Source organism: Vidua chalybeata, chromosome Z, assembly GCF_026979565.1.
Source record: "Vidua chalybeata isolate OUT-0048 chromosome Z, bVidCha1 merged haplotype, whole genome shotgun sequence".
Lineage (NCBI taxonomy): Eukaryota > Metazoa > Chordata > Aves > Passeriformes > Viduidae > Vidua > Vidua chalybeata.
Window position 1 is genome coordinate 43,936,624 of NC_071570.1, and position 130,701 is coordinate 44,067,324.

Sequence of the window (130,701 nt, forward strand, 5' to 3'; positions counted from 1 at the left end):
AAGGGATGTGTTGTTTCAACCTCTCTTCACGCTCGGAATCCATCCAGGCAAACATCCAGAAATTGAAGGAACTTGTGAAGGACTTAAAAGTAGAAAACAACCCAGACTGGGTTAATGACATTTTCGGTCAATGGGGATTAACGGGATGGGTTGCATCTTTGGTTAAGGGAATTTTGTGGATTTTCGTTGTAATTGTCATTGTGTTAACTATGTTCTTATGTCTTGTCCACTGTTTCAAAATAACTATAGGACATGCATTTTTACTAAATACAGAAAGTGGAGTTGTAGCAGTCAGAGGCCCTGCAAGGCCTCCATGGTGGTCACTAGCCTAAGATAAGAAATGCAGAGTCATGATGAGTGGAACAGAGCTGCCCCTCTTCCGCACATCAGACCCCTGTATCTCTCTGTAAGGTTATAGGTCATATGCTCCTTGACCCCAGCCATAGGACAAATCCTGATCCCTCAATAGCCTATATAAACCCATACCATTGCCCAGTTCAGATGGAAGAGCTGTCACTGGAACCCTTTGCAGAAGCTGCCAATAAAGACATCTCCGCAGAACTCCACACAGCCTTCACCTCTCTCCTTCCCTGCGTCTGCTGAGGCACTTTGCGAGCACAGAGCTGAAATAACTGAGAGCTGAAATCACTAAGAGCTGAAATCACTTCACAAGTGCTCGCAAGGTAGCGGCTCGGAGCTAGCCGGAAGGCCCAGGCAGGCTGCGCCTCATCAGCACAGCGCTATCCGGGACACCTACGGCGGTTGCTGCCCCAGGGGCCAGACGGACCCCCGGGGAACACCAAGCCGTAATAGGATGTCATTTTTATGTGGCAGAAGGAAGCTTTTAATACATATATGTGAGGCACAGGTTCTCTAATGCAGACCCATATAGTAGTATTGCAGCTGATGAAACTGTTACTTCCAATTAGAAGAAAATACTGTCATTTTGATGCATGAATATATGAAAGGCTGATATGAAGTTTACCAGTGGTTTAGCAACTGAACTTGAACTTCATTTTGTAGGAAAGATAAAGGCTGATTTTTGTCCTGTCATTTATTTGAGTTTATACAGAGCTGATCATAACTTGACTTTGTCTGTAGCTAGTCTCCATCGATATCACAGAATCACTTCTCTTATCCAGAGCAGTAGGGAGGAACTTGACTCAGAAGTGAGGGACAGTGATTTGTGAAGTGTCAGAAGTTGGGTCACTTTTGTGTTGCTCTCCAGCCCCCCTGTCCTATTCTGGTTGCATTCAGTCTCTGTTTCATAGCTATCCACAGAGCCAAGCCGGTCAGTGCATCTTAAAGAAAGGAGAAAAGCCTGCCATCTGCTCGGTACCACTGCTGCCAAAACTCCACAGAATACAAACAGCAAGTCAGAGCTTAGCTGCCGGCAGCTTCCATCCACTTAGGAGGTGCCAGGGACTGTAAGTGGAAAGATGCAAACACAAAAACTGGATGTCTGCAAATCAGTCCTAGGAACAAAAAGCTGGAAGAACCAGTGTTTTCAGAGTCTCAGTAAAGTATAGGTAAAATACGTGTATGCAGGATTTTCATGTAGTTGTGAAAACTCAGAATGTGTAAGGGAATATGTAGTTTAGTGGAATGTGTGTTACTATTGATATTTGAAGACACAGGTTAAAAACAAGAGTTTGCTTCACAGAAGATTCTGAGCTGGAATGGAAGGGATCCACAGGGATCATCAAGTCCAACTCTTCTAAGTAAACGGCCCATATGGGGATTGGACCCACAATTTTTTTTGTTATTACCACTGCACCATACTCTAACTAAGTGAACTAATCTTAGGGTCAGTTGCTGTTTTCCATAAAAACAGCCTTACTTTTTCTTCACCAGCTGTCCTCTGAACAATTTAGGTGTCCAAGACTACATGTTCTCAAATCTTAGACACATGCTAGAAAATTGGTCAGTGAGGATATTCTCTAGAATTTTAAGTGGCCAAGAACTGTGGAACTTAATTGATGAAGAGGCATGTTTAACTTCTATTAATTGCTAATACCAAAAAGATGAATTCCATACATCAAATTGTTTTTTTGTGCATGGCAGGTCAAATATCAAAACAGGGACAGCATCTATGTACAGCACTGGATCATTCAAGTCTCCAGAATAAGTTCTAGTTGGTGGGGGAGCCAGTAAATCCTGTACTGCTGGAAAATTTTAACCTGAAACACAGTGGCTTGCATAAAGCTTTGATAGCAGTGACAGTAAGTGCCGTCGTGTCCACTCGGCAGCTGCTCGAGTGACCCAGCCAGGTGACACGGCAACGGTGGAAGGCACTCCCTTTGGTTCCCCACGGGGTTTTCCAGGAGTGCCTCCAGAAGGGTGACCGGATGGCTATTCCACTGAAAGATGAGGCTGACTCTCTTTGGGGGCAAATGTCAGGATTTTATTAGAAGCTCCAGGAGCGCCAACAAAACTCAACAGAAGCCAACCAACGAGAGCCCCGAGAGGCACCCTGCAACAGTTTATAAAGGGGGGAGTGGAAGGGGAGAACAACCAGTGGGGTAGAACTGGGGAGTGGCTCTCAAGGGGATGGATAGGGGTAACAACATATCAGGGGAAAGTAGGGGAGGGGTCCCTGGTCCTGATCCAATCACTTGATGCCCCTGATGGAAGTTTCTAGGTGGTGGGAATAGGCTGCCGAGTGATGGGCAGGGCACCAGGGAGGGGACACAGGAATGACTCAGCAGTTCTGCTGAGTCAAGGGGCAGGCTTAGGGAGGAGTGACAGGGGTTGAACCAAAGGGATATGGGGGGTAACAGGGACGAACCATTCTCAGAACATAGGCAACAACAACAGTATAAACAAACTTAATAAAACACAATACAACAAGTAAGCAGTAGATTTACTCTGACATTCCCAAGGTTATAGATACTGTGCAAAAGGAGAAGCTGACACAGAAATCCTGATTGCTGGTCGCCCTCCAAGCAGTTACACCATAGTTGGATTTTTTTACTGTATATTTTCCTGTGAGAACAGGGCATGCAACCATGATGCCATATTCAGTTTGACACCTCCTCCAGCTCCCTTGTCCCAGTACGTGCAGCTGAGTGTGATTGTGATACAGCAGTGTGCAGGTGTACTTCATAGTTATGCTCTGTTCCTTTGCAGGGATTGTAACATGGAAAGACAGGGTGGGAAGAACCCTTAAGAAGTAATTTTTTTCCACCTTGTTTTTCCAAAGTAGGATCAACTAAACATAAACTTTTTCTAGTAGAGTAGTTAGCCAAATTTTCTCAGAGCACAATGGTGAAAAATTGCCATGGGTTGACTGAGGGAATTAAAGGTACACCAAAATAATGATAATAGTGTAAGTAAAGATGGATTCCTGTGTCTTACTGTCATTCTGCGGTAGGTTGCAGTCCATTTGTCACAGTGGCAGTCTTTAAGAAGGGCTATAATCCAGCTGTAGCCTTCAGGGGCACACCTTCACTGGGGCCAAAGTAGGTAAGCTGATGAATGCATAGAGGATGCTCAGTTCTCCTTGAAAAATGACCCAAAGAAACTCTTGGGGGAAAAAAAATTATATATATATATATTTTTTTTTCCCCTCTGGAAGGAGTTTTTTCTTGTGTAGGCAGGGTCACACTGCATTCACCAATCACTACTGTTTCTATGTGTCCACATGCAACAAGCTAATGAAGAACAAGCTAATTAGACAGAACTGATAAAAAACATCGGCAATTATTCTCTGAAAGCTCTGATCTGTGGCTGATACAAAAATGAAGAGTTTGTGCTTCTTAATGTGTTTCTATTTGCTGTCTCATGTTCTTTCTGGCTCTTCCTAGATGTCGTGGTTTGACATGGAAGTGAATTTTTTCCAGGAAGTTGGGTCAAACCAATCAGTGGTCAGGTTTGGATATTGGCACCTGGAGTGACCACTGAAAGTATGGACACGCCTCTGAGAACACAGGGGTTAAAAGCAAGAACTCCCAGGAGAACTGTCTCTTTGGTTCCAGTCTTCAGAGAGTGCAGACTCTCTCCTGCCCAGCCATGGGCTGGGTGGGGGAGGGGAAGCCATGCGGCTTTGTCCAGGTAGGCCGAGGGGCTGAGAGTCTGGAACCGAGCCAGCTCCTGCGGACGGAAGGGTGGAGAGAAGCGGAGATGCCTTTGTTCCCCCCACCACCCACAGAGGGAAAGTGACAGAGAGCCTGGCGGCACCTGGAAATTTGCTGGCAGAGGAGAAGGAGAAGGGGGGGGATAGTGCCCAGCGTGGGAGGCGGAATGCTGGACCGAGATATAAGCCGTCCAGGGAGTCTGAACTTTTAACCCTTTCCAGGAAATGAGGGCTTTGTAAAATATTACTCCTCCTTGATTTGTAGTGGAAGAGAGACAGTCCGGGACCTGAGATGTTAGAAGAAGAAATATTTAGGTGGGAGGAGATGATGAAGTAGCTTTTGGCTGGACTTTTCTTGTTAGCCATGGACTGAACCAAAATCTCCTGCAATAGAGACTGCATTTTAGGGGGATGCAGTGGTGACCCAAGGAGACCTGCTTCAGCTTCTAACAGCACAGGAATGGCAAGAACAGAAGAAAGCTGAGGAGGGAATGGTGATGCCCTCTGTTTTCGGGAAGAAGATGATTTTCTGTTCTTGGACCCTTGGCCCCAGGGGAAAATGGGGGGGACTGTAGTCCCAAGATGAGAAGCTGAACTGTTGTATCTTTGGGTCCATGGCAAAGCATCCTTAAAGGAGCCCTATGAGCAGTCTGTCCATGCACGGTGGTGAGAGCACTGTGACATGGAAAGGAGAGTGTCACACTGGCAGATTTTCTCCGGGCGGTTGCCATGTGTGACAGGGAAACACAGGGGGGCAGCTGTGTTTCCTGGGGGGGGTCTATGGTGCAAGAGAGACTTCTCTCTCCCTTGATAGCTTGAGTATTGATTATCTGAAGGGTGGTAATTTGATAGGAATCCCGGGTGATGTTTCATGATGGGTGTTTTAGGAACTGGGAGGAGGAGGGGTGTTTTAAAAGGTCTTCATCCTGGATTTAGTTTATGTGTTTTCTGTATTAGTAGTAGTTTAATAAAGTTTTTTTTTCCCTTTGTTATTAAGCTTGGGCCTGCTCTGCTCTGTTCCTGATAACATCTCACAGCATTTATTTGGGGAAGATGCATTTTCATGGGGGCGCTGGCATTGCGCCAGTGTCAAACCATGACACTAGATTTTCTTGTTTGTTTTAAATTCCATTGAAACTGTGGCAGCAAGGGCAGTGGAAGGAAGGAACAAAGAAGGTGGAAAAGATCCTTTTATATCTGAGTTTAGGGTAAGAACTTTTTTGATTATTATTCTGTAGACAGCAGATTTTCATTGTTCATTTTTTTCATTCTTACTTTGCTGGAAAACCCATCTTCCATCTTTAGAGGCTAGTTTGGGGGACAGCAAAAACTGTCCCAGTTATTTCTACCACCTTTGTTCTATCCATGCAGCCTGACATTTCCCAGCTGTAATACCCTACAAATCACATTGTATATAAAATCATCATATATGATCTTATGTACAAGAATCTATTCAGAGCACAGTATTATTATGCAGTGTTACATGCTTTTATGTCTAAACTGTAATTGCACAGGGAAGAATATTGCATAAGCTTTCCACTACCAGAGAGTTATTCATAATATATATGGAACATGTATAAATGGATCATTAATATTACCTTTGAACAGCACCCTAATCATTGAGTACAGTGTGTAGAAGACAAAAGAATGTGAGACATTGTGGCTCCAGAGTTGTAACTCTAGAGTGTCCCAAAGAAATTCTAGTGATTTTTGGTAGCTTCAAAGGTACTCATCTGTGAGAGGCTCATAAAATCTTTAACTGGAACTGAAAACAACATAGAGAAATAAAACCCCAGTGTCCAGACTCAAACATTTCCAAAGCAGTCTTGGAGATCAAGAGTGAAATTCTGAACCTGTAACTCTGAATGGATTTTTTGAAGTGGCAAAAATTCAGACAAGCGCTTAATTGAGGACTAAAATCACTTGGCAGCATTTAAAATCCAGCCTTAGTTTACTTTTCAGAGTCAGTGAACTGCTTTGCCTTTATGTGATAAAGGGACTGCAAAACATGCAGGTGAACTGTATAGGATCTTTTTATCCTGAGAGAAACACATTTAGCCCAATGAGTAGCAGGTTGAATCTGAAGAAGAGTTTGAACTTCTGTAGAAGAAAATTGTGGATGATAAACATTTATTACAAATGAGAACCATTCTGTATTTTAACAGGAATCCATGTAGCTTCTTGTCTTTTTATGACCAAAAAAGTGGTAATGGAAGGGGGAAAAGAAAATGACTAATAACCAGTTGGGCCTGAGTCAGCATGAAAGATACTCTATTAAAAACATCTGTATCTGAAGTTAAACTATTGAATTAACACCGTGACATAATGTTTTAAGGGTGCTAATGGAAAAAGATGCTTTTACAGAAATTAGATTATATACGTTTCATATATAGTTTCCTTGATCATGTAACAGTATTAGTGACACTTGGATTCCAAAATTTGTCCTGGTAATATTTCCAGGACAATCAATCAATCCATTTCATTGATTTTAATAAAGAAAGTAAAATATGCCAAAACCAATAATATAGCTAATCTTGGGAGAGCTTTTTATGATACCATACAAATAAAACTTGTATTGCATGTTTCTGTATGGTCTGCATCCCCTCCTTTTAACATTATATACCTAATTTTCTCATTCCTTCAATTCCTTTATATATCTCTTTTGAAAACTAATAGTTTTGGGCTGATTGCTAGGAATGATTTTCACTGCATATTTCTTCCTGGCAGGTTATACTGATTCAGTAGATTACCCACCACTAAAGAGAAGTCATGGAAATCTTAGTCGAAAAGGTTGTCCCTGATCATAAACACTTTTAGAAATATATAAATGCCAATACTAATGAGCAGCTCAGGAAGCAGCCTGGACAGACATCACAGAATACAGCAATTGTAATAAAATTCTTCCCTGAATGCGCAATAAGAAAGTGAACAAGTTTTTACAGCTATCAAGAAAAACAGACAGGTATCTCATTGCTCTGTAATTCTGATGAGGATAATGCTGAAGACATTGCTTTTCTCAAGGAAAAGAAAATATTTTAATGGCTGCATGGGAGAGCCCTGATCTAGTAGATCCTGACTTGAGGGAAAAAAAGACCAAATTATTTTTTTCCTTTTAAGGTAGTAGAGTCAGTAAAGATAGCTAAATCCTGTACAATTATGAGTGATACTCTGATGCTTAAGAAATGGAGGAAACAGCTGATATGAGAAATAAGAAACCCCAGAATTATTACTCTTTGTCTGTCTAGAATGCCCAGGAGCATGTGCAGCAGGAGAGAATGACTGTGTAAAGACATGAGGACAGGGAAATGGAGGCTGATTGTTTTGTCCTTCTCCGAACAGGGGCAGGTGAGAATATGCTGAAGCAGAAGCACCAGACTGACAAGGAGGTCTTCTAAAATGGAGAGAAACAGAAAGAACATCTTCCAAAGGAGGGACGGGATCTGGATACTTAAGTCAGTGAGTTTGGATGCTGAACAATCACAAGGCAGTATTTAACTTGGGCACATCATTGTATAAAGAGGGAAACTGACCAAAAATATAAAGGACATAGCTTAGGCACTGGAGCCTCTGTGGAAAGGCATGATAGATTATGAGTCCATCGAATCCCCTGGAAGTTTGTTGACATATTGACTAGTGTCTGCATAGACTCTGGCAACAACACTGGGGGCAGGTTAAAGACAGCAAGAGCATTAGTCTCTCCAACTACCTCATGAGATGCCATAGTAATGGATGGGAGGGGTGAGGGTGCACTAGGGAAGATTAAATTTGACTTTGTGCTTTTTCTGAAGATGCTAGAGTGAGAGTTAACAGACACAGAGAGAGATACCTGTTCTTCATCTAATGACAAAATGAGCAGAAGCAGGAACTGGCTCATTATGAAGCCAAAAACAGGACTGTGTTGGCTGTCCTGGAGACAAGACTGTGTTTCCAGAGCAAGCTATCTACACCCAAGATCCAGTCCCAGATGCCTGCAAGCAGCTAAAAAATGTAGAGGTTAAACTGACTGCCTTAATAAAAGTGCAGGAAATATTCAGAAAGTGCAGATATTTCAATGGGCCAAAATATAACAGCTGGCAGAACTCAAAAGCTGCCTGACTTGTGCAACAAATATATGTACAACAACAGTGCCGAGCAAACCCCAATCTAGACAATCAAGTTGGAAAGGCAATCAAGAGAAAAAGAAATTAGGCTCTACAGAGCAGACTGAAGGTCTCTAAATGTGGAATTTGACTGGCAGTTCTAAGCAGCTCTGGAAAAATCTGGATTTGAATCATTCTGCATTAGGGGTTATTCTTGATGTTTGAGGAAACTCAAGATTTGAAGTAACACCCCTAAGGCTCACTTTCTGACCATGTTTCTCCAGGTGTATAAAGAGAACAGAGGCAAAACCTTAGCCCTTCCTATGTAAAAAGCGAGTATAAAGGAGGTGTTTCTTGCCTCCTGGAAAGCAAATCTTTGCTTGTAAGAACTGACTCAGAAAAGCTCAGTAATGCAGAGCACTCATGAGCTCAGTAGAGGCAAGGAGATGGGAGAATAGGAGCATATGGTTTTGCCAACAGCAAGAAAGGATGACTCCTCCTTTGAGGACACTGTAGTTTACACTAGACAAGAGGCCTTTATCCTCCCTTCTTTTAAACACTGGCACAGGTTATACAGGTTGTACAGAGAAGATGCAGAGTCCTTCAGCTGAGGTATTCAGATGTCATCTGCAGACATTTCTGAATGACAGGCTCGAGGGGACCCTGCCGGGGCAAGGGAGGTCAGACTAGATGACATCCAGTGGGGCCTTCCAACCTGACTCATTTTGCAATTGTGTGAGATTATTCTGCTGTCAGAAGGTCTGAGGCACTTTTCCAGCCCCAAGAGGGATACAGTGTGAGCTGGGGAAGCTGCTGGACTGCTGGAGACCCTAAAAGCACAACTTTGCTTTTATGGAGGCCATGAGGCTCATTGGCCTGTGTATTGCAGCAAGACTAGGTAAAAACCTTCCAAGGCCTGAGGATGGCTTGCTCTGAGTGTAACTTTTAAGACCAGAGGTGAGGGACAGCTCACTTTCCCTCATGGCCTCTGGTCATGCTGGTGCTGAAGCAAGCAGTACGCTTACAGACTAGTTCCATCCTGTCTTTCCTTCTGGTTCACAGGCTGGTTTTGAACACATGATGTTGTATTTTCTTCCCTTCTGGAATGTCATTATCTAGTGAAGGAAAACATCACTTCCTAAAACGTATCCCCTTGCTACTAAGATTTGCACTGAATGTTGTTGTCTGCAGCTCAAAAGCTGTGAGTGAAAGAAGTTTTGTTAATCAGGGACTAATTTTATCTCCATTTAAGTCTACAGTCAGCACATGCAGTCAAAATCCCAGGTGTGTATCTCCACTGACTTAATTGGGCTACTCAAATCTATGCTGTTTATATAATAGGCTGAAACTTTTGTAGTAACAAACTCAGTGTGGGAGTCATTATCAGGAAAAAGTTGCATCGAATTCCATAACAATTTATGAAGGATATTAAACAGACAATTTTTAAGTTTTTTTTTTATAGGTTTAGGTTTAAGAAACTAAAGTAATGCAGCTGATGCGGCATTACATTTGGCTGACCTCATGGAAGTTTTGCTAGTTGACCATTTTAACTTATATCTTAGGGGCTTAAGTTTGTATCCTGGATGATCCATAAAGATTCACCCATCAGTACCTAAACTGAGGTTGGATGAAAACATACTGCATACTTTTATTTGGCTTTCTTTGCATTTGATTAGGTTCTATATCTACTAGGCTTCAATGTTTTGTGATGAATTTTTTCTTCCTCGTTCCATGCACTGGTGATGTTATTAGCATATAAATTTATAATGGGAGATAAAGTGCAGAATTTTTGAAGCATTTCACATTGAACTTTAACATTCTGCATAGCTATCCATTCAGTCCCATGGCTGGCAAAGAAACCCTGGCTCACACAGGCCAGCATATTCCCATATCCCTGTCTGGCAATTCATATGTAATGCACATTGAAATATTTCCACAGTTGTTCTGTCTTGGGCTAATTTTTAGAAGATACACAATTGCACAGAGAAGGGTGAAACATTAAAAATACTTTTATGCTGCATGCCATTATGAAGTATACACCTGGAGAACTGAGAAGACCAAAAACTTCATATCGAATTAAAATTGCTACCTAATATAAACTTCCAGTATTTTAATTGGCAACTCTACATATTTTTCTTGCTCCTCAAATTACAGGTTAGGTCCACAGTTGGAAAAATCAGTTTATTTCTGTGAAAGTCAAGGAATTTTTACCACCTAAGTACTTAGCTGTATGTTTATTTTACATCTAAAAAGCAGTAATTTTGTTAACAGTGAGCTTCACAGCACCCTACTTTATATAGCTAACTGCAGATGGAATTTTACTCCTATTAATGTTAAGTGTTTGTGACAAATTACAAAGCAAGGCTTGTGATGATGGTCTCTCCTTAAAACAACATCAGTCATCTGGAAACAACCACATGAGAAATTGCTTTTAAATCACCCTTCTTAAACACAAGATAACATTAAGAAATGTTTCTAGTAATTGCTTAAACTGTGGCTTGCTCATATCTGAGCTACAATATATTTATATTTTATTTAAAGGACTTAGAACCATCTTATTAATGAGTGCTGCCAGTTTGAAGCCTATGTTTATCTTGAAAGACGGAGAGGATGAGCACAAGATCTTTTGTCCCTGTCAGGCACTGGGACAGGCCTGCAATATTCTTTGATTGGGAGGTAGCAACTTCCCAGATTCACTTCTTTGCATGGCACAGATAAGCACTTCAAAGCTTCCCCACTGCAGGGCAGAGCAAAGGATGTACTTAAACCTTCTGTTTCTTTGTAGGTGCAATAACTAAACAGCAACTCTCTTTCCTACTTTCTTCTGTAAATAGGAAGGGAAGAAAAATGTGCATGGAAAGTTTTAGTAAACAGCATGTTGTAGCTGCTTGTACTCACTGGGCCGTAAACCAGGCTGGAGTAACTAACACTCCCATGCTAGGTAATATAAATCAAATCTAGGATGTTCAGGGAGAGTCTAGGTTGCTATACAGTAATAACAATGCAATTACTTTTTTCTACAAGTTAGGAAGCTGTTTCCAAGAAGACCTTATAAAATCTGTCACCATCCTATGACTCAGATATTTCAAACCAAGGGAAAGTAAACCAAGACAAAACAGAGGTTTAAAATACAGAATAATCTTCAGTGTGTGTCCCAAGATAAGAGTGAGGAATCTTGAAGCGATGTTTCTGCAACAAGAATGCAAAGTAAAAAAAAGAGGTGAGCAAAGTTCTTTGAAAAGTAATTTTTTTTTAATGGAAGTATTGCTGATCTGCTGTCTTTTCTGCTTCTTTAATTTAGTCCAAACTAGATCATCTAGGGCTAAAAAGAACTTGGATTTCCAGATGAAATATCTTAAGAGCTGACAGCTATTAAACTGTGGTTTTCTTTATTGCTGAAACCTATCATAGAAACCTTTGGTTTATACCAAGACATTTCTTGGTGAGCTTGTCTAAGCCCACAGTCTTCTGTAGTATCCAGACATTAGGAAACATCAATCTTTCAGAGTTGACAATGTTGTGTTTTGCCTTGTAGAAGTTACAAGTACAAAGAAACAACTTCCTCCTCACTTCCTCCTGTGAGAACACAGCATGTTTTCCTATTTTCAGTTCCACCCCTTCATTCCACTACATAATGTCTTTTCCACGAACAGCAATTTACACGTCCTCTGACCTCTCAGTAATTGGTGCAGCAAACAGCCCCTTTGCCAGTCTGCAGCCCTCCCTTCCACCTAGCCTTGGACCGTACTGTGGGCTGCTTGTTCAAAGCCAATGTAATGAGAGAATGGGTTGAAAGAGTAGACTAGCTTTTGGAAAAAGGATCAGGTCTTATCTGAAAGTGCATGTAATGCGAACTGAATATTGGGCATAACTGGCAGGCCTTTAGTATTGGAAGCTACAAGGGAAGAGATCATGAACTCCTCTGTGCCAGTTACAGCTGCTGTCAGGTGTTTTGAAAGGAATGAAAACAACCCACTGCATGCCAAAACCTCAGCTAGGTGAAAGCAGCACATGGCACTTCTGCTCAAGCATATTTTAAAAAGAGCAGCCCATAGGACAGGAGACACTGGAGGAAATGTGATATCTGAGAAATGGACAAAGTGGAGGAGACACATGGAAGGAAGAGACACCATCTTGGAAAGAGCCATGCCAAAGAAGGGACACTCTGTAGGGATCTGTGGCACAGAGGACTCGCTGTGAAAGAGTGGAATAGTAAGGCAAGAAGCAGTGGAGGAAAATGAGTAAGAAGCAAGCAACAGCAGAAAGAACCATTACAAACTGACCCAAACTGTCCACTTTGCCCAGTGCTTCACAGAAAGAACTGGGGAAAGGGGACTGATCATAACACCTATTTGAAAGCAAGGGATGTCGAGACCAGAAAGGGGTAGGAGAGGTGCTTAACTTGAGCTTGGGAAGGAAGGAGAAAGGTCTTTCCCTAAGTGTTTGTTTATGTCTGCCTTTTTCCTCTCTGTATCTGAATCAGTAGTTGAAATTTTGTCTTAGCCATCAATACATTAAATTAAGCAGGAAGTCCCATGTGAGACTGCTTTGTCTGCAAAGACCTATCATACCTTCCGCAGGAGACAGAAGCCAGAATATTTGCTGTGCATGAAAGAGCTGGGAGGTACAAATGTCTTTAAGAAATCTATAGCGGTCATATGTGCTTGTCTGCCCTGAGATCTCAAACTATTCAAACGTAAGAATAGTTATTCTTAGAAACTATTTGCAGTGTGGCCATTGACTTTGTACAGCTTACTCATTAGATCTAACTGTGCCCCTTCCTCTGTCATTCTTCTTGTACCATTTGCCACTGCTTGTCCCCACTGACCTCACATCACTGCCATGCCACAAGGAAAAGCAAAACTGGGGAAATAATATCCAGTGGTGCACAAGGATTTCCACCATCCTACAGGTATTTTAACAGAACAAAATAAATCAAATGCTCCATTCACTTCTCATAAACAGCTGTATATTAGCTGTCTTATTGGAAAATGTTGTTCAAATGTTTTAACTATTGGCACCAAGTCCCAGAATTTTGGGAATTCACACTTTCCTTAGAGGAACCTAGGTTTAAATACACATCAGTAGCAGAGCAATTGTCAGATCTTCAGTATTGACATAGCTGTTTCCACTGAAGTCAAATGACTATTTCTTTAAAAAATTCCATCCAATATAACCTCTCTTTCAAATTCCTTTTTATGTAGGATGAGGCATAACGCTTTGTTGGTTGTAAACTAAATGTGCTCTTTCTCCCTGTGTTCTGACTAACCATGCAGAAATTCTTTGTTTTAGAATTTAAAACTACAATCCAGCAATGTTTGGAAATGTGTAAAATGCAAAGCTCTAGCATATGGTGGAAAACACATAGATGCATTTATACACTAAATAAAGTCCTTGTTTTTATTTCAGTTTTACCACCAGATGAAGGTACAAACAGAATGAATCTGTTGAAGCCAGTGACATTATGTAGCAGTTACACTGGGGAAACTATGGTCAGAATCAGGAAGTTTTTTATTTTGTCCTGCCCTTAGCCCATTTGTGAGGTCTTGACACACAGGCACTTGAGGGAAGGAGCTAGTTCATTTCACAGTGAAAATAAACGTGTCATCTTTTATTCAGTGTAGAAGAGTCTGCATTATTAATTTGAATATTCACTGCTATCTATGATACTCCAGTGCATTGTCAGATTACAGTCTGCCTGAGCTCTCTGGAATTTGCTTTCAGGTATTTGTATTTCTGCGCCACTTGAAAAAATACCATGGTGGTAGTTTGAGCATGGAAATAAAAGCCAGGAAACCTGAAGATACAGTTCCCTCAGTAACCATGTGTCATCCAGATTGCTTACAGTAAGGCAAAGCATTAACAGCATGAACAAAAACATCAACCACTTCACTGCAGAAGAGAAATGGCAGTGCATTATGTCTCTAGAGGGAACCATAATTTAGAGTTGCCTGCCTTTTGTGCTTTACTTGTTTTCATTCACAGAACATGTTATGCCTTGAAACTGCACTGCTATACTTTCACAAATTGCACTGCATGATTTTAAAGGGTGCTTGACATGCAACAAGCGAAAAATTGGAAGGGTTTGCATGATGAGTGATTTCTAGGGGAGGACTTCATGTTGGAGAACACCTTCAGCAACCAAACAATATTGCTAAGACCAAGCCATTTCTCTGGTAAACAAAACACACTATCATTCCCGGATTTTGTGTTTGGAACAAGTCAGCTGCCTCACTGTGAACTGTTAAAAATAAACCGAGATTTGTTTTTATAAAATTTGTGAATAGCTGTAAATTTCTCCATAAACTGACACAACTGAATTCATCCTCATTTGTGCCTATCTAAGTGTTACCTTTCACCGTTCCGTGCTTTTTTATTGCCATAAGTCACATGGAGTACAGGGCATCTGGTCCTGCTGAAGCTGTTTATTATTGATTGATTCCTTTTACACCAACACTCTTGGGACACTCAGTACCTCTGCAGCTGTACAGCTGAGGACGGATCTGTGCCCAATTTGTACCGGCTCAGCTTAGGAGATGGGGGGAGCGGTGCAGGCCTGGAGACACTCACAGCCGGTGGATGGCTGGAGCACACTCACTTCGCAGGTAACTGCGTGCCCGGGTTACGGCTCTTTCTTCCCACGGTCCCCGAGAAGAGACGCCCTGGGGGCCGGCGCGGGAGGCAACCCGAGGGGCTGCGATGCTTCTCGACGCACCTGGGAGCGCGGAGTTTCACAAAAAGCAGGGAGTGCGGGTAACGCACCGAGCGCTGTCCCGCTGTGTGGCGCCGGGGCGGACATAGAGTTTGTTTTTGGCTGCACTGTGCACGCCCACATGCAAATCGCCACGCACTCCCCCACCCACCCAATAGCAGCCGCTGTCGAGGGAAAAGAAAAAAAAAGCGGGGGGGGGGGCGTGCACGGAGGACAGGAGAGGAGAAAAAGAAGAAAGGAAAGAGAAAAGGCGACAGCGAGAAGACCCCGGAGGGAGGAGAAAAGCAAGTGTGCTGGGCGGCCCCGGCCGTGGAAGGGGCGGGCTGGCCCGCCGGGGGCAGATCCGCGCCGCTCCTATAAAAGGCCCTGCGGGGCGGGGGCGCTTGGTAGTGGTAGCGGGGCCGGCGTCGGGGCCGGCGGCGGAGCTGGAGGGGATCGCGGTGCGGAGCAGGCAGCGGCTCCCCTCGGGACCGACGGCGGCTGCCGGCCGGGGAGGTAGGCGGCGTGGTGGGGAACGCATCCCGGGAAGCTGTCGGGGAGGCTTCCCACTTGTCCCCGCTCCTCCTGAAACGGGCGGCACAAAGCTAGAGGGAAAACGCAAATAGGTGGGGTGTGTGTGTTTTGTTATTGTTTTGGTTTTTGTTTGTTTATTTTCTTACTGCTTTGGGGTTTTGTCTTCCGACGTGGTGCCACTCTCCGTGCCGAGCTTGTCGGCAGCGCTGCTTGGAGGATGGTTTACGGCGTGGCAGTGGATCGGAGAGGGGCTGATACTGTTTGTGTGTGTGTGTGAGAGGCGTGGTTGAGTGTGCTTATTTTTTTGAGAAATAGTTACTTTATTTTAGCTTATCCTGAACGAGGCGACTCTTGACTTGGCAGCGCTCACGGAGGGTGGCTCACCTTACCGCTGCCTCTCCCGGCCCCGATGGGTGCTAGAAGATAACGGGAGGGTTTTCATCCCCTTCACTCCTACATGAATCCTGTAAAGTTGCGGGGGTGGGATAAGGGGAGGGCCTTGGGATGGGGGGAGTAAAAAAATAAAAAATCGATGTGGATGCCTTTGTGACGAGAAGGAGGCTCAGTTGCATGCAACAAATCGTGCTGCTGCGTGCCAGACTGTTGTGAAGTCTGGAGTGCTACGTTGCAACCTGTCATCAGACTGTTGTTACAAAAGACGAGCTGCACAGCAGCCCAAATGCTTAAAACATGTCTGGGAAGATACTCGGATTTTAAATTAAAAGTTCTTATTAAATCCTATTTTTCCCTAGTTTTAACCAGAAGTGCCCCCTTTCCCCCAAAGTGTTGGCTTGGGAGATTTCAAAGTCTGTACAAAAACATATTTAAAGAATCAAAGTTGATTTCAAATGTGTTGGAATAGACCTCGGTGAAACCAGAGGGGTGTAAACATCTAGATTAAAACCTAAAGTGAGTTGGACATTTTTAAAAATTACTGCTATGGATTAATGTATTAAAATTTATTTTATTTTTTTAGTTGCTCCTTGTACTGCAGAGAAGAGCCACGTCTTGGGGATGTTCCATTAACAACAGATGGTCAAGCCTGCTGTCGAAAGGCTGTTGTAATGGAGCAGTCCTGCTCAGTTTTGAAAGGGGGTCATGGTAGTAAACATTCAGTGCACATGCTTTTTGTGCTTGATGCTTGTGGCACAGCTTGACTCCCTTACAAGTCAGAATGGCAACATATGCTGACACTTTCCTGTCACTCAAATCACTGTGTGATTCTGTGATGACATAGTAGGATATTAAGCTAAACGGGTAGTACCTGAGACTCTGCAGTGTTTTACTGATGTAATAGATAAAAATTATGTTGGTGGGTCCTCATTCTGCACATTTGAATTTTAATTTATGTAAGAGTGAGTTGTGTGACACAGTCTATATCTGGTATGGGCAGGAGCTTGATGCCTTTACTCATGATATTGTTTCTTGTAATCGTAATTTAGTGGGGCTGATTATGGTTAAAATTAGAAGTCAACCCTTAACAAAAAAGATGGGCCTATAAGTTTGGCAGTATGGAACACAGCTGTTACATAGTAGAATTTAAGTTGAACCTGTTGAGAATATTTAGCATTAAATAATAAAAGACAAATTTTTTTTTGTTCATTGTAGGTGGTCTGAAGGGCTTACTAGATGGTTTCGGGGCTACAAGAAATCACAATTTGCTGTAATTTGGCATTAGAGCTGCATCCAGCAGCTAGCCCAAAACTATATACAGTAACTTTCCCCCAAAAAGTTGTTGCTGAAGGATATGTTGCCATATGATAATTACATGAAATAAACACATTGGGTGCAGCTATATATAAGATTTTAGTGTTTTCCAGGAGTCATGGGGATCTTTTTGCTATTAGTTCCAAATTTCCTCTGAAGAGAGATGCAGAGCAGTGCAAGCAAATATGTTGAAAGTTCACACAGAGAGGCTGAGGCACATTTATAAATCAGTGTGCTATAGGCAGCTGTTAGTAAACCTTTTTTGTAATGCTATTTTTTTTTTTCAAACTCAAACATCACTCAGTGCTGTATTGGTGTGATCAGAGACTTACTTGATCTGGTACCAGATTTGGTATATATCATTCAGGAATAAGCCTTAATGACTTAAACGAAGTAACAGCGGATTTTTCTATGCAGATTCTGTGTTGAAGCATTCTCACCTGTTAATCAAGTGCAATACACACATTTAGGAAGGAAGTCTTCCCTTGCCTACATCTCTGCAAGGCTATTCTCTCATCATTGAGTTCACCTGGCAGAGCTAGACTCAAAGACAGAGCAGAAGGAGGATTGGTACTGAACTCATCTATCTGTGGCCAAATGCGATCAGCTCTGCTAAGTATTTATTATGTGCATTGCACCATGCAGGCACACTATTTCTTAGGGTGTGGTTTCTCCACAACTTTAATCCAGAGTAATTGAAGGTTGCTAGTGAACTAGTAATGGACTGGCTTCATTTCCCATTTTCTCTCTATGTCTGTTTCATCCTTTGTGCAGGCACTGGAGTTCACCGACCCAGGATGAGTAATTGAAAACAAACTCTCCTCTTTTTGCCTGGTGGTTTGGTTTTTTTCATCCCAGCATCCTGGGTTCAGAGTCTTCTCATGGCTTTGTGAGCACTGGTGGCAGCACGAAGATGATGACAGAAGGGAGCAGAGAGGGACCCAAACTACCACTTTGTTTGAGTAACCTTGAAGTAGGCACCCTCAGTGTTTATGTAGGTCTTCTAGGCTGGGCAGCATACCAAATACTGAAATAATCCAGAGGCCATGGCTGACCAAACATCATCATGTTTCTCTTTTGCTGGTTATTCTTGATGACTCCTGTGAGAAGAGTTAGAGTCAGGGTTTACTATGTTTACTAAAACACATTTTATGTATAAGATCGATTTTCCTTGGTTATCTGATGTTGCTAGGGACTCTACCTGCTTTCTTCAGATCTGGGATGGAAGAAATTCACCCTCCCTAATATTTCATATTTATGCCAGCTAAGGATTTGAATTCTGAATGCTAGAAACTTTTTTAGTGTAGTTGATGAGCATGCACATCTGCAGTTGCTAATACTAAGAGTATAGATAAAAAATACCATAGTAAGACTCTGCTTCTAGTGTTTAAAAGATGATCACCACAGAAAACCCCAAAAGTTAAAATGTCTCATTCTGTAGCTGCATGTCTTGCTTGTGTTGATTACACAAAAGTAAAGAGATAATTCAGAAGAAATACCATGACTAAAACTACTGAATGGAGTACCTAAAGTACCCTGTTCCCTTTCTTTAAAATACTTGGCAGCAAAGCTAGTTCTGTCTTTTGTAGCATTTTTGATGGGGAGAAAAAGTATTTTTGCTTGCTTTGAGGACCAAGAGAGAGGCAGAGTAGGATGGAAAACTGTTGATGCAGCTTTCCTGACACAACAGGCTAACACTGTAGGAAAAATGGGAGAATTTAGATCTTTATTCATGGATTATTAGCAAAAAAGCTTGATCATAGGTAATAAAAATGCATGTCAGTTTGAATGCCATAAGTATCCACATACAAGCTGACCTTTTTCCTCTTCTGTTATTTTTCTGGAGGAGTGTTGCTTAGCAGAGTTCTGCCTAATGCAATGGTATTGGTTCGTGTTATGCTGACTTTATTAGAGAACAATTGGAGTTGGACAGAAAAAGGAGAGCAAAAACCCTTTCTAAGACTGTTCTGACTTGGGCTAGATAGCAAGGTTGTTCTCTGTGAAAGAACAAAGTTTGAGCCTTTTACCACACAGTTCAGAGATCAGTCTGGGGATCTGGTTTCCTTTTTAGCAAATAGCAGGCAGGGTTGTGGGGAAGACAGGTGGCCAAAACGTGTTAGCACTCTACTTGCCTTGACTCTCAGAAACAACTTGCAGTTTACTGGTCTGTTTTGTTCCTGGGAGCAAGCAAGCTAATATTCGTTAGCATGGTACTAGTTAGATTCATAAAGGTCAAAATTAAGCCACATGGAAGGTCTTGGAGCAGCAGCTTTGTTGATGTAGATGACAAGAGCAAGGTTAGGGACCAGGATCCCAGCACCTCTGCCCTTCTTGTCATGACTGTTTCCTCTTATCTACTTCCAGTATTATTCTAGTAGTGGCATACTCTAGAGTACCATAAAGTTCATACTCTTTATGGTAGAAGTCAAAATGTGTTTTTTCTCACATTCAGCAGGTATCTTTTTTTAAAGACTTCAGTCTCTGTTGCTAGTGCCAGCAAGCTGGGTTTAAGTCCAATGTTTTTAGAGATATGCCTGTTTTTACATTGAATTTTTGTTCCTTAAAAAGAAACAAGCAAGTTATCATAAATGTTCTTTGAGAGCTGTATTAATGAGGAGTATATAGGTATTTTGGGGATCTATTGGTGGCTTTTTTTCTCTTCCTGTTATTTTAATTATGTTCCTGCAACAGGAGTTTGGCTATGACTACCAATAGAAACAGTTAGGACCAAACTTGAATGGTTTAAAAAACCCCAGAACTCTCCTCAGCCAAACAATAAAGCATCACTGAACTTTTATGAATGCAGATCCATGGATATTTATTTGTGGTACTAGTATAGGAGCAAAAATTCAAAATCTACTCTTCCTCTGCATGTGATGTTTCAACTTAATTGAATGGATCCTGCATTTGTATTTTTATTCTGCCAATGGGAAAAATGCTTTTTATTTGTCTTAAGGTAGTTTAGATATTTTAATTATTCTTTACCCTGTTAAATCAGAGTAGCAGTTCTTACTGCTTTACTTCCCATCACTCTCAAATTTATATTTATATATTCATGCTAAAGTAAGCAATAAGAGTTTTTCTTCTGTGTTTAGAGAGATCTGGACTTGGTTCGTTCTTTTAGCAAACTAATACAATCACCTGTCTGCCACCAGTTTTCATATTTCTACAGATTTAATTTTTCCCAGATAATTTTTCTCATTCTTCTGATTGCCAGCCATGTCTCCCAGAGCTGCATTCCATGTTCTTGTGAATAATATTCTTAATATTCGTCCCTACATCTATTCTCCCAATTATGATCATATATATAAAACCAGATATAATTGCAAAATGGGATTCTCTGTTGCAGTGTGCTTTGGCTCTGGTGGAACTTTCTTAAAACCGTTAAGGATATTCTAAACTTAATGTAAAAAATGTATGTTGTGAATACTATGTCCATAAAAAACTTGCGAAATTTCTTTTTGCTCATCTTACTCTCCTGTATGCATATTGCTTTTCCCACTTCATTCTGCTTCTGCACTTGCCTGCTGTTTGGAGTCATTTGGTTGAAATTTAGTTGATCACAGCTCTTTAGCTCTGTGCTTAGTCCCTTGAAGCTTTAGGAGAAACCTAATGGAGCTCCATCCTGAAAATACTTCTGAATTGTGAGGTGGAGCTTAGGACTTGCACAAATTCTGTCATCCTTCCTTCCTGGATATGTCTGAGCATGATGTTGAATTGGGCATATATTAGCCTGCTTTGCATAGCTTTAACTTCCATACTCACCTAAGGATTGAAGCTTCAGTGGCAGGGGTGCAGCTGGACCTGAAGAATAGAAAATGTGAGTAACAACTGTTTGCTCTGTGGATCAGGCAAAACGGGAAGATTGTCACACGCTTTCTGGCAGTGCTCTGAGCTAACAGCCCTGTGCCACATACCTGACTCAGCAGGTATGTGGGCTGCCTTATCTCATGTGCCAACTATTTTCATGTTCTTCTATGAATAACTTTAGAGATGAGTGTTTATTGAAGTCTGTATAGGTTGCCAAGGTTGATCATAAATCATTCCTTTTCATAGATTCATCTGACACAAACTGATTTCAAAAGTCCTTGGGCATCTCTTTATCACTTTAGTGGATTACCATCTCCCATATCAGCACAGCTGGATGGTAGCTATGTGGGAGCCGAGGTCTTCTTGTAGGCTTTGCAGACTCCAACTCTGCTGAAGCTGACAATGGATGCTAAATACTGACTTTGCCTGCTTATTGCTTTCTTTCGTCAATTTCATTTCCTTTCATTGTGCTAGAGGCTTTTTCTTGGCTGATGTTTTTCTGCATATTTCAGGGATATTTTTGTTTTGTTTGCTGTTACTTATAGCTGTGCCACAGATACCAGTGCAGTTGTGTAGATATCAAGTTTAACAGACAGTTTATTCTTTTTGCCTCTGAATCTCAAAGGCACTGTGATGTTCTCTACACTATAAGCCATGTTGTGTTCTGCTCTGTTACTGAAAACATGTGCTGGTTTATGGCATGATGTTCCCAAATGGCAAAGATGGAGAGGAAAATAACACTACAGTTTCTTTTGATATTACGGGCAGGCATACAATCAAACTGCAGTTTAATCTTGTACTGAACACCATTGGTGTCCTTTTCTTGTCCCAAGATAAACAGCGCGTTCCAAAAGCAAGCTGTAGGAGAAGTGACTTCTTTCCAAAAAAGTCCTTATGAATGTGATGACAAAGGTACAAGGCTTCATAACTTTGCTCAGTAGAACACAGAAATATGCCAGATGCTTTTAGTGACTCTGCAGTAGCATCATGGAGCACCTGTCAGTGTTGTACTTTTTAAAACCAGATATCTGATCAGTGTAAATAATTCAGTGACCAGAATGTTCTGTGGAAGGGGTAGTGGTTGAAAGTGTTTCTGTCCTAACATTGTCGGAGCATGTGGATTTCTTCTGGGAAAAGCTGCTTTCTTGGGGGGGCTGTGTCTTCCTTCTCCCCTTTATGACTGCTGCCAAGCAGAAAGGTACCTTTTGCAAAGGAAAGGTACCTGGAAAGGTACCTTTTACCCCTTTTTCCTAGTTGCAGTTATATTGTCCTTCAACAGGATGTGTCAAAAGCTGGAAAAAGTGACTGGGGCTGTATAGCAGGCTTTTTGCAAACTGTGTGCTGACAATACTATACTCACTCAAGAGATCAAAGCCTAATGGCATGAATTGAGCTCAAATGTTGCAATTATTATTTAATCAGGATGTTTTATTATTTCTACATTCCACTAGAAAAGAGCAATTCTATGAGAGCCAAAAAAAAAATCTGCTAATATGGACTATGGATTTTTGGACATTGGCCGTGATAAAGCAAATCACATTTTGTGTTTGTTTTTGCCAAAGAATGGACTAGATTCTTGCCTTTTTTTCTTCTATGGGCAAAGTAGTGGACACTCAGTGTAATGTTGGAAGTTGAAATACTTAACGTATTTCACAACCTTCTAGTGGAAGCTGTTGGTTTTTTTCGTAAAATAGATGACTGCATTTCACCTTGTGTATTATACTTGACACTTAAGCAATCCTCTTGCCTAAGTGCATGCCACAGTCCCTTGCATGTTCATTCTTTAGGGTAAGTCCAGCTATGGTGCATGCAAACTTGACATCTTCCATTGCATTGGAGTTGTGCTTGTTTTCATCAATGAGCCCTCTATAAGCATGCTAGAAGTAATGAGAGTCACTTGTTGTGGTTCTGGTAGGCAGATATTGCTGACCTTTGACAAGTTTTTCAAAATTTCAAAAATTAAAATTTTCAAAATTACTTTGCATGTTGTGTCACAAGGGAAGGTTGTAAAGCAACAGCCATTTTTGAAAATGTGCACATGTGTAAATGAGACACTGAGGACTCTGAAAAATGTAGTCCACTCTTTATAATAGAGCAGTTTGTTAGCTAGTGTTTTCCTCTGTGACAAAGTGTCATGTGATATATATATTTTTTTTTTTTCCGCTAATAGGTAAGGATAGGCTCACCAGTGTCTCAGAAATATATCTCCTAGGAGTTTGGCTTTGACAGGAGAGGCAAGTTAGATACTCTGAAGAGTTTAGGACCAGGAATGTCATCTGCTCATCTGTTCATAGTGGAGCATTCAGAAGACCTCAGCACATAATATACTGACTTACAAAATAACTATTTGCTCAATTCTCATGCCAAGGCTAAATAACTTTAGAAGCCCCTTGCCATTTTGCCTAGAGTTGGGAAGCCAGATTGCTGTTCCTGACATGACATTGTGTTGACCTTGAGTCATGTCAGAGCAAGATCCAGGCTTGCTTCTCAATGTAGTACCTAGTGCAGCCAGTAGAACCTAATACTGGGCTTGAGTTCTGTCACTAGTTGTTTTCATAGCAGCAGTTCAAGCAGGTTGTGAACAAGTATTTTATTGTTGGCCTGTGCTGAAAGGAGTCCTTTTCCTTTGGTTGTCTCCAGTATTCTGTGAGATTGGAACCACCTTAAATAACAATGTGAAATTATTTATTTAGTGTTTTGTAACTGTGTGCATGCTGCCATAAGGGTTCTGTAGATGAGTGGGGGGGCTCTGTGTCTTGGACCAGAGGTAGCAGGTTGCTAGAGGTAATCCATGAGCCTGTGTCATCAGCTTCCTGATATTTTGGCATTATCCTTTAAATGTTGTTTTTACGAAATTTTACACGCTTCTCAAGGAAGGAAAACGAATTCAATTGGATGGCCGTGTTGAAAGTCATTTACTAGTTGCCTTCAGTATTAGTTAGCATTGGAGAACAAGACAGGAATCTGTTTACTACCTAACCCAAGGCCAGGTAGTCAGTGTGGGAAGTAAACCAGTAGAGGATCTTGCCAAGAGCTGCCACTAAATTATTGTTGTTTATCACCCTAATCAAATTCTTGTCTGCTGACCCAGAAGCTCTCCAATCACATTGCTAGGAACAAGGAATTGGTGTAAACTCTGTAATGTGACCTGGGTGATTTTGAAGAGGAAAGCACTTCTCACTGAAGAGCTCTTTAGATGGAATAGAGAACTTTGTGTCCCTTATGCATTTGGCAAAAGGGAGAGAAATGTCCTCCGTGGAGAGGTTATGAAAGAGCAGCTTTTAGTGTTTGTGTGCCTCCAGTGATAACGATCCTGTGTCCCAGGCAAGAGCCCGTAGGTCCAAAGCTCACACGTCCAGTGCTGATCCTGCACTGGTTGTGTCTGCTACAGAATCCAGCAGTGCTTAAGCCAGGAGGCAGACATGTGGGATCTGATGGTTTCATTCTAATCTCTGCTTTTGTTTGCTTGTGGCCTTAGGTGAGTTGATTGAACTCTTGTGCTGCTAATGCTTTTTATGGCACCTTTTTGCAACCTATTCTGGGCTCTTTGGGTTAAAAGATTACTTTAAAAGATTGGTACGGTTATTTGTATGAAATTGTTATTGTTCAGGTGGCAGTTTCCCCTCTTTCCTAGAGCTCCAGTAGATGTCATAAGTTTTTTGACTGCTTGGAAGTTTTAGTGACAGGAATGCCAGCTTTGTTCCTTTGTGTTTTGCAAGCTCATAAGTTTTTTGACTGCTTGGAAGTTTTAGTGACAGGAATGCCAGCTTTGTTCCTTTGTGTTTTGCAAGCTTAGTGTGACTTTAGGTCACAGAATGGACATGAATTTTGGTTCTTTATTCATTGCCTGCTGGGGATTTTATGTCCAATTAGATCTCTAGCAGCAGGACAAAAATTGCTTGCACTTGTCCACAGCTGCTCTTTATCTAGCCTAATCTTAACATAATTGGGATCAAGATTGTTTTTTTCCTTCTAGTTACAGCTACTGTGCTGGAAGAAGGGAAATCCTGGTGTTCAGCAGAGAAGTGGCCAAGGCGCTAGACCTTGATTTGGGGATTTAATTCTGGACTCTAGACTTAATTGTACCTCTGCTACACTGATGCCCATCCAGGCGACTAGTCCTCTGGTAGTTTGTCTTGTGTAGATCAGTGTAGTGGTTTTGGTTGACCAATTTAGGATTTCCTGGCCAATGCACCAATTAATGTGGTGGCTCCAGTGCTGGCCGACTCTTAGTGCATCCACTAGAATATACTTGCTCATTTCTTGCTGTGAGATAGGATTAGGAGGAAGGCAAAACAGGCTCAGAACTTTAAAAGGGTATAAAGAAAACTTTATTAACAGTAACTAAAAGAAAGAATAATAAGAATCAGAATAAAACTTTTAGAACACTTCTCCCCATCCACCTCTACACACCCTCTTTTCTTTCTCAGAGACAATGTAAAGAGATGAAACTTGGGATTTTTAGGTCAGAACTACTTAGAACTACTTCTAGAATAGTCTTTCTTCAGTTTGCTTAGGGAGGGAAGTTTCCCTTGCCATGCCATGGAGGCTTCTCCACAAGAAACAGTTCTCTTGTAGCTTTTAATTTCCACAAATAGCAGCCACCTGGGAATCTGCAATTGTGAAATCACTCCCATCTTTCACAGCTTTCCCACAGCTGCATTTAGGGGCCACGCCAACTTATGGGGTACTATTTTAAAGATGAGCTGTTCAAGAGCAAAGATTCTTTTTATCTGTCTCTGAGCTCTCTGGGAGATTTCTAATCTCTGGGAACAGAGGTGTTCTTCCCTGGGGCACGAGGGTCTTCATCACTCTTCTCTCTCGGTATTCAAACTTCTCATGGGATCACAGCTACTTCAACATCTGCTTGCTTTAGCACAGATGCCTTGGCTCATATCTTTGAATGCTTAATCTCCTCATACTTTCCAATGAGTTGTAGGGGAAAGAGTCTGATGTATCATTTACATTCTTCTCCATAGCCTTACAAGAGGATTTCAACCCAAACTTAAGGCATCTTCTCATTCTCCTTCCATCTGGGACTTGACTATTTCTTCATTGACCTTGATGTCTTCATGTTGTTCCTCTATGTGTCTTGACTCTGTCCTTTTCTCTCACTCGAGAGAGGATTGAAGGTCTGCAAGTCTTATTTATGCATTGAAAGAGTTGGTAACTCGCCCGGGGCCTGATGATGGTCATGTGATCCCTGCCGGGCGTCGGCCGAGGCAGTCGTGGTGATGGATGTTCAGCGGTGGGGCTGTGTCAGGATCGGCCGCGTAGCTGGTCCTTCAGTTCCAGCCGCAAGGGCCACCCGCTGCGCAGGCTGCAGGGCCGCCTCTGGCCTCAGCCGCATGATCGTGTGCGGCGGCCACACTCTGCGGGGGCAAGATGTTAACAGAGCGGCCCGGCCCTGCCTTGGCCGAGGCCCCACAGCCTCCCGTCCCCCACTCGGCCGCCGGGCTGGGAGCGGGGAAGCACTTCTCTCTCGCACGCCGGGAGATTTTTCCCGGGCTTTGTTCGTCTTTAACATGTGTGTTCATAGAGGCGTATTCAGCTTTCTAGTGGTTTAACAAAGTGTCAATATTCAAAACTAGTTACTGATTGCTTTTGTCTGGCACAGAGGAAACTCTTAGCAGCTTCTCTTAGAAAATCACTTCTGTGATTCTGGCTTCTTACCTCCTCACCAAATATTAATTAATGCAAAACCAGCAAAATCAGAATGTCAGTTCATGAGTGAGGCCCTTCTGTCCTGCCTTCATATCCACAGTCCTGAGAGGGATCTGCTCTCCACTGATGGCAAAGAAATCACTGGGGGACTCTAGATTTAGGATTTGCAGAATTCACATGGCTCATGATATTGTTTCCTTCACAAAATGCAGCTTGACACTACCTAAAAGAAATTGAATGTCAAGACATCTATCAGTGTTTATAAATAGAAGACTATATTTCTGCAGAAATCCAATGTTTATGTTTATGATTTAGTTGCTTCTTTTCTTCCAAGTTGCTTCTTTTCCCATTCGACTTGTATAGACAAAATCTGTTGGAGTTAAGCAGATGTACAAATTTTTTGTCTGGGGCAGGAAGCAGAAGTGCTAGATCATGTCTGCTTGTGAGAAAGGAAAGTACTGGCTCCTGTAGCTCATGAGGGCATCATGGGTAGCTGTTAGATTTGTGCTCTCCGTGGCCACTTGATCTGTGGAGAATTGCCAGTGGTGGTAGCTTCTCTGGTAAGGAAAATGTAACTTAAAGGATGAGGGCTGCTAGCTTTTTTTCATGGAGTCCACTGAGCCTTCCATCAACTGGTGAAAGCTTTTTAGCTCTGCTGACAAGGACTTAGTTTAAATAGTCTATTGTGTCTGGTCAGAGCCCTGAAATGTTCTAGTCTCATAAGGTTTGGTAAATTCACTTTGTTCCCTCTTGAAATAGTGATTTAATTTCTTTTTCTCTAGGGGAAAGGTTTTTTTGCCTACCCAAAGAAAGCAAACAGCTGCATTGTTTGCAGAAAGCTGTTTTTGAAGGCTATTTTATATTTACTTAGTACAGACACCAGGCAAGGGGGTGGAGAACTGATTTTCTGCCACTTAAGCTTTTTACTCTCTAAATCTACAGCTCTAAAAAGGGAGGGATTGTTTATTAGCAATTAATGCCTTTATTAGTATTTATTGTTATTTATTTAAAAGGGATTCGGTTTGGAGACTGTTGGTATACCAGCTAGTGGACTTATCAACAGCCATTCTACTTTGAAATAGTGGCTTGCACCCTTTCTAGAGAGAAAGGGCTGGCCAAAGGATGTGTTTCATTGTCATTATTTTCAGAGTTTGCCCTGTACCCTAACTTTCTCTTGAGTAATTTTCTGAATTGCAGAAAATGAGATGAAATTGCAGCTGTGTGGGTCGGGAGGCTGTTCAGAACTTCTGCAGCAGGGCGAAATGTCATGTGGAGGGAGTCTTCTGCAAAGGCAGACCACGGGACAAGTTCATGTAATCTGTGCTTTAATTGTGCGGGTGTTGTACTGTGGTACTTCATATCACAGGAAAACTAATGCTATGAGGATGGATTCCTGCAGCTTCTCTTACTCTAGACAGAAAGCAGTATTTCTGCTTCAGGGAGTTCTGGGTGAGTGTTAGGAGTGATCACTGATAGCTGCTGTTGGCTCATAATTTTACACAGATGAGACATAAAAGCCATCATTGGAAACAAACGGAGTTTTGGTGCTGCAGTACTAAATGGCAAGTTATATTTCCCAGCTGTGTTGAACTTACCAGACTGGTCTGAAGTGGAGATAAAGTGGGGCTTCAGCTCTAGCCATGTTGGAAGTGTTGGGTTGATCAGTTCTGTGCATCTCTGGCTTACAGTTCTTGCCTATTGTGAGCTGGAAGAACATCTGAAAGTATGCTCAGCCACTTTCCTCTGGTACTAGTTTGCCGAGTTCTTTCTGATGGATAAATTGCTCAAGTGAACCTTGTGTCAGCAGTGAACCAAGTATGTCAGCTTCTGTGGATGAAAATCACAGGTGACTACTAACAAACCTGTTCATCAGTCTGTAACACATACTGACTGGGGCGTACAGTGTCATTGCAGCTGTCACCCAGCATGGCTGGAAGAACTGGATACACTTCAGGCTCAGGTGCACCTCCATTGGTGATTTGTCCACTGTTAGGCTCCATGCTGTACATTAATGCAAGGATTTAGCTGGTATGCCTATATCTGGACAGTCCTTAAAAGTCAGTATTTTTATGACGTTTAAAACTTTTGTCCAGGAAGAACAGGCCAGGTAATTTGCTTTCTTCACAGTAAAGTTTAACTTAACTCCAGAGAGCTGAAGTTCAAGCAGGTGGCACAGCTGAGTCTTCCTGGCTGTGCTGCTTTTGGCTGGTCAGCTGAGATGAGCTAAATGGTGAAATATGTGCCCTTAGTTTAGGGGGCAAAACTACAGTTTGCTAATGTGCGATAATCTATAAAGCAGTGTATTTCCATGCTCTGGATCCTGTGGACTGACTGCAGTTGCAAGGGATCAGTATCTGAATTTTCACTGATGTGCATTAAACCAGCTACCCTTTGATTTGCTCATTCCACACTCTGAACTTCTGTTTTGCCTCTGTGCAGGGTATTAAGGTGCAGGAATAGGGTCTAATTCCATTGATGAGAACGCCAGAAGTCCCTTTGGCTCTCCATGGGATACTTATTCTACTCTTCCTGTGGCACTTTATTCTCATGGGTTTTGGTGTTTAGCTTTAATTTCTGGAAAACATTGGAAATTAGTTTTTTTGCAGAGATTTAACAGTATTGGGGGCATGGGAATGAAGTATGGAGTGGATACTCTGAACACCCTTCTGAAGATAAAAAACAGCTGTTGCATAACTACCTGTGACTGTTAGAAGGCTGTACAGTCCCTTCCAGTCCTCTACTTCTGTATGCCAAACTTGTGCAATGGCTGCAGGATTAGACTCAGGCAGCAAAGATTTTGTGGCATGGTGGAGAGCACAAAAAAATCAAATGGAAGTCTGTGACCCACAGACCAGTACCAGTATCCTTGTGGAAAAATGCATGAAAAGAGTAATTACCTTAGTGTTCTTAAAAAGATTTTTGTACCACATTAGTGGTCAGCAAGTGCCTGTGTACTATGTGAGAAGTAATCCAGGTTTCTCTTTAGGGTGAGTAAAAGTATTGCTAAATCCCCCAAATACTATTCAGAAACTTTAGAGTAGAGGTAGTACAAAGCAGAGGTAACAATATTCCCTACTTAGTTGTGTTGGTAGGTTGATTGCAGCTTTAGATATGTAATATTGACATCAAGAGGAGGTGCTTCAAAGACCCCCCACTCCCCCATATCCAAGGCTGTAAGCAGAAGGGGTGTTTTGGGTCCATGAGCATGGATGCAGTCATCAGCTAGGATTTGTCTTCTGAGATTCCCCACAAAGGGTAGGCTTTTTCCCTGCTGTGGATGTGCCAGTAGCCTGCCAAGTGCCTTTTGCTAAGTATGCCTGGGAATTCATGATCTACCAGCCAGATGTGCATGCATCTGCAATGTGTTAGTGTCAGAGTGTTCCAGCCAGCAGGATGCTGGGTAGGGAAGGATGGTTGTCCTGCCTGATGAGTTCGGCATCCTTCTGTGAAGGAGCATCTGTGGAGGTCCTGTCAGTGAGTTAGAGCAGCACCTGGCAGAAGTTACCGAGACTGTGCCGACTGTATGCTCTGCTGCTGGTATGAGTTTGTAAGGTTTTGTAGGCATCTATTACTGCTCTTTGGTTCTCTGTACTGGTATTAAGAACACTGTTGTCCTATTGTGATACTACAGTGTAATCATCTACAGAACTCAGTGTCACTGGTTTATATTTGTTAGTCATGTTAGAGAATTTTTTTTTGTAACACAGACCTACATTATTAAGAAACAAGTTTTTAGTCTGCAAGTCATTGTAGTAATGGAATTTAGTTTTGGATGAGACTGAAAGATAATTGTTCATCGTCTCAAAGCTCACATCCTTAATTTTTCCATCTGATGTTACTCCAATGTAGGTCTGGCCAGAGAATTTACCAAAGAAGCCTTATATTCCTAGCACACTTACGGATTTTTGGTAATCTTTTCAATGCAGTTTACAAACAGACATCCAACTCTGAATCTTAGGGCTAGGATACTGTTACATGGGACACCAGACTCAAAATCGTGTGGGTTCCAAATTTAACAGGTATTGGAAAGAGTGATTCTCTTGGTATGTGTTCGAATCAACTGCTAGTTGTCCTCTTAATGCTGATTCTGTCAGCAAAGTGTATTCAGGTACATAAATCAGAATTAATTTAATGTGGATTAACTAAGTTCCTGTGCAGGCACTTGCTGAGGCAACTGCTCTTAATTTGAAGTGACCTTAAAACTCAGAAGTAAATTAAGATATGCTGAATTAATTCTGGGAAAAGGGTTTAATGACATTTAACTAATATAGTGAAAGATCATCGTAGAGCTTTAAGATTGAGCCTTGTTGGAATGGTACTATACTATGCTCTTATTAATTGCCACTAAAGAGATTAATTTTTTAAAATTAATATTTTTTAATCCTCTGTGCTCTTGTACTGTAGCACAACACACACTTAATGCACAACAGTGTTGGAGGCCAGGTGGTTGCAAGACTTGAACACTGACTCAACAACAATTTTCCATTCATTCATCTAAATGTTAACAACCCTAGCATCCTTCTTAGTTACTTACCTTCAAGGGAATGGGTATTTTTCCCTTGCCTGTTAAATGCACAGCACTTTCTCCTACAAATGGTGTTGACTGGACTTAAAAACAAAGGTTTTCCTAATTTGGCAGACAGTTTTTCACCATTACAAAAGTGAATATGGAAAGAGGCTTTAAGGAAAAGGGTTGAATTGTATGGTTCAGACTTATTCAGAGGGATCTTTAAATCATTTTTCAAACCCTGTTACTTATTCTCATTCTGGGCTGTCCTTGTGCTTGGAATTCCTGAGGCAGAAAATAAGAAAATTGTATAGCAAACTTCTTTTTGTGCTTTGGAGCTCTGAGATGAGAAAAAGTGAGTCTAAATCTGAGCTTACTGAGACCCATGAGACTTGGCTGGAGAGCATAGGGTAAGAAAGAAGGCAGTGAGGTGTTCCACAGAGGGGCTGTGGAGTCACAGAGTACAGCCTCTTGTCTTTCCCTTGTCTTGTTGCCTTTTCTGTTTTGAATGACAGAACTTTCCCCTTCTAACTTTTTTTCTGTTTTTCTTTTCTTTCACTAGTTAATGCCTGGCCACAACATTTGTATTGTGTACTGCTGCTGCTACACAAAGAGTTTCTAGGCTTTGCTGAAGGACAATGGCTTTCTGGACGCAGCTGGGATTGCTGCTGTGGAAGAACTTTACCTACAGAAGAAGACAAACTGTAAGTATTAGCCCAAGGGTGCTTTGAGATCTTAAGTTACCATTTTGTAGCTTTCAAGGCTATACAGCTTTTCAAGAAACACAGGCAAATACCCTGTATCTTACTTAATTGTTCCTCCTCTAGTGATCCCTGCCTGAGCAATTGGTCTGGCTTTGGGAAGACCCTATTCAAACTGGAGAGAGTGGTGGGTGGACAGAAACCAGAGGGCTTGAAGGTGCTCAAGACTTCTGTCCTGATTTCCAGTGTGAGAGAGCATTGGAGTACTGAAACACTGGTGTCAGATCAGGCAAGGAGGGTGCATGACTGCTGTGTGCAGCAACAAAGATGTGAAATGAAAACCTGTGCTGAGACCTGCTCTGCTCTGTGGGTGAGGCATTGCCAAGCTGCAGGGATGTGCCCATGAGTCCAAAACCTTTTGAATGCTGCAAGCTGCATAAATGGCAACAAAATCCTGCCACTTCCTAATGGCAGAAGTGTCAGAGGCAATAGCAGACATCTCCAGTCACTTTAATCATTGAGAGTATCCCAAACCTGCAATGTAACTTTACAACAGAAGATACACATTAAGTGGATGGCATGAAGCATGTTCTTGTACTGGCACGAGGATAGACCCAGGCAACTGATGTTCTGCCAAGGTGTGTTCTGAGTGTCTGGAATGCTGTCCTCACCATCTGTTAACAGTGTGGAAATTTACCTGTTAAGAATAGACAATACATAAGAAGAATTTCTCCTTGTAATAAAAAGGACACAGGAGTGTGGATCCAGTATGGTGTTCTTAAAATTCTTTTGCCTTTAGATTGAGACCTCATAGGATGCTATACCTCTTGCAAGCAGCTAAAAGTCTGAGAAAGCATGGGGGTTTAGGGAATACCTGTGTTGGACAAGGGCGTGATTTGTGCAACAGACTTGTTCAGAGGATCTGGCCTGTTAGATCTGACCTTGAGGAGGTATCTGTAGGGAATGTGAAAGAAACACGAGTTACTGAAGTGGTGAGTGGAAAGTGGTCTCTGATAAGCTTTCTGAACCTTTCAAATGTCAGGATGCTTGCCAACTGGTTCGGTTGTTTTAGAAACTCAGTGTCACAAGAAAGGAAAGGCTATCATATTTACCACTGGTAATGGTCACAGTCCCTGAAGTTTTCACTCAGGTGTCTGAGGCTTGTTTTTACAGGACTTGGGTCCAATGAATTCAGAGTTGGAATTAGTCCATTGTTAAATAAAACAGACAAGGGGCTCACCACCTCTTTGTTTTTTCTTGTATATAAACAGAGCTGCCAGTGATGAAAAAGTTTTTTGTTTTGCGTGTTTTTGCCTTTTGTGGAGCTTGATCTTCCAGGATAGGACTGCCCAACAGAGAGGTCATGGATTGTGTCAACTGCAGGGAGTGAGCTTGTTTGCTCTCTGAATGTGGGTCACATCCTGGCCTTGTGAACAGTCTCATAGTTTAGAAAAATGTTAAAATGAAGCTGGGGAAGTAGTCTCAAAACTGGCTGTGGCTCCTTAAGGTTGTCTCTTCTCAGCAATTGCCCATGTAACCTAGGCCCTAAGAGCTAAAAATACTCTTCCTATCTTGCTACTAGAGGTCTAAATTTTGCCTGTTACCAGAATGCCTTTAGAAAGTAGGGGAATTCTAGAACATTGTGGGATTTTCTGGAATGATGTTTAAACTAGGTAAACCAGGAGGCTATTTCAGAGGAGCTGAATTTTACAGTGGGAATGATGGCTTGGTATATTTTTGCCAGGATCTTCTGAAAATAATAGAATCATAGAGACATTAAGTTTGGAAAAGGCCTCCAAAATCATCAAATCCAGCCTTTGTCCAAACACCACCGTGCCAACTAAACTCTACCACTAAATGTCATGCCCAGTCATTTTTTGAACACTTCCAGGAACAGCAACTCTGTCACCTCCCTGGGTAGCCTGTCTCAATGCCTGCACTTTTCATGCTTGCAGTGAAGAAACTGTTCCTGATGTCTGACCTGACCCCTGAAAGAGCTAGAGGTTATGTCCTCTGGTCCTGTTATTAGTCACCTGGGAGAAGAGAACAACCTCTATCTTGCTATAACCTCATTTCAGGTAGTTTTAAAGAGTGTTTCTCCAGGCTGAGCAGCCCCAGTATTGTATCAGGTGTGAAAAGGTCGGTGTTTAGCATGTGTGTCATGTCAAGGTAGCTGTAGGCTTACTGGGCAGCAGAGGTGCATTCATATTCTTCAGTGGTGCCAGAGAAACACAGTAGGGTAACCATTCTGGATCTGCTCAGCTGTTTCTTGATAACTTCTGACAGGTAGGTATCTACAGATCTGCTTGATGGTTTCCCATCAAGTACCCCAGAGGGCATGAAACTGCTCATAATCTCTATTCCACACTGATCATTAGTTAATTCATAATGAAGGCCTGAGACATGGCTTGTTTTTGTGGGGCTCCTCAGTTATGCAGCAGTTTTCTCATTAATGGTTCTCATTTGGGGTGAGAAGACGTCAGGAGGAAAAGCCCACTTAACAGGAAATGGCAGAGAAGGAGCAGAACATCTCTTACCATACTGTTACCACAGCTGCACAGTTCTTTCTCTCTTTGCTTTCCTGTTAGGAGACTGTTGTATTTGAGTTGTGCTGATGAAGGCTCTCTCCCATTTGTACTTACTAAAGGTGTAGCCTGGAAATAGTTTGATCCTTACCCTTCTTACAAAAAATGTGGGCTAGCCTTGGCTTCCCACTGAACCCCCTCGTTGGCTGCTGTGAGTTTGGGCTGCATTGCGAAACCTGGGTTCAAAGCTCACCCTAATGTGTGCATTTCAAGTGTTACTTTGTACTGGGTAGCTTCCAACATCACTGAAGTGGGGGAAGGAGCTCAGAGACAGAGAGGAAAGAAAAATCATGTTCAGGGGTCACTGTGTAAAAACCTTTGTCTCCCTGCTTTTTTGCAAATGAGGAGACAGCTCAAACTTGCATGGAGAGACTGGTTAGCTTCTGGTAGCTAACACTGAAACTGGACCATAAAGGTGGGAAGGGGAGTTGACAGTGGGATGGGGTGATAGTCTACTTCTTGCTCAACAGATTTCCTGTTGACACAATGTAGAACTCAGTGATTAATGGCATCCTGAATCAGGCAACTTTTTTAAATTTGGCATGCTTTAGGGATTAACCTTGGTAAAATTAGGACAAATTTGTTCCTAGTTGAATTCACCTGCTGTGTGCAAATGGGATGTTCCTTCTTCAACTCCAGATGGAGCAGGGATAGGTGAGGAGTTGGGTGCTGGAAGGTTCATTTCATTATTTACCAAGCTGGTCATTGCAGCACAAAAGTGGCAGAGGAGACTTGATTTTTCAATATCTACTTAGAATGAATCTCAGTGAGACATGTTCCCTTTTAGTGTCTTCGTGTACTTGTCTGGAAAGGCCAGAGTGGATGAAAAGTGCTGTAACAGCAGGGTCAGGAAGCAGTAGGGGAGGGAACCTACTTTTAGGAACAAAGGAAGATAACTCAGTTTTTATTGAGCAGCACAAGAGACTTACTGAGGAGTCTCTACCGATGTGCTCCTGACACTCTGATCTTGTCCCTGTGCAAGCCTCTGGTGCAGTAATTGCCAGCTGTCTCTCACAATGTAGCATTTTGGTGCCTGCTATGATGCCTTCCTTCAGCTGTAAAGGTGCAACTTGTTCAGTTTGAGCTGCTCCTTTCTCTATCCTCCCCAGCCTGCTGATGTGAAGTGAGGTGTGTTGTGCATGCAGCCCACATGTGGTTACCTTTGTGACTTTGTAACTAAGCGTGCAGAAGAAGAGCTGTGTGTGCAGGTGGCCTGTTCCCCCTTCAGCAACAGGGCGGCCTGGGCACTGCTGTCCCCCCCAGTGTGGTGTGGCTGGGGCTGATGTTCTCTGAGCAAGCCAGGGCTTGAGCTCAAGGGCAGCATTTCTCATTGTCTCTGTAGCAGTTGCAGGGCTGTGAGAGGCTGTCTGTCCGCACTGGTCACCCCAGGAAGCCTACACAAGCCCAGCTGACGCTGTACAGTAGTGTAGCAGTAGATATTTGGGGTGCATGCTGCTTGCCTACAGCCAGGGTGGCAGAGGGTTGTGACATGTGCTAAAGCATGACCATTGATGCTGGAATATGGAATGGACTTGTCCTGGTTTCATAGGCACTTTTCTATCAAGTGGAGGAAAAGTCCTACTATGCCATCCTGGCAGCCGCTATAGGAGTATCCTGAAAACAGGAGTAGACAAGTTGTCAGTGACCTCGTCTAAACATTGATCTCTGGAAGCCAGAGCACTGTTTAATGCAGATGGAAGCAGGCTGTCAATGTTAATGGCTGAGTGTGTGCTGCCACTACATTGTTTATTGTATTAAGAGACCAGAGATACTGAGGCATCTTCCTGGCACCTGTTACTGTGGTCTCAGTGGAGTTTCTTACCCAGTAGTTGTACCATGTGTGCATGACAATAACAGACGACAGAATATTCTGAGTTGAAAGGCAGCGACAAGCATCATCAAGCCCACCTCCTAAGTGAATGGCCCCTGTGGGGATTATGTCAGCAACCTTGGAATTACTAGCACCATGCTCTAACCAGCTGAGCTAATCTCAGGATCCAATGGGTAACAATATCCCAGAATTATCTTGCAGAGACTGGCACTGTTTACCAGGAGTGCCTGGAAGACTGATGCTCAATTTTTATACCTCTTAGATAGGGGTGCTATTTGCTGTTTGATGTCAGGTGTGAAGGGTATCTGTGAAAAGCCATCCTGCATAATTTCCTCTGCTAGATTAAGTGGCCTTTGTTTTAATACCCTGTTTTTATAGTGTGTGCTTATGTTGAGTTACAGTAGTTACCTAGAAGTCTCTCACCTCAAAGTTTGCATGGAGTGCCTTGTGCTGAGTGTTAAGAGTCCAGTTTCAGCTGTTAATGATGGAAGATGGAAAAACATGTCTGTGGGTGGGGATACTGCCTCCCACTAGGTTGCAGGTCTTACACTCTGGCTTTTAAGGTGAATGATGTGGACCTCTTATTAGAAAAGATAAAGTTTTTCAGGAAAGAAGTGGAAAATATTTTTCTTCGTTTGACCAAGAAAGCACTCTGTTCTGCTACTAGTAATAGATAAGAAACATATGGAATAGCAGCATAAAAAGCTGTCAGGTTTTCCTTGTCTCATAGCTTACTGAAAATACACGTTTATGCAGTCTTTCTGAAGTGGGAAAGTAGGGATGTGAATACTGCAGCTCCAGTCTGGGAAACTTCAGCTTGTGTGTCAGAAGCTCTAGGCTGGAGACTTACTTTTGTCCACATCTTCAGTGGGATGTGACACATCTCAGTGAATTTTTCTCCAATTCTTTGTCTAAGAAATGTTGTATATTTAATATCAGGCTTTTTCTTCTTGTCTTGTCCCTCTAAATAACTGAGTTCTTTATTTATTTACCTGATATTCACTGCCTTTCAGTAGATGACCTCCGCCAGTGGGTGCTGCCTACCTTCAGGAAAAAACATAAATTAGAACACAACAGACTAGATATGAGCCTAATCTTAGTAGGTCTGCTTTCTAGATACCAATATACTTCTGCAGTACTGAAAGAGTTGGCATAGCATGCATCAGCACAGTTTCCATGCCTGATGTGTTGGGGTAGAAGCTTAATGGTCTGCTGTGAGAGTGAGATATAAGTACTCAACTGCCTCAAAATACGGGATGAAAAATTCAGCTCATTTCTAGAAAGATTAATTGGGAGGTTTCTTTCAGTCAGGGGACAGAAAGATATAAAAAGCCAAAAATAGGCATTTAGCGCATCCATTTTAGTTGAATAACTGGCACATATCAATGAGAAAAGAAATTGTAATTCTTTGCAGATTATCCTCTGAAGCTAGAGGAACAACCTTCTTGATCCTGGCATGCGTAGGCAGAGCAAAGTGAGACAGTGCTTACAAAACTGTATTGGCTTACAATTGGATTGTCCGAGAACTTCTGGTCTGACCTTTATTTTGAGTATGATGTCTTAATACTTTGCCTTTATTGTTTCCAGTTCCAGCTGCTGATCGAAATTGCCTGGCCCCTGTTTATCTTCTTCATCCTGATCTCTGTAAGACTTTCATATCCGCCCTATGAGCAGCATGAATGTAAGTACCAAACACAACAGCTGCAGCCAAAATGCTTTTTGTTTCATGGTTAGAATGCAGTAATGCAGCTGGCAAGATGCAAAGATCAGTGGTTCCCTACTTCAGTCAGAAATATGTAGGAGGGCTTAATAACTCCTTTGCTTCCACCTTGGGAACTGCAGTTAACTGATGTTGCTCCAGGACTGTACGTTGCTGCTCTTTTTCTTGCTTTTTCTCACTTTGTATTTATATTACCTGAGAATTTGCTGTACAACTCTGCAATAACTATAAAACCTGCACAGAACCCCAATTTTACTTTTCTTTTTTGATCTGTGTGTGACTTAGCATAAAAGAATGCAGTATTCTAAGATCTCTAAGAAAGCAATCTTGTTTCCATGTAGTAAAATGCATTAATGCATCACATTAAAGAGCGCAAGAGTGATTCCATTCCTTCAAACTATTACAGTGTCAGCTCTGCATTTAGTAGATTCAGCAGTCATACATTGCTGACAAAAAAAAATTCTACTTTTCTCTTTGCACCCTAAATATGCACATTTCTGCTTTTCTTTCCAAGGAAGCTTGTTCTTTATAAATTACTATCTATAGGTCTCTTTGGTTGCCATTTGATTTAGGAAGCGTGTCTTGTTTATTAGCAAGATAATGTTGTTTTACTGTGTTTGGTGACAGCTTCATACTGCAATTAACTGATTGTGGAAGAGCTCTTTGTTTTTCTTAGCCTGATTACTGCAAGGTAAAGTTTAAGGGTCAGCAAAACATGTTTCTGAAGGGCCCTCTGAAGTGTTTCTTTCTTGAAGTAAGGAAAAAACTCCCTTTTACAGCACTTATCCTGTCTTTGCAGTATCTGGGGCATTTTGTGCTGTTTGCTGGGTGTTCAAGCTGGTCTCTTTTAAAGCTGAGGTGTTTGTGTTTGCAGTTTCCCATTACACTTTGGACTTTGCTGATCCCATGTACTGCTTAACTCGCTTTTTCAGCACTCAACAGCATAGTTAAAACTTCCCTAAGTTAAATCTCATACTTTACTTGGAATTTGAACTGCTTCTTCTGACTGAATGTTACGGTGACATCAGGAGAGATACCTGTAATACAGATATGAAGCTGAAGAGAAGCAATTAGCACTCTACTCAGCTTTTCTAAATAACCAGCAACCACAGTGGTAATTAATTTCGGGTATGGCAGGGCTGTATATAAACTGAAACCTAGCAAGAGCTGTGATTTCGTAGAACTACTCGGCTTGGTCTTGCTAGTCAGTAACCTTCATGTAAAACATTTGCTCTGGCACCATGGTGTCATAAGCATAGTTTTGAGTCTTTCACCTGCACTCCTTTTCCCATTTATGTTGACTATTATTGCTTTGTCCACCTTCTTACGTTGTCCTCAGCAGTTATAGAGCACAGGGCATCTGGTAACTTTTAATTCACTTCTATGGCTAATTCCTCTTTGTTTTCTGAAGAGAATCTTTGAATAGGTTTCTAAATTGTGTTGTCTGGATTGGTTTCACTGAATGTTCACTTATGCTGACAGATGTGGATGTGTTGTGAAGTGAAGCAGTTTTTGCTGAACTGTAAACAGACATAGAAAGAAAGAAGGCTTTTGGGTTGATGGCAAACTTTTTGGCAACCCTGTGGATGCCTTAAGGGAAGTAGGATTGTTATCTGTAGTGGCAGTGTTGTATGCTGTTATGAAATCACTTGTAGGTGATAGCAATAATGCCTGCTGATAGCTGATAGTAACAGAGCTGTGTGCAAGTGCTTTGTAGCTTCCACATAGCCTCAGTATTTTAATGGTAGTCTTTTTCAATAAACAAGTAAAATTTTCAGTTTTCTTTCCCTGGTTGAGAAGAACCAAGGATTGGACTGTTGTCAGGGTTTCTTGTTTCTAACGGCCTAGCTTAGTATGAGGAAGTTTTCTCTTAAAATGTGAAGGAACAATTAACTTTGAAGTGATAGTTATGTGGCTTTCACCAGACCAGTGAGAGAAGACATATTAGACTGCTGTTGGGGCTAGAATGCTAGTGCTGTCTTGTGTCGTGTAGAACTTTTCTTTTTGGTTCCTGTGACCCTTCAAAGTATTCAAAAAGCACTTTTTTGGTGGGAGGGAGAGAATCTGACAAGACATGACTAATCTTTTTTGAAAAGCTAGACATTTGCAGCTATGTAATTGAAAATTATGTGCTGTTGCACTGTTTTCTGTGTAGCTTAACTGATTTAAAACCAACAGATTCCTGCTTTACTCTTGGAGGAACTGGTATTACATGCATCACTGTGTCTAAAAGGTTACCATAAACTCTTGTGTGCCATTCCTCTTTCGACATTGCTCTGAACATTTTCTTTGAGTTACTAACAATGTAAAATGAAAGGCATGGAGGACAGAGAAGATGATTCTCTGGGAAATTTTACAAGATGAATCTGAAAGTCTTAGCATTTTTCCTCTTTCTCCCTCCCCCTCCTTCACCACAAGCCCTTCAGCCAAGAAGAACAAAAAGGCAAAATGAAACAAAAGTCAGTCAGGTAAATAGCTCTTCTTTTAAGCAGAGAACTAGGAGCACAGAGAACTGGCTACTGGAAACAAACTTTGTTTCCTTAACCCTTCTCCTGCACAGAGTCCTTGGCTTTCTTCAGGGAGGGTTGGTAAGATTCCCATCTTCCTTCAGCCATCCACATGAATCCGCCTTGCTGTAATTTAACAGCTTTGATACTACTTCTTTCTTGGGCTTTGATACTTCCTTTGGGGTTGTGGAGGTAGGGAGCCAGCCCCCTGAGTGATTGCATGCTGGGAGGTTGAGGTGGGCATCAGAGGGGAGGGGCTGGGCATCTGATCCTCAACATCTTGAGCTTTAAGATACTGAGGAAGGGGCATAACCTTCCCTAGTGTGGAGTGGAGGAAGCAAGCTCATTGCAAAAAGCAGCCTGGCAGCTTATGTAAGGTCCAGGATTATACAAGGGAGGCCTTTCTTTCCCAGTCATTGGGGGTTATGGGATTCACAAGTATACAAGTGGCATACTGGTGGAGATCTGTCATGAATACTGCTTTCTTCTTAAACAGGATGTAAACTCTGGCCTATGACTTCACTAGTTCTTTAGTGGAAAGGTTTAGACTTCAGCAAGAAGATTTGGAAGAGCAGTGTGGAGAGTCTAATACAAGCTCAGTACTTCTTAGTATGGCTGTTCTGCTCTTTCATAGGCACTTTGGTCAATAACCAGTGCAGGGTTAGCACTGCTCTTCAAATACAATCCTGTATATTAGAGGATTGTATCATGTGTTTGTCTCCTAACTCCTGTGTTTCTCTTCTAGGTCACTTTCCAAATAAAGCTATGCCTTCAGCAGGAACCTTGCCATGGATACAGGGGATCATCTGCAATGCCAACAACCCATGTTTCCGGTATCCAACTCCCGGGGAATCCCCTGGTATTGTTGGAAACTTCAATGCCTCCATGTGAGTCTGTCTGCTTTTGCCTCATCTCTGTTCTTGGGGAAACATGGGGGAAAGGGATTGTAAGTCACCTACCAGTTGTGTAATCTTACACTATGTGAGGGTTTTACAGTTTCTACCACCTCTGAAGTACCAGATTCTTCAATTGCCAAGTTCATAGGGGCTAGCAGACAGCTGGTACGTGTGCAGAATTCCCAAGTCCAAGTACCTGAAGCTCTTGGTGAATGAAAACCTTTGTGTGGATAAGGACAGAGTCCATTCTCTGACATGGGTTCAGAGTTTGACGCCAAAAAAGTAAGACTTTTTGAGATGCTCCTTTTTTCAGAGCATCTTTTTTTCTGGTTAATAAACCTCTGAACAGCATAGAGTGAGAGGCTGTGAACAGGTTTAGGGAATACTCCCTAATGTTTTTTACTTATTACTGGCTAACATGATGCAGGAAGCACAATTTCTATACCTTGCCCTACTTGCTACATTCAAGGTGTCGGGAAAGATAGGCTTGCTGCAGAGCATAATGCATCTGCAACATGGAGAAGCATTTGAAAGGAGCAAGGATATTCTTGAATTATTGTGCTTCTAAGAAGCAGCAGTTTATAGGCACCATGAAGCCTTCTACATCTCCATCCTAAAAATGCTTTCAAATGCATGATGTTCAGTGTAACTTACATTGACCTTGCATTAGCAGACATCTTTTATTAGGCTTCTTGGATTGTCACAAGGTAGTCATTGAGGAAAGGGTTTTTTGTGCTGGAGTGACAGGGGGATTAAAGTTTGGAATTGGTATGTAAAACTATACCTGTGGATGATGGCTCACAGAGCTGATGACTGTTGGTTGTTTTTCTGTTTTCCCGCAGTGTTTCCCGCCTGTTCTCGGATGCCAGGAGGTTACTGTTGTACAGCCAACAGGACACGAGTATAAAGGATGTCCAAAAGGTCCTGGGAAAACTACGCAAGTTGGGAAATTCCTCTGGCTTAGGTAAAGGCCTGATAGAAAGAGTCAGTATTTGGTATTTCTGGACTGGTTAATTTCATGTGCGTGTAAATTTCAGGAACATGCCATAATATGAATGTGCATGATTATAATTTACGGCTTATCAAACCTTTTCCAATCCTGCAGAAGTACCTTAAGCCTCTCCTGTGTCAGAGCTTTGTGTGCTCTTTATTTTGTTTGGTGGAAGAAAAAAGGCATGGTGTGTAATGCCAAGAACAGCAGCTGTTTTGGATGGGAAACTATAATCCTGGGCGCACTGAAGTTAGTAAAAGTGCTTGTTTTCTCAAAGGAGCTGAAGTAGTGTGTCTTTTTGGAAAGCACTAGTTATTTTGGTATTTTGTGAAGCAGTGAACGCAATGTAGCTACAATTTAGTGTTCTACCCTCCGAGCTCCAGAGGGAGGTGTGCTGGAAGAACACAGATGGGGAAAAACTGATGTTGGCCTCCAGTTTACAAACTCAAAGCTGATTATTATCTGACAATGAAATATCCATTTCCCTTCTTGTGTTTGGTTTTGGAGGAGGATTTTTTTATCCCTGTATGACTTTGGTGTAGTATACTCTGATATTGTCTGGCAGGATTTTGAATGGCAGGGTACAAAATAAAACTGTCTGGTTTCACTGCCCTATTTCCTATGATAATTAGAATACTTCAATTTTTAGCTTGTATGAGAAGATGATGTGCCTTCCTGTCCTGTGCAGATGAATGAGTGACTAGTGTGAGATCACGTGGGAAGCTTGCAGCAGAGCTGGGACATGGAAGAGCTCTGTCCAGTCTCAGGAAATATGGTGGATCTTTTGCTGTTGCTGGGTCTCTCTGATGTGGTACCTTGTAAAAGTTTTTTGGCATATTCTTCTCTGAAAGATGGTCTATCTTAGCTGCTGTGTTAGTGTGACATGTGGCTAGTGGAAGTGATGGAAACTAACAATTTAGAAAGACATACAGCAGGGAAATAGAAAAGGGAGCACAGCCATTGAGTGTCTTCACCCACAACCTTTATGCAGCATGTAGAGCTCTTTGGACATAGGTGGTATTTTGGTGTTTTGTGAAAATTGTCCTTGGTTTCACAGCAATAGTTCTTCTTAGCTCTCATCATTTGAGAATGGCTCAGGCAGGCTGCAGGGAAAAAAATATCTGAGCTGGTATGATGTGAATAGTGTCACAGAGTCTGATGTGTACTGAGCACACTTAAAGCAGAGATGGTGTTTTTACATTCTTTTCTGTGTTGCTCAGTACATTGCAGGTCACCTTGGAATAACCTGCACTGTTAGTGACAGGTTGGCAGGTATGTGGTGAATGTATGTACAGACATGGACTGTGCAAGGTATTTGTCTTGGGTATTTAATCCCCCTCTTTCCTCTTCAGGGTTGTGCAGAATTCTGATGTGATCACATCTGCATATAATACTGTGGGGTCTACTGACTCTGACCATTAGTTCATACTTGTGTATAAAGGACACACCTCCTTGCTGAGGAGCTCAGTATCCATACCACCAGGCCTTCTCGCTTTTTACTCGGAGAACTGGTGAGTGGCATCCTCATGCTTTTACCTAAATCTGGAGCAGCTTCAGAAGGGAGAGGATACAGAGTGAACCCTTTCTGCAGAGATGGACACATAATGAACACAGCCAAAATGAGTTTACTATTTCCCAAGGAGAAGTTTGATGTTGTTTTCATGGATATCTTCAACTGTTTGGTTTGATTTGCTGGGAACAAGCTCTCTCCATCAGAATGACAGATATTTTTGTTACTGGTTTTATACTTCCAGTAGTAGTATTTTACTCTTTAGCAGTACTACTTTTACACTTGCATTGACGAGTTAACACTTCCAAAGAGAGTAGATCCTGGTCTGGTGTTTTGTATTGATATATGCAGTGAATGTCAGACATGGACATTTACAAGAACACTGTCAAAGCCATAAACTGAAGCTCTTGCTGCTGGGAAGGTTTGAGGGGGAGGAGTGATTCCAGGAAGAGTTTTGCATATGGAATGCTAAACAAATTGAAAGTCGGAAGGCTCATATTTCTCTCTACTGTAAAGACTAGTGGACTGACTGTAAAAACAAGCCTCAGACCCAGTCATCACAGACTATATTTCTATAATAAAATACTTCAAATGTGTAATCAAAAAATCAAGCCTCTGTGTCATTGGAATGACAGATTGTCCATTGTTGGTAAGACTTTTGGAGAACAAAGCCTGTTTGTCTTTCTCATGCTAATTTACAAAGCCATCCAGCTTGGTGGATCCTACTACCTGCTCCTTGGCTGTGTGAGTCATTCTTTGACAGTATGAAACAGCATCCTCTAATCTTAGAAGCACTCGTATATTTATACTTGGCAGTGGTTAGATTCCTGTGCAAGGAAGGTCAACTCTCAGTTGCTGTTGACAATGAGGTGTGAAAGATACAAATCCTCTTCACTCTGGGGCATTTCTTCCAGTGACTCTGGGAATCTAAGGAAACAGGAGTGGGTGTCAGATGTAAGTGCACCACCCAGCCTGAAAGCACTGTCTCTATACATGTGTTTCCCCAGTAGCAGGAGGGCTAATTATCGATAAGCTAATAAATGAAAATGTAATGTCCTGTATGTTTTAACTCTGGCCTGGACCTGAAGCCATGTGAATTGGTGGTGCAGACAGGTGAAATTTTGCAACTTCCCCAGTGGAATGAACTGTGTGCTCCTTGGTGTGTGACATGGACTCTGGAGTTTCTGCAGCTCCTTTCTCCCCTCTCCCCTCACACACTCTTCCCACTCCTGCCTGATGATTTTGATACAGGCTTCCAGGAGTTGGTCTCTCATTGCAAATTGAAGCTAATGCTAGTCATGCAGAGCATTGATGTCTATATCTGGCTTCTGATGTCTCAATCTGTTCAGAGGGCATTTGCCAAAGTCCTTTCGCTTGAACCTTCTTTAAAACAACCCTCACAAACTAATGTTCAAGGTGTGACTCTTAGTCATCTGGTCTGAAGTTAGGCATGAGCTGAACCTTGGGGATGAGAGACCTACTTAAGATGGCTCACGTTGCTTGCACAGGTATGAGTGTGTCAGTGTATTTGTTAAACATAAGGTAGGACATGAAGGTTTTGTTCAGGACACGCTATCTATGCATTCCGACAGGCTTTGTATCTTAGGTGCTTCTTGATAAGGTGGGAGATAATTCCTCATAACAGGGCTGTTTGTGGAGGGGTTTGAGGAGGAACAGCAGAGAAGAACTCTCTGTTGGGGAGGCAGGTGTTATCAGTAGGGAACAGTCCAGTGTTGCTTCATGTAGCAACTTTTTTGGCCAGGATGCCAGGATAAAGTGCTAAGTGGTGGTGTGAGGGAGTTCAGCACATGCAGCTGTCATGCTCTATGGGCACTGCTGTTGTGTGGCTGCTTCCAGCAAGCCCCAAGCAGTGAAATCTACGTGCAGGCACACACATTCCATAACAAAATCAATTTTGCAGGCAGGTGCCAGGTGCCCTCTCTGTTCCATTTGTTACATGTCTGTCCAGTAATGTCACCAAGGTCTTTAATGCTCATGATAAGGCAGAGCGCAAATCAGTACAGAGAGCCAAAGACCTTGGTGATGGCACTTTCAAGAGCATGACAAGGCTGCTGGGATTGCCAGCTGCAGTAGGTTTGGATTGCTGCTTGCAGGCACTGAATTTGCAGCTGGCCTCAGTGCCATTTTATCAGGTTAAGTGTTTGCAAGAAATAAGCTTTTCTTCTGTTTTGAAAGATGGAGATACAGCTTGCTATTGACTCTGAGGCACACTTTCTTTATTTCTTCCTTCTGTCTACAAGACTCCAAAATGCTTTGTTCTGCAGTGCCACAGGGTAATAAATAAACAGGTATAATTAAAGCCATCTTCTTTGGTTGCTGTTAAAGTTGCAGATATATGCCAGCCTGGCTAGTATTTACTGTATTGCTCTTTGTTTTCAGTAACCCCAAAGGGCATGTTTCTATTTTTCTTGAAGCCAACCCAACTAAACAAAAATGGAGCAATGAAATAGAGGGAAACAAACATCGCCTAAGAAATTGCATCAGATCTTAGGCTATTATTCCACATGTGCCCTGCCTGTCCCAGTTGTTTGCTGGATTAGTATTGCTTGTGGCAGAAGAGACAAACATCAGCTGGGTGGCATTCTTTGCTGATGTTGCAGTCTGCTGCACACAGAGATGTCAACACTGAAGGAGTTTGCACACTGTCTGGTCAATGCTATTAGTGCCTTTTTTGTTTAACAGGTAAAGGATGGTTGAGGGCTTGGGCTAAAGAAGAGCGTTTGGAGAGGCTTTCTGGTGGCTTGTGTATTACTGTATGATTACAGGGTGCTCAGGGAAATAGGATGTCATACATTATCTGCTAGGTGACATTAAGGTGATGGCTAATTCCTTCCTCAGTGTCTTGTCCCTAACAAAATCGAACCCATGCCCTCAAGCTAAATATTCAGATTGTTTCTTGTACCTGCCTACGCCTGCCTAATTAGACTGGTTTCCTCCCTGACTTCCTTTGGGAAGAATCCTAGCAAAAACCAGCTAGGCTAGAATGAAGACCAGCAAACCATATGTCGAGGTGGCCTTCATACCCAGAAACACCTGCAAACACCAACTGTGGCAGGGTGGCATTCCTGTTGCTGCACATAAATACGCACCTGGGTTCTCTGGTAGTGTGCTCCACAGTGACATTCAGATCCTTGCCTTTCCTTTAGGCCAGGGGAAACAAGTGCCAAAAATGCTGCCCTGTGGTATCAGTAGAGAGGTCTTGATTTATTAGGGTTGGTAGGAAGGATACTTTACCTTTGCATATTCAGTAGCAGTTACCTTGCACTAGCCCTCAGCAGAACTCCCTAGGGCATTCCTGGCTCCTACTGCCTCCCAGCCCAAAGCATCCCTCCAGGAAGGAGAGTCTGGGACTGTGGGAACCACTGTGATTTCTGCTGTGGTCAGATGTAGTGTGTCACAATGAACAAGTGGAAGAAGCAGCCAGTGCAGGGTACTTGGATTGCACAAAGATTGTAGTTGCTGATTGGGTAGAAGATTCAGGTACATATGGCAGTTTTCCCACATTTACCTAATTAATTTTTTCTTCAAATCTCTGTGCTGCTGAACAGGCATAGACATGAAAATTCTTAGAGTTTATTTTTTTTAAGTAAATGGAAATTGTTTAGGCAACTGCAGATCTTCTGGAAAAACACTTCCAAAACATTCTTGGAAGGGCACTTTAAATCCCTTACTACAGGTTGTGAGCAAAGTCTCTCTGTGAATCCAACTGGTGTGTTATTTCTTCTGTCCTCAACTGAAACTGGGAGGCTGACAGTCAAGAGATAGGCAAAAGTAGAGAAGACTTCTTATCGGTGCTGGAATCCTCGACTCGGGAAGAATGATGTCTGAACTCCAATGATTTAAGAAGGCTAATTAATTACTTTATTATACTATATTGTAACATTATTACACTATAGTACACTAACAAGAACTATCACTAAATAACTAACCAGAAAACCTGTGACTCTCTCCTGGTCAATCAATTCAGAATACTAATCACTAGAATTTAATCAAGTAATCACCTTGGGTAAACAATCTCCAGACTACATTCCACATGGGCACAAACAGCGAATGAGATAAGAATTGTTTTGATTATCTTTTCTCTGTTTCTCTCACAGCTTCTCTCAGGAGAAATCCTGAGATAGTTAAGTGTCTTTCTGTTCAGAGGGTATGTGAATACCACAACTTTTTATGTCAGCATTGGTTCTAGGTTTCTTATTGGGCAGTTAGGTGTATAGCTTCAATTAGATAGATGACATGATATTTGAATAATTCAGTGAATAGCATCCTGTAACTGCAATATAACTAGATACAGAATTATCAATTTCAATAGAGCCTGCTTCTGCTTTCCTTATTATTTGGAAGCCAAGGATGTGATAAAACTAATAAAATTATCTTGGTAGAGGTCAAGGTACAAAGGTCTGCTGTGCTTTAAAATCTGTTTCAAGGAGAATCATACTTGTTTTCCATGGGACTGTTAACGAACAGTTGTTGCTATGTGACTTTGCTTAGAGGTTGACATGGGTAAACACATATAGCATAATGTGTATTGCTGTATTCTGATTCTGTAGAACTGGGCTTTAATGCCTTCTTTTGGTCTGAACTTCATTTGTACAGAGATGCTTTTGAAGACAGATGTTTAGAATTATGCCAACTTGGATTCTAGGTAGATATGTATGGATGTGATAGAGCAAGACTGAAATATCTTTGAATGGGGAATTGAGAAAACATATGCAGTGGTACGTTAAATCTGGTCTTGCTGTAGTGTCTGAACTATACAAGGTGACAGGAGTTTGAGAAAAACATTTCTGAGAATCCTGTCACAGAAGATTGTGTGAAACCTGTTAAAAAAACACAAGGAAAACTGCAAGCTTGTTGGCATAAGGCTGCACTGGCAGTATCATTACTTCAGAACCCGCTAACCTGATGGTGCCAATTAATGGTCTCAATGTGTGCAGGGGAGTCAACACCACCCATAACTACAATTACCAACAGAGCTATTCTGGTAGATACTGAATTGCAATTTCTAATTTCTTTCACCTTTATCTTTCTTAAATTGTCTAGATAAAGACACAATGATAAAGAAAACAAGAATTGCTTACTGTGTTTATCAGTAATTAGTATGTGCTGCAGAGAACTTTAAAAGTTTTCTGTAGTCTTTAGCCTTGTCAGCGTCATCTGTCAACGCTGACTTTTATTTTAAACCAGCAAATAAAGTGGGAAGCATTAAGTGAACAGTTAAACCTCTCACACTTTGCTATTATCTCCCTCTTTGTATGTAGCCTTGTCAGTACAGCTTGTTAATGTCAGGACTGTTGCCAAAACTTGTGCTGTTTTAGCTTCAATTTGCCTTTATTTTCTGTTTTCCACTCTGTCAAATTTGTGTTTCTTTTCACTGACTTCGAATCTCAGAATCTTAAGCAATGCCTAATTTGTGGAAGATTGCATTGGGTTTATTTAAGCTACATTCTGAGGTTGGTTGAGACAGCAGGATAGAGACTTTCCACATTGAGCTTAGTGTTAGTAGTGCTCTAGGAAATATGTAACACTGTTATCTGATGAAAAGTTCAGCTTTCTCAGGGGATTTCCATGGGCCTGAGCTCTCATGAGAGTGGAGATTATGAAATTGCCCCATTTGGAAAAAGCCCTGTACACTTCTGTGTTTGATTGGTACTGAGGCCAGAGTGCCTAATTTGGGTCTGACCTCTCATATCTCTCAAGTTAATATTCAGCCTTGGAGCTGTCTCTAGTAATAATACATTTTATCTTCAGCATGTATTACAAACACTTATTACCTAATTTTACAGCATTCCTGTAAGTTAAATAAGTAAACAGCTGCCCTCATTTCAAACACAGTAGGATGTGACAGTTTTTAATGCAGTCAGGATGCAATAAAAGCTGATGGCTTTAAAGAAACGTTGATGGTAAATCAAGTCCTTTTTTACACAGGCAAGAGGACAGAGCACTGCTTGCCCGATTTTTTTGAAAATCTATGACAGTTCAATTTTTGGGCAGTCTTTCATGTTCTATTTAAATATTTTTGGTCATAAAATAAGTGATTGTTAATAGCAGGATCCTGATGAAAATATTGTGCTACCTGTTGCTGAATTTATTTGCAGCTTTATTAAAATGTGACATTCTCCACTTTCAACCCTAGAGATTTTTGATGTTGTTGTGTTTTATAGAGTAGTAGTTGTGAATTTTTTTAATACATTTTTAATTCACCTTATGGGTTTTATGTTTATACTTTTTATGTTTTGTTTTCAAAATTCTGGGAAAATCCATTGAATTAAATGCAACAGCTGCAGAATTTAAAAAATAGGCATAGGTTTATGTATTTCCTAAGTGTCAATAATTAACAAGAGTTTGTTAAAACTGTGTATTGCTTAGGCCTGTGTATCAGGAATTCTCAGCTGATAAAAAATTGGTGTAGCTTTGAAAATTTAGTGGACTGTAGCTCATCTATTAGCTGAAGATCTTGCCCTAGCTTTTATGGTGACCTGGCAGCACTCTATGTGCTATCTGTGGGAGAGATTCATGCTGTTCTGTGACACACATCCTCTGTAAACAGCCAGAGTTTCCTTCCCTTTCTCTGTTTAGCTTTAGATTTAAGAATGGTGCAATAAAAGACCCTTTAAAAGGATTTAAAATAAGACCCTTCCTGTGACTTTTGGTGTTTTGGGGTTTTTTCCCCCCTTCTTGAACCTTCCTGTTCTTCTAAATGTATATTTAGAGGAACATACTACCTGAGGTAGTATTTAGATGTGTTTTTCTTGACATTGTCAGAAGGTTTACATAACTGCAGACAGTCAGAACTTAATAAGCATAAGCTATTATATATTTGGAGGTCTTTTCCTTATAGTTCCTCTCTATTCTAACAAGTGCAGCTGAAACATAATTGGACCATATCTGAAGCTGACTGAGCATAGATATGTGCCAGAAGGAGATTTGCTGATGGAGCTCAAAGACAGCTTACTGCAAAGATAGCAGTATCTGAAGTCTGAGTGCCTGTTCTGGATTGTGCCAACCACCTCCTTAGGAAAGCAGCACTGCTACCTGCCCAACAAAAAGCTACTTCAGAACAGCAGGGAGAAAAGAAAAAGCTGATTTGATACTTGAGACCTGATGTGGACATGGAAGTCCATTGTCCTAACAATATTCATTGTAGCAAAAGCACAACTATGTGACAGCACGGTCAGCAGCTATCACTTATGGTTTTACCCTCTTCTGTTCAGATGCTTGCGGCGTGGTTTTTTGCTCTCCCCAGCTGCACGCAGCTCTTGGGAGCCCGGCTGTGGCGTAGCTTCCACGTGCTGCCGGGGTTTGCTGCCGCGGGTTCCCGGACACGGCTCCGTGTCTCGGGCGCGTGGGCTGGCCAGTCTCTGTTACCGTGTGCTAGGAATCCGGTAAAGAGGTAAGGAATTTGTCCATTTACTCAGTCTTTGGCAGGAACGGTTTATTGGTCACGTGGCGCGGTTCGATGGAAAGACGCAACCGCTCCTGGCACTCGCATGGGAGAAAATGGCGCCTGGGTGCCAGCGGGATAGGGTTTTATGGAGGGGTGGGGCGAGAGGATCCACGGCCTGCCGGCCAATAGGGGCGGCTGCCGTGGCGGTGACGCCAGCAACAGCGACCAACCAGAGAACCCCGCAGGGGCGGGCACCGAGCCTCGGGCTGAGCGGGATCATGTGGCTCGGGGCGGCCAGCACGGGGTTTCCTGGGGCCGGACGGGGGGGGTGGTTACAGGAGCGGCAGAGGGAGAAAATCCAATGGCAGGCAGCATGGGGCCAGAAACCGCAGGGGGGAACAACACGGGGGAAGCGCAGGGGTACACAGGGTTCGGCTAGCTAACACAAATAAGAACCCCTAAAACCCAATCCCAGGATGCAGCAGATGCTTCCTGCTTAGCAGGTGGGGAAGTGTGTTGTAAAGCCAGAGAACACAAGACAATGAAGTAGCCCTTTAAGATCACAAGTGTCTTCTTCACCTACCTGGTCTTTTTCTTTCTTTTTCATGTTATCTCTGCTGCTACCTTAAAGTGCAAGGATTTTACTAGTGTATCCATAGAAATAATGTATAAGACCTTTCCAGCAGTACATACTCCATTTTCTTCAGGTAATTGCAGTGCTTTCTGACTGTGGTGCACAGAAACAGGTTCCTAAAGTACCAGGAGGCACTGCTCTTCTCTGTGCCTAGAAGTAATCCAGTCATCTGTGTAAAGCAGAGTGGCGCAAATGCTCTAGGGTGTATTTTCAGCCAGCAAGTTATGTCAGTACCAAAAGGAAGGACTGGTTAGTGTATTGACAGTCCAATAGAAAACCAGCTGGAAGGATGAGCCCCTGAAACTACCAAGGCAGGGTCTGTTGGGACCATCCTGGTGTAGTGTACTATAGTGTCACACTTAGAATGTGAGGGACATGATTTCCAGCTAAAACTTTGTGTGACTTTGGGCAATCATTATTTACTAAGCATCTGTTTTTCCCAAATATTGAGAAAGTTCTTCAATTATTTTGAAGTGCTGTTGCTCAACAGTCTGATTTCCAGTAGTGAAAGGCTTGAATAGTTGCAAAGGTTGCCCCAAACTAGGCATAGAAAACATAATCTTTTATTTACTATTGAAGTTTGAGGGTGTTATTTCCTTCCATTGGACTTGATACTCAAAAGCAAACCCAAACAACTATCCGTAAGGGTAACTTCACAGTGACCAACTAAATTGAAATGTAGGGAGGTTGAAATAATTCAGATGTAGATATATTTTCAGTGGAAGTAGACAGTGTTTCTGGTTAAGCTAAGTGCAGTAATGATTGGCTTGTTGTTAATTTTTGCCATTTTTTGATTGGCTTTACTCTTTGTTCTGAAGGTGGCTTATGCTGCAGTGTGCTGGATAAGGAGCATTAGGACTTGGCACTAAATTCTAAATTCAGAAGTGTCATGTCTTCCTTAACATAGAAAAAGTAAGAGCTACTATGATCTGCTGACTGCAGACTTGGAATTTTGCTAAACTTTAGAAAAAGTCAGATGTCAGTCAGGTTCCCCGAACTGTGACAAGTAAGAGGAACACATATCTGACAGGATGAGCCTTCACACCCAAGGGAGGGTAGCTTTTTCTCTTCTCGTCAGCCTTTCTATGTAAGGAGGAACAAATACAAGTGCAGGACAGTCAGGGTGCTTTTATCGTGGAAAGCTCTGCCTGCTGTTTTCGTTAAGGCTCATCATTAACCATGCCAGTTTAATGGGAGAAGCTCTTCAAACTGGATAGGTGGTGCTGTGATAATTTTCAAGTAGGAAAATAGTGCTGGATACATTCTGCCTGCTTGTTTTGGGGAGAGAATGATTCTCATATAAGTGTTTTCTGGTTGCATTTGAACTAGCAGCCTCATGGATGCATGCTTACATAGCCAGCTTATGAAAACACTTCTGCTATTACTAATGGTCATTTGATTAAAATGTCCAGCCCTGCCTCTTCCTGTGATTTGAATTTCTACTAAATTTACGGTCACTTGCTCAAGTACAAGGAATTCTGGACAGGGTCCTCGTTGGTCACAGCTTACTCTTTTAAATTCTGCTTAGCTCCATGCATTTTTAACAGCATAGTGCCATTGCCATTCCTTGTGTGCTTATGTTTGCCATTAGAATTGTGGTGACGTAGTATGCAACTAGATATGACCAAGGCATTTGATTTTCAGTCTCCCTATTGCTTGAGGTTTTTTAATATATTTTACTTTGAGTTGATGTTTTGAAACATCTAAAACCCGTATATTATCCAGGGCATAATATTCCTAGTGCAGTGAAAATCCAGTCTTAACAGCAAAGAATTACTACCTGCTTCTGTAGAAGAACCCATCTTGCCCTGAGCTGGGTTTGATCTTTGGAGAGCCTTCTCCACAGTTTATACCATCCCTGAATTTGTTTGGTTTACCACTCCTGAAAATAATTTTGTTGTAATAATGCAGTATTTTAAATTGTCACATCTGTGGTCTGTCATCTCTGTGACTGACAAGCCAGTTCAGAGGCTAAGAAATTTGCAGTTTGTCTTTATTTTGTGAACATTAGCAGGAGAATTTTCAACCAGTTATAATACCATACAATTTGAAGCTTTGCTCAGAATTTACTTCTTAAAGCATACAATGACTGTTCTTAGGGTGTTTCCTTTAAGCCTGCTTAATTTTTTTTGCACTGTTAGAAGTCAGTGTAATTTCTTTCTGCTTTTTTTCATTAGCAAACTCTATTTCATGGTTGTCTGTGCAGATAACAGAATTTGCCTTGCAACAGGGAAAGTCTCGACAATATCTGTTCTGAGGCATAGTGTGGGGTGTAGGGTGTGCCCCTCCTTAAGCAGGAGCTCTGCAGGCTGTGTTTGCTGGCAGGGCTGTGGTGACCAGCCTGAGGATTTTGCCTCTGTGCTGTGTCTTGGTTTTCTGATGCAGAGTCTTTCTCTTGTCATGTGTGTCATATAGAAAGAGGGCCTGATGGCTTTTGCACAAAACAACTGCACAAAGGGATGTATCAGCCTTGTGTTTGCTGCTGGCTTCCCACACAGGGCAGAGGTGGGATCGTAGCTTAATAGGCTCTGCATGCCTGAAGCAGTGTACCCCCAGTGAAGGTTAGCTGAGGACTGGTTTATGTATGTGTGTTAGTACATGCTGAGAGCTGTACTTTCTGCCAGAGTAATTGTTCTGGACTATATTTAAAGCTCTTCCAAGCAAAAATCATGACTTAGAGAGGAATGGAGGTGGTCCTGATGTCGCAGTCCCAAGATGAGAGGGAAGACCTGGGCCTGTTGCCCAGCATTTCCCTTTCTCTCAGGAGAGAATGCTAGCTGGTGGAGATGGATGGCAGGCTGCCTCCTCTTTACTCACATCACCATCTGGCATGGCAGATATACAAAGATGATGGACCCTGGTTAATGGGGTGTTCACTTTGGTATTATCTAGTGTCTGCAGAGGCGACACTGTTTGATGTGTGATGGTTTTCAGGGTAGAGAGCTGTAGCCTGCTGTAAAACAGGTCAGACCATGGCTGCATAGAGAACAGCACTTTGTGAGCAAATTAGTCTTGTATTTTCACACTAGTTGATCCTGCACAAGAGGCCTGCTGAGCTGCTTGATTGCTTGTAAGCAAATCAGAGTATGGCTGTCCAACTTTTTCAGAAGATAGTTTAGCTCTTGCGAGCATTAACAGGTATACAGACAGCTCTGAGAGCTATTCTCACCTCACAGGGGGAAAACGGCCCCAGAGGAAAAGAATAATTAAAACATAGTAAGTGCTAAAAAAACCTTAAAAAATATTATTTTGTCGTGCTTTTTGGATGTGTTGTCCAAGGTTAGGAGTATAATGAAGGCAGGTGAAAACTTGTTGCCTTGCCCAACACTGCAAAAAGTTTGCTTTTCACATTGTCAGGGTTATTGGCCCGGTCGGGTACAGTGCAGTAGCATGGCTCACCATTAGGAGATTGCTGTTTGTTCTGGATGATCAATTTACTCTGGATGGTCATATAATTTCAAGTCATTCAGTCTTTGGTTCTGCTGTTGAAATTATTTGAGAGCCCATTTTTATTTTTGTGGAAAGTAACTTCAGATACCTTTTGTCAATAAATCACAGTGATAGGTAATGAGTGTTAAAATCAGTCCAGATGTTCAAGTGCACCTGTCACCTATTCAAGAGGAATACTTCCCAGATAATGAAAAATTAATACAGACTTCCAGTGTACAAGGTAATTCTGTGGCAGCATTTGATTTGCCTGTCCTGATCATCTCACCATATGAGGGTTTCTGGAAAGACAGGTGTCTAGCTAGAATCTTTGTAGTGGTCATGAGTGCTACTAGTAAATGCTCTCAGCTGCTGGAGCTGGAGCTTTGGCTGTTTGTCTCAGCTTCAGCATCTCTATGGGCTTGTGTTGTCCAAATCTCCTGTTGCTGGAAGTATGATCAGTGAAGAAGCAGTGCCCTGGGTGAAGCAGGCCTGTATGACTAGGGTGCCTTGTGACCTTGTTCTCCAGTCACACCTGGGCACAGTTTTGCACAGACATGACAGCCAGCTGTGCAGTCATACTGGGCCTTCCCTTCCTGTAGAAGTGCAGTTTTACCTGCATGGAGAACTATGAATCTGAAGTCTTTGAAAAGGGACAAGAAAGTACCTTGTTTGCTTGCTTGACATTCTTCCTTGCTTTGCTCCTTCTGTTAATTAGTGGAGACAGATGCTGAGCTGGGAACCCAATTATCTTTTTTTGGTCTCCTTTGAGCACTTGTAGAACCTTGCTGATTCTAAAGAATGAAGCTAAAATGTCTCATGCTTCATCTTATCTTACTGTTTCATCTTGCTGTGACACCTTAGTTGCTGTTACAAAAATGATTGCGCTGCCCTATGAACAGTCTCTGTGGTAAGAAATAAGGGTCAGAATTTCATACCAGCTTCTGTGTTGAATTGATTTTTGGCTATGATGAATACAGGCTTAGCCAAAGGCTTGCAAGTCTTCCCAACTGCAGTGGATATAAAGTAATGTCATTGTTTTCAGTCATGCGTGTTTAATTAGTAGAGAGAAGACTCCTGATGACAAAAAGCCATGTCTGTAGATCAGACATATTGCCCTGCTTTCCTCATAGCTGCTGAATTAACTTAAGGCATGAAGCTACTTCTCCCCTTCACTTCATTCATTTTTTTATAGGGAGTTAAGGTAGGTGAAACTGGGAAGTAGATCTGACTGTCACAGTGTTTTCATTGAGCTTGTTTAGCTTTAAAGTGGCTGAAAACCTGGTATATTTTAGATGATGGGCACAAACCCTTTGGGCAGAAACTCCACAAATTAACATGAGACCTGGTGAGCTTTGTACTCTACAGTGGATTGAATTCCATTTGCATGCCTTTTATTTTTAGAATGCAGTGTTCAGGATATGAAAAACATAGCCACAATTTCTCTGGGGTTCTGTTTTCCCACCCTGCTGTTTAATTTTAAAAGACACTGCACCATTAAATTTCTGGAGGAAAGTATGAGACCTCTGTGCTTCTCAGTGAAAGAAAAAAGAATGGGAGAGAAGTGTGATAGAAGTGTCTTATCCTGCAACCTGCCCCTAAAAGCTTTCCTTTTTTTCATTTGTCTGTGGATCTTCTCAATACTGTTGGAAATTGTCACTGCTTACTATGGGACCTGTTATGATCACACTAGTAGTAAGATCAGCAAATTAAAGTATTCACCCATGGCTTTTCTTGCACTTTGACCACCCTTTTGAGCTTGTGAAAGTAACTGGGGATGTGTTTATGGAACGAGGAAAATAAAACCCTGTGGCTTTCAGACCACAGATACTTCCTTCACTGCACAGTCAGTGTTCAGCTCTGGTCTGCATGGAACCAGAGACCCCACATAACACTGATTTGCTATTTTTTTATAATGCATATTTTTATTTTGGTGTTCATTTTAATCAGTAATATAGCGAGCATAGATGTTGTTTTTCTTCACTAATTCATGTGATTGTCTTGAGCTCTTTGAGTACATTTTGGGGTTTGGGTTGTGGGGTTTTTTTTGGGTTTGGTTTTTTTTTGTTTTTGGTTTTATTTTTTTTTCTTTTTTTTTTTCTTTTTTGTCAAAAAGATTTGATTCTTAAGCAGGGACTACTGGCCTACCACTGTGCCCAGGCATGAAGGGTCTGGAAAAGGTTAGGTTGTCAGTAAAATGTAAATCTTAGGATGTAATACAGTGTTAGAGTAGGAGATGTTCTGCGGTATGAAAATCCAGGAGTTTCTGGTTTTGATGCCCAGAAGGCAACCCCAAAAGGTGTGCTTGAACTGTGTGGAAATGAAGGACAGCTGTGCCTTCTGTGAAAACAATACCCGTGAAATGCTGCCATGTATGATTGTGTAATCCTGACTGGTGACTTCAGAGAGGATGGGACATTTTGTGGTTAAGGCACAAGACCTCCAGTTCTGGGAGTTCTCCGTTGTGCTGGGAGCTTCCTTATGTGATCATACAAAGGATCTTTCTCCCTGTCACATATGGGATATAGACATCTCTTCTGCTTGTTTCATGTGCATGGGAATGGTCTCCTGTTGCATTGCCATACTGTGCTCAAACTGGAGCTAATTACAGCTAAGGCATTTCAGCCCTGCCCTGTTGGTGTTGGGGTTATTTGCATGGTTTATAAGCAAAAGTCTGTTACTTGCTGTTGCTCCCTTGATATCAGGACTGAAACTGCAAAAGTAGTGTGCCATGCGGAAAAGCTGTCTCAGTATTATTTCTGCTGACTATCCCACCACTGAATCAGCAAGATGGTTCACATCAGTTTTGACAGTCTTTTGAGCATGTTTGCTCAGTCTGACCTCAAGTTTATCTCCTCATTTGTGCCTGGGGCTTGGCTTGCTTGCTGAGGCCTATGGTTTCAGCCAGGAGGACGAACCCTGTGCCAGGAGTGAGGGAGCCTGCAGGGCTGCAGCTCCCTTGGTTTTCTGTTGAAGATGAAGGGAATGGGCAAGGAAAGGCTGTGTGTCCACGTCAAGTACCTGGAGAGATTGGTCTCCAGTGCATTGTTCTGCACCCACCAGCTTGAAGTGGCTGACTGTAATGATGCTTGGCTACTCTCAAGCAAGAGAGGAGACAGGCAAGTTATATCACGTTTGAGCTGACGTTTTGTCTTGTGTGTTTGAGTAACTTGATAATGTGTCTAAATTTTTATGGCAGGAAAATATTGCAGTAGTAGGCCTGTGGTGGTAAAATGTGTTCTTCCACTCCAAATATTTGCATTATTAAGTACCTTGGTATTAACCTTCAGAAGACTTGCCTTCTTTTGCTTTCTATTTTTGGAGTGGTTTTTCTAAGTAATGCTCTTTTATTTCAGTAGGCCCTAATGGGCAAGCAGTCATCTTGGATGGGAATGACTGTTTTCAAGAGGAAACCTCTGTTAAATCTTCTTAGAGGTATCCAGAGGGAGAATTTAGATGCATTGCAGTGTTAGGTGCTTTCTGTCGTTTCATGTGCAAGCTGTTATGCATGCCTCCATAATTGAGAGGGATTGTGTAAGACACTGACCAACAAGTCTTGGAAGTAGGACCAGATGGGGTGGGGGAGCAAATGCATGGTACAAAAGACTGGCTGTGTGCTTGGGGTACTGCAGCCAGGATCGTGGTATTGAGATTTGGTCCCTTGGCCTTGCAGAGCTTTCACGTGTGATCTTGTGTAGTGATCATGGCTTCATGATCAGCTGTCTGGAAGCCAAACACTGCCCCACAGTTATGGTAACCTTGTTCTGTTTCCTTCATGGTTTACTCCAAATGATGATGAAAACTTGTACAGACATTTGTAGGAGTTCTTTGGAAGGTAGGATCAATTTTCAGCAAATTCTAGTGCTAAGTGAGTCTGAAAATGCTTGGCATGACACAAAAGGCAGGGGATGAATACTCTGCTACTGGTGGGCTGGTTAATTACAGCTGTGAAAGATGGCAACTGTTTGTTACTCCCCCTCATGATTACAGGCAGGTCAGCAGGAATCTTAGTGTAGTTCAGGTTGCGTTCCTGCAATTGCCTATAGAATATGTCCCTGACCAAGAAAATCATGCCTCCATATGGCAGAAAACCTCCAAGCCAAACCCAGATAAAAAGACTAGCCAAACCAAAAAGCAACACATCACTGAGGAAACAGAAAAGTGGAAGAATTATTGCTTGGCTACCTTTTTTTTCGCAAGGCATGTGGCCCTTTAAGAGAAGCTTGAAAAATATCTTAAGTAGGGGCAGATTCAGTTAAAAGCTTGCAAACATCTGATCTCTGCATGCCAGTGTGCCTTCAGTCAGGCCTCACTTTGTCCATCTGACTTTCTGAACAGTTGATGATCTCACCAAAAAATAAACAAGCTGCAGAAGTGTTTAGGGATTTCGGCACATGTAGGAAGTAACCAAGGAATCGGGGTGGGGGAAGTTTTTCCTCGCTTGCAGTGAAGCAGGGTGCTTTAGCCTCTGATGGAAAGAAAAGCACGGTTTTATGTTATTGCAGGAGCCAGATGTTTTCACAGCCTTTTCCCAGGCAGGGAGTGGAGGTGATGGTGGATTTTGCTCGGGGCATTCAAGTGGGGCGTTTGCACGGCGTGCTCAAAAGCAGCATATTCATGAGTGGTCCTGCTGCGTGGGAGAGAGGAAGGCAAGGGAGAAATTTTTGCCCCGTAGTAACCTCCGCTTTGCCTCAGCTGAGGCGGGTGATTTACTTTTTCGTGTGGAACAAAAAGGCAACGGGGAATTTGTAACTGGATATGTAGATGAAGGAGCAATGACCGTCAGTAACCCCGTGTACTTCATGCCGCAGGACCAGAGCGTGTGGTTCCTCCCCTTGCCGGCTCCTCTGGCAGGATCAGCCTGGGAGGCAGAAGTGGCACCCGAACCGCCAGGTCTCCGGTAACTTCCGGTGGCACCCCGAGTGCATACCATATTTTTCCTGATGGGGCCCATTAGTGACAGAATCACCTTCGCAAGCTAAACCAAAGCCAACCAACCACAACAAAATAAATTAAAAAAAAACCAACCAAAAACAAAACACAAACAAAAAAATCAAACCAAAACAGAAAAACCCAAACTCAAAACTAACCCCAAAACCAACCAAACAAAAAAAAACCCCGAACAAAACACAAAAAACCAAGTCAAATAAAAAAAATCTATCCTGCATAGGAGGTGGGGGAAAAGGTTGTTACAGCTGTCCCCTATAGGAGGGGAAAGGTACAAGCCCCTGGTTCTTTCATATAATTACTTTCTCTTTCCAGCTCATTGTTTTCCACTATTTGCTCTGGGTTGCAGCATCCGGTCTTCCTAAAGTAGAAAACACAGCATGACACCTAGCTTGCTGTTGTACCTCAGTCTGGAAATCTTCACTCCGGTAAATCCTGTAGGACTTGGTCACCTCCTCCTGGCCTAGGTGCTTTGCTCATCACTTCTTGTTTAAGCATTGTGGAGATAGAATTGTCCTCTCTGTCTCTTAAAGAAAACAACAACAACAAAAACCAAACCAAACCAAAACTACTAAACACTGCTTGACGCCCCCCCCCGCCCAAAAAAACCCCAACCAAACCACAAAAAAAAGAAACCAAAACCAAACCAAACAAAAAAAAACCAAAAAAAAAAAAAAAAAAAAAACCAAACTCACATACAAAACCCAAGAAAACAATTCAAAACAATCAGCATCAGCTTCTGAAGATCCGGTTTTGTGGACTTTAATAGTGTGCTTGAATTATAATTTCCAGATGGTTCCCCTTTGCTGTAATGTAGGCACAAATTTGTTTTAAAGTCAAGAGCTGAAACACTGATGGCTTGAGAAGGAGTAAATGTATTTTTAATTCCAAGTAGCTGAGATTTTTTCCTAGATCTGTGATTCTATATCATACCTGTGTGTCTGCATATGTCAGACTTTGAAATCAATGGTAGAGTACATCAGCTGTTAGCATAATTAACTAAAGGCTAGTAAATCCCTTAGTGGTCCTTGCACCAGCTCAGTCCCATGTTCAGTAACAACACAGGGATTAAGTGCTAATGCTGTAGTAGCTTTCAGATCAGGGGAGCAACTTGGTGTGCTTTGCTTCTGTGTATGTATGAGCAAATTGGCTTGAAATAATGATGTTAATGGGAGTTGTTTTTGAAAGTTGATTGCTTTTTTTGTTGTTGGTTCACAGTTTTATTTGAGACCAAGACATCATGGATTGACATTGCTGAAGCCTTCCAAGTTTCAGAGCACTTTACCAGCAGCTCCTCTTCCTTTGTGCTATGGTTTATCTAATTCCCTCTCCCCTATTTGTCAGCTTGACTTTTCTTGTTCAGTGCTCTCACGTGAGTTTCCTTTTGGTTCTGCTGTGACCAGAATTTTGCTTGTTTTGTCATTTTCCAGACTTGAAACTTCGGGATTTCCTGATTGACAATGAGACATTCTCTGACTTCCTCCATCATAATGTGTCCATGCCATCATCTGCCGTAGAGGAGCTACTGGATGCAGGGGTCAACCTCCAGCAGGTAAAGAGTACTTTCAGCTCCTAACATAATGCTTGTCTATTGTTTGGTTAGCTGTAGTGCCAAGATCCACAGTGCTGGACCCCTTTGTGCTAGGTGCTGTGGAAGGACAGAGGGAAATGTATTCCCTGCTTCTGTCTTCCCTCTTGCCCTCGATTTACTGTCTTATTTGATTTTAAGCTGTAAAAGGACACTGGGAACCCATAAGTAAATGTTTTGACCTGCATAAGAGAATTGTACCCTCAGGCTAAACTGAATTTCTTCCTTCCTCTTTTTTATTTTAAATGGAAATAAAACATTATTAAGCTGCTAGCTCTGTTCTGTTTTCAGCCACTCAGCTTGGACTGGAGCAGGTCTTGCTCTGTCTTACATTCCTGTGCAGCAAAAGGAGCTCTACTTTTAGGTTTGTGGTCAGCACATCAAGACAGACACATTGTAAATTATATAGTACAAGAGTCCTGCTATCCTGAGTGCTCCATGATTGCAGTCATAAACATAGACAGTGGTGACAGTGGGCTAGAGACCTGTCTTGTGATGGCTGTCTGTCATTGTCAAAGTTGTAACATGCTTTTTGCTAGGCTTGATGAAATAGTCCACCAACATCCTTTCTAATGCAGAAGTCAGAACAGACTTCAAAGGAGGACCCAGGGTTCTCTTGAAAGAATGCAAAAGATGGTATGCAAAAGGAGGAGGAAATCCATTTTGATCCTTAGCTCCATATCAGATCTCTTCATTGAAGTGGAATGGATTCATTGTCTTTTTAGTCTTTGTTTTCCTGTAGTTATAGATGCTGTCCCTCTTTGCACACATTGTCTTGTTCTTCAGTGAATTCTTTCAAGCCATCTGTTTTAGTACAGTTTGATAAGTTATCCTACAAGTTAAGGATACATTCTACTAAAAAAATGTGAAGCAGAGAAAAAAAATGTACCCATTTTAGGCTGCAAGCCTTCAAGTTTTACTTGAAACTAATTAGATTAAAACAGAACCATGCTACAGATGAGTCCGGGAGGGTAACGGGAAAACTGCAGCAACAGCATTCTTACCATTCTCCCTGAGTTAGTGGAGAGACAGAAATATTTTCAAACAGCAGGCAAAAAATCTCATAGTACATTTTGTGACTGCCATTCTGTATTGGCTGTATAGGGAAACGGAAAGAAGAAAAAAGCTTAGCTTTTATCTACATAATGTGTCTGAAGGGTGGTGAAAGACTGGTCAGTTACCTTGTTCTTTCTTGAATGGTTCAAGCTGTGCTCTTGTGTAATTCTTGAGCTGATTCTGCTAAAGCACTGGGAGTGGTGCTGCTAAGTCATAACAGCATTCTGTGCTTAGGGATGGCAAGAAGAGCTAATCTGAACACCAGGATGTTAAGCTGCGGAGCAGAGCAGTGGCCCACCAAATTTTCTGTCAACACTTTTATAATACAGGTGGTAACTAGAGATGCAGACCTCTCCCTTCCTGCAGAATGACTTTATCTGACTTACAAAACAGATGTCTTTGATTTTGCTGGAGATCTGGTTTGAAGATCTGACCTCACTGCTGAGCTGCCTAGTGACTTCAGTATTAATAGACAGTATTTGTTAGGTCTCTGAATGAGTGGGTCACAGCTTCATTCAGAAGTCATATAGTAAAAGGGCCTATCCAGAGTATGCCAACCTTTCACAGCAAATACAGCCTGCTTCTGCAGTCTGTTGGTGTCCTGGGGTCATTCAGTGAGGCCAGAAGTTATGCTACACAATCAAGTAAGAAACTTAAGTCTCCAAGGAGATGGGACTGTTCACTGGTGTTACTGTAATTACAGCACTCCAGCATGTCCGGCAGGGCTGTGTGTATAGCATACTGCAATTAGTGCAAACAGATAAAAGCAACCAAAGACTTGTCTTGATGGAAATTGCTTCCTGGGGCTGAGTGGCTCCACCTTGTATTTTCCAGTCCTGGCAGGTGTGCTCAGAAGGGTGTGGGATTTGGAAGGTGCCTGGGTCAGCAGTGGGTAGGCAGCTGTCCAGATGTGGCCAGCCAGCTCTTGTGTGGCTTGGAGGCAGGACTAGGTCTTGTCCCACTGAGAAGTTGAAGGCACAGTGAGGTCCTGGGTCAGTGCTGCAGCATGTTGAATTGACTTATCAGTCAAGAGTAAATAGAAATGGCAGTGCATATTCTGCAAAGAGAGAATTATATGACATGTAAGGACAGAACAGTTACCTATGACTACTTTCACGCATGAGTCTGGCATTTTGAGAGTCCTTAGGGGACTAAACCTGTCATTTAGGATATATTTTTGCCTGCTGAAGACACCATGGGTTCAGATGACTGCAATTGGTTAGAGAACTTGCAGACTTGGTGAGACTGGGTGCTTCAGGGTGAATAGTAGAGTGTTTCTTCTAAGGTCTCATGCTATGGACCTCAGTGCTTGAAAAGGGCAGCTTCTCACCAAATGAGCATAAAATCTGGGTGGAAAAGGTGGACATTTTCTGAATGGTGGCAGGTTAATCACCTTCACTTTTTGTGAGTGAACACTGAGGCACTGGGAGACACTGGTTTTTCTATATGTCTGTCCACCCAGGGAAGTTTGTTCTGGAAGTGTTACTTCAGGCCCCACAAATACCTCCTTTTCAGCATGGCTGTAACACTGGTAGTAGTATCTCAACTGGCAAGAAAAAAAGCACCCCAAATTTTCAAAAGGCAAATCTCTTTTGTTTGAGAGCTGTGTGGCATTGAAAGATCTGATTTTTGGCATATGGATGCAGACCGAAGTTAAAGGTTTGCATGAGTATTGCATTAAAAATCCCTTTTCTGTCAGTTGCATTTGCTTGTTTACTGAACGTAATGCACTTTTTCCCCCCACATTGTGAATACCCCTTTGGTTCTGACAGACAAAAAATTTCAGACTTACCAGCCTGGTTCAGGAGCTGCTAACTCTTCTGGAATGTAGATCAGTCCTCTTTAGTTGTTGTTGTAAGTTGGGCAATGCACACCAGGTCTTATGAAACGACAGAAAGAAGAAATTAAGTCTATGGCTGTTGTTACCTGTGCATTTACAGTAAAATGGTTCCATCTGTCTAGCCCCAAGGCAAACAAAAGTTTCTTTCCAATAGTAGACTCTGGATTTTCCCTTGTTTGTCACCTTTGAGAAGTACACAGCTTTTTGGACTGGACTTTGTTGTTCAACAAACATGAAGTTGGTAACTGACTTATTAAAAGAATTTGTTTATCAGGTCTGAAACAGTCTGGTGATAACTCAGAGGGATTTTATCAATTTTGTTAATAATGTGATTGCATGTGGGTTAGGAAACATTATTGACAAGGAAACCATTACCTTAAGAAAAAGATGCCTGTGAAGGAAGTCTCTAGGATCTTATCTCATTTGTTGCAGCCAGTAAGATAGTTTTTTTTGCTGATATATTATCTGCTCAAAAACACTGCAAAATGTTTGCCTCAGCAGTTAGTGAGTAGATACTTCAGAGTTAAGGGAGATAATTCTGAATCATTACTGCATAGAAAATGTGGCTGGCAAATATGTCTAAGTAGTTTGGGACATAGGTCTTCTGCCCTTCACATATATTTGCCAGACTTGTATCTGGTCACAAGCCTTGTTTTTTTCTCTGTGGCTCATTTCCCAGAAGACTGAACATTAGGCAATGCATGTACCCTTGGTTGGAGGAAATGGCTGTTGTGGAGGACGGGATCATGGCTGCTTTGTGCATATTTGTGGGAGAGTGAAGAGTGACCTGCCTCCCCCAGGACTTCTCTCCCATGTTCTCAGCAGGGAAGGGTTTTTCTTGGAACTGGGTTGCATATGAATCAGGGCTGCTCAACCTGTAGAGAAAAATGCCCCCTCACCTCTATCTGGAAATGTTATGAATAGCTTGCTTTGTCTGAGCAATAACCAATTTTTTTGTTGAAGTCTTAGAGTAAAGCAGACTTACGTGTTTTTCCCACTTTCATAGGTCATGGTGTCTGGTTATCGAATGCGACTGCGAGATCTCTGCAACAGCTCAACGTCATCTGAATTTCTAACGATCCAAAATCACACAGCAGCCATGGACTCTGAAGCCTTCATTTGCACTTTGTCAAAGGAAAAACTCCATGCAACTGAGCAAGCCTTCCGTGCTAACCTGAATCCTTTGAAGCCTCTTCAGGTGAGTTCACTGGTCGCACCAGTGAGAGTCTGTCATTGACACAGTGAAGTTTTCCATGTGTTTCAGTCTAGGAACTCATCCCTGCATTTCCAGAGCTGCTTAGAGGCAGTTAGAAAGGAGAAAGATGGTTGGTCTTTGTCATGGGAAAATGAACAACATGCTTCTTCCCATCATTCTTACCCTTCCTGTTCAGTCTGCTGCTTTCACAGCATAAGTGTGTGTGGTCTGCAGTTCAGTTTGTCAAGAGGAAAGTCTTTATGCTGCACAGTTACAAACAGGCTCTTGGTTGTCCCTGTGTTTTAGTCAAATGTTGTATCTTGGCTGGAATGAGCGCAAATATAAGCCTGGCTTTTGCTGAGCACTAAAACTACAGCCCTCTGCCCTTAGCATGGGGCCACTGAGTACAGAAGTTTCTAGCCATTGGCAGGCTACAACCTTTAAGCGGATTTAAATCATATGAAGCAGAGTCAAGTTTTAAAGTCCTGTTTCAAAAATTAACCAATGGAATGGGTATTGGGGGAGGAATTAATTGAACTTCAAGAAAATATATTATTTGCAGGGTGACTGGAGACTAGAGCAGTCTTGGATCTTGGAAAATCCAATTATGTTTTGCTACAGATCTGCAATATCTGTTAAAATATGGAAGTTTGAGGAATTCAGTGCTGGAAATGACAGTAGAGTGAAAAAAGGACCACAGAACCAACTTTGTTACCTACTAAAACAAATATTCTATTGTCTGCTGCATGAGTTTTCAGATTTGATGAGCCTTTCAGTACTCACAGTCATGTACTTGTTGCTTGGCTTTGTCGCCAGTCAAAGAGAGTCATTATCAAGTACTGGAATCATATTACTCTTCTGCACACTTGTAGTGGTCAGTGACATATTCTCCCCACAGCTCAATGTCTGTTTTGCACGTGTCCTCCATCTGCACTTTGTTTTTGCTGCTGGAAGAGCAAGACAACCCATAAGCAATAAGAGATGGGGATAACAGCACTAAAATTTTAACAGAGATGGGTTGTTTGGCGAGGACTCGCTATAACTTGTTTCATGTCTTCAGTTGTATGTGTATGTGCGCATATATACCTATTTTACTTTAAACCATTCAAAGATCCTAGAACTTAGGGGTCTGAGGGGGTTGAAAATAGCCATTTTCAACCACTCGGAAACACCATTGTACCACTAGGAATTGGTTTTCTAGGCCCTATGGAGACTCAGTCTTGCTTTTCTTATTTATGGAAACTTCTGCAGCTTAGCTGACAGAAGCAGGTGCTGAGTGTCTGTGCTCTTAGGTCTATATTGTTTGTTGGTGAAAGGAAACACTCATAAGCCACTTTGTGCCTCTTGGCAACAGCAGTATAGATTTAAGACATTATGTGCAGTTTTGGGGGGCTTCTGAGAAGCTGGCTCATGATCTTGTCTTCAAGGGGAGAAAAGCTGGAGTCCAGAATCTAGCAGTTCTAAACCTGCTGTGTATTGTTATCTGGTAAAGGTCTACAGTTTTCCTCAGAAATGTGTCACAGTGTACCTGGTAGTTAAGCTGCTGTAATGCATCAGTGAGTGAAACAAAAACTAACTGGCTTCAATCTGGCCAGACAAAATGTTAAAGTAACTGTAGGATCACAACCAACACATTTGAAACTTAGTGTCTTTAGAGGCTAAAAAGTGCCCTGACCTGCAGTAACATCCTTGCACAAAGAGGGAACTTTGTGCTCTTGAACAAAGGAAGGAGCCTTTTGATGCAGCTTATTGAAGGCATTGTGTGTCAAATCTTGGACATGCACACTGAAGATAGCATGCTCTCTATCTACTACAGTGTCTGTAAACCAATGCCAGCAATTTGTCAAGATACTAATTTTTTTTTTCTGAATCCCTTTGATGTACTTCACAGTAAGGCATTTCAGTAAGCAAAGTAAGGGCCAAGTCAAATGCAGGTGCAACAGCAATTTGGAGACAGATTTTTAGCTTGTGTAATTGGTCATGGGCTTCACTGGTTGCACTATTTTGTGATTTATGGAGAGGCAACATCTTAGTACAAGAAGGTTAATACAAGGGCTTGCAACTGTGTGCAAGAACTCTGTAAATTCAACACCAAGGGCTTGAATTGTAAACTGATATCTGGGAAGTTAAGTGGCTATGGTTTCTTTAATGTCTTAATACATATGACTTAGCCTGACATCCACCCGCTTGTTTTTTCCTGTCTGCATTCCTGTTTGTTATTCCCTCTGCAAGATGATGCAGTAAATTTCATCATGGAATTGATCCAGATTAAAAGTGATTGATCTGATTGTATGTTTACACAAATATTTATGCTAAAACATGAAGGGGAGAGTGCAAGATTGAGGTCCCTATGATCAGGGAGTGAGTGTGTGGGCTGAGACCCTCATGATAACACTCAGTTCTGCTGGCTTAAAATGTGTGTGCATTTGCAGCCTCAGGGAAGTGCTAAATGTTCTAAGTAGCTCTCAAAAATGCAGTAATTACTAGCAAATTATGGACAGATCCAGGTTTTAAGAAATAAATTAAAGTGCATGCAAGATGAAATGCATGAGCTGTAAATGTTGCAGTTGATTTTATACAAAGAAAGGCAAGGCATAAACGTTTTACATACCTGCTCCTCAATTCTATCCAGAACACCCTGAATGTTGCCCAAAGGGCAGTGTTACAGTTAAAACAAGGAATTGTAGTTAAGATTTCACACTAGGATGCTAGCTCTATCGCTGATCTTTTGTATTATTTGAATTTAGCCTGTTCTGTAGAATGCAAAAACGAAGCCAAGCTCATGGAGGTATGGTAGGGAGGTTAGTGTCCTTACTCTTTTTCATGTAAGAACCTACTTGAGGCAGGCTGTTCAGATCAAAACCCAGCTGAAAATCTGCGTGTGATCGCAGGGCACCAAGGTAGAAGATCAACTTTCCTTATTCTCTGAGTGTTCACTCCACTAGATGAAAAAAGTGTTTCGAAAAGTCAAATTCCCTATTCCTTGGCCCATGTCTTAATGGGCATCCATTCTCTGAAGCCTTTTGACCAACAATACTAAAGGGCATAGGACATGTTGTACAAGCTCCTTATGGACACATAATCTCTTCTTGAGGCTTGCTTTGCACGGGCTGAGTGAGACTGAGGCAAGAGAAGCTAGTTTGAGAACAGTAGTGAAGCATATGACTGCATATTACATATGACTGCATGCATGCAAATTTCCTTCCTGGCTTTCTCCTCATGGTAGGCCAGCACTTGTCCCATAGAGGAAGTATGCAATTTCGGAAAGGCTAACAAGAGCAATGGCAGTAAGTTCCCAGCCATTACCACACAGTCCAGTGGGACATTTCTGACTGTCTTATATCACAGAAGTACCCGTTTGTATATCCCTCTGCAAATCTCCTCAGTTTTGAATGTGATTTGGCAGGGGAAGGTTAAATGATAATTCAGATTGCTCCTGTGGGATTTCATCTCTTAGACAGCACTGCATAATAAGGGCTTTGCCCTACTCACTTCCAGTGGTATGGATGTGTCATAAGCCATAAATATGCTGTGGCTTGTCTATTACAGTGGTCCTTGAAAGACTGTGGGTGAGCACATGAAAATCCAATTGTTTCTTTCTCCCTCCATAATATGGGTGGTATTTTGTCAAATGGTTGGCATGAGCTAAGCATTAGATAATAAATGCATTGCAGTTGAAAAATGATTTTTAGAAAAGGTCTCCTAATGTAAATATGTGCTGCAACTGAATTCATAGCTTACTTTGGTCTTGTGAGAGAATTTTCAGTTAAGCACAATGATATCATCCTTTTAAGCAACAGATGTTTGAGACTTCCACTTTCAGGAAACAATAGCAGAATCTTAAAACGTGATTTTTCTGCAGAGGCCATTGGAAAGTTTCTGGTAAGATCAGTATAAAGTTGTAATAACTATTTCAAAGCAAATGTGGCAGAGTCATCTTCATTAAGGAGAAATAGTCAGCTGTATGATGCAGACTGAATTTTGGCTGAATGTTTTGACTTCCCAACACTTCAAACCCATGCATTCTCATGTATGTTAAATCAGATTTGTCTGTCCCCCATAAGTCTCATGTGAATTTATTCACTGCTTGTCCTTCAACTCTAGCCATCTCAAGAATTTGTCACTAGAGTAAGTCTTGTAGCGTGCCCATACATGCACACAGAGTTCCCCCCGGTGCACTCAGTACTTCAAGAGTACTATGATGTTGGCTGCCCCAAAAGACAAATTTCATTACTTGCTAGCCACTACCATAGTAATTGTAGAGGGCAGTTGTGTTCAAAACCTGCTAGATGTTTGTCTTTCCACAGTGTGCCTAGAACAGACAGGTGATGTTTTTGCAGCACATTGCCAGTAAATGAGTCATTGCCCTCCCCAGCCCTAGATGTAGTGTGGATATCTGCTAAAGACAGTCCCACAGTAGGAACAGTCTTCCTGGATCTACCCTGAATCTAGAGGTTTCTTATTAATGTAATTAACTACTTAGTGAGTCACTACAAAGATGTATATATTACAGGGAAATTAATGACATGTTCATCTGTTCAAAGAAGACTGGCCCTTGTGACTGATCTGTTGTTATTATCTCTGGTCATGACTTAGGAGAGGCTTCCTGAGTGGGCTTTGAGGTGGTAGAGAAAGAAAAAAATTCCAAGAAGTGGTAGAGAGAGTAAAATTTCCTCCATATCAATGATGCTATTGCAAGCTCTGGTGAGAAATGATCTTGAAGTGATATGAATTTGTTAGGAAAGAAAAGTCAGGGTGCTGTGGTATCAAAGGATAGATGGGTACTCCTCACAGAGTAACGTTTGCAAGCTCCTTAAATCACCTAAGATGTATGAGGTCAGGAAAAAGTCCTGTTAAGCTCAGTGTCCTTGACTGATAATCCAGCAGTGGCCCTTAATGGAGGCATGTGAAAGAATGCAGCCACTGGGCAAGCACATAACATTTCTTCAGTGTAATGTCCTGTTCTTCAGTAGCTTGCAACCCAGACTTTCTCATCTGCTGCTGAGATCGTGTTGTTTAATAGCATTTATTAAGATTTTTATGTTCAATTAATTCTTTTAAGTCTTTCTCAAACTCAATACTTTCAGCATTGTGTAGAGTCTACCGATTTTTTTTTTTTCGGCTTTGACTAAGTTGCATATGCAGAAGGTCCTTTGGTTTTGTTTTAAACTGATCATTTCACTGGATGTTTTCGAGCTCTGTATGATGAGGCACAGAAGGCAATCATCCCACTTCCATTCCCTATCCCACTTGTAAGTCTACAGACCTTTGCTATAATCTGTTTGTCCTTACATGTCCCATTGGAAGAACTGGGGTCTATTGTTCTTTCTTCAAAAACTATTCTTGCCTTGAATCATGGCCTTTGTCTGTACCTGAGCTCCTTCAGAGATGGAGAACCCAAAATTGCACATAGTACTTGAGAACTATGGATTGTGGATTTATGTTGATGTTGGTCTGTTTTATCACTGTATTTCTAAGATCTCTCTTTTTGAGTGGCATTAGCTAATTCAGGATCATACAAGGGGTATCTTAAGGTAGAACTGTCTTTTCCCTATGTACTTTATTTTGCAGTCCTGAATTTTGCCTGGCACTTTGTAACAGTGTGTCAGTAGGAGGATGTGCACTAATCCTTTGCAACTGGATTTTGACTTTTCACTGTTCTGAACCAATTAGTATCTTCAGAAAACTTTTCCTCTTCCACCCTGTCCCTGAATCACCTCTGAATGCAGTAAACACAAATCTGTGTGGAGATTGATGAAGTTTATGGAGCTGAACAAACACATCTCTTGTTATGCATGAACCTGGAACTTTCTACCTCATCTTACTGCTAAAGTTGTGGTAGAGCAGATAAGTAGCTTTGATATTTGCTGGCTAAATTTCTTTAGATATGTCTTGAAGGTCTAAGCCTGTGGGATATTTAATTGCTTTTCTCCTAGATGATATGTTTTTATTTATCCAAACCTTAAGGACTGCATTTAGTAGAGATCCATAGAGGTTAGAGAATCCCCCCTGAATTTACAACTGGCTTTGGAGCAAAAACTAACTGTGCGCTCAAAAAATGAGTTTTAAACATCCCAGCAGATCAGCAGAACAGTGCTCATTTACAAAAGCTGGCACTGACCAGGTCTTACCCATCTCCAGCAGATCAAGCAGAACAAGTGCTGGTTTCCAGGGATTGCCCCAGGAAAGATGTGAAAAGGAAGAGATTCATCTCAAAAGATATGTGCTAAAATCAAGGGCCTTGGGTGTTCATCTGTGTGTTGCAGTGCTGTAACTTTAGTATGCTTTCAAATTCTGCAACATGGAGCTACTAATACAAAATCCTAGGAGTTTATTTTAATCTTCATTCCCTTGAAACAAGGATTGTGCCCAAATGTCTCCATGCAAGATAATCCAAATATGTAAATAAAAGGGAAAAAGACCCCCACAAATGGAACTCCAGGCCACCAGTTAAATGTAGAGCAATTGGAAACAAGGAGTCGTTTTCAATGTGACTTCCTGCTAGAGCAAATAGTTTCCTGTAAGCTATGCCTTCCAGTTCTGGGAGCCTGTCAGTCTTGCTCTTTGGTGACAGTGCATGCCAGCTATTTCCTGGAAGCTGTTTGTTTTAAAATACACCCTTGGTTTGGATAAAAAACATCAAAGCCTGATGGGAGGACTTAGTGATAATGTACACTGCAGTAGGGGGTCCTTTGTATCTGAGTATCTTTGTATCTGTGTAGTCTTTCTGAAAACTTGTACCTGCCAAATTGTCTTTTCCTCCGCTGTACTGACTTTGCATCCCCTTCTTGGCACTGGCTTGCAGGATTTCACATGCTGTCCTGTATACTGTGCTTGTTTTGTGACCTGAAATGTAAGCCATCCTTTGCATTGTAAGTGCATGTGAATTCATTTAACAGTTTGTTGGTATGGTTCAGATTATGGTATTTGTGTACCTGACCTGTGAGAAGAGAAAGGGGTGATCCTATCACATTGCAGGGTACAGAAGCCCATGGTATTTTAAGTTCAACATTACAAAGAAAGCCAGCTCCATCTTCCCCACCAATGTAAACAGTCCTAACTGCTCTATGCAAGAATGTTTACAAGAGTTTAATTTCTTCATTTGTGCTTTGCAGTAACTTCTAGTTTCCATTTCTCTCTTCCCGCAGAGACAACTTTCTTTCAATTCCTCCTTGTGGGATCTGTCAGAAACTGTGGAAACTTTGAGAGAGAGCATTGGGAAGCTTGTTAAAGAGGTAAGAAGAGCCTTTGTGTCAGGAGAACACATCACTGTGGTTGCTATCTTAACCTGTGATTGAGTACAAGAAGCAACTTATAGTCAAATCCCTGGCTTGTTTTGAAACTTTTCCCCATCCTACAGCTGTTTTCCCTGTGTGCAGGCAGCATGCACTTCACAACCTCTTGGCACTTCGAGTTACAAATACCATAACAGGAACTAAGACATTTTTGGTAGCGTTTGTCTTCTCAGCAGTGGCACAATGGTTGGGCTTGCAGTTCATCTGCTGCCAGGTAGTGCCTTGCAAACTACATTTTGAGGTTTTCCTTTCTATTTTTCCCATCCGGTTGCCTATCCACATCAGGGCTATTAATTGGTTGTATCTACAGGGTTTCGTGTGCAGTGAGGATATGGCATGTGAAAAAGGTGCTGTGGCGGTTACAATTTAAATTAGTAGCAGTTGGCAGTTGGCTCTTTATCTATCTTGCTTTTTTGGGCCAGAGATGCTTTTCCAGTCTTGTGGGGCACTCAGCACAATGACATCACAACACTAAAAGAAATGGCGATTTGCACAGTCAAATTGACATTCTAGAGACTGCAAGTATTTGTTTTTGCAGGTGAAATGATGGATTAAGAAAAAAAGCCCTGCGTACCTAAGATGGAATCAGAAGTCCAAATCTGGGGGGGTAGGGGGTGGGTATTGAGCCAAAAACTTATCCTAGTTTTTCGTCTGGCCCTTTGAAGTACTGCTATTAGTCAAAAACATTCTCTCCCTGGAGCAGAAATCACAACCATCTAAGCTAAACAGTGCCGCCACCTCCATCTAAGCTAAACAATGCATCCGCCTCCTCCTCCCTTCGCTAGTCTTCCGTCTTTGCATCAGAGCTAGAGAGCTGTGTGCCATGAACGGCAGTAACCTCTGGGAGCATGCACAAGAACGGGTCACTCCAGGTTAGCGTGTGCCTCACTCCCACGGAGGGGCAGCTTCTGGGAGCCTGCGTCATGCCAGCCAACAATTCCTGGCATGCACCCCTCCCTGAGTCCTACAACCTGCTGCGCAGTTCCCTTCACATTGAAATTAAAACTATTCCAGATCAGCTTCAGTTAGGACCATGGACCTCAGTTAGGAGGAGCTTTTGCTGCTAGCATGGAGGCTGCCCTTCAGAGTTTGACTACAGCTGTTTCCTGTTACATCATTTAAGCTTGGCTTTTCTTCTTGTCTGGGATAAAAATAATGGAAACCATGTGATACTCAGTTTGCTGATGTGGCTGAAAACGTCCCAGGGTAATGTGCCTTTTGCTTGGCAGCTGTTTTGGGCATAACTGCCTTTTATTCTGCCCTGCTGTGCAAACAAAGGCAGCATTTTGCTCTGTGTACAGCATGAGCTGCTCCAGATGGCTTGACCGAAAGTTACTTCTTATTGTCTGTCAGGCAGATTTCTATGTGAAAAGGAGGGGCTTGCTCTCTTGTTTCAAAGGGCAGCAGCTTGAGGGGGTGGAGAGAACTATTGTTTGTGCCATGTCTAGGAGCCTTTCTAGCAGGGACTTTTAATTAGAAAATGGTCTGAACAAAATATTTGTCTCGGAGTATGGGGTTTGATTGGATCTGTGTCCTTGGACTCTTTAAATCTACTTCTAGGAGGACAGATTAAACACCAAGAACAAGGACAACTATTTAGATACCCTTAGAGAGCCAGGTCTGATGTCTAGAAGAAGAAATAGCTTAGTAACCCTTCACATTTGACATATTTGTTTCCAGAGGTGTAAAAATATTAGCTCTGCATGTAAATTGCTGGTGCCAAAGATGAAACAAAGTTCCTTACTCAAGCTGTTTCAAACTAATTTGTAGAAAGGTGTATGCAAATGCAATCCCTCTTTAAGATGGTTATTACTTCATACGTTCATGGGAATTATATGCACTTCCTATTTAAGTACCTTTGCTTATCATGTTAGGGAGTTTATGGTACTTTAGCTGAAGCAGCTGCCTTTTTGCTGAGCAAAAATGAGCTATTTTAGCTAAGATAACAAAAACTCCCTGAGGCATCTCTTTGAATTGCACACTCAAATGGTCACACTTGAAATGCAGCCTTGGCCTTTTGGGTGAGGAATCATCAAATCCAAACATCTGCATGAACTTACCTAACAAACAAAACTGGCTGTGTGACAGTTTTCATTCATGTTCCATGATGCTGGTAGGTCTTGTAGGTCACCCTGAACCTGAAGCCAAGTTGATTGGCAACAGGCTGCAGGCAAAGGCACCAGTGAGTAGCAAGGAAATGAAAGGACACTGGAATCAGTCAATCTGGACATTTGTACTCAGACTTTTGCTGTTTTCACAGCTGTCTTCCATTATATCAGTGTGTCATGTGCTCTTAGGCATCTGAAAATAGAGGCTCCTTGTGTAGGTGACACGTAGTAGCTGTTGTTTAGCACCAAGAATTTTTCTCCAGATGCTGACACATCTAAAATATGCACAAATGGGTCATACAAAGGGTCAGGTTTACCTCCCACTGTAAGGCCAAAGAGTCTTGAGTGTGCTTTCCTTGGGTGAACTTCAATTTGGGTGAACTTCAATGGTTGTTCCAGCACACTGGTGCTTTCAGCATTGTTGCTGGCTCGCTTTACCAGCTGTCTTAGACTTTGATTATCTGTATTTATTTAAACAAAGGTGGTAGACTAATGCATTGTGAGCAAAAGTGGCAGATGGTCTTTGACTCTCTTATTGTCTCTGAAAATAGGGCAGTTGGAGCACAGCATTTGAAGTTGTTTCTGAGGTGCAGTTGATGCAGAAGCAGTTACAAATAGGTGTCTGAGCAGCATTGCTAACCCTATTAAGTGCACGTGCCTGTTCTGGACATCACAGTAAGAACATCCAAGTTAACGTCACCTGGTATTTCAGCGGAAGTCAAGAAATCAGATAAAATTCTAGAAAACGCTTAAAAAGGGCTAAAGAACCAGCTGTAGCATTTTACCATGATACTATACAAAACCCTTTGATACACAGACCTAGGTTCTTGTTCTCTGAAAAGCGATAGCATAACTGGAATAAAGTTCAGAGAAGGCCAGCTAGGACATTTTGAAGTATAATGGCTTTCACAGAAGGAGCAAGGGAACAGGCTGAGACTGTTCAGCTTGCAAAAGAGATGAGTTGGGAATATGACAAAGACCTATAGAGTTGAGTGGCACATGAATAAGAGATAGGGATTGAATGCTCACTGTCTCTTGCAGTAAAAACAAAAAACAAAACCTCATGACACTAAATGGAGCTAACCACAGCCAGATAAGGAGAGAGAGGTTCTTTCCTGTGATATTGGATGTTAAATACTTGTGGTTATTTTAAATTCTAGGAGTTTACCATGGAAGAAAGTTGTTGAGGGTTAGGAAACAGAAGTTCCCTGAGCTGAAAATAAATGGAAGGTGGAAGGTTACTTAGAGGAAGTATCCTGGATTCTTGCCTTTTTTCTCCTTAACATCCGTTTATTGTCACCATCAAAGAGGAGATGTTCTGACATCTCAAGATAGGGATCTGAAAGCACTGCATTCCATTGTAGCATGAAACCAGTGTTCATGCAGGTGGGTTGCTTTTCCTGTTGTGAGCTTGGCCATGCCCAAATATGGCAGCATTAATGCAGTGAGTATCTCAGGCTGAGGGCAGGACGCTTTTGTTCATGACATATTGCAGGCATATTGTCTGGCTTATGCCACTCAAATGAGTGTGGAGGTACTAATTGTTCTGGCTGGTTGAATGTTGTCACTTCAGGCCTGATGTTAGGTCAGCTGGCCAGCAGAAGGCTTCTTGCTGTGACTGGCTGTGTGCAAAGCTTATGCTGTGATTTGGGCTCCTGGCTAAAGCAGGGCTTGTTTTCAAGGATATTTTGGGAATGCTGTTGACAATGGGGCAAGGAGTTTCTGGGGCAGGAATAAGTGATGCCAATCTGGGAGGTCAAACTGGCTGCCTGCTGTAAATCAGTGGAGGTTTGGTGGAATTGTGCCAGGTGACACTGCTGTGGCCTGTGGCTCATGTAGTTTGTGACCCATGAGCTTCAGTCACTTGGTGTTGTTCCTTTAATTCCTATTCTGACTTGATGTACCCCACCGCACCTGTCCTTGTGAGAGTACTCCACTGGAATGTAAGCCATTGTGCAACCAGGGGGACAAGCAGTTCCCATGTTAGAAGGCAGAGAGGCCAGGAACCACCCACAGCACTGGAGTAGAAAACTCAAGAGTAAAGAACTTGGCAAGGATACATTCCAAATACTTGGACAGAAGAGACTTCCTTCTACAGTCTTCCATTGTGGTAGTGGGGAAATGTTTTCTCTGGTTCTCACCCTTGATGTTGTGTTCAAGGGGATTCTCATCTGTTGAAAAATCTGTTCTGTGGTTTGAAGGCGCATGGAAAGAACTCCTTTTACTAATCCTGTTCAATATTTGCTTCCATTCTTTTCTCTGCCCTTCCCTTCCAGCTGCTGAGCATGAAGAGCTGGAGTGACATGAGGCAAGAGGTGATGTTCCTGACCAATGTGAATGCCTCAAACTCCTCTACACAGATCTATCAGGCTGTGTCACGTATCGTGTGCGGCCATCCTGAAGGCGGAGGGCTCAAAATTAAATCCCTCAACTGGTATGAGGATAACAATTACAAAGCACTGTTTGGAGGCAACAGCACTGAAGATGATGTGATTAACTTCTATGATAACTCCACAAGTAAGTGTAACAATGGCATGGTCTGAGGTCCCATCTACTTCATGCTTGTCATTGCTAGTGTTTTCCAAACTTCCACAGATGAAAGTAGGTGGTCCTGAAGGACATACTGCTGTTTCAGAAAGGCATACACATATTGTCCTGCATATGCCCTTAAGGCCAGTAAGTTATCAACTTGCAGAGTCTCCCAAGGACCTGCTACCTACCTACTGTGTAGAGTACACAGAAACCTGTGCAGTGGACATGCTTTAGTGGGAGAGGGAGCACAGTCACATGCAGCCTCTGGAAATCTGACCTTTTCTGGACAAATTTTTTTTTTGTGCCATGCGTTGGGTTTGTGGGAGTGTTGCAGAACTAGTACTGTGGCTTAGTGTTGGAGGCTACCTGGTTGCTTCTTGTTCACTGGGCAGACTGTACAGGCTTGGGCTAAAAGGAGCTTTTTGTGGAGCTTTGCAGTAAAGGAGGGGATTTGTGTCTGAAAAAATGCTTTGCTTTCAGCTTTGATTGTTCTATGCCTTCTGCAGTTGTCACTGTGCTGTTCAGCCGCTCACCTTTGTGCTTTTGTTCAGCACCCTACTGCAATGAGCTAATGAAGAACCTGGAATCCAGCCCACTTTCCAGGATTATCTGGAGGGCTTTGAAACCCTTGCTGATTGGGAAGATCTTGTTCACTCCAGATACACCAGCTGTAAGGAAGGTCATGTCTGAGGTAACTCTAGCTCTGTCCACTGATAATGTAGCATTAGCTATGTCCTCTGGCTGTGCAGCTGATCCTCTCTAGTTAAATTGGACCCAAACACAAACCTAGGAAGGATTGCCTGCAAAAGCACAGCCTCCTTAATCTCTCACCTCCCATGCACTTACTGTTGAACACTCAATACAGCCTCTCAGCTCATGATGGGCCTCTGCCAGCTTTTGGAAATAACCTTCCTCTCCTCTTTGTGACAGGTGAACAGGACATTCCAGGAGCTGGGTGTGTTTCGTGACCTTGGGGGAATGTGGGAGGAGATAAGCCCAAAGATTTGGACATTTATGGAAAGTAGTCAGGAAATGGATTTCATTCGGGTCAGTATGCTGTCCTTGCCAGAACCACTGCTATTGTTTTTTGCAATAAGTGATGAAGTATTTATTTTAAATGGTGCTTCAGTGCTGAATTGGGCAGATAAATATTATGGATGGGACCCCTTCTTGAAAGAGATCTTGATTGTACTGATCTTGCATTATGCTTGGCATTCCTTCCTTCACATAAGTCTCCTGCAAACAGGAGCAATGCACATTTAACACCCACTTCTAATCTGTCTCTGTTGGAAAATGTAATGTTTTGTCCGCAGTGTTGCCCTCATGTGTCATGAGCACGTCACCATGGTTCCTCAGGTGCAGCTCTGGGGCGTGGATCTTTGCAACCTGTGCTGATGTCTTTGGAAGCACAGTGATGTAAAACTAGCATGAAGAAACAGAGGGACCACTGTAGAGTAGTTTTTCCAGCTGTCTCTGCAACACAGTTGGTTGGGTATCTCAGTGCACTTTCTTGTGTACAGAGACTTCCCCAGGTTGTATAAACCTTGAAATTCATTCCTTTTTTACCACAGTGTAATGCTCTGCTGAATGATCTGTGACACTTGGCCTGTTGTACTTCTTCATCAACATGACATACTATAGCACCAGAGACAGTTGAACAGATCATTACAAAGCTCAGGCAGAAAGTTGAGGTCCAAAACATTGACTTGCAATGATGTCCTCTGAAAACTGAATGTTGCTCCTATTTTTTTTTTTTTTTTAGTTTTATTGAGCCCTGGGCTTTTATGGTTTTATATTTTATGTTGCTTGTTAACGCTGTTGCCTCCGGTAGTTAATTATTGATCTTCCTAGCAATCTGGTCTTTTCTGTAGTAGTGTAGTAACAGCAATCCCTTTGTTGTCACCTGTTGACATTCACACAAGCAGGATTTCTTCACTGTCAGTGCCTTGGCAGCTCCCAGGGAGCATCCCCTTCATTGCCATGTTTCTGGGTTGACTTGCCATTACCTCTCAGCCTTTTGGGTTGTACAATCTGTTTGGCGTATTTCTTCCTGCTGAGGGAAAGTGCTCTGCTTGCCCATCTCTGCCACTTCTAGCTTGATGCTAATGTGCCTGTGAACTTCAGGAAGACCAGCATGTGCCCCTAGGGTTAAGGAGCTTTAATGCTGGACTTAAACAAGGCAAGGTTGAGCCATTTCCCTGCACGCATGGTAGCAGATGTTAACCATGGAGACCAAATGAGAAGAGAGCACAGCACATCCAATTCCTGTGTGCTTGGATTTCCTTTTTATATGTTTTCCTTTGCTAGCTTTGTCTATTCTGTTTTTCCAGTTTGCAAAGTTGTTTTTGTAACTGTATGACCCACTACTTTCTGGTTTGCTGGTAACAGCAGAGTATGGGGAAGCTCTTTACCTCTCTTTGATTTTTGTTGTGGCAAAACATCCACTTCCTGTTCTTAAGCATAAGGATTTTTGCAGTTTTCTCTCTTGTGAAGGTTTTTCATTTTATCTTCCTGACTTCAGTTCAACTATATAGTTTACAATTACAGTTCCCTTCCTGCCTGGCCTTACATCATCTGCCCAGTGGATTGGTTTCTGCTTCAGTGCATTTGTACTAGGCATTGTGCATACAGTAGCCTGTCTTCAGAAAGCTAGCAGTTAAACCAGGTGAAGAAAGCACTGTCCCAGACAGGAGGACAAAGGCAGGACATCATGGCTGTACAGGGCTGCTTCAGCTAGCCCTGGTGGCACAAAAGCAAAATACAGAAATCACCTGGCCTCTGGTGGTGGTACTTCTGTTCAGCACAGTGACTGTTGAGCCTTCAGCCATGCCTCAATTGCTCTCCATCCCAGCCAGGAGGTGAGATTTTTCTGGGAGAAGTGAGCAGAGCTAGGCACCCAGTATTGAGCAAATGCATTTCTGCTGAGCTAGCATCTCCCACTTCCCTGGTTTGCATGTGTGAGGTGCAGAGCTGTACATGGCTCTCTGCTGCCCTCTCCTTGGGAGAGGAGTGGCAGGACATGGAGGCAGACAGCCGACCTGCAAAGCACACCAGTATGGTGTAGCTGTACCGAGGGTGGCACATCCCTCTCAAAGGCAAGGTGAGGGGAAGGATTGTGCTGATCCTTGCAGTATGAGAGAGGCCTCTACCTGCACCTTTTTAACAGCTGTTTTCCTTGTAGTGCTTGTCTTGGTTATGAAAGAGGAATCTAACATTACTTCTCACAACTATTTCTTCTTTGAAAACAAAACACCTGCAGACGTTGCTGAAAGGCAAAGCCCTCTGGGACCTGCAGTTGCCAGCTTCCAACTGGACAGTGGAGGATGTTGCCCGTTTCCTGTCAAACAGTCCAGAGGACTTTGAGACAGAAAATGGCTCTGTGTACACCTGGGTGGATGCCTTCAATGAGACAGACCGGGCTATCCAGACCATCTCCCGCTTCATGGAGGTGAGATCCTGTTAGTATAGGCAAGGCACTGGGGGAGGGCAGCAGCTTGATCTCCACTCATGCAGTTGGGTATTTTGAAAAGGAAAGATAGATGTTCCTCCATCCATTTTCTGGATACAACCAGGATGCAGGAATCTAACTGTAGGCCTTGTTTTTGAAGTTTTTGCTTTTGTTACTGTGTGGTTTCCTGCCCTTCTGTTACTGACTGAAATCTGCTGCTGTCTCCAGCAGTGTAGCAGCTCGTGCTTCAGTCTGGGGTTTAGCTGGGGGCTGTGGTGAAGCTAGCAGCTGATTTAAACTGAGGGAACAAAATTTGTTCTACTTTTTGCCTCATCAGCTTGGGAGATGAGTGCAAACAAAAACAGGCCATGGCTTGTTAAGGGCCTAATCCAAAACCTTCAGGTCGCTCGACTGATGTTTAGAGGCTTTGAATCAGACTTGATTTATTGGTAGCAGACGAAATAAAACTATTTTTGGAAAATGAAACTTGGATGGGATCCTGTAGGTAATACTGCAGTGCTAGCTAACCTCTTTTACAGAAAGTGCCTTTGCTGGGGTATTTCTCAGTGATATATGTTTGACTGGTAGGTGACTGTCAAGCAGGAAGCAATGACAACTCTTGCCAACTTGCTGGGCTACAACAAACCATTGCAAAATAGTCTGATGCTGTTGTCTTTTTCTTGGGCATGACATTACTATTGGAGTGTTGTCTTCTTTCCCTCCACTCCACAACTAAACAATATACATTATGATTTGGGAGTGTATCCCATAAATGCTTCCAATTCTATCTCTGTCTAGTGTGTCAACCTGGACAAACTAGAGCCTGTGCCCACAGAAGTCCAGCTCATTAACAAGTCCTTGGAACTTCTGGATGAAAGGAGGTTCTGGGCTGGCATAGTCTTCACTGAAATAATTCCTGGCAGCACAGACCTTCCTCAACATGTGAAATACAAGATACGCATGGACATTGATAATGTGGAAAGGACCAACAAGATCAAGGATGGGTGAGCCCTGAAATCCTGCCTTATGATCAATTTCTTACAAAGGATGAGGTGAGGAGGATTTCTGATGGAAAGGTCTTCTTCCCTTGGTGCAGGTACTGGGATCCTGGTCCCCGTGCTGACCCTTTTGAGGACATGCGCTATGTCTGGGGAGGCTTTGTCTACCTGCAGGATGTGGTAGAACAGGCCATCATCAGGGTTCAGACAGGCACGGAGAAGAAGACAGGAGTTTATGTGCAGCAGATGCCCTACCCATGTTATGTGGATGACATGTATGTATGCAGCCTGCTTCAAAAACTCCCAGGAGGAGGAGCTTGGGAGGCATGGGCTTTTGTCACGCCTCAGGCACAGTTTTTGTCGCTATTATCAGTGAGGAGGCAATCTCCATAGTGTTCTTAATCCCTAGAATTGGAGCACCCACGTGGAGGATTTATAATATGTAATGACTTGCAGACTCTTGCCTAGCAGAGGGACTGTGAGTACTGGAGTTGAACATACACAGTACCTTCCTGAGGTATGATCATATCCTCACACCTGATGCAAGCAAAAATAGCACTGGGAAAAATCAGATAGATAGGCACAAGAGAGGGGAAAGAGGGCAATTGAGAGCAGTCCCCAGGCAAGGCAGCTCTTTGCACCCACTCTTCCACTAAGTGGCAATTGCAGCTCCAGCTCCCACTCCTAACTGGCGATATGCTCTAAACACATCCACCTCATCTCATGGTGAGACATGGATCCTGTGTCAGGCTTTGCACATCAGCTGCTTTGTGCAGTGAAGCCTTAGCTGTCACCATGCTCTGCTAGCCCTGTGGTATCTGAAGTTGCAGTAATGTTTCTCACCTGATCCTCCTGGCCTCTTTCCTTCATTTTCTTAGATTTCTGCGTGTCATGAGCCGCTCCATGCCTCTCTTCATGACACTAGCTTGGATCTACTCAGTGGCTGTGATAATTAAGGGCATTGTGTATGAGAAGGAAGCCCGGCTGAAAGAAACTATGAGGATTATGGGACTTGACAATGGCATCCTTTGGTTAAGCTGGTTCATTAGCAGCCTTGTCCCTCTCCTGATAAGTGCAGGACTGCTGGTGCTGATCCTGAAGGTGAGTTGCCTGGTTTGGCCTGTGGCAGCAGACTCTAGAACCTTTAGAGCCTGCTAAGCAGTGGTCTGCACTTACACACTGGGGAGGAGTTTGTGGGTGTGTGTTGTTGACCAGTTGCTTTTTGGGGACAAGATTTTGGAACAACAGGACTGTGTGGCTGAAAACAGCAGGGAGGAATGTTGTAGATTCAATTCTCTTTAAAAGATGCCTCTGCTACTGCCTCACTTCTGGGAAGGCTGTTGTGCAAATTGCAGGAAGCCCTGCCTCCCCTGAGCAGCAGTCCTGCAGAGCTGCCTATAACAGAGGTACCTCGGAGAGTCCTTTCAAAACCTTATGTACTTATTGTTCTCTTGCCAGATGGGGAATCTGCTGCCTTACAGTGATCCTAGTGTGGTATTCATTTTCCTCTCAATCTTCGGTGTTGTGACTATCCTCCAGTGCTTCCTCATCAGCACTGTGTTCTCCAGGGCCAACCTGGCAGCCGCCTGTGGGGGCATTGTCTACTTCACGCTCTACCTGCCTTATGTGCTGTGTGTTGCCTGGCAGGACCACATCAGTTTCTCACTCAAGATTTTTGCAGTGAGTTTTGCTGAAATTTTCCTGGGCTCTGGGTCACTACCAGTAGGGCACTCAACACCTGGACAGTTAGAAGAGGGGAAGTGGGAATGGGAGGTTAATTTTCAGTGTAAGAGTCTATCAGGGCTGGGCTTGATAAAGAGGTTTACTGAACCTGGTAGAAGCTGCTTGGGAGGGTTTTGTTGGCTTTGGTAGTGGGTAATGCAGCTGCACTAAGCTGCCTTATCTCTGTATGCTGTAATACTGTACAACAGACATGCACACTGAAGGAGCCACCTGCCTTTCCTCTGCACAGCACTTCTTACCTGTCCAGAGAAGGGTGACTTAGCAACTTGTTCCCTTGCAGGAAAATCCAAAGAATAAACAAAAGAAGATAGGGAAACAAACAATTCTGGGTGGAGGTCCAGTAGAGATTTCAGGCCTCTTGGAACCTAGACCAAATCTGCCGCTCCATATCTGCAAATACAGTGATAGTCTGTGGAACTTGGACTTTTCATATGGACAATGTCCCTTATTCTTGTGCTACAACAGAGATGACCAGTTGGAGAGTAGATGTTAAAAAACTCAGTGTATGTTCATGCCTCCCATTTTCAGAGCCTGCTGTCTCCAGTAGCCTTTGGTTTTGGTTGTGAGTACTTTGCACTGTTTGAGGAGCAGGGAATTGGTGTTCAGTGGGACAACTTCTTTGAGAGCCCATTGGAAGAAGATGGCTTTAGCATCACCACATCAGCCGTCATGATGATGTTTGATACCTTCCTGTATGGAGTCATGACCTGGTACATTGAATCTGTCTTTCCAGGTGAGGTGTACTTCTGAGGGACAATCCTATCTTAAGGTTTTTAAATAATTCCTTTTGCCCCTTTCACTTGGTAGGGTGCAAATTCTGCCCATTTTTAAGCAGAGCTATGTAAAGGTCATGGAACAAAACCAGCTTCAGAGCAAGGTTGTTGCTTGTTGCTAGCAGTGAATGTTGCCCAGCACAGAAGCATGACCCCATTGTGGGCTGATCTAGCTCTAGAAGCTTTGCTGTACTTCACTTTTTCCCTCCTCTAAAGTTCATGGTGCTGCAAGAGAGGAGTTGAGTATCAGTACCACGTGTGCTATTAAGTACCTTTCAGCATAGGGTTTTTAACCCTAAAGTGAAGTTAGATATCTCTTACCCAGAGTCTGTCAGTGTCTTCATAGAGAAGTATTTTTCCTTTGTCCTGCCTCATCTGGAGGCTTACTGTGGGTGGAGTACTTCCCTTCTTGTCCTGAAAGCTAATTAAAGAAAAGGGACAGATGCACTCAGGCTCATGTAATGCTTTTGTTTTTAGGCCAGTATGGGATTCCCAGACCCTGGTACTTTCCTTTCACAAAGTCATATTGGTTTGGGGAGGAACCACAGGACAGGCAGCAGCCCCATCTTGACCAGAAGGGGTCTTCAGAAGGTAAGTGCTGGACACAGAGCCTTTCTGAAGTGAAGTATTAAGATCTGCCTTTTTCTGAAATGAGAGTCCAAAACAGCAGGAGCAGTACTGGCATGGAAGGTGAAATTGGTCACCCTTTTTTTATCACACTTTGGGTATGCTGATCAGGTGGGTGCATCCAGGTAAACCCAGAGTACTTTGCCCACCTGAATGCAGCTGAGTATTCAAGGCTCATGTAGTTGAAGTCCTTGTATTTTTGCTGAGCCTGATAAAACTGGAGATCTCCAGCTCCCATATTAGCCCAGGAGAGAGACAACAGCTAAATGACGACTTCTGTGGAAGATTCCTGTCTCTGAGGAAGAAAGTGGTCAGTTCTTCATATAACTCATTCCTTCACAGGCTTGGGGGAATGTCATGTCTATTAAAACTCCCATGCAATGTCTGTTCAAACCTATCATATTTCTCTGCTTTGTGTTTTCTTCCAGTCTGCAAGGAAGAAGAGCCGGTGCACCTGAGTCTTGGTGTTTCCATCCAGAACCTGGTCAAGGTTTACCGTGATGGCAAGAAAGTTGCTGTAGATGGTCTCACACTTAACTTCTATGAAGGACAAATCACCTCCTTTCTGGGACATAATGGAGCAGGGAAAACCACTACCATGTAAGAACAAAATAATGATATAAGACAGTAGGGAAGTGACTGAATATGCAACTCTTATCCATATAGTAGAGGTACCCATAGAACTGCAGTGTGCAAGCTAGTGCATACTAGAGTGCCTCTGCTGATTTAGTCTAGTTGTGGTGCTGCCTTACAGATACAGGGGACTGGAGCCACAAAGAGTTCAGGTTGAGGCTGGGTCAAATGAATCCGTAGGCAGCATTTTGTAGTAATGCCATGACGTGATTCCTGACTTACCAGTGAAAGAAAGCAAGCTGGTACTGAAAGAACAAGAAGCTTTTAGAGGAAAAAATCTTTCCTTCAAGCAGACATGTTCTTTGATCACTAGTGGAGCTGATTTGTGCTTTGGTTTATTTAAAATCCATTAGTGAGGCTACTTTCTTGATAGGGGATTCCCCAGGGTTTCCACCTACTCTTCATTCAGCCTTCCACTGTTTCCTAGTGCGGAACCTGCTGATCTGTTCTATTTTTCTTTCAGGTCCATTTTGACTGGCTTGTTCCCCCCAACTTCGGGTACAGCCTTCATCCTGGGCAAAGATATCCGCTCTGAGCTTAGCATCATCAGGCAGAACCTGGGTGTATGTCCACAACACAATGTGCTGTTTGACTTGTGAGTACCATCTGGGAGACACAGGACTGGTGCTATCCAACAGATGTTTGGTTCTCTAGGATACAGCAGTGGGCATCGGCTTTACAGTCGTTTTTTCTGTGTGTGCATGGTGCGAGACAGTGGGGTGGTGTGGGATTGGTGTAGGAACATTTCTGTTTATTAGCACATTCCTAAGCGCCTGAGAATGATCAGCAAGAGCTTACACTTTCATCTTTCATGTACTCCACTCAGCTAGGCCAAGTGTTTCCCCAGTGCCTAGTGATTTGGGTTGTTTGTGGTACTGTCAAGCACCCTTAAAAAAGGATTACTTACATGGGTGCTGAATAGAGCCACACCCTGAAGTGAAGCCGAAACTGAGTGCACCCAGTCTGTGGCATCATTCCTGAAACCTCAGCCTTAAAAGATGTTTTCCTGAGGAAATAGAAATGCCTACAGTAATGCTAATAAAAGGGATGAATCCCAGTATGGTGCTTTCAACTCTGCCCTGAGGCTGCATTTGTTCCCTAGGCTGACTGTGGAGGAGCACATCTGGTTCTATGCTCGGCTCAAAGGGCTGCCGGAAAAGAAGGTGAAAGAGGAGATGGAGCAGATGGCAACAGATGTTGGCTTGCCTCACAAACTGAAAGCTAGGACAAGCAAGCTCTCTGGTAGGTTGAGATCTTTTACATTTCTCAGCCTCAGAAACACTCCACTGGTTTTTGCAGAGGCTGTGTTACAGACCTTGATGGACTCCTGCAATTATATATAGACTACTATAAAATTAAGCATTTAAGCAAGTCAGTTATTTATTAAGTACCTAATCAGTGTATCTTAGTAAACATGACAGTCTTGCACAGTCTCAAGCTATCTAATGGCCATAACAAGTCTCTCACTTTCTCAGAGTATTTTGTATTTTTTTCCACCATGACATAGTTCAGCTGCATTTGTTGTGTGTTGTCCAAAGCTTATTAATATAATTTGGGGGTTATGAGTTTAGGTGAGAGTGGTTCGGACCATAGTCTACAAGTCTCTTGCTATTTGTGAACCATACATGCATTCCTTATGCTGACTTCTGTCCCTTCAGTTGGTGACCTGGAGTGCCCTTCTCCTTTGTTCAGTAGGGGCAGAATTCCTGTGTCAGTCTGTACCAGATACTAGAGGAACTGACATGCCTTTGTCTTACTCAAGTATCAGTACAGACTGCACATTTGACTTTGGGGAGGGAGAGCAGATGACCACAGTTGACTTCAGTATTGAGGAATGCAATATAATTCCTTGGTTTTGCCTCTGGAACACTTCCATGGAAGGGGAGTCTCATGGGGACTTATTTCTGCAGCTCAAGCTCTGGAGACCTGTGTTCCAGATCCCCAAATAAGCTTAGGCCTCCAAGCTGGCGATTTGCTACCCCTGGTGCTGAGACAGTATAATTCAGTTAAAGAAGGGCATGCAAGTTGTGGTTCCCTGCAGTAGGAGGAGAGTTGGACTTCACTGAGGAAAGACTATCCACTTTGATGAATTATCCACTGTCCAGAAAGTGGTTGGACCCTGAAGGCCTGAAACAGCAGCAGTACTTGTTCTCCTCAGTCTGCTTTCTTTCCGAGAGCTTATTATTCCATATAAGAAAGCTTTTTACCATACTGCAAGTATTGCTGTTCCACTCATCGCTGCGTCAGCCTGAACACCTCTTTCTTCTTGTGGCTGACAGGTGGCATGCAGAGGAAGCTCTCTGTTGCCTTAGCTTTTGTCGGTGGCTCCAAGGTTGTCATTCTGGACGAGCCTACAGCTGGGGTGGATCCTTATTCTCGCAGAGGAATATGGGAACTGCTTCTGAAGTATCGGCAAGGTAAGTCATCTTCTTCTCTACTTGTAATAAATGTATTGTGGAAGGCAAAAGAAAATCAATCTGATTCTTGACTGTTCTCGAAATAGCACTGTGTCTTTGCAAATTTATCGTTGCCTGCACCAAGGAATGAACAAACACCATGCAGGACAAGGATGCTCAGATCTCTCGTCTGTATATCTTTCTCCTCCTATTCATGTCAGAATTCACAAACAAACTTTTTTACTGGGTTATGACAGAGGGCAGGTAAAGTCAGAAAATCACCATTGCTTTTCAGCAATGTCCTGTTCTGCTTCATGCAACCAGTCTTGCAGACATGAAATTAAACCTGCCTTTGCTGAGCATGACAAGAGCCAGCAGTGGGGAGAATTAAACTCATGACAGCAGTTGTGAATCCTCTCCGTACTCCTTGTTCAAAGGAGCCAAAATTGTGGCATCAACCTCCTGTCCAACTTAATGGCAAGATGCAGATGATTGTGGCTCTGGTGTGGCAGCACAGGTTTGTTTGACTTAGCATCCATGTCTTCCTTGCTCTCTTCCAGGTCGCACTATCATTCTCTCCACGCACCACATGGATGAGGCAGACATTCTGGGGGACCGGATTGCCATCATTTCTCATGGCAAGCTCTGCTGTGTTGGATCTTCTCTCTTCCTGAAGAACCAGCTGGGAACAGGCTATTATTTGACCCTGGTCAAAAAGGATGTAGATTCTTCTCTGAGCTCCTGCCGAAACAGCAGCAGCACAGTTTCCTATCTGAAAAAGGTACAGCTGGCCTTTTCTGCTTATGTTTATTCTTTCTTCATGAAATCTTAGGCTTTTTGGAAGCAGCAGCTAAGATTTTCTATAGTAGAATGCCTCAAAGGAAAATCCCTTGTTCTTTGAAAGAAGTGTTACTTGTCTGATGGGTACTGTGCCAGACTATGTCTAGTTAAACTGTTGTGTAAGACATACATCCTCGTTACAGTTTCTTTCAGTGCTGGTGGTCTCAAGCTGATCAGAGAGATACAAAGTAAGTGAAGTATACTTTTGTAACACTCACTTCTATACCGGTGATCTTATTTCTATTTTAGCCCTTTGCAGTGCTATGTCACCATCTGCAGCATCTGGTTGGACTTACTTAGTATATAGTATCTGGTGGACCCCATTTTGAATAAACAGCAGGAAATAATGTTGGTCTTCTCTTTTGTGACCAGGATGACAGTGTCTCGCAGAGCAGCTCTGATGCTGGCCTTGGCAGTGACCATGAAAGTGACACACTGACGATAGGTGAGGAAAAAAATTTAAGACTGAATCCTAGTTGACATTGCTCTGTAGCTCGCCTTGGACAGCTGCCTTAATCTTGTTGCTCCTAGGTAGCTACAGTCTTGGGGAAATTATTAAATTCACAATGATAGTATTTTAAATATTGGAATGTATTTCTTGAGTGATCCATTTTGAATTCAAGCTGTTCTGAAATAAAATATTATGTAGCTGTGTGGTCTGTTAGCAGTATATAATGTTGGTGAGCTGTACATCAATGATTTATTTGCAGGTCTTCCAGTAGCATGTACAAGCTCTCCCAAGTTCTGCACATAAAAATTATAGTCAGGCTTTTATCCAGGCTTGTGTTAAATTAAAAAGAAATGACACTTCATGGAAATTAACTTCTTTCCAGAGATGTCCTGTTTGTTGTTCTTTTCTTCTGGCAGGATTTTTAAGGCTGAGCTCTTTTTTCCACATAATGAGTGGTAACCAGAAGAGAACTATCTTTTGCATTTGTTTTTTTTTTTCTAGATGTGTCTGCAATTTCAAATCTCATTACAAAACATGTTCCTGAGGCAAGACTGGTGGAGGACATAGGTCATGAATTAACCTATGTCTTGCCATACAAAGCTGCTAAAGAGGGAGCTTTTGTGGAGCTGTTCCATGAAATTGATGACCGTCTTTCTGATCTTGGCATTTCCAGCTATGGCATCTCAGAAACCACCCTGGAGGAGGTTAGTGAGCTGCTGATTACTGTTTGTCTTAAACTGGGCAGAAGGATTTATGGCAGAATTAAGAATGAGATGAAGCCTTATTGCTTTCTTGTAAAAATTGACAGAACAGGCAGCTTTGCATTCCTCTCCAAAATGGATTGTCTTCTGCCCTGTGTAAGAGTGTGGTCATAGAGGTGTGCATTAAAAATTGAAATGTGATACAGACAAGCAAGGATAGGTCATATGTGCTCATCTGCACTTTGCTGAGATACCGTGTGTAGGTTGGCCCCTGATTTGGCTGCTAATATCTGTGTTATTTTTAGGGATGCTTTGTGTTGCATTTAACTGAAAACATACATTTCAGTATTAGATACATACATTAGGTAAACAATTTTGATATATGACCTTGTCAGGATTTTTTATGGTTTCAGGGTTTGTTCCATGTGACTGTCTTCCAGCTGCCAAATCTCTTTTTTATCACAGAAGCATCAAGCACATTATCTCTGTAGAATCTTTATTTGTTTATTGTTAAAGAATGATAAGGGAAACTGAAACAGTGGTGTTTTTGTACTTACTGAGGTTGCCCTCTAGGTCCTTCACAGCTGTGAAGACCTTGGATGTTGTCTGCAATTTGAAAATGGGTTATTTCTGGTTTAGGAGAGTCCATGAGTCAAGCTCCATGAAGATGCCTATTCAAACAAGAGCTATTAGACATGGGGAAATACGAGATACACCAAGTTTAGTTACTAGGTCTGCTTCTGAGACACAGGAAAGAGCTCATGTTTGAGATGGCCTGAGAACTCCTATTGGAAAGGGGGAACAGCTGGTAGCAGTCTGACTCCCGGAAACGGGAGAGAAGCCACAAAGTCCGTATCTGCATCATGCAAAGGATAAACTCAGTATCCTCAGTTCTCTTGTAGCACCTGCCAGTCTTACATGGCGTCTTCTGAAGCAGTACCTACAATATCTCTCTTCTTTTGATTTTCACTGAGACTTATCATTCCTTTTCAGATCTTCCTGAAAGTGGCTGATGATAGTGGTGTGGATGCAGAAACCTCAGGTGGGTGTAGTTATTCCCTACAGAAGTGACACATACCAAGGTATGACAGAGCCTGATTGAGACTGAACTGAAGCTCTTCTGTTCTAGTATTTTTAACGACCTGAAGTAGCTGGGTTTAGTGTATTTAATGCATGCTTTTATGTGCTGTAAAGGTCAATTGACTCAGTTGGTAGCATATTTATGTTGTAATAGTGAAGAGTTTCTGTTGTTTGAGTATATTGCAAATTACTTGACTGACACTGTTGTCTGCTCAGAAGAACTCCTGACATATCAGACCATAGCAGGGTCCAAATTACTTTCTCTTTCTGAGAGCAGATCACGGCACTGAGTGCTCATAACAGCAAATTGCACTTGTAGTCACGTGACTACATATGACTGTCATGTGGACAGTGAGAGTTTTCTTACAAGGAGAGCAGCCTGCTCTCTGGGAGAAAAACCAGAAAGGTGTCAAGTGCACTAGAAGAAGTTTCTGGGACATCACAGAAAGTATAGTCCATAAAACATGACCTATTGCAGAATGACAGTCTTGGTTTTGTTTTTACCTGCACGGAAGTCACTCCAAATCAGCTCTTCAGTTTGCAAATGGAAGGCGTGTAAAATGAAAATTATATTGCTTTGTTTTTTTTCTGGGGATGGCTGGAGATTAACTGAAACAGTTCAGCTAACCATAACTGCATTATTTTCAGATGGTACATTGCCAGCCAGAAGGAACAGACGTGTGTTTGGAGACAAACAGAGCTGCCTTCGTCCATTTACAGAAGATGATGCATTTGATCCTAATGATTCAGACATAGATCCAGGTATTGCTAGAGTTCAAGCCTGTTTTCTTTCTGTGTATGCTCTTTCATATTATAAGTACTGCAGATCTGATGGCTGAGTCTGCCAAAGGAGAGGTATTTGCCTTTAGAAATAGTGAACAGTGTAGGATGCACAGCCTGCTCAATCCTCCCATTCAAAGCTCAGAGATATGGAAGAAAATACATTCATGTAAATTTCTGTTGTTATTGCTGCTGACTATGCTTTTTTTTTTCTGGTGAGTGAGAGTGGCTGCTCCAGCAGAGATAGCATCTCTGAACTTTTGAGTGAGGGTCATTTCTTCTTGCTAGCAGAATCCAGAGAGACAGACCTTCTCAGTGGCATGGATGGGAAAGGCTCCTACCAAATGAAGGGCTGGAAGCTCACCCAGCAGCAATTCATGGCTTTATTGTGGAAGAGGATGCTCATTGCCAAGAGAAGCCGTAAGGGCTTTTTTGCCCAGGTGAGAGCCTCCAACATGAGCAAAGTCCCTCATCAGGGACAGCTCTGGACTGTGTATTGTAGTCTGAGTTGATGGTGGGCTAAAAACCTCAAGGGAATGCAGATAACCAAAGTTAGCTTTCACTGCACATGGGGGCAGAAGTGAAGCACTTGCCTGTGTAAGTGAAAGGAGTTGCATGATAAACCATGCAATTACAGTATTCTTGCACAGCAGAATGTAATTTTGCCCTTGAGAACAGCATTTGCAGCTAAATCCTCTGTAGCCTCCAACATGAGAAAAGTGAATTCCCTGACTGAATGCCAAGATAGATCTTGCATTGGTGTCTAGGACTGCTTTGGTGTAAATAGCAAAGGTATTTCTGAGAAACTTTGAAAAAGTTTTGATCCAATAAGTGAATCATATGTAACTCCTGATGCTTCTGGAAACATTTGCTCATAAAAAAGACATGTTTTTTTCTTAAAATTTCAGATTGTGCTGCCAGCTGTCTTTGTGTGTATTGCTCTCATGTTCAGCCTGATTGTTCCTCCTTTTGGGAAGTATCCCAGCCTGGAACTACAACCCTGGATGTATGATGAGCAGTACACTTTTATTAGGTATGTTTTGTGTGGCCCATAAATTATATTCTTTGTGAACTTGAGTTACTGAGTTCCTTAACAGGTTGTTTGGGGTTTTGTGCTTATCTCAGAAGCACATTTTAAAAGAGAGTTGTGGTGTTTTCTTCTTTGACCTTTAAATGCCAGCTCTAAGTACAGGCAAGGCCATATCCATTTTTAAATGGTGCTATGACTCTTCTAATAATACTGTGTACAAAACACTTGGAATGTATGTGTGTGCTCATAGGCCAAGCATTCTTCAAGGGCAAATCCCCGCCCACATCCTTTCACTGTGCTGTTGGACTTGCTCTGTTGCTTCTTTTGCTGTGTGCTTGTTACCACGCTGACTGATAGTGTTTTTCTGCTGTTCCCATAGCAATGATGCTCCAGAAGATGCAGGCACTCACAAGCTTTTGGATGCCCTTCTTGATAAGCCAGGGTTTGGGACACGCTGTATGCAGGGACATTCCATCCCGTAAGTAGAACTTTGGTCTGGGAACAGGAAGAACATCCCTGGTAGCTCTAGCTGACTTTAGGAAATTATAGTAATGCATGGCCAGAGCAGGATTTAAGCCAAAAGAGTTGTAATTACATTCAGTTTTTCTGCTCAGAAGCTTTTTAAAAGTTGCCAGCCCTCAGTCTGGTGAGGAAGTTGAGGTTTGAGTGCAAGTCCTTGCTGTAGAGATGGAAAGGAGAGAGCAAATGACTCAAGTTACTGTTTGGGCCCGAACATGGTAAAGGACCTATTTATGTTGCAGTATGTTGTTGACTGTAGCTATTCCCACTGCACAATGTTTCCAGCTGCATTAGAAACCTGAGTTAGCACCCCACAAACACTAGCAGAAGGAGTGGAGAACCAGACAGCATTTGTTGTTTCCTAACTCTGCCACCTGACTTGGTGCATGGCATTGGGCATGTCACTGAAGATCTAGTCTGAAAATGTAGAAGAGGCATACGCTCCAAGAGTCCAGGATGGTGTGTCCAGAAGATCTGCAGCTCATGCTCACAGGATGATGGGGAGGGAGGCAAGGTGTCTGATATAATGGCCAGTGGTGGAAAGTAAGCTGCATCCTTCATAAGAGGAATGAAAGCCGAGCTATTCCACCAATGGGCCATGGGGAAAAAGCTGCCCACTACTACCTTACGGAAGAGCAGTGTTTTGATGCCCCAAAGGCAGAAATATATCCAAGGAGTCATACAAGAAGATTGTATGCTGTGATCTTAAAATAACAGACTATCTCAGGTTGGGAGAGACCCATGAGAATCACTGAGTCCAACTGTCTACTGTCACTGAGTCCAACTGTCTTGGAGGACTACTTTTAACTAAACCATGTGACTAACCACATTCTCCAGATGCTCCCTGAACTCTGGACAGTGTGCCTGCTGGGACTGAAACAAAGCATTTAATTATAATGCAAAGGGGGGAGTGTCTGGCCCTACAGTATTGGCCAGTCTCAGTTTCTTTGGTAGTGGGATCTGTTAAAAGCTGCAGAGTCTGATCTATTGCTCTGAGCTGTTTGTCTCTGTGAGGTTGTGCTCCTTTGAGAAGCACAGTGCTTCTTCTGGGGACTGTGGAGTTTGATCTTTAAATCTCTGGTAAGCAAAGGCCATCATATTTGTCTTAAAAACTGCTTTTTTATTGACTCTTTCCAAATACAGGGACACTCCTTGCACTGTGGGGCAGAAGGAATGGACAACTGCTTCAGTCCCAGAGTCAGTGCTGGACATCTTCCTGAAAGGCAACTGGAGCATGGAGAATCCTTCCCCATCTTGCCAGTGTAGCAGTGAGAAGATCAAGAAGATGCTGCCTGTATGCCCCTCTGGTGCAGGTGGCCTGCCACCCCCACAGGTAGGAGGGAGCTCAGTGGTACTACAGTGAGGACTGCAGTGGTACTGCTCATGAGGAGGAGAGTGGCTATGTGTGATTCTTGCATGCAGCATTGTACAAGATTATTTCACTCAGAACCTGTGTTTTCTGATGAGCATTTATCTGTATTTCCACTGGTGACACCAGCGTGAGCAAGACACAGCTGACATCCTCCAGAATCTGACAGGCCACAATATATCAGACTACCTGGTGAAGACCTATGCGCAGATCATTGGGAAAAGGTAGCTGTTGAACACTCCCCCTTTCCTCCCCGACAAACACTGCTTGCTCTATGGGTGATGCACAAATCAGGCAAATAAGCCTGGGCAGCCCAAACTCTTCAGTAGTGAGCCAGATCCACTCAGGTCCTCAGATGGCCCTGATCCTCAGCTCAAGTGATGTTTCTGCTTTGTGCGTGGTTGTGTGCTGACCCTCATAGGCAGATTATGGGGGAAGCCTAAGGATTACACCGAAGAGGAATGGTGGGAGCTATATCAGATGTGAGAGGCTATAGCACTCTTTTTCCTGGCCATGTGCCTGCAGCTTTGTTAGGTCTGTCTCTCCTCTGATTCTGTGTATTATATATCAACTCTTTTTTTCCCTCTGCAGCTTGAAGAACAAAATCTGGGTGAATGAGTTCAGGTAAGTTACTGTATTTTCCTTAGCTTGTATAGGTCCACTAAACCTTGACCATACTATTTAACAGGACACATCCACCCTGCTTTAAGTTTGTGTTATAGGACTCTTAATTACCAGATATTGGAGGAAGCTGCTTAAGGATAAACTGGGACAATCCCAGAGCACTGGACAGCATGTCTGCCTTATGCAGAGAGCAGTCTTGAAAAGATTTGCATGACCAGCATGCTGGTACTCTATTCTGTGAGGTGCTATTCTTCCAAGCAAGGGTAGCAGGGAGACATCCTGCTTTGCCTTCAGTAGAGAATAGCTGCCTTTGGACAGCATGCTGAGTAATTGCGATATGAGTATTTAACCCCAGAAACAAAGAGTAGAAGACTTCATGGCTAAGCAACCATGTAGGAGAATAAAAGTCTTCCCTTCACGTAAGAGTGGAAAGTGCTAGCCTTGGGTGTACTGCAGGAAGAGGAGACATAGACATGGACATGGAGAGGAATAAGGAGTAGCATTTTGTGGAGGTCAGTGAATGATCATGTCTTAGCATCACTTTCTATCTGAACTTTCAGGTATGGTGGCTTTTCTTTGGGAGCCAGCAGTTCTCTCGTGCTTCCTCCAAGTCATGAAGTCACTGATGCCATTAAACAGGTGAAGAAAATTTTGGAGCTGGCACAGGTGAGCAGTTTTCCCCCATAAGCCCAGGAAGCACTAAATACTGAGTCTTGTTACTTGGGAGATGACTTGGAAGCCATAAAATGAGGAGCATGTGTATGTTAGCTGTGTCCACTGACTTCACCCCACTACCTCTGAGCTGAGATCTCCCAGGCTGTTGTCTGGGAGTAGCAGAAGGCTTGAAGACATGCTCAGCTAAAGTTTATCTAGCCCATGTTGCTGATGTGGGTTCTGCCCAGCACCAGTTGCAAGCCAGTGGGGATTGCAGACATCTGAATGTTTTGTGGCAGGACAGGGTGGGCTGTCTTGTGGAATTAAGAAGTGGTTGCTGCCATCTTCAAAACCTCAGTTGAACCTTCCTGTGCTGAGTCTGCCCTGGCTCAGAAGAGAATTTGGGCCACTGTTTTTCTCTGAGACTGTCAGCCTGCAGGCTGCAATGTCTCTGAAGGTTGCGTGCAACTTTGGTTAATATGTTTAGCTGGAAAAAAACAGGTATAAGACTGATCCTTCTTACCGGTGAGACTACAGAAAGGGAAAAGGTGAAGGAAAACCACAGTTACTCAGCCTTCTTATCACCTCCAGTTTGGTGGGTAGAGGCTGTTGAGTTGGCAGAAAGCTGTCAGAGCTGTGAAAAACATTGTGTAGTCTCTGTTAGACCCCAGGGCATAAATAAAGGTATTCTTAGAGGGGAAGTAACTGTCTCTTTGCTGTTTGCAGGGGAGTTCTGGGGATCGATTTCTCAACAGTTTATCAAGTTTCATGAAAGGCCTGGATACAAAGAACAATGTGAAGGTAAATTAATCAATCCTCATTTCTGTGTCTGCTATTTGAAGCTCTGGTGACTTGGAGTCACAGCAGTTTGTCTTGGAAAACTTTGTAGACCAGAGTTCTCTGTATTTGCTAGTGGAATAAATGTAGCTTGTAGTTTTATGTGGGCTTCCTTAAAATTTGTTTCTCCTGTGGAGTCTAGTCCTAAATGCCAAAAAGAGTTCAGTGCTGGATCGGTGATAGCTTCCAGCAGCCTCTTGTGTTTATTGATTAAACTGTTGTGTTCTGCCCCTCAGCAAGCTAGCTGGAATGATGTGGAAAGAAATATGCTCTCAACAGAGGAAGCGATGTTCTGCCTAGGAAGGGCTTAGGAAGCTTTTGGGTAGCTGATGTACCTGGTGCCTTTCTGATGCTCATGCGGTGTCTTGTAGGTGTGGTTTAACAACAAGGGCTGGCATGCCATTGCATCCTTCCTGAATGTGATCAACAATGCCATCCTTCGGGCCAACCTCCAGCAGGGTGAAAATCCCAGTGTTTATGGGATCAGTGCCTTCAATCACCCACTAAACCTCACCAAGCAGCAGCTCTCTGAAGTAGCTCTGTAAGTTGTGACATGAATATGGATGGGTTTGGACTCATTGCTGATGACTGGAAACAGGCAACTTGGGAGGTTTTGGACCCACTGGTTTTGGACCCACTCAGTGGCCTCTGCCATTTAGGTTCTTAATACGCAGGCCTTATTTTCTCTGGTCTGGGCAATTTGTTCTGCTGAGAACTTGCTGTTGAACAGCACTGCTGTACAAACTTCTTCTGTCCAGGAGTCTCTGGAAGCTGAAGTTCTTAAGAACAAGTCCTTTTCAGGAATCAGACCTTCTGCAACTCTAGAAAATCCCTTTTAGCCACCTTCAGAAAGGTGTCTCACCATAAATATGGTGATTCTTTTGTCCCCAGCATTTCATTAGGAACCACTAACAGGTCCTGTTGAGTTTTGCCCACTGTCTCAAGCTGGGGGGCACACAGTAATGCACAGGGTTAAGTTCAATGAGGCATTGACTACTCCAATCCCACTACGATCAGAGTCAGAACTTAAAATCTGTGTGCATGTATATCCTTCTAGCCACAAAACAGTGGCAGATAATGGGCAGATACTTCTCAGCTTTGAAACAACATCAAAAAATGGACAAACCCCAACAACCCCAGGAAATGTATTATGTGGGAAACAAAATGGTGGTAATAAGGAAAGCAGTCTATTGTGCTGAAGTTATTAACCAGTCTGCAGGTTGTGATGCTGTGCTTGAGATGCCAACAGACTGTGTATGTTCCCTTTGCTATATGGCTGGAGAAGAGCTGTGCAGTTAAGAGAATCTTGCAGGGTAATTCTTTACTCAGGGTTCTGAGTATAAGGACAGAATAATGACAGCAGAAGAAGAAATAGTTTCTGCCTTGCCCTTCATGAGCTGCCTCATTCCTTCTCAAAGGAGCCAGTACCAGCATACAAACAATTTGCTTTCTTCCTTTTTTTATCCAGGATGACCACCTCTGTGGATGTCCTTGTGTCCATCTGTGTGATTTTTGCCATGTCCTTTGTTCCTGCCAGCTTTGTGGTTTTCCTTATTCAGGAACGTGTCAGCAAGGCTAAACACTTGCAGTTCATCAGTGGTGTGAAGCCTGTGATCTACTGGCTGGCCAACTTTGTGTGGGATATGGTAAGGACTTAGCCTGGGCTAAACTATCCTCTGTTCTGTTTTTCCAGGGTGTCTTGAAGTGCACAGTGCAGTTTGTTCCAGTGGGCACCACACTATTTCAGTGAATAACAAATGTGACTATGACTTTTATGTTTACTCTCATGGGGTAGTGCTTCATCTCAGTGGGTCGAGGAATACAACAGAGGATGGAAGGACAACCATAAGCTCAATCATTAGCATTTATTATGTCACTCTAAAATACTTGCCCAAAAATGTTTGCTTGTGTAGCCCCTTGTTCTGCTCTGTCCAAAGCAAGTTTTCTCAACCTGCGGTGTCTGAAACCTGAGAGTCTGACTACTTCTAGAGGGACCAAGAAATGTGAATTCATGTGTACTCTATTACGGGTTCACACATATGACACTTTTGACAAGAGTCTCCCATTGAAAACAGCTTTGGGAACACTGAAACATTTTGAAAACTATTGATTAGAGCAGAAAAACATCTCTCCTTTTTTTTTATGTCATCTGGAAAGAAATCTAAAGTCATGTTTTTCAACTTCCAGTGCAACTACATTGTTCCGGCCACACTAGTTGTCATCATCTTCATCTGCTTCCAACAGAAATCCTATGTATCCTCCTCCAACTTGCCTGTGCTGGCTCTCCTTCTGTTTCTCTATGGGTAAGGGATTTCTTATCAGAAGATGACTGGGAAGGCTCTTAGACTTGGACGATTCTTACCTGATGTTGCTACCTTTTCTCTTGCCAGGTGGTCCATCACCCCTCTCATGTATCCGGCCTCCTTTGTGTTCAAAATCCCTAGCACGGCCTATGTTGTGCTGACCAGTGTGAATCTCTTCATTGGTATCAATGGGAGTGTGGCCACCTTTGTCCTGGAGCTCTTCACCAACAATGTATGTTTTTCCAGAGGCTCCTCACTGTCTTGTGCTGCTACAGTCTTGTTCCATGTTGGTTCCATGGTGCCTTTAGTAGCCAGATCTCCAGAAAAGCTAGGCCCTGTACACATTAGCTTCAGCAGCAGTTTAAATACAGGTTCTGGTGGAAATGCGTTAAAGCCCCCTGTAGAAAGGTTCACAGAGCTGTTAAGGTGGGGAAGGAGCTCCTGAGATTGTCTAGTCCAACCTTGGAGCAGGATCAGCTACAGCAGTGTATTGGGTTTGCTTGGCCTGGTTTTTCGTAGTGGGGGGAGGGGGGGGGCAAGGTCAAACCGCTAAGAACAGGTTGCTCAGGGCCATTAGGATTTAACATTTCCAGAGAGAGACTCCACAGTCTCTCTGGATGACTTTTTCCACTTTTCAGTCATTCTTAGGGTAAAAAAAAGCAGAATTTCCTTACATTCAAATAGAATTTCTTGTATGTTCTTAATGAAGGGCATTTTCCATCTACGAAGGCCATTTAATCACCCAACCATTTAGTTGTCCTAAATTTTTGCCTCATATTGTAGATACCGCTCTAGCTATGTTGGTGAGCTTATGCACTTCAGTTTTTGAACACCAGATGCCTCCTGGGGAAGGTACAAGTTCCTCTCATGCTTGTAGACAACACAAGATGTCTTAGCAAGCACTGTTTGACCCACAGTGATGTGAAGTGTTCCTTGTGGGAGAAGCCTCAAGAGACACCATGGGAGTTGTTGATTATACCTCTTCCTGTGGGCATAAGGGCACAGTCCTTGATGATGGTTCCTTTTTTTACAAAGCCTGTTCTAGCTCAGTAAAAATGAGTACATGCTCAGAGATGAGTACCTGGCAGAACAGGAACTCAGAGTGCTATCAGTTCAATCCACGGACTAAGCCCAGCTGGAAGACAACAAAGGACAAGTATTAGAGCTTTCAATACGGGATAGGGGGAACTCCCTACAGCCACTGACATAACCAGTCTGTTCAAGTTAAACTTCCCTGTGTCCTCAGCCAGTGTCCTTCTTGCATATAATTGTTTGCAGACACTGCCTTTTAGACTGTGAGTGTTTGGAAAAACCTGTTATTGCAGTTTGCTTGTGTTAATAGCATTGTGAACAACACAGCAACACTGACTGTCCAGAGTAGCCATGGCCCTGGCTCTTGGGAGAACGTATCTTGTTGCATCACGGGATTTCTAATCCTTGGATTTTTGTGGAGTTGCAGTGTTGGGAAAGGGAAGGTGGGGTTAGTGACAATATGGGAGGTGGTGGTTGCTTTTTGCTCATCTGGCTCACTGGCACTTGAATTTTTTCTTAACAGAAGCTGAAGGACATCAATGACATCCTGAAGTCTGTCTTCCTTATCTTCCCCCACTTCTGCCTGGGCCGGGGACTCATTGACATGGTGAAAAACCAGGCTATGGCTGATGCTCTGGAGAGATTTGGTAAGTGAAATTGTGTTTCACACAGACAATGGCCTGAAAGGAAGAGAGAAATCTCGAGTCTGTTCCAGACAAGCTCCTCTAACTTTTCAGGGACTCAAAGTGCACAATTTGCAGCACAGACCTGGTCAAACATGGCAAGTCATAGCCTTCCACTCTTGTTAAGAGAAACTGGTAGATAGATCCAAAGTGTTTTGAGTTAAGAGCATTAAATAAAAATCCATAAAGACAATTGTATGGATGTCATTAGGCCTAGTGTAAGGAGTGGCTGAGGTTCTGGAAAGCTGGATGTTTTTTTTTCTGGCATGCAGATGTCAGATCTGAGTCATAGTCTTTCTGTGCTTCACTACCCTTTTGGAAAGGTGGGCTATCTCTTTGGCAGACTGAATTCTCTGGGCCTGAGTCCCAACTTTGCTACAGTAAAAAATGTGCATGCAGCCACAGCTGACCCCTTTTGTAGTCTAACCCTTCCCTCCTGCAACTGGCTGATCACCATTGTCCCAGTGCCCAACTTGGTGAGCTCTGCTGGAAGAAACGCTAGCCTGCTCCCCTTGCTCTGGAAAAGTGATTGTGCTTTTAATCTCATTTTGGCAGGAGAGAATCATTTTGTATCCCCTCTGTCATGGGACCTGGTGGGAAGGAACCTCTTTGCCATGGCAGTAGAAGGTGTGGTGTTTTTTCTCATCACAGTGCTCATCCAGTACAGATTCTTTATCAAACCCAGGTAGGTTGTCCTCTCTACTGCGCTGCTACAGACAGGTGAAATTTTCATTGGTGTCACCTATGAAATGGGGAAAATATTACCTATAGGGCATGTCATTTTCTGCTAAGGCTTTATCATGTTGCTTTCTTCAGGCCTGTCTATGCCAAGCTGCCTCCTGTGAATGATGAAGATGAGGATGTAACCAGAGAGAGGCAGAGGATAATAAGTGGAGGAGGACAGAGTGACATTTTGGAAATCAAGGAGCTAACCAAGGTGACAGAACTTCTGAATTTGTACTCGTTGACACAAAACTATGCAGTTCACTGTGCCTTATCAGAGGAATTTAGTGGGATCAAAACTGGATCGAGTTGGGAGTATTGCAGATGTACAGCTCTGATTAGAATTCTTTGATAGCACCCTTCTCATTCTTTTTTCTTATAATTTCAGATTTACAGAATGAAGAGAAAGCCAGCAGTTGATAGGATCTGTGTTGGAATCCCCCCTGGAGAGGTAAGCTTATTTGTTAAATGCATTGTTTTGCTATTACTGCAGTATTTAGGAGCCACAAGACAGGGTAGAGTAAGATCAAAACCAGATAAATGTTCAAATTGCACCAAAGGAAAGTAGAAGCTGAAGCAGTTTCTGGTTCTGTGTGTCTCTGCCTTTGAAGAAGATACTTAACTCTCAGTGTCTGGGTCCAGAAGCCAAACTCCAGTATGCAAGGTTTAGCACAGATGAACTGCAGTGACAGTGTATCAAGGTGACATCACAGCTGGTTCATCTTCCCAGCCTAAATAAAAGCCCAGAAGTTTTTTTTTTTTGTTTTTTTTTTTTTTTGTTTTTTTTTTTTCCTAAAAATGGACTTAAAGAGTCCCTCTAGCTGTCCTGAGGGTCAAGTTTGCTTCTTCCCATCTTACCGGTGCTGAAAATGATGCAGTTGGATCTTGTTCTCAAATACACTGTGCTCATTTATATCCCCAGTGCTTTGGACTCCTGGGAGTAAATGGTGCTGGCAAGTCATCCACTTTTAAGATGCTAACTGGTGATACAGATGTGACTGGAGGAGAAGCTTTCCTCAAAGGAAACAGGTGAAAGACTGCATATTTTCTCTGCTTTCTCCTCTAGTTTTAACAGCTTTTTTTCAAAACTCTCAAAACATCAAAATTCTCTTCCACTTTTCCTGTTTACAACTCCTGGCATCTGTTTCAGCCCTTGTTTGAATCTGGTAAAGTACATCAGTGGCTTAGGAAAGTTGATTTAGTCTGGTAGTCATTTCTGTAACAGCTCTTCCAAGTTTAAATATAATTTTTTAATAAAAAGGAGGGGAAAAGGGAGAGAGATAAAAAGTAACTTGATCAAAATGGACTTCTATGATCCTGTATTTTTGTTAGTTCAGTAATTCCAAAAACACTGTTTCACACTGTTTTAACATCTAAAATATGCTCATGAAATCCTAACAAAGGCTTTTTTCTTTTACAGTATCTTGTCCAACATCCAAGAAGTCCATCAGAACATGGGCTACTGCCCACAGTTTGATGCTGTTAATGAATTGCTGACAGGGCGAGAGCACTTGGAGTTCTTTGCACTTCTGAGAGGTGTTCCAGAGAAAGAAGTCTGCAAGGTAAATGAAACACCACAGGACCCACCCCAGTGACCAACTTGCAAGTTCTTGCTTGCATGCACCCTCCCTGCAACTCATGTAATGCCATGATGTGAAGCTGTTTAGAAGATATGAAATGGTGAAATCGGTCCCCCTTTCCTTCAGGGAAACCCAAGAGGTCTCCTGTTTTTCTGGTGTTGCCTGGAAAAATGTACTAAATGGAAGGACAGATAATTTGGGTCCTGTGTTCTCATAGTGAATGCTCTTCTCTACTGAACAACTTTCTTCCTTTAAGAATTTAAGGGCTGTGGAGCTGCAGGTCACGCAAAAGTTCACTCACTGTCAAGTGTTAATTCTTTAAAGTCCCCAGAAACAAACACTCTACAGCATTAAAGTGCTGCTATTTCAGCATTCAGATGTGAGGTTACAGTAACAGTCTTTAGGCAGTTGATGACAGCAGCACCCTTCTCAGTTCTGTTTCGTGGAATTGAGTATTTACTGTATGACACCTGAGTGTTCTAGGTAAATGATATCTAGGCTATGTCCAAGTAGCTTGAATCCTCTGTGAGGGTAGATGTGATGGGTGGAAACTGAAATCTCCTTCTAAGATTGCTGCCATGTGATGTTCTCACCAGCTCCATATAAAAAGGGACTCAGTTCTGGGTGTGATTAGAGTAGTAGCTGAATCTCTTCCCCATAACACACTGCAGGGCAATAATGCCTGCCAGTTGGCACCATTAGGGACACTTCTAAACAACGAACGAAATTCCATCTATCCAAAGGGCTAAGATGCACCACGGTGTGAGGGCTGTGGGTCAGTAGTGTCCATATCCCTACTGTAAGCCCACAGTAATAGGAAAGCTCACTGAAGCTGGTGCTGCTAAGAGCACAAGACTGTTGGTTAATGTGGCTCAGCTGACGTTGAATTCATGTCCACCAGCTGATCAGCTGCAGCCATTTGATTTTTTTAGGCCTCCTGGGGGACAGGGTTACATATATCCTGATCCAGAGGTGCACAGGGTGTTTCAAAACCCATATCCGTGCCATTAGATCCTCAGATGAATGGCCCTTCTGAAAGCTGCTTTTGAAACCAAAGCTTGTAAGAAAAATGTCTTTGTGCAGACGTTGCTATGCTTATTGGTGTTGTGCTGTCTGTCATAGGTTGGTGAGTGGGCAATTCGGAAACTGGGCCTTGTGAAATATGGAGAAAAATACGCTGGAAATTACAGTGGAGGGAACAGACGCAAGCTTTCCACAGCCATTGCTCTCATTGGAGGGCCACCTGTGGTGTTCCTGGTGAGTCCGCAACCTTTGCTCATCAATATTTTTCTTGAAAAATAGAAAAACATATTGAAATGAAGACTAATTAAAAATGTGGTGCACAAATGACTTTGTAATTTTAGAAAACAAATCAAACTTGCTTATTTTCAATGTTTCCATAATCAGGAATGGACAGGTGATTTCAAAGGTGAGGTATTTTTCATTAGAATGTAGCAGCATAATCTGTTTTTTGTACGCCTTTTGCAGGATGAACCAACAACAGGGATGGATCCCAAAGCACGTCGCTTCTTGTGGAACTGTGCTCTGAGTGTAATCAAGGAGGGGAGATCAGTGGTGCTTACATCTCACAGGTAAGTAGCAGCCCACTTGTGCCATACTTTGGGTTTTAGATCTGCCCGGGATGGATGCTAAAGCCTTTCTGCTCTGCCCTTCAATGCTGTTTGCAGTACTAATGAAGTTATTTCTGCCTGCAGCATGGAAGAATGTGAAGCCCTGTGCACTCGAATGGCAATAATGGTTAATGGGCGATTCAGGTGTCTGGGCAGTGTCCAGCACCTAAAAAACAGGTAGGTGTCTATTTTTTTTTTTTTTTTTTTTTGCTTACACCACAGAGTTTGCACTTTTAGGGAGATACAGTTAGGCTTAGTTCCTCATGCTATTCCCATTGCTATTCTGACTATAGGAAATGCTGCTGGATTTTTAGCATCACTTGTATTTCAGAAGTACTTAACTCTTGTACTGACATTTTTGTTTGCAGGTTTGGAGATGGTTACACCATAGTAGTGAGAATTGCAGGGGCAAACCCAGACTTAAAGCCTGTTGAGGAGTTCTTTGGGCATGCCTTCCCTGGAAGTGTCCTAAAGGAAAAACATCGGAATATGCTGCAGTACCAACTTCCCTCTTCACCATCCTCCCTGGCCAAAATATTCAGTATTCTCTCCCATAACAAGAAGAGACTCCACATAGAAGACTACTCCGTTTCTCAGACCACACTTGACCAAGTAAGTTTTTAGTAGCCTGGATGCCAAAAGCTTCTTTTGGTAGGAGTACATCTTCCAATTTAATTGACCTATCTTATAAGGGCATTTAAACAGAGTACTGGATCTCAGGACTATTTCAGGATATCCAGTGCTTAAAATGCCATTAATTCATTAAATACTATGGTGGTGTTTGACATGGCCTTTTTTCTTGTAGGTTTTTGTAAATTTTGCTAAGGACCAAAGTGATGATGACCATACTAAGGACCTGTCATTGCACAAAAACCAGACTGTGGTAGACATTGCAATCCTTAACTCCTTCCTGCAAGATGAGAAGGTAAAAGAAAGTTGTGTGTGAGCCAATTTTGTCAAAGAGATGATGAGCAGAATGCGAACTTCCTTTTCCTGGGATAGGATACTCCCAAAGAAGCTAGAGGAAAAGCAACTGGACACTCTACTGATAACCATTCAATGCAATGCAATTCAATGCAATGAAAACAATTCCTTTACAGGGGCAGTGCCTCATGGAGTCGTCTTGTACTGTTCTCCAGTGAAAGACTTGAACTTAGCTCATTACAGTATAACTCTGAAGCTGTGGTAAAGCACCCACAAGATGCTGTGGGCTTTCAACTATACTGTAACTTGTTCTGTACAGTATGTTTTTATTAGGGTTGCTAAAATAATTCATTGAGAAATCATGGCCAGTGGTTATTTACAGATATGCATGTTTTAGTCTTTAGAACATTCATGTCAGGAGTGGGAATGTGCTGGTGCTATATCCATTGCTGGCAATGAATGCACCAAAAACAGTCCATGGCAAGAAAAGTCACCACCAGTGTTGTAGCCCTAGGTTGTAAAAACTTACCTGACAAGCTGGCTTTCTCTAGGCTGATGTAGGTCAGTGGCGACAAAGCTGAGGCCACAAAGCAGTAGTGTGCAGGTGGGATGACAAGAGGCCATCATAGCCACATAGCTTCATCAGCAAGTGGTGATACGCAGAACTGTGAATCCTCCAAATGCATGATTGTCCCACCAGCATCACAATCAACAACATTCTCTGACTAGATGGCTGTGCAGTTAAGTACTTTCCTGCTCCTCTGAGGTACTGTTGCAGCTGCATGACCGTCTAGTAGAAAGAAGTGGGTGAGAAGCAGACATAGGGTTTGGACCACAGCAGCAAACTCAGTAGTTGTACAAGCTGCTAATGCCAAGAGCAAATTCTAAATCATGAGCTGTCACTCGGATTTGTAATATCTGCTCTTTAATCCCTGCTTTGCACCAGAAAGGTACCCAGCATCTGGAATTACTGCTTAGCACAAGCATGTTGCTGTTTCTGGCTTTGCCAGATAAAACTAGAAACAAGATGTAGATTTTTTTTTTTTAACAGTATTATTTATGACTTTAAATAGGTAGGTAGCATAATTAGGGATTGGAAATGCTTTCAGTTGATCTTTGTAGCCACAATATTTCTTTACATTATGCCTGTAATGCTATGCTCTCTTCATATCCATGTGGTGGATAGCTGCATTCATGATCTGACCATGTTCCAGATTCTAGCAATCAGCTGCTATCTACAAACAACTTCACCTAAAATTTACCTGTTTGGAAACTGGTATAACATTAATGTGTAAGTTTCTGCTTCTGTTGTGCAGTGTAGTTTCAGTCATTAGGTGATCCCTAACTGGAGTATAGACCCTTATTATACATGTGACAAACAACTGTTTCAGTAAAAAATCCCTCTGAAAAACAAGAGAGTTCAAGATAATAGTGCTACGGTCATCAGTCAATTTTTTCAAGTTTTACAAAGCCAGACTAATGTTAGAGGGGAAATTATATAGTAAGAACAACAGCCTTGTTCACATTGTACAATGGTCATGGGAGAGTATGCTTTTAGTGCCCCATCTGTTGCTTTCACATTTGAAATTTGGTTCAGTAATGTGGTTTGAACACAACTGCAGTTCCTGAGCTGTTCCTGTATGCCATGCCTCTGCCTTAACTACCCACAGAGGTTCTGCACTAGTTTTGATGCTACTCCATGAATCAATCATGGACCATTTTCTTGTGTGAATGACCGTAGCAGCCCAGCAAATACTAAAAAGGCTGGCATGAGCCTGAAGAAGATTAATTGCATATTTCCAAGTATACTTGGTAACACTGACCAACTCATCATTTTTAAAACACAGTTAAACCAAGTTTCTTGTCCCTCTGTGTCCTGCCTTCAGGTAAAGTAAGAGCTTAGTACAGGCTCTGCTGAAGTGCCTTTTTCATAACTTTATTAATTTTTTTTATCTGTATAATTCATTGCTAAGGGGATTGAGAAAAGGAGTATAAAGGGGATTGGTATACCTCACTTAAAACATACTTTGTTATTACCTTTATGACATCGTCACTCTATGGGGATGAGTTGCAGAGTGATGAATACACCAGACTTTCAGGTGCAGAAACAGCAGAGCTACAACCATGACTACTCCAAAACAGACTGCAAGTATTCGGTATCAGTTAAACAAGTAGCATGTCCTGGAGGCTTGCCACTGCTAAAAGTCGCTATTACAAATCAGCATTATGTCACTGAAGTGAAGGGCTAACGTTTTGCACTGCACCAAACTAGTGCATGTAGAGCTAGAACAAATTCTAGGAGGATTCAGATTTGGTCCTGAAAGGGCTGTGGTTTGCTCTTGGTAACTGTTCATTTAAATTATTCATGTATCAGGAAACAACAGTCACATGGTAATACACTTTCCTTAGCCCACCAAAAAGATTCTTGATTTCTATTGCCCCATGACTGTCATGCTTACAGGGTCTGCTATCTGTGAACAAAATATTGCAGTAAATGTGGATATTAACCAAACTACTTGACAGCTCTGATCTGCATTGTTTGTACTGAACAGACAGCATAATGCAACACTGGCATGAAGATTGGTCATGGAATATGTTCAGACAGCCACAAAGTTTTACTTACTCAAGTACGTGTTGAGGAAAAATCACTCTAGAGTCAGACACATTATGTGAACCACTTTTGATAATGAAACTACACTGAGGTGTTAACTTATTTTAAACTTCAGTACTATTGACATGTTGCATCCCTCTTTGTAGTACATTTGTATTTCAGTAAGGAGTTGTTGTATTTTCCCCATGGTTAAACAACCACTGTTGTGCTTATCTTTCCCTCCTGAATTACAGTTTGTCCTTCGTTCCAAGCACTTTATGCTATCTGTAATGGGATCTATTTTTGCACTGGAATATCTGTTAACTTTGCAAAAATCTAGAGAGATTTCACAACTGAAATTTCTAAGTTAAATCCTTAAATGGACATTTTCATTAAAAGCAAAAAAAAAAAGTATATATATTTGTATTTGCTAATATCTGTTATGTGAAATATTAAAAGGCACTCTAATTGCCTTGTATTAAGTAAAAAATAAACTTGTTATAGCACCATTGGTCTTCACAAGTGTAATTATTGCATTTGCTATTTCAAGGAGCACTGCTAGAAGCTTTTAGTTTTGCCTGGTTTTATTTTGTTGTTAACTTTGCTTTATGAGATTTCAGTAGCTCTAAAAACAAGTATGGAGTAGATATACTATCTTCAGGTAAATGAGGAGATGCTATATATAAAGGTAAGTGCTATATTAAACTTAAAGTTAGTAAATAAAAAGGTCTCTAGCAAGTGATTGGTTAACTGTCAAATCCAGCTGCAAAGCATAATGAACTTCTCTGGATGTTTAAACCCCGACTCAAGTACCTGCTTCTGAATTTTTATTACAGATATGCAAGTTGCTTCTCCTTGCTAAAAACACCATATACACTCGGTTGACTTTGAACAGCAGTTTACAAATGAAAGCAGAATAACAGTATGATTGCTCAAGGATAGACTGATACTGAAATGTTGTCTGCTAGTGCCTGCAGTATCACCATCAACCAAGTTCCAGTATCTAACCAACTCCTGAAGTTATACTCATCAGGAAAACTCATCCTGAGATAAGCGAATTAAAATTTCACAGAATCACAGAATATACTGAGTTGGAAGAGACCCTAAAGGATCATCAGGTCCCTTTCCTGGCCCTGTACAACATCATCCCTAAGAATCACACCATATGCCTAAGAGCACTGTCCAAACACTTCTTGATCTCTTGTCAGGCTTGGTGCTGTGATCACTTCCATGGAGAGCTTGTTCCAGTGCCCAGCCACCCTCTGGGTGAAGAATCTTTTGCTAATACCCAGCCTAAACCTCCACTGACACAACTTCAGGCCCATCCCTGAGGTCCTGTCACTGGGTGACAGAGACAAGATCACTGTCTGCTCCTCCTCTTCCCCTCAGGAGGAAGTTGTAACTGCAATGAGGACTCCCTTCAATCTCCTTCAGGCTGAACAAACTCCGGGACCTCAGCTGCTCCTCGTTCAGCTTCCTCTCAGGGTCTTTCACCATCTTTGTTGACCCTCTCTAATGGCTTAATATCTTTTTTGCATTGTAATGATGCCTTCGGCTTTTAGCTTTTTTTATTTTTCATATATTTGTAATCCTGCAATTCTTTAGTGTATAAACTCCATATAGAGTGTCATTTTGGTCAGACAAAACAATTCCTCTCCAAGCCTAGGAATCAAGGACCTCTTACTCTTTCAGCCCCTAAGAAATGTAAACAAAAGTGAGTTGGGGGGAGCAAACCTGGGGTAAATTACTTCATTACCTAGACCTGTAATTGGAAGATTAACCCCCAATCTGCAAATGGGCCAAACTTACAAAAGTATGAAAGCCCTGCGACCTGCCATCCATTTTTGGGTGTAGCCCCTGGGGGCAGGGCTGGGAGAGTAGCCACCAGATACATTTCATCTGCCTGAAATGTATCTGAAGGCCCTTCAATAAACATAACTGCTTTTTATTCCCCCTAATTTTGCCTGGCCTCTCTTTTTAGGTAGTCCCAAAAGGCATCAGTGGCACCCAAACCTGCCCCTAGCACTCGAGGTAAAGCTGCCCCAGCTCAAAGCACAGCAGGACAATCCCCTCTCTTGCCCAGCTGGTGATGCTGTGCCTGATGCACCCCAGGACAAAGCTGGCCCTCCTGGCTGCCAGGGCACTGCTGATTCATGTTCAACTTGCCCTCGACCAGGACCTCCCAGGGCCCATTTCTGCCACCTTCTAACATCTTGTTCCCCAGCCTGTCTGTATACCCAGGGTTGCCCTACCCCAGGTGCAGAATCTGGCACTTCAAACTTCATGTGGTTGATGATTGCCTAGGCCTCTTAATTTCCTGGGTTTTCTGTTCTGATCTAGTGTCCAGCTGGCACCTCAGGATAAAGCACACCTCTATCGTTTTGAATGTTCTTTACTCTCAGTGCTGGTGTTACAGAAAATAGTTTTAATTAAAAAAAAACCAACAAACCAACCAAAAACCCCCACTGAAACAATTCTTGCAATCAAATTAAAAAAAGGTATTTTTAACTCTCTCTCCCCACTTTTCAGCCCATGTTTTTGTTAGTAAAGAAAAATCATCCTTTGAAAGAACTGTTATAAGGCAATGTTCTGAACAATATACTGGTTCATCAGCTCTTTGTACCTTAAAAAGATGATTTGTAAAATGTAAGACAGGGGTCTCTGAAGTAGTGTTTGTTCCACCCTGAGAATGCTAAACATGGCTTTGTTGGAGGGAGCAGTGTATGAAGACGTGGATATAGCAGCTGGGACCTGGTATGCTCCCTTAACTACAGCAGCCACATCCCATGCGCCCACTTGGACACAAACATAATGGCCTAGAATTCGTTTTAGTGCTTTCTGTAAGATCTTAAGGCACTTTAAATAAGCAATAATCATTAGGCAAACTGTACTAAGATACTTCAGTACTCAATTGCTCATTGCAGATCCATGATTAATATGTAGAAAATCCTCCCAAGTGCTCTGCAATTTATAGTCAATACCTATAAATTGCAGAAGAGGGCGCTCTGTACCACTGTATACAAAACTGAAGTTTGACTTTTCAGCCCTCTGCCCTACTGCTATTCACTCTAGCTTACTGGTTCTAAAGCAATTTGTTGTTGATCAAAAATGAATACTGCAAAATGAGTACTGTACTTGGAGAATGAGGTTTATCATTTCATAGTTTAAAAAGAGTAAGAGCTTGAGCCATAAACACTAAGAATTAATGCTTTATGCTCATTTATTTAGCTTTCAATGGTCTGATAAAAAGTATTTCAAAGGATGACAGCACATGTAAATCAGTTGAGTCTGATGACACAATTGAACAAGAAGGCCTAATCACCTTTAGCACCCGAAACAAATATTAAAATACCCAAGCTAAAGCTTGTGTGGGTAACTCACAGTTTTGAGGCAGTGTTTCATGAACAAAAAAGGAAAAGGCTGAAATGAGCCATAACAAGTTACTATGTAAAAAGTCTCATGGCAGAGCTCATTAGGATACACTACCTAATCAGCCCCATTGTTACATTTAAGTGCAATTCCAGCAACACTGATGTTGTACATTGCTCAGAATTTATATAAAGCATGACGGTGAGAAGTCTGATTAAAACATAATTGGGTAAGATATATGTGGGAGCTTTCCTTCTTAAAACTGTATGGAATAACTAAGATGTGATAATTATAAGAGGCATCAAAGTATGTCATAAAAATGATACCATCCCTGGCTGGAATGTTGGACAAGAGCACAACTTTCTCAGTTCGGTAAGTGATCTAGCTATGCAAAAAATTATGAAGAACTTAAGGATTAAAATAGAAGGTTGGCGAAGCATGGTTTGTATCATGATATGGCTCAAGTTCTTTGTCCTGGAGATGTAGGAACATCACCATAAACTTATTTTTAACAATTGGTATCAGAGTGCTGATTTATACTGCTAGTGGATCAGCATTTTGCATCCATTTTTTGTCAACTGAAGAACAGCTCATCTCATGAGGGTATGTCACTGACTGACAGCACTTCCATCTTGTCTCTTCTGCCATCAGTTACATCCTTTAGAAGAAGGTTACTTCAGCAGTGAGCATTGCAGAGGAATCAGAAGCACATTTTGCAGGGACTCCAGGAATCTGACACTGTCACGCACTAAAATTAAATACGTTTTTAATTAAGACAGCATTCCAATGAAAAGCAATACTTTTCTCAGCATGCATGCAGGTAACACAAGTGAATTCTCTAGATTCATCATGTCTTACCAGCTGCTACAACTCTGGCATCTTCATGGGCACTGTGTCTTCCTGCTGCCCGGTGATCTGGGCTCTCATTCCACCACAACACATGGACTGAGAAAGTATAAATAAAGTCAGCTGAGCACTACTATGCTGCAATACAACACGTACTCTTAAGTCCTAGCAATCTGCCTTCATCTGTTACATGCTTTGCAATTATCAGAAATAATTCTCCAGGCATGCTAGTGGTGGGATGATCTTTTACTGAGCCATTGCATGGTTTAATATCAGACCTTAAAGTCTTTTAAGAATGGGGCAACTGGCTTAAGTCTATAACCCAATACACAAAGCTGGGTTCAAGGACTGTTTACAGGACTTCAGTGATCCACACCAACATTTTCAGCAAGCTGGCCAACCCTGATCCAGGATTGTGGCTTGCCCCTCTGCCTCTGCCCCTTCCTATGCCAAAATCTGAATCAGAAATTGATGAGTACTTGTGTTAAGTAATCCATATTCTGTGTGGAAAACACCGATCAGCTTATATCCTGTGTTGATGTGAGCATTGATTGCAGCTCGAAATGCTTCACCCCACAATGCTGGCCCACCAGGCTTCATCTGGAAAGTAACCCATTCATATACACCTAGAAGAAAAGGCAAACACTACCACAAGGAAGGAAACACAAATTAATACTCCAGATCTTGAACCATGTCTCATGGCCACAGTGTATTTGCTGTGAGACCAATATGACGTTTCCCTGTCATTTGAGGACAGCAGGAAACTGCCCCTTCCTCCCAACATGCACAAGAACTCACACCTTCCAGAGGCTCACAAGAGCACAAGCTCACTAAGAGCAGTTAGTTCAAGTGTAAATCTAAGTACCAGGGCCCTGAAGAACAGAATGCTTCACACAAACAAAGCCCAACTTTGTAATATTCAATGCTGCATGGAGACTTTGGGATATTCAGGCTACTTTGCAGATACCATAAGTGGTCATGCTTGTTTGAGGAATTTGGGTGCCTCCTTGAGGAATGCTGGATGTCTTTCCTAAGACAGGAGATGTTTTCTGGTATTGAAGTGGTTTATGACATTACAAACTCCTTTGACTCCTGGCAGTTGGTCACAGTAAGATCTGACAGCATAACCAACAAAGCAGGACTAGTTTAGCACCTCTGCTGTGCCAAGCAATCTCCCTTATTTGTAGAGAAATGGCATAATTTGCCAAAAAAACTCCAGTCCTGCTAAAAGTTACTTGTCTTCTTTCTGTTCAGGTAGTTACTTCAGATCACAATTGTTGACACAGTAATAGAAAGCCAGACACTTGCTACTTGGCAGTGTTTGGTGTCACTCTCCAATGGGCTGGGGATAAACTACAATAGTGTTTGAAGTCATCTCTCCAGATTTTAGAGAAGACTGGACTGCTTTCAAATTCAACAGCAGCAGCATAAAATGCCGAATCTCGAATAAAGGAAATAAAGAACAAAGATTACTGTAGTTATACATGTGCTGAGGGCTGAAGCAAGGTCTGTTCCCTCTCACTTCATGCAAGAAAGCCTGCCAATGTTCATAAATTGGGGAACATTGGTAGTCAATATTACTAACATGAAATTTGCTACAGAGAGAATTAAAATACAAAGAGACATGACTTTTACACCTAACCTATGACTGTTACAAAAAGGGGCATAAGGAAGAACTGCAGAACTACAGCTCCCTCAGTCTCACCTCTGTAGCTGGCAAGATCAAGGAGCAGATTCTCATGTTTGATTTTCATGTATCTTTAAAAAAGTAGGGAATCTTATAAACTTTATGCAAAAGAAGCAGTAACATCAAAGTAAATTGGTAAGAGAAAAATCTCTGTGAAAGAGAACAATGATTATCCAGGAAATGCCCTCTCACTGATGGATAGACAAAGCAAGTCTGGGATGACTGCTCTGACCACTACTATGGCACTGCCGTTTTGCATATTCATTTAGCAAGTCACAATCCTGATCATTAACAACCTTGATGACCAGTGCTTTAGTCAGTTATTGATGTATGTTAGTGTAAAATCCTTTTGAATAACTCTGTGCCTCACTGTGTTATATCACCTTTTCCACATGGGTGCATGTACGTACATTTGTTACGTGAAGGGTCATAAAACTATGCAATACCTGGTTTAAACTTTAAGCCATTTTTTGTTAGTGTCGGTAACTTTAATCAGCAAAAGAAAGGATAAGCTCACCCCCTTTCTTTGAAGGCTTCCCAAGCTGACACCAGGGCACCAGATAAACAACTTCATTGTGCTGCTTCTCTACCAAGGGGAGAGCCTCAGAGATGAATTTTCCCTGCCAGTCTTTGTCATTTGCTAGTGCATGCCAGACTGCTGTTCTGTGGGCAAAATTATCTGTAAGGAAAGGAAAAAAAAAAAAAAACAACATGAAAAAATGCAAAAATGCACATGATGCCACATCAGACTCAATCAAAATATGTAACTGCAAACTACACTTTTCTAATTTTGAAACTAGTATTTTTAGACATCATATTAGTTCAAAGCAGATGTGGTAAATTTCCTTTAAATTCTGCAAAACTTTCTTTAAAATCTGCTTTAGCTCTCAGATTAAAATGGATTCAAGTCAAATGAAAATTTCCAAGAAAGTTTACAAAAGAGTTAAAATAAGTTAAGCAATTTTACTGTTTAAAAAGATTTACACATAGCAATTTCAGGGACTACTGCATGTGGCTACAGTTACCAAGGATAAGATTTGGAGAAAGCACAGTGGATATGGAAATGAAGTGGAAAAAAAAATCAGGAGAAGTAATAGCCTACCAAGAAAAAAATTAATAAATGTGCTTTGGCTTATATAAAGTGACAGTAAAAGTGTAGAATTAATGTTTGTGTGTTCAGTTACATAAAAAGATGTTAAATGCCCAAAAGCTAAACCATTTCTTTTTTTTTTTTTTTTTTCTTACTGGAAAACAAATCAACATAATTAAGAGTGCGAATTTCAACTGCTTAGGCTACAGTGGCATCTTAAGCAATATATTTATGCAGACAGCCCCCAATATTACAAAAGAAAAATCAGCATCTGAAAATGGGAAGAACTTTGAGAAATATCAGTATCTTGGGACCAAGAGGTAAATATAGAAATTATGTAAACAGGGATCTGATGAATCAAGGAGGAAGGATGTTGTAAAGTTTGTTCATTTCTCAGATCATAGTGTGGTCTCAGTGTGGGGAGAGGAACCACCATAATTAGACATGTAGAACACTGTTAGGAAACAAAAGGTATAGCTTTTCCCTTAGTTTTGCATTTTAAAGGTTTCCCATAGATTTTTTTTTTTTTAATTTAGAGATAGTAGCAATAGCCAAGACTAAAATGTTCTGAGAAGCAGGACAATTTATAAATGCAAGTGAACTCAAAATATTGACAAATGAATGGTCCTCTCTTAAGGAAAAGAAAGACATGGCTGCCCAGGTAATGAAAAATGTTGAGGTACTCAATGTTCTTTTTTGCCTTGGTCTGCACTGGCAAGTGCTCCAGCCAGACCACACAAGTCACAGAAAGCAAAGGCAGGGACTGTGAGAATGAAGAACCACCTGCTGTAGGAAAAGTTGAGGTCTGAGACCACCCAAGAGACGTGAAGGTGCACAAATCAATGGGACTCAATGAGATATATTCTTGGGACCTAAGGAAACTGTCAGACTGTCAGAAACTGTCAGGCTAAGCCACAATTCATTGTATTTGAGAAGTTATAGTAGCTCATTTTTAAAAAGGAACAGAAGAAGAACTGCATAACTACAGCATGGTGAGTCTCACCTCTGCCTGGCAAGATCAAGGTGCCGATCCTCATGAAAACTATGCCAAGGCTCATGGAAGGCCATGAGGTGTTTGACAACAGCCAACATGGCTTCACTAAGGGCAAATTGTGCCTGACTAATTATCACCTTCTGTGACAGAGCTGCAGCTTTGGTGGATGAGAGAAGAATGACTGACATCAGAGGAGGTGACAAAGATGATACAAGTGCTCAAGCACCTCTCCTATGAAGACAGGCTGGAAGAATTTAGGCTATTCAGCCTGAAGAAGTCTCCAGGGAGACCTTACAAGAGCATTCCAAGAGCTAAAGTGAGCCTGTAAGAGAGCTAGAGAAGCACTTCTTATAAGGGCATGTAGTGATAGGACAAGACAGAATGTCATTAAACTGACAAAGGGTAGATTTAGAATCACAGGATGGTTTGGATTGGAAGGGACCTCTAAACATTACCTAGTTTCAACCCCCCAGCCATATGCAGGGACATCTGCCACACAGAGCTCCATCCAGCCTGGCTTTAAATACTGCCTGGGATGGAGCAAGATTTAGATTAGACATAATGAATAAATTCTTAACTGTGAGAATGCTGAGACGTGGGAGCAGATTGCTCAGAGAAGCTGTGGATGCCCAATCCCTGGAAGCATTAGAGGCCAGGCTGGATGTGGCCCTGAGAAATGTAGTTGAGAGGAACCAAACAATTCTGATTCCACGATTCATCCCTCCAAAACAAAATGGGTGATCCTTTAATCTAAACAGGTACTGTGACCACACTGGATTTCCATGAGCACACTGTTTCAACATGTAGATACACCTGGACTGCAGGTGTTCAAGGGGAATTATACCAGTGTGCCTTCCCACTTCTCTATAACACAAGTATCACTTCCCTTGGGCTCCACAAAAAGCACAGCCAGCACACCTGTTTTTTAGCATAATAGTAGCTTTTTTTGTCTTACCTGCACCTTCCATGTCAGCATCAACTCCAACAAGATAGAGTTGATCATACTGCAAAAACCATATTGCTAGCAAGGTTAAAGTTGCAACAAAAACACTCTACATGCCTGAGAAGTCAGACCTGGTGGAGTAGCTTCCTAACTCAGTACAGGCCCACTGCACAAAGAGTTTAAGCATGCAAAGTGCATGCTAATTTTTTTATGGGAGTGACTGGTACTCTGAGCTAAAATACAAGAACAATTATACATACGTATAAACATACAGAGACTGCATATGTGTGTGTATTTCCTTTTTTCCATTCATTTTGAAAGTTTCAAGACATTTGTGGAACTGACCCTAAGTTAAAAATATTTACCATGAATTAAACACTCTGCCACAGTTCCTCTATTATACCTGTTTTGAACAGAGACTGCTGTTCAAGAACACTTGTAACTTTCTCATCCCAACCCATCAACGTTGTCCTGACAAGCTCTGAAGTATTCTTGTCACTAAGCAGTACAGGAGCAATGTTTTGGGGACACCTCCTTACAATGAGAGCAACAAATAAAAGCCAGGTAAGCACTCCCCTCACCTTCTTGCCTAGGAGACAGGGGACACAGAGAAAGCAGAGCAGTGCGAAGGGATGCTGACCATACCGTACTTCCAAATGTGGAACACCTTGTTCATCGCTCCCAGCTCTGAGTACCAGAATCCCACCAGCTCCGAGTGAGCTGTGCGAAAGTGAAAGTACTTGTTGACCATTTTCAAAAACTCCTTCATCTTCGCTGGCTTAATATCATATGTGCGAATTTCATAGAAAATGCCATTATTTTGTCTGGGCCCTGTAGCAAGGCGTACCTGAAATAAAATAGTAAGAAAAAATAGTAAAAATAATTCTCAAGCCAGAAAGTTTCTGTCTAATTTTTTTTAATTAATGCAATACTACAGAAGTATCTGTTACTACAGGTTGGGCACGGGGTACTTACTTCATGACATCCACTACAAAAGAAGTACCTTTTGAGACTTTTCTTTGGAAGTAGTTCCAACGTGCATTATTTGCTGCCACTCATTTTGGCAATGCAACAGACTGTAATGTGTCTTTTTTTTTTATGCACTCAACTGTTTAATTATTAGCTCATAACAAAGCAGGATTTTCCTTTTCTCAACCTCTTCCTCAGGAAGTCAGCAGCAAGATGAATTTGGCTAAACACATTATTCAAAAGCAAGGCTGCTGAGATTCCAAAGAGGAAGCAATACCAACATCTGCCTGTGTTGTGCTTACCCAACCAATTCATTTTACTGCATCATGTTTTTCTACTGACAATCATATACCAGTACTAGCAAATTACAAATTATTGGCAAATGAAAAAGATACGGACACTTAGGAAAGAGTGATTTATTCCAACACAAGATTGCTTAAGTCCACCTCCTAGCCCTTTATTGGCTGTTTCCCAAGGGCTGATCAAGAACAATTTTTCTGTTCATATTAGATAAAACCCTTTGGGAGTCCCAGACTAAGTGTACTTTTGCAGCTGCCTCAATAACCTGGAACATGCTACTCACCTCTCAAAATAAAACATGAAAAATTAGGGCCAGAACACAGCTTTGGCCTTAGGCCATGTTTGCACAGAGGCAGCTACAGGATGGATTTTGGACATGTCCTATTTCATATGAATCTGCAGGCATGAGCACCATGCAACTCAAGCCACAGAACAGAACTGTTTATGTTTAGAAATTACTTTAAGATCATCCTATCCACTATGAATCCAGATGTGCCATGTCCACCACTAAACCATATCCTCAAGTGACAGATCTACCTGTTTTCAAATACTTCCAGGGGGGGTGACTCCACCACTCCCCTGTTTCAGTGCTTTATAACCCTTTCAGTGAGTAAATTTTTCCTAATATCCAATCTAAACCTCTCCTGGTTTAGGCAATTTGAGGCCACTTCCTCTAATTCTGTCACTTGTTACCTGGGAGAAGAGCCTGCCCCTCCCACATGGCTGCACTTCCCGGTCGCTGAATACACAGGTGAAAATCAAAGGCTTTGTTCCTCAATGGCGTTTCGCAGCATGACACATCCAGTACTAGCTGCCATGAATCACGGTTCCTTGGGACTGTCATGAACCTTTGCAGGATCCTGACTGAGTATGCAGCCTGCAGGAGCGACCCATTCCATACTGGATTTCTTTGGGAAATGAGAGGCCCTGAAGCTTTCTGCTGCTTAGACTTCTGTTCCAGAGAAGGGCAATGGAGCTGGTGAAGGGTCTGGAGCACAAGTCCTGTGAGGAGGAGCTGAGGGAACTGGGGGTGTTTAGCCTGGAGAAAAAGAGGCTCAGGGGTGACCTTATCACCCTCTACAACTGCCTGAAAGGAGAGCATAACCAGGTGGGGGTCGACATTTTCTTGCAGGCCGAAGACAGTGACAGGATAAAAGGGCATAGTCTCAAGCTACAGCGGGAAAGGTTCAGACTGGACCTCAGGAAGAAATTCTTTACAGATGGGATGATGGGACATCGGAATGGGCTGCCCAGGGACGTGGTGGACTCGCCGTCCCTCGAGGTCTTTAAGGAAAGGCTGGACGTGACACTTGGTGCCACGGTCTGGTTCACAAGGCGGTGGTGTTCGAGAGTGGGCTGGACTCACTGATCTCAGCAGTCTTTTCCAACAGAATCGATCCCGTGACTAGGGGACGGATCTCAAAGGATCCCACACAACTCCGGGCAGGGCCCGGCGCTCGGTGCGCCCGTGCCCGCGCGCAGGCTCGCCACAGACGGTGTCGCGACAGCGACGGACCCCGCGCAGAGGGTATGGCCCCGCCCCGCCCCCCGCCGCTACCTGCGGGCCGGCGTGCGGCAGGGCCAGGCCGGCGGCGGCGGCGAGCGGGCGGCGGAGCAGCGCTGGCGGCAGCATGGCGGGCACGACCTGGCCGCGGCCACAGACACCGCCTGCCGTGGGGGCGGCACGGGGGGCGGTGGAGTCGCTGGGCCCGCCTCTGCAGCCCGCCCCGCCGCCTGCGCACCGGGCGGCCGGTGGACGGATTAGGGGTGGACGGAGCAGGATGTGGAAGGCTTAACTGTTGCGGTTTTAAACTCAGCTGCAGATGAAGCAGGTCGCCGCTCAACTTCCCCCCGCTCCTCCCTTTCCCACATCGGTGGAATGCGGAGGAGAATTGAATTAAAACTTGTATTTTGACATAAGAAGAGATTAATAATTGAAACAACAACAACAAGTGCAACAATGCAGTTGCTCACCACCCACTGACTGGGCCAGACCCTCCTCGCCGAAACCAGATCATCCGCCTTTCCACGTTACTCTCCTCAGTTCAAATACCCGGCATGACGTTCTGTGTGTGGGACATCCCTTTGCCCAGTTTGGGTCACCTATCCCGGCCACGCTCCCTCCCACGTTCATTTGCATACCGCCTCTTTGGCGGAGCATGAGAGAAGGGGGGGGGGGGGGAAAGTCGTTGACGTACGATAAACACGACTTGGCAAAATACCAAGCCATCAGTGTGTTATCAACAGCAATCTTATTCCAAATCCAAAACACAGCCCTGTAATTGCTACTGAGAAAAAAATTAACCATCCCTTAGCTGTAACTAGGGGTAACAGCTGAGAATCGCTCGTTTAAATTACCTAGCATGGGTGCCTGAAATGTGGTATCTGTGCCTCTGCTCATGTACCTGAATACAATAAAAAGTATCCTAGCTGCTGCTTGGGGAGACCTGTTCCTCACAGGCTGCCCTGGGGAAAATGATTCAGTAAAATCACCCACACCCCAGGATCAAACTTGAAACTGATCATACTGATCCTCCTTTGCAGGATCAAACTTAAAATTGTGCAGATACAAATCCTTCATCAGCAGTTCTCCTCCATAAGAAAGTCACATGGCACTCTTCTGTGGCATTCTTTTGGGTAAAACCAGAGGTGCCAGCAGTGCACAGCAGCAGGAACTTCCACCTGGTTACAGCTCGGGGCTCAGTTGCATACTTCTTCCAAACACACAGCTACTAAGGGATGAGATTTGTTGCTGAGATTGTATCTTCGCGGGATGAATATAAAGATAAAATTTCTCCTGTTATCAGTGCAATCTAGAGTTCCACCTTGGGAGAAAAATCAGCTCCTAGGAAAGGGTACTTTATGGAAGACTACCTAAATTTACAAGTCATCTTTTATGATTCCTCTTAATAGGGGCAGCACTTTCCTTCTTCTTTGACAAATAATTGATTTTGAGGGTCTCTGCATGGAATTAAATGTGATAAGAGCTATTATGAATTCATGCCTATGGAGCTTTCATGCTTCTTTTCACAATAAACAAATTTTCATTTTGCTAAAGACAAATTCAGGAAGAAAGATTGTCTAAATTAAAATAAGATTAAAAAGGTTGTTCTAACACATTAAAAGAGTATTGTGGAAAGAATTAAGTATCTACATTGTGTATATGTTATATATTATTTTGCAAGTGGTTACATTTGTTACAGATTTTTTTTGCAATATGGCATGAAATAAGTCTCAGAATTTCTACAGCAAAATCACATAATCACAGAATGACATTAAGTGTGATTACTGACACAGTTGTTGCCAGTTTAAAATTGGTTTAAAATGGAAGGGCTTTTTTTTACTTATGAAAAACTGTGTTTCAGCTGAAGGCAAAGAATGATATGGAAAATTCCAAAATATTTAAACTTCTCTATTGTTTATCTCATTGTATGGTTGAAGTAATGCTCTTCATAACCATGTTGTAGTGGAATATTCTTTCACATTTCTAAGAGATTTTATTTTTATTGTTTGAATATTTTCTGTGTTTGCTTTCTCATCACGAAAGTTCACACAAGCCAGGATTTGAAGTGAGTAGTGATAAAAAGCAGGTTTTGTTCTTGCTAATCTGAATAGCCAAGAAGAAGCTTTGGTTTTATATTTATTTTTGTGTAGTCGGGGAATAGAAAGGTGATCATGATTTTCATAACTGAGCATAACAGTTCTAAACAGTGCAGAGTTAAAATGTACAAAACTGTGCTGGAATTCAATGAAGGCCTGAAATGATTCCATGAAACAAGTCAACAAATGATTTTACACAGCAAGTAAGTTTGAGAAAACTGTAGTCAAGGAGGTGACCAAGAGAAAATTTTTGAGAAGACTGTTCTTTCAGCTCTGCAATTTTGCCTGGAATTTGGGTTTGCTATACTTCCTGGTATTTTCTCATTCATACTCTTCTAGAATATGGGGGTATCTCTGTCTTTCTATGCGGATGAGGCAGAGACAGTGGTGAAGAGAGAGGATTTGTAGCTCCAACTCCTGTCAGGTACTCAAAAGGCTGTCTACCAATACACAGAATGGTGAATCAGAGCTGTGCTTCACAGACAGCTCACAGATGGTACTGAACATCTGGGAATGACAGTGTTAATCTTGTGGAAGAATTCATACTGAATAGTATCCTGTTTTTGATGGGATGTTTTTAGTTTGGTAGTGAATTCATGAATTATGTGCTATGTTCAATTTATGTAGCTGTGACCGACAGAGCTACCCTAGTACAAGAGGTTTATTAAAAAAAATTCTTTCTATTGGAAGCCAAAGCTCCCTGGAGACAAAATGTAAGAAGGTGATTTGTGCATGTTGTAATCCCTTCATGAAACATTTTCATCCATTCTCATTTTCCCAGGGAACAGGAAACACTTTTAATCTCATCTGTATGTGTCTTGTGAATGTGGGCAAGGTGTGGGTAGGGATTGTACTCCATGTAAGATGGTGGTAATGGAAAAAAGGTACCAAAAGGTTCAATGCTTTCCAAAGCAGCTTAAACTTCCTTTGTGATGTTTGCTTAAACGCAAAGTAACTCAGAGTTTTGGAAAAGGGGAAAGCACAATACCTTGTCCTTAGCTAGGGGGATGTTCCTATTTGCTTCCAGCAAATCACAGCTTCCAGTTTGCTATTGAATGAATGATAAAACAAGGACATTTGCTTCTATTTCTCCATAAATCTTTCCACTTGAATTCTTTTCTCAGAAAGGCAGTTTTCAAAACTACATGAAGGTATAATGCACTGTGCATTTTCTTTCAGTAGCAGTAGGGTTTCCATTACATAGTGCTGTGCTGTTTGTAGGCTTGTGAAAGGTGTCCAACAAGCTTGTTGAGTTTGTTAGACACAGGCTTTTTTGTTAGGTTTTCAGAAATCTTATACTTAGTGCTTCCCTTCCTCTCTTTCAATTTGCTGCTGTGTGAGCGAGCAACAAGTGGTTTCCTGCTATGCACACAAGGCAACATTCCTGAATATAATGCAGCCTCTTGGTATGTTCCCAGTATGCCAGAACATGTAAATATCCTCTGGTATCCATCCGCTCAGCTTTCCATATGAAAATGTGGATAACAACTTAGCAAACTTGGTATTTTCTTCCCTGTTTTTCCTAGCCAGTATGCATTCCTCATCTCATTAAAACAATCTATATTGTGAATAAATATTTATTGTGTAGAACTGATTAGAATGCCTGAAAGAACCAATGTCATCTTTGTGTTTAGCAGGGGTAAGAGCCACGTTAGTGTTCTTTGTTCCTAGGGCCTGGGGACATGATTGAGCCAGAGTCATATGCAGGTGTCCTACCTGGCAGTGAATGAGCACAGAAAAAATTGGTTCCATGTTTTTGCTTTGCTGGAGAAGGCAGCAGAACAACAATGTAGCACTTTGTCTCTCTGAGAAGCAGGTCTATGTTGTTCCCTCTGGATTTATCCACTCCACACCCTGTGTGCTGAGGTTTAACACATTCCCTGACCACGCCAACAGGGAGCCCATCAGCTCTCTTGGCCTGGCTGAGAGACTGTCTTCCAGAGCTACACAGTTGAAAGAAAAAGGGCAAAGCAGGTGCTTATGGCTATGTGGAAGGGAATTAGCAAGCTGCTTCATACTGCCTGGGTTTTTTAAAACACTTAAGTCTAATGTTTGTCATCATGACACTTTGTGTCAATGCTAATATCAAATCTTGAAGGAGATAAATTCTACTGTATCAAAATGCTCTTTGCTCATCTTTCAAGTAGCCATAACACAAACCTGGTAGCAGGCTCCTATGTCCATTTGAATTAAGCTCTGAAGAAAACATTCATATATGTTCCCTGTTCTTTTTTAAGGAGGCCTGTTTCTTACACACTTCATTAATGGATTTTTCCTTTCTTTTTATTTCCTGGGAAATTTGTAAAAGTTTAATTATTCCAGAAGAAGGACATGATTCCAGTTAAAGACAACACACACACTGAAATTCTCAATTTGTTTTTGCACAAATGGTTTTATTCAAAACTTCTGAATTATATATATTAAAAAAGCTCTTCCCTGTCAACAGGCCAAAAATATTGCAATATTTTTAAATGATATTGTTTATGCTTATTATTTGACCACTCTAATTGCATTTTTTCCTCTCAGAATATCTACTTGGGCTTTGAAAATGATATTTTTAAAAGCTGAGAGTGAAATATTCCTTTTAGTAAATCCTTTTTTAGTTAATTGGGAAAAAACAAATGCTCTGCTTGCATGTCTTCACAGATGGGATGACATAAGGGAGCTTCTCACACTATAGATATTTAAAGCACAAAGGAGCTGATAACTGGGAGGCCTTTGCTGCAAAGAGCATTGAAAGGATTCAACATGAGACACAAGCTTACATGAGGAAGACCTAGCTGGTTGACTTTTTACTTCACGGGTACTAACTAGCTCAATTAACATTTTCCCTAATAAAATTAAGACCTTAAACAATGCTGATAAATCACTTAGATTCTCTCTCCTTAGTTAAAACTCTCGACAGGCTTCTCTTACTTGCTTCTCCTTTATGTGTATGACAAGCTTTCTTTTGGAAGCAGAGTGAGATTTTCCTCTAAGATTTAGCCAAAGTTGCACTTGTATTCTTCTTGTCTCAAATGCAGCACCAACATACACACTGAGACAAGGTATTTCTATTTCTTTATTCTAGTTTGTGCAAAGTATTAGCTAGGTGGTGACCCCCAAAAGGTTGGCTCCCCAGTCATCAAATTTTTACACCAGTTGTACAATTTAGCAAACAAAGAAATCACAGTTCATTGGCTACAAGTTACACAATTCTTTTATTAATTAGTATTATACCTTCTACTGGTTAAATGATTATCTCTCTTGTCATAATAATTAGTTCACACGTGCAGATTTCTTTTCAGTCGGTAAGTTTGTTTAGCTCATGGGCTGTGAGTCAGTGGTCCCCACCTCCCTCTGCCAGAATTACTTTTTACCCAGTCAGAGCTATCTCAGCACAGTTGCTGTGTTCTCTTTATTAGTTTCTTCCTTATCATAGGAGTAATTCCAAAAGTCCTTGTGGCACATAAATTGTGCTGTGGTTTTGTCCACTATCAGCAGTACATCCTTCTCCCTAAGCTTTGTTAACCTCCCACTAGCTCTGAAATTACTGAAGCATGTTAAGCTTTAAACCTTAATAAGGCGGTTCTACCAAGAAGTAATTTGTCTTTCTACTCCTGGACATGATTCTGAACCCATGTTTTCTTGAAAAGAAGTAAGATGGGAACTAAATATTGTTTTATGACAGGCTGTTACATCTCTTGTATGAAAGCAGGTAAAGCCAGGTACCACAGATCATTATTTAAGGACCACCCCACCATTCCTTGGTTCCATGTTTTCTGTCTTCTACACAGAGACCTGGCCATATTTAACTTGGAGAAAGCCTGTAAAACAGAGATTTTTGGAGTTAACAAAATGAATTAAGCATTTATAATTTAGCTTGTAGAGGTATGTATTGAATTTTAACCTTTTACTTAAGAAAACTCTGCCTGGTACAAAGGGCATAGGAAAATGCAAATTTCTTAAGCTTCTTGCATAAAGAACAATACCAGAAGAGGCAAAGAACCCAGATAAAGAAGCTCCTCTGTCTCTAAGCCTATCAAGACTGACAGACGTACTCAGATAAGCACCAAAGGACCGAAAGCGCACGCGCAGAGAGGAAAAGTTCAAAAGTTCAATCATGAGGAAGACTACAATCTTCAGCCTCAGGACCACCGAGAGACCCCTGTACGACCACCACAGCAAACCACCCGTGCCCGGAAGGGCGTGGACTTATTTAGCATGAGAGGCAAAGACAGGCGGGGCCAGGGGTTGAATATGCATGAAAAAGCTGTGCAATGTATTGCATATGGAACATCTTTGAGAATAAAGGTGTGGGTCAGACTGAGGCTTGGGGCACAAGTTTTGGAGAGCTATCTCACTTGTGCCGGGTGCTGACATACATACCCACTTCATAACTACCCCAGGTTATGGAATCTATTTATTTATTCCACATATCGCTTCACCTGAGTGGTTTCATCTGAGGAACAATATCATGCCTCCTAACCTCCTAATCTTTCTGAGGCCTTATGTCATAAAGGAATCAAGCAAAAATGCCCCTTGTCGCAGATTTTTATAAAGGAAGACAGAGTCCAGTGTAAGGCAGCTAACTGTAGAAGGCAGCTTCTTACCTTGCAGTGTCATGCCAGGCCCAGCCCACAGGTGGCGAAAAGACACAGTCCTTTGCGGACATAACAAGTGTGTGGGGAGGGTGAGACTGACCCTTGCACTGCCCCAAGTCTAAGGACAGCGCTGCTCATTTACTGTGAGATACATCAAGCTGGGTGGAGATCCACCAGTGCTGGCACATAGCAAGCATCTAATTTCTAGGGATTTTGTTCTTTATCTCTTTATCTGTAACCCACTGTAATACCAGTAATACTACTTATGACACTGACCCATGCAGCCTGCAGCAAAAGTCCCAATGCCCGTGTTAATGAAAGGAACTCCCTGATGGCTGCACTTGGCCTCCTAAAGGCCAATCTTCTCCTAGAAGTTTTTTTTTTTAAAATGAAAGGCCATAAATAGTGAGATTTCTAAGCAAGACTTAATAACTCCAGAAGCTCACCTCTCCTAATTATTGATGCATTGCTTGGATAAACATCTCTTTCTTGTAGAAAAACAGCCTTGTCCCACTTGCCAGGAAAAGTTATTCCTTCTTCCACTCTCTGTAAATAACCTCTTTCAAGGTTTTCTCTGCCTGAAGTTGCATTGAAATTGTAATGAACAGTTTCCACGTGCTCCCCAGAGATGCAGCCAGGGCCTTCTTAGTTCCCATGGCAACACTAAAAAAGCTACTAACTCTAGCTAAGTACCGATATTGAAATGCTAATTAGCTAATTGCTCTGTTTGTTTTCTCTAAACTACCTGGAGGTAACTGGCCTCCCACCCCTCCACGCTGCCATTCTGGGACTAACATGCAAATAAAAAAACCCTTAGGATCATGGGAGTATTTTTAGGAGATAAAAAGGACTATAAACGAAAAACTGAACACAGTAGAGGAGTCTAGACAAATGCTCTAGCTGAGGAAGAGGGAAACACATCCCCTGATTGACTTTTACCCATCGCCATCACCTAAGAAGGAATAGACCAGGTTAGGCTTTGAGAAGCAGGGAGACATAAGAGTAGAGAGAGAGAGCCTTGGTGAGGCCACCATGGAAGGAGCGAGGATAGCTGTTGTTGTGGACTTCAACAACAGACTCTGCATGTCACACCTCCTCACTCTGTGGCCCCCGGTGTGCCACAAGGAAAGAAGAAGGGACAGCTGCTGCTCTGGACTTCAGTGATAGCCTCTGCATGCCTCCTTCCTTTCGGCCACCTGGGAGAGCTACAACCGCGGGGGCGAGCTCCATGTCGGGCCCCCTGCCCAGCTGATCTTTTTAATAAAGAGCTGAACGTTAATAAAGGCATTAGCCCTGTTCATTTCAGAAATGAACACTGATAATAGGAGTCTGTTTCTGCCTTGGTTCCTCTTCCCTCAAGCCTTAAAAGACTTGATTTTCTTAGTATCGCAAGATGAGAGGTTCCCTGCTATACGACTCTTGCCAAAATTCAGGAGGCATTACTGATCTTTAGGGTAATGAGCTGCAGGTTGGTGCTAATCACACAGGGCAAATTTGCAGCAGTACTTGTCAACTACCTCAGCATCTATCCAGCATGGTACCAGCCCTGTCTCTGTCCTTCTGATCTGCATGTTTGTGCAATGGGCAGAGCTGAATGCTGAACTACTTCATCTACCTGTGAGTGAGCTATGGTTAACACAGGTTAAACATGCTGAGCTGGGTATAGCTCAGTTAAATAACCCAGTGGGGTAAGAGGATGGAGACTGGGAGGGAGCAGAACAGACAAGTTCTGCTACCATGCTTCTGAATGCAGTCCCTAGAGTGGTACTAAGCAGAGGAGCTGTGAGATTAAACCTCAGCACTCCAGCCATCACACAGGAGTGGCTGTAGTGCAATGAGTGGATGTGCAATGTGAAGAATGTTTGCAAGTGGGCTTGATTCACCTGGGGATTGCTAATTTATGTCAGTGCCCACCCCCTTTAAAAAAAAATACAGGCTTCTTTTTGCTTGTTTACATCTACTCATGTGGGACATATTCTTTCAATAAAGAGTTAAATGAAGTTGGTATCTTTTAATATGTCCATACAGTTTCAGAAAATGCTCTGAAATGGTGTTCTCTGTGAATGTTTCTGAAGAGACATGTCTCTTAGAATTTAATGTATTAAACCCAGAACAAATCAAATCCTTCTCATTTTAGGCTTGGAAATGTGTATGAAGCTTTGATATGGAGTCTCTCAGCTAGCACAACTAAGGGAAAGTGATTTTATGAAAAGTTCCAGTCTGGAGAAAAAGTCTCATCAGTAAGTGTTTTTAGAGATTCCATGTAGATCTCTCCTACAGTGAAACAAGAATAAAACCAACAGCCTACACTGAAAAGGATTCTGTTAATGGTAATCAACTTGTAGGAAGGAATACACCTATTATGGAGAGAGCCTCCCAGCAGGCTTGGATGGCTTGATACTGGGAAACTCATGGGTCACTGCAACGTTAGGCAATTGGTTTAATCATTCACTTGGAGAGCTTCAAATATCAATACTTACCCAGGGGGTTCCTGGTATTCTGAAGTCCTGAACTTCCCCATGTTTACTTGGAAGCTACTGATATCCCAATCATTTGATGTAGTCCTCTTGAAGAACCCTGATTTTTTAAAAACACCCGGAATATTTTAGGAAAAAATTGAAATAACTTCTAAAAGAAGACACCTGTCTACCTGGAAGTCTTCAATAACAGTGAGCATTTCCAGCAGAATTTACAACATCTGCACAATCTCCAGCTTTAAATTACTTTTAAATTAATGTGGTCATCCTTTGCTCAGTAAAGCAAGTTGTTATTTCTAGAGCTGTCTGCCAAGTGAAGGAGCTGTGAACTGGGATTCAATTTCCCCAAGATTAGATAGACTGGTAACAGCAGAACCTGAGTTTGAATCTAGCTATTTCTAGCTCCATGTCCCAAAAATTTATAGTCTACAAGCATGGAACATTTTCTTCACACTTGGTAGCTTTAGTAATCACTGCTCAGGTCTAATGAGAAGGTAGGCTGTTGCATTTTGGCTTTATCTGGCTGCTAGGCCTGTCTCAATACAAACAAGTTACACAGGCAGCAGGACTTACAAGGAATGCTGAACAAAAGCCAGGGTTGTTTTAATTTAAAGAGGTAACTTGAGGGTCATACGATCCTTGTTCATGTAATTACAGGAGCGCTTCAGGAGAGAAAGGTATAATCTGTTCTCTCTCCTAAGATAAACTCAGCTCGCTGAAATTACAGGAGGGGAAATTTAGATTAGATGTTTTCCATTTATTAAGATAGTGACACATTTGAAAAGATTACATGGGAGAAAGAAGTATATCCAGGCCCAAAAATAATAGGGATGGTTAAAATAGTGTTCATGCATTCACACAGCTGGTATGGGCTAGATTAGCATCTTTATCCTGTAAAATATGGACTACAGAGTAACAGTCCATGAGATGTACATGGCCCATGCAGCAAGCAAGGGCAATGGGAAAACAATCTAAAGATACCCCTCAGTCTGCACCTAGCCCCCTACCTCTGCCCCCTACTCTGAAGCATTATTTGA

At 42.3% G+C, this 130,701-nt stretch overlaps 2 protein-coding genes across 5 annotated transcripts; one reads left to right on the forward strand and one right to left on the reverse strand.

Moving 5' to 3' along the window:
- Nucleotides 1–15,274: 15,274 nt before the first annotated feature.
- ABCA1 (ATP binding cassette subfamily A member 1) lies at nt 15,275–110,736 on the forward strand. Of its 3 annotated transcripts, XM_053968733.1 has the most exons (51): nt 15,275–15,361; nt 31,630–31,771; nt 37,772–37,865; nt 41,157–41,298; nt 42,150–42,271; nt 61,654–61,775; nt 65,714–65,905; nt 73,051–73,137; nt 77,582–77,822; nt 78,389–78,528; nt 78,768–78,884; nt 81,097–81,285; nt 82,084–82,289; nt 82,382–82,558; nt 83,162–83,384; nt 83,742–83,963; nt 84,555–84,759; nt 85,277–85,390; nt 85,855–86,026; nt 86,523–86,654; nt 87,162–87,301; nt 88,339–88,476; nt 89,016–89,236; nt 89,668–89,740; nt 90,248–90,450; nt 91,441–91,489; nt 92,176–92,289; nt 92,596–92,747; nt 93,216–93,340; nt 93,717–93,815; nt 95,000–95,189; nt 95,355–95,449; nt 95,817–95,849; nt 96,410–96,515; nt 97,230–97,304; nt 97,712–97,881; nt 98,809–98,986; nt 99,528–99,643; nt 99,731–99,875; nt 101,199–101,322; nt 101,914–102,043; nt 102,175–102,295; nt 102,470–102,532; nt 103,004–103,110; nt 103,502–103,643; nt 104,784–104,918; nt 105,150–105,253; nt 105,377–105,469; nt 105,661–105,904; nt 106,098–106,217; nt 109,643–110,736. In XM_053968733.1, the coding sequence occupies exons 2-51, from the start codon at nt 31,706–31,708 to the stop codon at nt 109,724–109,726; spliced, it is 6,852 nt and encodes a 2,283-aa protein (XP_053824708.1). In that variant the 5' UTR covers nt 15,275–15,361; nt 31,630–31,705; the 3' UTR covers nt 109,727–110,736. The 3 variants fall into 3 exon arrangements, with proteins under 3 accessions (XP_053824708.1, XP_053824709.1, XP_053824710.1); XM_053968734.1 differs by lacking the exon at nt 109,643–110,736 and having other exon boundaries at nt 106,098–109,315; XM_053968735.1 differs by lacking the exon at nt 109,643–110,736 and having other exon boundaries at nt 92,599–92,747; nt 106,098–109,315.
- A 100-nt stretch (nt 110,737–110,836) lies between these two features.
- NIPSNAP3A (nipsnap homolog 3A) lies at nt 110,837–120,972 on the reverse strand. 2 transcript variants are annotated; one of them, XM_053968736.1, is made up of 6 exons: nt 120,563–120,972; nt 118,381–118,582; nt 115,226–115,387; nt 113,501–113,647; nt 113,034–113,120; nt 110,837–112,923 (listed from the first exon to the last, which is right to left on the reverse strand). In XM_053968736.1, the coding sequence occupies exons 1-6, from the start codon at nt 120,635–120,637 to the stop codon at nt 112,847–112,849; spliced, it is 750 nt and encodes a 249-aa protein (XP_053824711.1). In that variant the 5' UTR covers nt 120,638–120,972; the 3' UTR covers nt 110,837–112,846. The 2 variants fall into 2 exon arrangements, with proteins under 2 accessions (XP_053824711.1, XP_053824712.1); XM_053968737.1 differs by lacking the exon at nt 113,501–113,647 and having other exon boundaries at nt 111,153–112,923.
- Between the last annotated feature and the right edge of the window lie 9,729 nt (nt 120,973–130,701).

Excerpts from the sequence above, each read along its gene's own strand:
- ABCA1 (XM_053968733.1), top strand. The coding sequence starts at position 31,706 with ATGGCTTTCTGGACGCAGCTGGGATTGCTGCTGTGGAAGAACTTTACC. Across the intron at positions 65,906-73,050 it reads ATCCTTTGAAGCCTCTTCAG|AGACAACTTTCTTTCAATTC; the intron begins GTGAGTTCACTG and ends CTCTTCCCGCAG. Across the intron at positions 93,816-94,999 it reads ATGCAGGGACATTCCATCCC|GGACACTCCTTGCACTGTGG; the intron begins GTAAGTAGAACT and ends TTCCAAATACAG.
- NIPSNAP3A (XM_053968736.1), bottom strand. The coding sequence starts at position 120,637 with ATGCTGCCGCCAGCGCTGCTCCGCCGCCCGCTCGCCGCCGCCGCCGGC. Across the intron at positions 115,388-118,380 it reads GTTCCACATTTGGAAGTACG|ATAATTTTGCCCACAGAACA; the intron begins GTATGGTCAGCA and ends CTTTCCTTACAG. Across the intron at positions 113,121-113,500 it reads ATATGGATTACTTAACACAA|TCCATGTGTTGTGGTGGAAT; the intron begins GTACTCATCAAT and ends ATACTTTCTCAG.